Source organism: Schistocerca piceifrons, chromosome 7 (assembly GCF_021461385.2).
Source record: "Schistocerca piceifrons isolate TAMUIC-IGC-003096 chromosome 7, iqSchPice1.1, whole genome shotgun sequence".
NCBI lineage: Eukaryota > Metazoa > Arthropoda > Insecta > Orthoptera > Acrididae > Schistocerca > Schistocerca piceifrons.
The window spans coordinates 18,295,946-18,440,124 of record NC_060144.1 but is presented as its reverse complement, the minus strand read 5'-3'; the positions used below and the strand labels follow the sequence as shown (position 1 = coordinate 18,440,124).

Genomic DNA, 144,179 nt, shown 5'->3' with positions numbered 1-144,179 from the left:
TTACAAAAAGGCAACTGAGAGGATTTATCGGTCTTACGTCATTTTTCAGACGTTTTGTTCCCAATCAGGTATTGAACAATCCCGCTCTTCACAACCTTTTAAAAAAGAATTCACATTGGAATTGGACGCCGGAATGCCAAGACGGATTTAAGAAAATTAAAGACAGTCTGGTTAACAGTAACATTCTCCATCATCCTCAGATGGATAAGGAATTTTGTATTACTGCAGACGCTTCCTTTGTGGGTATCGGCGCTTGTCTTTTCCAGATTCAATTAGTAAATGGACACGAGCAAATCCAAGTGATTAGCTTTGCGAGTCGAGTGTTATCAGAGTGTGAGAAGTCTTATTCGGTTACGGAGTTGGAGGCACTTGCCGTAATATGGGCTTTTAGGCGATTTAACTATTATATCTATGGAAGAAAAATTAAAGTCTATTCAGACCATCAAGCCTTATCATTCCTCCTTACATGCAAGTTGCAACACCCTCGTCTTACTCGATGGTGCTTATTCCTGCAGGAATATGACTTTGACATTGTATACATAAAAGGTAAAGATAATGTTATAGCAGACGCACTTTCTCGCTCACCTGAGGGCTTACTAGAAACCAGCGAACTGGTGGAACAAATGTCTAATTATAAAGTTTTGTTAATGAAAGATCCAATTCACAGAAAGTATTTTCTTCAGTTATGTAGGCAGATTCAGATTCTTCAAAATACAGATCCAAAATGGAAAAAGGTTATACAAATTCTTCACGAAAATCCAGCCCACAAGTTGTCCAAGTTTTATAAAGTTCATAACCAAGTGCTATTTCATAAGACGTCTGAGTCATCTGAGAGGTGGTGTGTTTGCATCCCTCGAAATTTCATTGAACATCTTCTGTGGTACACTCACATTTCATGGGGTCACTACGGACCAGAAAAATGTAAAAGGAAAATCTCGACTTACTGTTATGTTCCGAATCTACACCAGAGAATTCATAAATTATTGAGAAACTGTGTCATCTGTCAAAAGGCAAAATCCTTAAACATTTCCACTTCAATTCCACTAAATCCAACAGTTGCTGAAAGGCCAAACCAGCTTCTTAGTATTGATTTAGCAGGTCCACTACCCACCGGTAGGGGAGGCGCTAAATACTTAGTAGCAATCCTGGACAATTTTTCTAAGCACATAAGACTGTACGCAGTAAAATCTTCTTGTGCAAATCCAATAATTCGTCGCATTGAAAATGATTATTTCCCACGATTCGGGGTTCCAGAATCAGTTTTGTCTGATAATGCTTCAAATTTCACATCACGCCCGTGGCGTGCATTTCTTGCTCGCCATAGAATCAAACAAATTTTGATATCCCTGTTTCGACCGCAATCGAATCCGACAGAAAGAATCTTCAAAGAATTTAACAGATTTATAAGGACGTACATTCCGAATAAGCAGTCTAAGTGGGTAGACTTCGTAACACCATTCGAACAGATTGTAAACCACCTTCCTCATCTGTCGACCGGATTCACGCCACATGAGTTAATGTCAAGATCAAAAGAGAGGAATGAATGGATAGACCCCCTTCCAAAGTTACAAGACAACGAATTGGACCTAGACGCAAAAATCAGGCAAGCTCTCATATCATTGACAACGTATGCTAACCTCCGAAAAAAGGCATTTGATAAGAAGATAAACAGAGTTATAGATTTCAAAGAAGGAGAAAAGGTATTAGTCAGGACTCACTTTAAACCATCCCTGTTGTTAAAGAAGAATCGTAAGTGGCAACACATTTATGAAGGTCCCTTTGTGATAATGAGGAAACCACACATTGGTAGCTATTTGTTATCTGACCCTGCCACGAATAAAATCAAAGGATTTTTCCACCATCAAGATTTAAGAAAATTTTATAACGCCAGGAATTAAGTTAATTTAAGCTGTAAGAAAATTCTAAGGTATTGGAGATCAGGATTAACCAATGAGTAACAAGAACGGAACTGAACTGACTACGGACGTTAACCGGTGCTGAAAGGAAACCTTGTGTATTAAAACAACGCGTCTGGAAAATAAAATACAGAATAAGTTGCAGCAAGTATTATACATGAATAATCTTTATGTAAACAGGAGGACATGTCCTAGAGGCGATTTTCAATTTTAGTTATAAGTTAGTATGTAAGGAAAATGATGTACTCGAGAGGTATTAATTAGCCCCGAGGTACTAAAATGAGGAAAGAGGAAGGAGCAAATAATGCACTTCTCTCGCTAAATAGTAATTTGAGAATGAGCAGGAAGGAGCGAATAATGCACTTCTCTCACTAAATAGTAATATGAAAATGATGATTATATGTGCTTAGTATTAGTAAGGGAAATTTAATCGAGGACAAATTAATGACCTGTTTTAAAAGGAAATACTTAAACGTCCAGACAAAAGAGGAAAGTTGTGAGAAAGATTCGATTCCATGAGGATATTCCCTATTTTCAAATGTGACGTAAATAAGGCACCACCTGTTAGCGTAAAACAGTCGGTAGATTTAACTTGTAAATTCCAGCACAGTGCTGTGCCAGCGATAAAATAACATCTCTTTGAAGTGAACAGATACCTAGGATTAAGCATGAACAGATTGATAACGCAGTGCAATTGTTCTAAAAAGACCTGACGTTAACCTTAAGTAAAAGCGTTTCGGAATAAAAAGGAAGTTTATTGTATAACGCAAAGTAAGATGAGTCCAGACTATAAACAAGCTGAGTAAAAGAAGATATGAGTAAGATGGTTTATTATGGCAACTTCACGGTACTATTGAGCATTAGCGATACTGCAAATTCACAAGCTAGCAGCACATAGAATAAGGATCTCGCCCAAGCTTCACAGGTAGCGACAGCAGCAAACAACACTCTAGTGAGAGGCTTATATATACAAATGATAATTAATACCCAAATGCGTAATGCATAAACTTGACTTAGTCTAAGAAATGAGCAAAGAGTAGTAAGCAAGCTGCAGCAAGATACATATTAGATATACATGCTTGAAGTGATAGATTTTATTTTAAGTGTGCACTGCAATATTTATTGTTTTCTCTGTGATTATGTGATTATTGAATCCCTTTCCTAAGTGCAAATCCTTTAAGATCCTTGATCCTATCCACTCCTCAGGATCAACTTGTAAAGATGCACGTGTGCTTAGGAAGTGAGGCACTACATATAAAAATGAGTAGGTTCGCGACGCGCATATTGCTTTTGTAATGCGCAATGTAAATTAAATTTTCGACCTGGTTGAGGAGTAATTTAGATTCTGTCGACGATCCGCGAGTAGGCCCGCTTTTCCCATTTTTTTTCGACTGTTTGTATTTCTACACGAAACTCAGAGGCGGAATTGCTATTTTCAAATCTGTCCTCGAACTTTCTTTAAAGACAAGCACATACGAGAAAAACTTTTGACACTAAATAAGACGAGCACTAAAAAAAAAAAAAAAAAAAAAAAAAAAAAGTATTGGTCCTACAAAACGAGTAAGCAAGCGTGATAAAGATTACTATGAATGAAATTAATTTGTAAACGAGATTGGAACGGATTTGGTCAAAGAAAAAGGACTTATAATAGCCTACCTGTGACCGTAGGCTTAAATAAAAAAAAAGACTAATTAAGAAACAATTGTTTTGATTCAAAGTGGTCAATTAGATTATTTCTCGATTTAAATGAACTCTTGTAAATATTAGTAAGTAAATCAACTTGTAAACACCGTGTGATGTTATGACGCGAGAATTTCTTTTAGTACACCGTTCACGCAGACGCTCACCACAGTGCAAGTGAAGTTTTAAAGTTCGACGGTTTTCAGTGGCAGTATTCTACTGCACCATATGTGTGAAAAATTCGTAGATGTGTGCAGTGTGTAATAATCAGTGTCATTCCACACATGCAGTTGCAGCGGTAGCTACCACTTACCTGTGAATCCGTAACTGGATAGTGGACAGGAAGTGATGTGAGGCAGTTTCGGTGGCAGAAGCTCCCTCCAGCAATCTAAAAAGCACAAAGCCACGATCCGCCGAACAAAAGCGACGCACGGCACCTCAAGCGCAAAATCAACGCTCTGCAAGAAAGCTCCGGTCACGTGCGCGCGCACAGACTGAATTTCAAGATTGCTCGCAACAGTGGAGGCGGACAGCCACCACGTGACGAAATAATGTAAACGTTCAACCGCCAACACAGTTGCTGTGCGCTACATTCTGTAGTAAAAACATTCACACCCAGTACTGAAAACATTTTGTATGTATCATAAACCTTCCGAGAGACTCTAAGATAGAGAAGTTAACGTAATTATTATAATGACTGATTGTACACAGAGACAAGTCACAAGGTCACCTCTGAACACTGTTGAAATGTAAACTTTAACGAGAGATCACGATACTAATGAAAATAAGCACACGAAAATACGTCAAAGGATCCGATCCTTCCTATATCCCATCCCACATGTATATAAAATTAGTTTTGTAAGCTATTCTAATATAAGACATTTTATCTGTTTCATATGTGAAATAATTCGGAGAGCCACACTCGAGCCCTGAAAGTGAAAGATATGGACTTCCTTTTCGAAGCCATCACCAGTGGCCGCTCTACAATCCAAGTCTATCATAAATAGTGTATGTGCGACGAAAATAAATGTATAATTAAATGCGACGACGGACAAGGCAATCAATCGACAAGACGATGACAATATAATGAATACTGTCAAAACAGAAAGTTGTGTACCAGTTGTGATAGTCAAATTACTTTTGCAACGATGAAAAATGAAGTGTGACTCTATTTCCTTATAAATTTTGTAAATATGTGTACTTATAGCCTTAATTTTAAGAATCACCAAGAAAGACTGAATCCATGCAAACACTGATAGAAAACAGAACAAATTCACAATGATCCACCGTCAGTAATTAGAAATTGAAGCGTTAATTCTTTTATTATGGAATGAATATGAAATGAGACTTTTAATAACCTGTATGTTACATCCGAAAATTACAAATATTCCAATGGGCATGAGGATGAAAGTAATACCTTCGGTATTGCTTCCCTCCTCATGGGAGGCAGTGTAATATTAGTAATTTTCGCCTCACAAACATTAATATACGCTCAATAGTAAACGCCTGATGGCCTAAAGTTATCGAACAATTGTAAAGTAAAAGAAATGAACCATCGCATAGCATCGACAGAAACTATTATTCTTTATCTTTACCGTTCTTGCGCGGTGCCAGTAAATCTCTATGTACATGTATCGATTAATGGTGTAAAAAAGAATTCTGTTGTTTCAAGACAAATGAGGCTTTTGGCGCCTCACCTTTTACTGTTTGTGTTCCATGAAAGGCGGACGCAGACTTGCTGCGTTCCACAACTGTATTTTATATTTGATGTGAAAATATTGAGTGAATATGCTAATTGTTATTTTTTCCAATCACAAAAGATGTAGTTTCTTGTAACTGATATCGAACAGACAGAATCAAGAGGACATTTTGACTGTTATGTATAAAGTATTTAACCACAATGGTCATCTATTGTAATTTAATATGAAAAGGTACGTAGCATTAAAAAAAACGTGTGTTAAAGATAAGTGTGCTTATTTTCGTAAATTAACCTTGATGAGTCCATCTCCTTATTTACTTAACTTAATTATTTTGTGTTACTTCATCATCAGAAATTACGATCACGCTGATGGGCCGAACGCAGCATGAGGCAGAAGGAACATTATCGTTTTCCTATTATTTCTGAACCAACTTTCTTTTTTAATTGTGTAGTGTTGCATTTCTTTTAAAGTCTATAAATCTTCTGGTCCCTTAGTGTTGATCCGGGTATGACTACATCGCGACTATAAAAATGCACAGAAATGATAATGTTTCTTCCGAGCGATCTCAAATATATATATATATATATATCAATATGCTGCTCTTATTCAGGTATTTAATGGTCAACGTATGTTATTATAATAGTGTAATAAATCCCTGATTCTGTTGCCAAGTGGCCCACCAAAATATTCACTTTTTCGACATTAAAAAAAAGTAACAATTCTTTTTATTTTTTGTCCCCCAAGAGCAACGCTACATGTTCCTTAAGAAGACCATAACTGGTGAGGATATGTGGGGCTACAGTCATGATATTGAGAGCAAGATTCAATCTTCACAAGGATAGAGAAGGTTTCTCCAAGACCAAAGACAGCTCATCAGGACAGGACAAATTTCAAAGCCATGCTGATAGTTTTCTTTGACTTTGAATGATTAGTTCATCATGAATTTGTACCTCAGGTACAAATTATCAATTGATAATACTACTGGGACATGCTGCAATGCCTGCAAGAACGTATGAAAAAGAAACAGCCTGAAATGTGGCGAGACAATTAATGGCTTTTGCATTACCATAATGCACCTGCCATATTCATCCCTGTTGGTGCATGACTGTTGCACAAAAAATGAATTCACTGTGCTGCATCATCTGCCATATCTCCAGACTTGGCCCCTGTGGGCTTTTTTTTCCAAATTTGAAAACCCCATAGAAAGGATGAAGATTTGCAGTGAAAGATGAGATAAAAGAAAATTCGCAGATGGTGCTTTGTCTGATCCAGCAAGACTGCTTTCAGATGTGGAAATGGTGTTGGGAGAGGTGTGTCAGTTGTGGAGGAGAGTATTTTGAAGGAGACTGTAAGTAAAAGGTAAGCATAGAAAAATTTTGTGGACAAAGTTCTGGAATTTTTTGGACACATCTTGTACACTGGAATGTAAGCAATTAAAAAAAGGGTATTCAGTAAGGAAATGACAAACCATCAAAGGTTTATGACAATAAGCACAAATAGTGGGGGATCACCACTTAACAAATGGTGATGGTTGAAAAATCAGTGCCCAATATGCAACTTTGTTACAATTATTTCCTGGCAATGGGAGGTCTGAGAGGGGGTCAGCCAAGCTGCTGGGAGAGGTTTAATTCCCCTGAGCTTTTTCCTGTGAAGAAAAGATCAGTTGTGATGCAAAAGCGTCACTATCTGCTGACAGACACACGGAGATCATCTGAAAGAATGAAAGAGCTAGCAGGCCAAGGTACGAGGACAGCAGTCAATGGTACAATCATCAGCAGCTTCATTTCCCATCAGACCAACAAGAGCAGGAACCAAATGAACATCAAAGTAGATCCTCAACAATGAGCACTTGGGAGCTTTCTTGGATCTGTTGCACTAAGGGATGGACTGTGTACAGCACACAGAAGCTCTGAAGGGCATTGAGAGAATCTGAGTATATTACACAGTCAAAAAGCCTTTCACTGGATGTACTGGGTAGCATGACAGAGGGCAAAGAGCTCTGCTGTAAAAATCAAGCAATGTTCAGGAAGCCAATACCAATAATGGTCAGTGCCAATGATGAAGGCAAACCCGACACCAAGATTGGTCTCTACACAAGGGCACTATCATTAAGTTGTGTGTGAAGTACAAGAAACTTACAGCGATAGATCAAATCAGGCATAGTGACATTGGGAAGTGACTGAAGTACAAGATGAATATATGCCATCACATGAAGCTAAGGTGGAGAAGGGTTCACAACGATTGGGTACATGGCAGGTAGTGTGAAGCTGCCAAAGCAGCATCTGAAAGTGAACTCCAAGAGATAACAGAGAATAAGGGCATGCCCCATACTGGTGGTCAAGGGGGGCATCAAAAAAGGAGGCATGGGATAGGTGGGCATGCACGGCAGACAAATGGCATGTATACCTGCTGAGAATGACATCATGCTGGCACGACAGTAGTAGTTCAGCAGATTCTCAGCTGGGCTAGTGTAAAAGGCACCTGTGGCCAAATGTATTCCATGATGATGGATTGTGTTAAGACAAGGTAAGGAGGATGATGAGCAGATTAATGTAGGAAACACACATAGTCTAGTTTTGAATGGATGAGGGATTGGTACAAAATGAGGAGGATGGTTTGATCTACTCCCAAGGAAGTGCCACTTAGCACATGTAGGACATTGAGGGACAGGATGCAGCATGTGGTCAGGTAAAGACATGTGGGAGGACCTAGGAAGTCTCCTATCATACATGAGAATTTTGTAGTTTCAGTGTATGGAAGAGCAACAGGCCCAAGATGTAAAGATGTTAGAAGAAACCCATTGCACCACCAAAAATTCATGCAAACCATTTTGCAAGAGGAAAAGCAAAAGCTGTTGTCAATATTCCTTGGGTTAAGAAGGTCAAGACATTGCTGAAGATGCCACTTAAGGAGACAAGTCCACAGAAAACTGCAATAGTTCGCAAAGTTGCCAACAAAAAAGCAGATATGCCTGGTGGGAAACAGTCTTTAACAGGGTTAATGGCTATAGCAAAGAGGATGATATTCAGGACAGAGCCTTGAGGTGCACAGTTCTTCTGAATAACACTGAACCCACATGTCCCTTGTAAACACGGTCATTTGAAAATTCCTGAAGAAAATAGGGCAGGCTCCTTGGAAGCACGGAAGATACCAGTCCTCCAGCAGGTGTCATAGGCCTTCTCCAGATCAAAAAACATGGCCACAGGCTGGTTTATCTGCAGAGAACAGTTCATGACAGAGGTTCACAAAGTGATGAGATGGTCAGTTGTAGAACAGCACATATGAAATACACATTGTGAGGTGATTAGTAGACTGTGGTTCTCAAGTCACCCTACCAGCCAGCTATGAATCATACATTCCATCACCTTGCAAACACAGCTGGTGAGAGAAATGGGGCCATAGCTAGAAGGAATGTGATTGTCCTTACTGGGCTTAGGTAAGGGTATGACAATGGTTTCAAGCCAGCACCTGAGAAATGTGCTGTCTGCCCAAATGTGATTGTACGTGTGAAGGAGAAAGTGCTTGCCCCAAAGAGAAAGGTTCTGCAACATGTGAACATGAGCACCGTCTGGCCCTGGAGCAGAAGATCAAGATAAGGTAAGAGCATGGTCAAACTCCCTCATAGTAAGGGTGGTATTGTGCATTCATGATTCTGAGAGGAGAAGGATACCAACCCGAGCCTCCTCTACTTGTTTCCAGTGGAGGAAGGTGGATTGACAGTGAATGGAGCTCTATATCCCTACAAAATAGTGGCCCAAGGTGTTGGAGGGAGCAATAGGCTCCACAGTGACATCACCTGCTATGATCAGACCAGAAATCAGGGAATGGACCTTGGTCCCAGAGAGCTGATAGAGGTTGCCCTACTCAATCAAAGAGGGAGTGAAACTGTTAAAAGAACTAGTAAACAAAAGCCAGCTAGCTTTTCTGCTATCCTGAACAATGTGACAACACTGCACACACAACTGTTTATAATGAATGTGTTTCATCATAGTAGGATGAAGGTTAAAAACACGGAGAGCATGTGTTTGTGTGTGAATCATGATGCGGCATGCCTCAGTTCACAAAGGGACCAGGGCACAGTGTGGTAAAGAAGAAGTGCAAGGTAAGGAATGTTCTGTGATGTTAAGGATCATATTCCAACTGGCCATCAAAAGTAGGGAAATGTTGTTTGTTGAAGGTTTACAGGTAGGAGTAATGCCTTCAGTCAGCCTTAGAAAGCTGCCAATTGGGTTTACACATGGGGTAGGAATCAGCAAAAGGATAGCGCACAGGAAATGGTTGCTCAAGTATGTGTCAGAATGAATGCACCATTCGAGATGACAGGCAAGTTGGGAAGCCCAAATGAGAGGTCCAAATTGGAATAGGTGTGCATGGAGTCTGAAAGGAACATGTGTGCTCCAGTGTTAAGATAGATGAAGATGAGTTGATTGAGAAAGTCAGCCAAGAGGGAACCTCTCAGACAGGTTCTCAAAGACCCCCCCCCCCCCCCCTAAAGAGAGTGGTGGGCATTAAAGTAGGTGAGCAGCAAAAACGGGTGAGGGAGCTGACTAATAAGCTGGAGCAAGTCAGCCCCATTGACAGAGAATGACAGAGGGATGTAGACATTACAAAGAGAAAATGTGAAACAAGGAAGGAAAATGCAGACTGCAACAGCTTGCAGCTGGGTGTTCAGTGAGATGGTTTGGCTATGGACATCATCCCAGATGAGCAGCATGACTCCCCCATGAGACATAATGCCATCCTTGGGGGAAGGTTAAAGAGGACTGGAAGAAAATGAGAGAGGTCAAAGGCATTGCAAGGATGCAATTTTGTTTCTTGGAGGCAGAAAACAATCAGACACTATGATTCCAGAAGCAGTCATTAACCTTCCTTTTATGATCTAATGCCATGAACACTCCATCGGAAAAGAGTCATAATAAGGAATGGGGAGCAGGGAACAAATGAAGGGCAGTCACCTCAGGGTCAGCTGAGTGTCAGCCTTGGAAGACTCACTGCTAGAGGGTGCAAAGGCCATCAGTATTCTCCCTGGGTCAGCCTGCAGATTCAGGGGCAGGAAGATGGTAGGTGGTGTGCACTGGTGAAATGGAGGTTGGCTGAGTGAGGATATCATGTGGTCTTATCTTTGTTCGATTTCTTAAAGCCTTTACAGTTGGCAGACAAAGACTCAGACATTTGTTGGCTGGAGGGGTGCAAAAAGTCTTCATGGGAGTATTCCTTTTGTCCATTCTGGCCTTCTGGTTGTGTAGCAGGTGATTTTGCTGCCAGGGGCAAAGATTTGATGGCTTTTTGTGCAGCTGCAGAAAAAGGTGATGGGGATACTACTGTGATATGAAGCAATTTTACAACTGCAGTACTGAATTGGAGGTTGCAAATCTGTGTGGCCATGTCCTTCCTGGAGCAAGGCATAGCAAGAGCAGTACTATAATTGCCAGATGATTAAAGCAGGGCTTTTGACTAACCGACAACTTGTGAGTAACAGGGTAGGGTACTTTTTCCTTCACCCAGATCTCCTGGATGGCTCCCTCATCAGGACACAGGGGCCATTCACAGGATGAGTTGGCACGGTCGCCATTACAATTGATACAGCGGGCAGAAGGAGGCCGACAATCACCCTCATGAGCATCTCTACCATAGGTAAAACATTTGGCCTGTTTCGACAGGATGTGTGAGTATGGTTGTAATGTTGAAAGTGGTAGCAATACATCAGGTTTGAAATGTATGGTCGGACCATGATGACTTTCACAGCCTGCCTTAATCTTTAATGGAAGCATTACTTGATCAAATGTGAGAAAAAGAGTGTGTGCAGGCACTAAGTTGGCATCAACGTTTTCATTACCTGATGGACTGTAGTGACATCCTGGTCAGGGAGATAATTTTGGATTTCTGTCAGACCATCAAGCAGTGAGTGTAAATAACATCACCCAAAGAATTTAGCATATGATGGGCCTCAACACGAACAGGATAACCATGGAGCAACAAAGCTGTAAGCAATTGCTGGGCTTGAAAATTACAATTGGTCTCCAAAAGCAAAGTCCCATTACATAAGTGAGAGCAATATTTTACAGGGCCTGCAATTGCATGAATGTCTTTCTGAATCATAAATGGATTAGCTGTAGCAAGGGGCTGATCTCCTTCAGCACAGGGTACCATAAGGAACTGAGGTGCAGCTGGGACAGTCTTTGAATCTTCAACCTCATTCCAGACTGAAACCGTAATTTACTAATTGCAAAAGACGCCCCCATGATCACTAGCATCTCTGATGCACACTCCTTCCAACTCGGGGTCCCCTCAGAGGGGGCCCATCCACCTTAGGTCACTGCTCACACCTCAGGTCACACCTCCCAAACTCCTGACACAGGAATCAACTGGCAATTGGGAAGGTCACAGCTCAGGTAATGACCGTTCCCTGGGCCTGGCGTGTATCAGGGGGTATTTGCGAACCCTACCTGTTGACCCAGGGCTGGGAATTAGGCATTACTCAGTCACCTGATATATGTCAAGTGCATAGGATGGCCTTCAGCAGCACACAGGGAGGAAAAAGAAACAAAGAAAGACAAACACTGAAGCAGAGGGTGGGAAGAGATGGACAATGAAGGAAGAAAGAAAAAATAAATGAAGGACTCTTTCAATGCTGGTCTACCGAAACTTCGTAATGCATTCTCAAAAGTAACCAAGACATGTTCCCCAAGGAAGGGGAAAAAGAATAGCATGAGGATAGACATGCAGCATGGAAAGGGAAGAGGTGATGCAAAGGCTGGGGTTCTGTGATAGCACTAACTCACCGAAGAGTGGTGAGCCCAGGGGGAGGGGAGGGGGAGGGTAATTTGACACATGTAACTTATTTCAATAAATGATTGTTATTGTTCTCATGTTTTGCCTAGTGATTTTGTTTTAAATATATTGTCCTGTGTAGAATTTGTAGCTAGCACACAAACAGGATATTTTCATTATCTACAGGTATCTATGGCAGGGAGTTTGTTTCCTGCTACCTTTATGTTGGGCACCTACCTACAGTGAACACAACATTGACTGCTCATAAGGTAAATGTGGAAACACTACAAGTTCAGCATAAGCTGGTAACAGTGAAAAGCCCCACTAGTAAACTAGCTGGTGACAGACGTAAGTGGATTCCAAAGATAATTCCAACCAGGACACAAGTTGGTGGTGAAAAAAAGCAGAGTCAATTGCACATAAATTAGTAGCAAAAAAAGAAAAAAATTGATGACAAAAATTTCAAGATGCTTTCAGAAAGGATTTTTCCAGTACAATGTAACTGGCAAACAAATTCTGGACAAATGCATTGAAATTTTTTATGGCAACACTAACTTAGGGCATGACCTTTCCAATTGATTTCTGATCTGTGTGAGCAAACTGATAATCCTAATTTCTTTGCAGGAAGATTTAAGAGGATTTTGTCTGATGTGCCCAACCAGAACTATTGCAGCTAATAATGTTGCTTCTCCAACAGCATGCCAATTCACAAGAGCTGCTTGTCACATGCCTGGCTAAGCTAGCAGCTGAGAAGACAATTTGAAGATACCGCTGACACTATTTCCAGGATTTGACCAAAAACTTGAAGCATGCCTGAATTATATCTCCATACTCAAAAAGCATTTCATCAAACATCATGTATCAGATGATGTGGTATGAAAAGCTTTGGTTATTGGTAATACTAGTGCTGACATCTCTCAATAGATGAAAAACAATGTCTGGAAGTTGACACAGTGACACTACCCTAATCAGAAATTAACGCTAAATGTGAATCATATTTCGAGGCTCAAATACATGTTGCAGCTGCTGGGCATAACAATTACAGAGCGTAAATAGAGAGGTTAAATTTCAGTGTGAAAACCGCAGCTGTAGAAAGTCATATGCAGATTCTCTCATTTGAGATATGCTGATCATGCAATTTCCAGACAGTAAATTAAAGAATGACCTGCTTAGCTTAACTTTGCATGACTGTCAGCCATTAGTTGTGGCATAGGAGCACATGCAAGAAATGGTTGATGCACTCCAGGACATGCCTGATTTCATGTTTATGCTGCAGAGCCAGCCAGCACAGCCATTTGCATAATTCACACAGCATTCAAAGTCTACAACAGGATTTACATTCAGTAAACAGATTCTCTACTGCTAAATTAATATAACTGCAGGTGAGAACACTGTTTCTTTCAAAATGCACAGTGCAATTATTGTCACAAGTGAGGATTTCTATCAGGCAATGAAATAAGGCACTCAAGCGTATGAAAGTGATTCAGACTAAAAAGTCAAAGAATGTTCACAATAAACAAATGCAAATCAATAAACTTTCATGGTCAAAATGTAATGTGCATGCAGTCTTTTAAGAGAAGGGCTCCATCTGTAATCTATCTTAGCAAAGTGCCATTAAAATTTCAAATTGATACAGGTTCATCAATTTCTGTAATTAATGTAGAGGCTTCCCTACCATATACGATTACCTTGCTTAGTTTTTAAACATGGGCTGCTGGAACTTCTGTAGAGTGATGGGAAATGAATACACTGAGCATCCTCGACTATGGGATGGTGATAGATTTCATCTCTTAGTTTTTTGTGGTCAGTGTCAGTTGCCTGATGAGTGTTGAATTGCCCTTTTTCTTGATGTCCCATTGTGTAATACTAGCTGAGCATTATTCTTCTTTCATTACAGTAGCATACGAGATCTGTTAAAAAAAATTCTGGAACATTTGTAATTTCTTGCTAGGAGTGCATTGGAGCAAAATGTGGTTGGTATCCCTGCACACAACTGCGTGTAATGTGTTACTGACAAAAGTTGCATTGTTGTATGTCTGTTAATTATTGTTCAGTGTTGTATTGAGTAGAACACTGTGTCGCACAGTTTGCAAATTTCGAAATGACAGTTAGAGGAGCAAAGCTTACTTACTTACTCCTTGGCGCTACAGCCCTTGGAGGGCCTTGGCCTCCCAGACAATCTCCACCCACTCTTCTCTTCTGACTGCCTTGGCTCTCTATCTTCTAACTGCCATCCTTCTCAAGTCCTCCTCTATGTAGCCTAGCCATCTGGTCTTTGGTCTGACCCTTATATGATGTCTACCGGGTTTTCCTTTGAAAACTTTCTTAACTGTGCTGTTCTCAACCATTCTTTCTACATGTCCCAACCAGTGTAGTCTATTACTCTTTATTTATGTCATGATATCTGGTTTGTTGTACAACTCTCTGATCTCCTTATTATTTCTGATTCTCCAAAAATCCCTATCATTCAGTGGCCCGTAGATTTTCCTAAGTATCTTCCTTTCCCATTCCAGCAACAACTCCTCATCATTTTGTGTCATAGTCCAGGTCTCCGAACCATACATCACCACAGGTCTAACTAATGTACAATACACAGTCAGCTTCAGATTCCTACTAAGGCTCCTTGCTTTAAACACTTTAATCAGTGCAAAAGCTCCTGTTACCAGCTGCAATCCTTGCATGTATTTCTTCTCTCATATGATTATTCTCAGTTACCAGTGACCCAAGATATTTAAAGCTCTCACAGCATTCATATTCTTTTCCATTCAAAGTCATGCTTTTTTCTCTGTAATTGTATCTTTCCCTAGATTATAACATATACTTGCTCTTTGACTGATTATTGGTCAGCCCCATCTCCACACCATATCTTTCTATTTTTTCAAGCTTTTCTTCCAGATCCTGTTTCCTTCTGGATAACAAATCAGTATCCTCTGCATATGCAAGCTCCTGAGTCATTACATTAAACAGTGTTCCCCCAGTGTTGCTGCTTTGTGTCTTTCGCATTACACTCTCCAAGCAACATTAAACACAATGGTGGAGAGCACATCACACTGCCGCAGTCCTTGATTAACTTCAAATGCCTTTGATAAAGTGTCCTCATTCTTTACTCTGCATATTGTTCTTCTCAGAATCATCTGAACCAACCTTATCAGTTTAATAGGGGCTCCTGCCTCTTGCATTGCCTTCCAAAGTTGATCCCTTTTGATACTATCATAAGTGTGTTTGAAATCAATGAACAGCTGGTGGACAATGATGTTATATTCATAATATTTTCTGAGGATCAATCTGATAGTGAAATCTGAACTGTAGTGGATCTGTTAGTTTTGAAATCACACTGGTGCTCTCTTAGATACTCTTTTTGTATGTTCTTAACCGCCCAGCCATGATTTTTTCTAATACTTTATATACCACACAGAGCAGTGCAATTCCTCTATAATTCCCACAGCCAGCTTTGTCATCTTTGTTACGCATAGGGCAGAGTATTGCTGTTTCAGCATATTTTCTTTCCGCCATATTTCCACTATGCAAATACTCATGCAAAATCCTTACTAGTTTTCCTTCGCCATATTTTATGATTTCTATTTTAATATTTTCATGTCATGGAGCTTTACTGTTTTAAAGAGCCTTGATACTAACTTCTTCCAGTGTGGGTTCCACTACTGCTCCCTGGTGCTCTTCATCTCTGTAGTTCTGAAAACCACACTGGTAGTCTCCTAGATACTCTTTTTGTATGTTCTTAACCTCCTCTTCTGCCATACTGGCATCAAACCCACCTTCATTTTCCGATTCTGTATTCAGTATTTCATTAAAATACTCCAGCCATCTGTCTAAAATCTGATCTTTTCCTCCAACCAGATTTCCCTTCTTATCTTTACAGAAAACTGCTCTGGGCTGGAATCCTTCCCTCATATCTTTAATACTCATATAGAATTTCCTTGTTTCTTGAGCAGTATTTCTCTTTCTAACTCATCCACCATTTTTCAAATTTGCTCTTTTTCCTCCTACATTCCTTTTCTGCTTCCCTTCTCTTCTCCTGGTATTCTTCTACAGTCCCTCTAGTTCTCATTTGCAACATTCTTTTTCTTGCCTCATTTCTTTCTTCTATCTTCCTCCATCAAACCAGCTCTGGGCTCTCAACTGCTTCTTTCTGCCCAGTACAGTTTCAGCTGTCTTGTGTAACATTCCTTTAACCATTTCTATCTTCCTCCATCAAACCAGCTCTGGGCTCCAAACTGCTTCTTTCTGACCAGTACAGTTTCAGCTGTCTTATGTAACATTCCTTTAACCATTTTCCATCTTCCTTCAATGTCCTCTCCTGCATGCTCATTGGCTTCATTGAGTCTATTTGTCAAGATAGTTTTATACTGTTGTCCTGTATTTACATCATTTCTTAACTTGGTATCATTAAACCTTGGCATGATTGCTTTCTTGGTCTGTCTATAATTGGCTATCCTCTGTATTTGATTCCTACTAAATAATGATCACTATCTCCATCTGCACCATGACAGCTATCCACCTCTAATATATCTGAAGCATGTCATCTATCTATGAGAATGTGATCACAACTTGATTTTTTTGTGATCCTATCTGGGGAACTTCATGTAACTTTCCTTATATCCTTTCTTTGCATCCATGTGCTTTTAATAATCATGTTATTGCTCATGTTGTTGTTGTGGTCTTCAGTCCAGAGACTGGTTTGATGCAGCTCTCCAGGCTACTCTATCCTGTGCAACCTTCTTCATCTCCCAGTACCTACAGCAACCTACATCCTTCTGAATCTGTTTAGTGTATTCATCTCTTGGTCTCCCTCTATGATTTTTACCCTCCACACTGCCCTCCAATACTAAATTGGTGATCCCTTGGTGCCTCAGAATATGTCCTATCAGCCGATCCCTTCTTCTAGTCAAGTTGTGTCACAAATCTCTCTTCTCCCCAATTCTATTCAATACCTCTTCATTAGTCATGTGATCTACCCATCTAATCTTCAACATTATTCTGTAGCACCACATTTCGAAAGCTTCTATTCTCTTCTTGTCTAAACTATTTATCGCCCACATTTCACTTCCATACATGGCTACACTCCACACAAATACTTTCAGAAACGACCTCCTGACACTTAAATCTATACTCTATGTTAACAAATTTCTCTTCTTCAGAAACGCTTTCCTTAACATTGCCAGTCTACATTTTATATCCTCTCTACTTAGACCATCATCAGTTATTTTGCCCCCCAAATAGCAAAACTCATCTACTACTTTAAGCGTCTCATTTCCTGATCTAATTCCCTCAGCATCACCCGACTTAATTCGACTACATTCCATTATCCTCATTTTGCTTTTGTTGATGTTAATCTTATATCCTCCTTTCAAGACACTGTCCATTTTGTTCAGCTGCTCTTCCAGGTCCTTTCCTGTCTCTGACAGAATTACAATGTCATTGGCGAACCTCAGAGTTTTTATTTCTTCTCCATGGATTTTAATGCCTACTCCGAATTTTTCTTTTGTTTCCTTTACTGCTTGCTCAATATAATGATTGAATAACATTGGGGAGAGGCTACAACCATGTCTCACTCCCTTCCCAACCACTGCTTCCCTTTCATGTCCCTCGACTCTTATAACTGCCATCTGGTGTCTGTAAAAATTGTAAATAGCCTTTCGCTCCTTGTATTTTACCCCTGCCACCTTTAGAATTTGAAAGAGAGTATTCCAGTCAACATTATCAAAAGCTTTCTCTAAGTCTTCAAATGCTAGAAACATAGGTATGCTTTTCCATAATTTTTTCTTCTAAGATAAGTGGTGAAGTCAGTATTGCCTCACGTGTTCCAACATTTCTGCAGAATCCAAACTGATCTTCCCCAAGGTCGGCTTCTACCAGTTTTTCCATTCATCTGTAAAGAATTCGCATTAGTATTTTGCAGCTGTGACTTATCAAACTGATAGTTTGGTAATTTTCACATCTGTCAACACCTGCTTTCTTTGGGATTGGAATTATTACATATTATTGCTCATGGTAAAATCAATTAGTTTGATACAATTATCATTAGGCACTTCATGCAGACTCTCCTTACCAGCTGTTTTCCTGAATGCAATTTCTTTTCCTACTTGAGCATTCAAGTCCCCCATAACCACCTTAACATCATGCTTTGCCACCCTTGCTATTTCATGCTCCAGTTGCTCATAAAATACATCTCTTTCCACTGACTCTGCATCTTCTGTTGGTGCATATGTACATACGAAGGATATATTGAAGAAACAGGCTTTCATTCGTAGTATGCAGCTTCTTTCACTAACAGGCTTAAAGTTCAATGTGACATCCTTTTGAGCATTATCAACCAGGAAAGCTGTGTCCCCATCTCCTCTGCTTCCACAGCTCTAAAACAGTGTGTGTGTCCCAGATGCTTATGTTCTACTTCCTTTCCATTTCAGTTCTTGTACTGCCACCATTGTCACATTACATTTCTTTATTTCCTTTTCCAGGTTCTGTAGTCCTCCAGGATTCCGAAGCCAAGGCCATTTATCCATTACATCCATCCAGATTTCTTTGTCTTTTGGTTCCATAACAAGCTCTTTTTTTTCTGGGGTGAGGTAGTTAGTCTCACACCCAACCCCCATCTTGGAGGACTTGGATTTTTTTAGGGTTCACTCCTCTAGGAAGGTTGGCTTCTCTACACCTATAGACCCCCCCCCCCCCCTCCCTGCCCTATATTGCAAGACACACTTCATCTGTCTCCTCTATCAAGACCAATCTGGCTTGGGTGACCCGGCCAGTAGCTACGCTACCGCAGGTACAGCTCTTGGCTTCATCGGAGCACACAAACCCTCCCACTCAGCACTGAAGGTGCCTACGATAAGGTGAAGAGGAGCAAAGCATCTGCATTAAATTTTACATGAAATTCAAGAAAATCTTTACAGAGACACACCAAATGATGCAGGAAGCCTACGGTGATGAGTGGTTAATATAGTACTCAGTGTTACAAATGGTTCACAGGGTTTAAAAATGACCTGACGAAAGTTTAAGAGGACCCTTCTTAAGGATGCCCTTCGATGTCTACCAATGACGCTCATATCCGGGATGTCAACAAAACTGTGCATGCCAATGGAAGAATGACTGTGTGGTGTCACTGCCAGACACCACACTTGCTAGGTGGTAGCCTTTAAATCGGCCGCGGGCCGCTAGTATACGTCGGACCCACGTGTCGCCACTATCAGTGATTGCAGACCGAGCGCCGCCACACGGCAGGTCTAGAGAGACTTCCTAGCACTTGCCCCAGTTGTACAACCGACTTTGCTAGCGATGGTTCACTGACAAATTACGTTCTCATTTGCCGAGACGATAGTTTAACATAGCCTTCAGCTACGTCATTTGCTACGACCTAGCAAGGCGCCATTATCAGTTACTACTGATCTTGTGAATCATGTACCGTCAGACCGACGTTCACCATTAATGGATTAAAGTTAAGTATTCCACCAGCTACGTCCGTTTTTCTAAATTCTAATTTCCTTGTCCTGTTCCAGACCTCACGCCAGCCTGCGTGAGCTAAAACGCGTGCCTTTCGGCCTCCTTCTAGTAACACGGTGTTGGCTCTCCTGCCAACAAAAACAGACTGTTCAAGAGATTGCAGAAGAATGTAACATCTAAGTTGGATCGTGTCATGAATGCCTGTGTTGAATGCATTGTGTTGCCACCAAGTTTGTTCCACACCTCATGACTCAAGACCAGAATGAGCTTCACTTTACAAACTGTGAAGAGCTTTTGGATCAAGTAAATGAGAATGAAATGTTTCTTAAGAGAATCATAACTGGTGATGAGACACTGGTCTACAGTTATGATATTGACAGCAAGGTTCAATCTTCACAAGTGTCAAGAAAGGTTCTCCAAGACCAAAGAAAGCTCATCAGGTCAGGTCAAATGTCAAAGCCATGCTGATAGTTTTCTTTGACTTTGAAGGATTAGTTCATCATGAATTCACGCCACAGGGACAAATTGTTAGTTGATGGTACTATCAAGATGTGTTGCGATGCCTGTGAGGAAATTTCTGTTGATCCATCATGGACATGGGACATCAGCTGATCAAGTAATTATCAATGAAATTCGCCAAGGGCCATGCAATTGAGATGTTATTTCATTTTATTTTGATTATACCATCTTCAAGCCCCATAGGCATCTCTAAAAAATAAACGATATTGTCATACAGTGCCATATATTCCTGGATGTTGTGAATTCAACTGTATTTCAAGTGCTTATTCAAAGACTTGATTGCAATCAAGTGTTCAAATGAAGCACTTGAGATACGATTGAATATATGGTACCGTATGACAATATTGGTTATTTTTGAGAGATGCATATGGAGCCTGAAGATAGAATAGTGGAATGCTGAAACTGGTATTCAAAGTAACATAAAATAACATCTCAGTTACATAGCTGTTGGCAAATTTTATTGATAATTACCTGAGAGAAAATGTGAGAAGGAAATGGCCTGAAATGTGGTGAGACAATTCATGGCTCTTGCATCATGATAACAAACCTACACATTTATCCCTGTTGGTGCATGACTATTGCACAAAAAGCAAAATCACTGTGCTGCCTCATCCTCTGTTCTCTCCACATCTGGCCTCTGTGGCCGTTTTTTTAAATTTCCAATGTTGGAAAGTCTGTTGAAAGGACAAAGCTTTGCAATGATAAATGAAATAAAAGAAAATTCACAGACAGCACTTTGCAGGATCCAGCAAGAGGTGCACCAAGACTGCTTCCGGAAGTGGAAACAGCGTTGGGAGCAGTGTATCAATTTTGGAGGAGAGTATTTCGAAGGAGACCATGCACAATAAGTAAAAGGTAAGTGCAGAAAGATTTTGTGGACAAGTTCTGGAATTTTTTGAGCATACCCTATAAGATGTTCCCAGGGCATCCACAATTGAAACACGCCAGTGTGTTGTCCTCCATTCTACGAATGTCCATTTCTCTATGCTGCAATTGAATTGGAGAGCAATCCTGTTTATCTGCCTCATCAGTAACCTTGAATGTTATTTGACATTTACAGCATGACTCATTCCTCAATGCCATTAACATTGCAAAGTCCTGTTAGTTGTCCACAAATGTCATTACCACAACATTTGAAAGTCTCTTGGACGTCTTTTGGTGTACTCTTTTCTGGTGCATTGCCTCAATGTAATGTCATGATATGATGAAGACTTCCGTTGTGGTGACATGCTTCAAATGGAGCTCTTGATAAACATCCTCCACCAAGCCCTTCATTAGGTTTAAAGCTTCATTGGCTTCCATGGCATTTGAGTGTACTGTGAGATGTAGCAACAAAACACTGCATATAAGACTGTCAACTGGACCTGTCATTGGCTGCATTCTTGAACTGTCCTTCAGCTATGTGGACTTGGTGCTGGTTGTCACCAAATGTTTTCTTAATTTTTGCCCGTTATTTTTAACAGCTCTTGAAATTTTCTTTGTAATCAAACTACTGCTTGGCCTTACTGTACTAGCAATAGTAAAATTTGTTAACATGTGTTGTACCTGTTATACATATCGAGGAGAAGTCCATTTAGTCAGTACATCAGATCCTATTGAGACTCTCCAGAAACACTGCTGAATGCCTGACGTGCAGCTGACTCACTAATGCTTTCTCTCCATTGATACCTGACAACTCAGACAATAGGAGGAAGGTAGTATATGTACTCAGGTTCATGCCTGTGAAGGCGATGTATTTTGCATAATCTTATTGGGGCCATGGTGATGTTAATATGATAGACCTGGCATCTCCATCAAACTGTGTTACATAGAACCCACAGTGGAAAATCAGTCATGAAAGCAGGATCATCAATAAGAAACGATATTTCACACTGAAAGCATGATTATTGGTCATAAATGAACTGTCTGTCTCTGCAGAGTGCTTCTATTTGTACATTCATAGAATTTTCAAGAAAATTCCAATAACAACCACCTGGAATTAAACAGGTGATTGACAGATCAGAAGTCAGTAACTATAATTGCTATATCATGGCAGATGGCACAAAGGAATATCCTGTTATAAGCTACATTCTTAAAAAGTTATTAGAAAATGGGAAATGGGCATACATTTAGAGGTAATTTGCTCACCTACACTTTCATAAATGGGTGTTACAATCACATACTTCAATCTTTAAGAAAATACACTTTCAATCATCACCTGATTACAAAGATAACTTGTGTGTGATACAATTAAGTCCATAGAAGTTTTTAAGAGTCAGGTTGAAATACTATCATAACCAGATAAGTGACTGCCATTTAGTGATCTAATAGTAAATGTGATCCCTGTAGCATATAACTCTGCAAAACTGATGTCCACTTATTGAGTATACAGTGCCTGTCTAAGTAAATTTAATGGATCTGCCTTTGTAGGTTGGCTTTCTGGATCAATGTTTTCAGCTATTGTTAGCAAGAACTGTTGAACTGAACTTTTGAATGATTCTCAGGAGTAGTATGTGTCAAGTAAGTGGATTAAGGATGGAAAAGAACATGGAAATGCTGAGAGGCACAAGTTAGTACAAATTCAGATGTCTATAAAAACAAGCATACAACTTAGATAATTATACCTTAGCAAAAGATCTTGCCAAGAAGCCAAAAAATTCTGGTGCTATGCATTAAGTGGGTCAAAGACTTCTATCCAATCACTTGTTGACTGGTCTAGATTGGCAATAAAAAACAGCAAAAGGAAAGGTACAGCTTCAAATTTCCTATTTAAAAAAGTCGTAGATGCAGGATAATCACACAATCATAGCATTATTTGAGCATCACTCAGACTCCCACATGAAGGACGGAAAAAAAGGCATCCCTGGTACTGAGAAGTAACTAAAAGAGTTGAAAACAAATAAGTCACCAGGTCAACATAGATTCACAAATTGGTTTTACAGAGAGTTTCTTCAATACCGGTCTCATATTTAGCTTGCATTTATTGCATATATCTCATCCAGTGCGAAGTTCCAAGTGACTGGAAAAAGTACAGGTGACTCCTGTTTAAAGGAATGGTAAAAAATGGACCCACGGAATTACAGACCAATATGCTTAGCATTGGTTTGCTGAAAAATTCTTGAGCATATTCTAAGTTCAAATGTAACAAATTTCCCTCAACAGCAAGCTTCTGTCCAGAAACCAGCACAGTTTTAAAAAGTATCACTCATGCAAAAATTAGTTTGCTGTTTTCTTGCACCTTATCCTGTGAACTGTGGATGAAGAGCTACAGACAGAGTCCATACTAATGGATTTCAAGAAAGTTTGACACAGTGCTTCACCGCAGACTGTTAATGAAGATCTGAGCATATGGAATAGGTTCCCAGATATGTGAGTGGTTCAAAGGATTTTTTAGGTAATAGAACCCTGTAGGTTGTTCTGGATGGCAAGTATTCACCACAGACAAGGTACTACCTGTAGTGCCCTGGGGAAGTGTGATAGGAAAACTTTTGTTCTCCATATACATAATTGATATGATGGACACGGTGAGCACAAATCTGTGACTGTTTGCCGATGAAGTTGTAATACATGGGAAAACATCATTGTTGCCTGACTCTAGAAGGACAGAGGATGACTTAGATGGAATTTCTATTCAGGGTGATGAATGAAAGCTTGTTCAAAATGTAGAAAAATTTAAGTTAATGCAAATGAGTAGGGAAAATAAGCTTATAGTATTCAAATGCAGAATTAGTGGTGTGCTGCTTGATACAGTAGTCATGTCAATTAAATATCTAGATGTATCATTGCAAAAAGATATGAAATGGAGCAACCATGTAAGGACAGTACTATGGACAGCAAATGGTTGACTTTGGTTTACCTGGAGAATTCTAGGAAACTGTAGCTCATCTACAAATGAGCCTACATATGGAACACTAGTGTGACCCATTCTTGAATATTGCTCATGTGTTTGAGATACCCATCATGTCAGATTAAAGAAAGATGTCAAAACAATTCAGAGGCATGCTGCCAGATATGTTACTCAATACATTCAATCAACAAATGAGTAATACAGAGATGCTTCATTAAATCAAATAGGAATCCCTGGAGAGAAGACATCATTCTTTATGCAAAACCCTATAGAGAAAATTTAGAGAACTGACATTTGCAGCTGATTGCTAAAAATTCAACTGGCACCAATGTACATTTCATGAAGAGCCACTAAGATAAGAGAAATCAGGACTTGTACAGAGATTAAAGAATCTCACTTTTTTCATGCTTCATTTGTGAGTCAAAAAGGAAAGTGGTGCAAAATATCCTGTGCCACACATTGTATGGTGGCCTATGGAGTATGTACATGGATACAGATCCAAATTTAACATAATCGGTCTCACAGCAACAATTATCGGAAGGCTGAATGTCATTTGCCTTACTGTGTATTTGTTTCATGCTGTGGTGTTATATGTCATTTGGAACTTCTACCTGTACATATGTCTTATAATAACATGAAAAGAATTGATAAAATAATAAATAAAAACAAATATTCCAAGAATTTTAGAAGAAAAGCAAGAGTTCTGATAAAAACTAAACAGGAAGGCATGGTCGACTGCAGTAAGGAAGTCCACTCTATGGAATATTGCTTGTGTGATGACAGGAAAAGATGTCTCACACACGTACAGTTGGTGTTATAATAAGGAAGAAGTCTTGGTGAGTCCAGCAAAGAGGAGTGACGTTGGGATAGCAGTTGATGGACATTGCATCTGCTGCCTGATTCAGCAAGCAGTCTACAGCACATTGCAGTTCCAGTTGTCAGCTACACTAGACCAGCAGCCTGTAATTACTGATCAACGCAATGTGTCCGCAACATGTCAGTACACCAGCATGCATTTCTAGTCTTAGAGTGAGCTGTGGTTAAAACAGTTTTAACGTAAATTTGTTTATTTTGGTGGTGTGACTAGAGTAAAGAAATTAATTGTTGATATTAGCTAAGCATAAAAAAGTGATATTGTGCAGGAAGTACTATAAAAGACAAGTAATTTTAAATTTGGTAGACTGAATATACTTACATTTGCTAAAAAAGTAGCTGCTGAGAGACACGGAATGAATATGGAAATTTTATTTGCAAAGTTTGAGGTGATGCTTGCTAGTAATAAGAAAACAGACAGACAAAGGTATTAATACTCAAGGGGGTAACCTTAATAGTAAAATACTTCAAATACAAGAGAGTATAACAAATCTAGAAAAGAATAATTAGATTAGAAGAAGACTGAAAGAAACAAATTTGGGAAAAAACATTAGTTTCCGAGTCGGACCCCGACATGAGGCTACGTAATAAATTAGATGAAAAACTGTCACCATTGAAAGAGAAGATATACACAGAACCTTTACAGAGAGAGAGAGACATTACCACACGGATATGATCTAATGTATCACTCGTGTGTAAATAAAGAAATTCATAAAACTAACATTAAGATAAAGCAGATGTGTTCTTTGTTTGGAAAATGTAGCGTCCTTGATATAGGCAAATTGGACACATGCCAGCATACCAAACACGGAATGCATCTAAATTATGAAGGAAAAAACTTTGTATGTAAAATTATAAATGAAATCATTGCGAACAGAGAGAGAGAGCAAACAGAAAAATTCCATGTACCGGTATGGGACCAGTCTCAGCAAAAGAAAAAGAAGCATCCTCAAAAGCAGCAGAATCATCAGTGGCGGAACCAACAACTAAAACAACATATTCAGCAATAACTATTGCACGTCCTACATGCAACAGAAAACAAACTCAGCGTTTTTTATGGTGAGTAACACGAGAGATGAGGATTCAAAGTTGCATGAAGCATCTCTCTCGTGTGTTCAATATGAGTTTTCCACACCTCAAGCATTACTATCAACATTTGCTAAAAAAGTAGCTGCTGAGAGACACGGAATGAATATGGAAATTTTATTTGCAAAGTTTGAGGTGATGCTTGCTAGTAATAAGAAAACAGACAGATAAAGGTATTAATACTCAAGGGGGTAACCTTAATAGTAAAATACTTCAAATACAAGAGAGTATAATAAATCTAGAAAAGAATAATTAGATTAGAAGAAGACTGAAAGAAACAAATTTGGGAAAAAACATTAGTTTCCGAATCGGACCCTGACATGAGGCTACGTAATAAATTAGATGAAAAACTGTTTTCCACACCTCAAGCATTACTATCAACTAAGGTACTGAAAAAAGCCACTCATAGCAAACATCACGCAAATGCAGAGATGAGAAAAAATCAAACTTTGTCTTTATTCCACCAAAATATATGAAGCCTCAAGAATTAAATAGACCAGTTGCTAATAAATTTAAAAGACGAGTGTGAAAGTGAGCCTGATATACTGTGTTTCTCAGAACATCACGCTAGGAGTGGGATACACATGATACAGATTGAGAACTTTAGTTTAGCTATTCATTACTGTAGATCTGTTATGCAAAAAGGTGGTGTTGCAATATTTATAAAAAATAATATAGTGTATAAATCCCTAGATTTAAGCAAATACTGTGATGAACAACATTTTGAGGCGTTTGGCATTGAGTTAACAGCAGACAGTGCAACTGTTATTGCTCTGGCTGTTTACAGGGCACCTGCTGGAAATCTAAATGTATTTCTAAGACAAACTGAATCACTTCTGGCCCACCTATGTAGGAAAACTAAATCTATCATTGTTATGGGTGACTTCAATGTGGACCTTTTAACAGAAAATAGGAACAAAACAGATTTTGAACATTTAATGCACTGTTACAATTTAGTACCAGTGGTGAACACTCCAACTAGAGTAACTGCCAGCTCTAGCACTTTAATAGATAATGTATTTGTAGATAAGGATATTTGCAATAATTTAAACATGAAAAATATTATAAATGGTCTCTCTGATCATGAAGGGCAATTCCTCACTCTAAACCAAATGAATGTACAAAGAAAAGAAAATTTCATTTGCAAAACATTTAGGATTATAAACAGACACACCACTGAAACCTTTAATCAGCAATTACGGCTTGTGGACTGGTCTCCTGTATATGCTACAGTTGATGTTAATTCAGAATTTAATATATTTATCAATGAAGTTACAAGCCTTTTTGAAGAAGCATTTCCTAAAAAATCAGTGAGAGAAAACCTGTTCAAATCTGGAAACAAGCCTTGGATTACTAAAGGCATCAAAATCTCTTGTAAAACAAGAAGAGAACTATATGCTGCAGCCAGGAGTTCAAATGAAATGATAACAGTAGGATTACACACTATAAAGTCTACAATAAAGTTCTGAATAAGACCATTCAGGCAGCAAATAACACGTGCTTGAAGGCAGAAATTGACAACTTGAGCAATAAAGTAAAAACTATCTGGAAATTTGTAAAGAAGGAAATGGGTAAAATGCAGTTTGTAGTGAAAATATCCAAATCAAAAGTGAGGGTAATTTTGTTAGCGATCCAAAAACAGTTGCAGACACATTCAACAACAATTTTTTAACAGTAACAGAAAAAATAGGTTTACAAGGGTCCATGAAGCAAGCCATCAATCTTTTGAAAGCTAGAGTACCTGGTTCAGTACAACACATGAAGGTAAAAACAGTCACTGTTCAAGAAATTGAAAGAGTTATTAAATCCCTGAAAAGTGAAAACTCTGCTGGAATTGACAACATTTCTAACAAATTATTAAAATACTGCTCCAGCCATGTAAGTAAAGTCCTTTGCCACATTTTTGATGCGTCACTTAAGCAAGGAATAGTTCCTGAGAGGCTTAAGCATGCAGTTGTAAAACCGCTGTATAAGAAGGGGGATAAGACGGATACTGCTAACTATAGGCCAATATCACTACTGACAAGCTTTCCAAAGGTTTTAGAGAAACTAATGCATGCCAGGATAGTTAAGCATCTCAGTGAACACAATAGCTTCAGCAAAAGTCAGTTTGGATTTCAGAAAGGTTTCTCAACGAAATATGCAATATTTGCATTTACTGGCAAACTCTTGGAAACTAACAACAAAAAACTGAAAGTGATTGGCATATTTTGTGACCTAACAAAAGCATTTGACTGTGTAAATCACCAAATTTTTTACAAAAAGCTGCACATCTCGGTATAAGTGGTGCAGCAGGGAAATGGCTCAAATCATATCTGTCAAACAGGAAACAAAAAGTTGTAGTAGATAGTCAAGATGGTGTATCAGTATCTTCAGAATGGGGTACCATCACATGTGGAGTGCCACAGGGCTCAGTTCTGGGCCCTTTACATTTATTATATTTATAAATGATCTTCCTCTCTCTACAGAATACTGTAGATTCACCATTTTCGCGGATGACACTACACTACTTATTGATAATTCAGTAGATAAACTTGAGGTAACAGCAAATGAGGTTTTAAATGAAACTGTGAACTGGTTCAACATTAATGGTCTTATTTTAAATTACTGTGAAACAAACTACATTCAGTTCCACAAAACATCCAAAGATGAGGAAATATTTGTAAAGATAGGTAAGCAGACAATAATCAGGGTAGATTCCTCAAAATACATAGGTTTGCATATTGATAGCAAACTGAATTGGTCAAACCACATCGTGGATCTGTGCGAAAGACTAAGTTCAGCAACATACGCATTGCATATTGTTTCTTCTTATAGAAATATGGAAACCATGAAGTCAGCATATTATGGTTACTTTCATGCAATTATGGCATTTGGAATTATATTTTGGGGAAATCAGCCACTGGCTAAAAAAATTTCTGTGTGTACAAAAAAGAGCCATAAGGAACATGTGTGGAGTCCATCCTAGAGCCACATGCAGGAATCTTTTTAAGAAGCTTGAAATACTTACATCCACTGCGCAATATATATTCTCGTTGATGTGCTTCATAAGGAAAGAAAAATCCGTCTTTAAGCTGAATAGTGCATATCACAGTCACAATACTAGAAGGAAACATGATATCCACTATGAACAGCCAAATCTAAGTATGGTGCAAAAAGGAGTCCATTTCAGTGGCTGTAAGATTTTTAATGCCCTCCCTTCAAGAATTAAGTGTTTGGTAAATGATGATCTCTTGTTTAAAAAAACCTTAAGGCAGTTCCTATTGCAAGGATCATTTTATACATTAGAAGAGTTCCTGAACTACAGTGTTTAACATTTCTTGTATTGTAAATTCCAAATGTATGCCCAAATTTGTATTTGTAATAGCAAATATTTTTATTGTAAACATATATTTTGCAATATAAATTTCTCTGTAACACTTATTATTTTGTAATCTTTATCTATCTCTAAAATGTATTTTTGTAGTGGGACCTAAGTTAATGTTTACTGTTTTTTGTTTTGTAATCTCTATCTATCTCTAAAATGTATTTTTTTGTAGTGGGACCTAAGTTACTGTTTACTGTTTTTGTTTTGTTTTATGTATTACCACAAATTCTGGCCAAAAGCTTGTAAAATTGACGCGTTCCATATCCTGTGATAGGGTCACAACATGGATCACTGGAACAAGAGATAAATAAATAAATAAATAAAAGAGAGAGAGAGAGGGATGGGTCATATCAGCACCCTTACACTTATCGAAACAAACAAATAACACTAAAATTTTTGTACATTCATATATGTAGTCACTCCATTTCACACAGCGCTAAAACAAATTAGGAAGAGAGAAATTAGGAAGAGTGAGACTAAAACACAGAGAAAACAAAACATAGAAGAGCTGAAAGAATGGTACAGTGAATTGGACTGGCTGACCACTTACAAAATCCTTGGGTGAGCCAGTCACCATATTAAGAAATTAAAAACATCTCCCTAAGATCTTGTTAAAAATGTTGGAAAATTTAAAAAACCTTAAAATTTGAACCACATTCATTTCAACATCACCAAAAATGGATTGCAGATCCCTTGGCAAATCTGCCATGGCCTGCTGGTCATAAAAGAAAATGCAGTCCACTAAAATGTGGCGCACCATTATCTGCAGGCCACAAGCATCACACACTGGAGGGTCCTCTTGCCAGAGCACGATTCCACAAGCATCACACACTGGAGGGTCCTCTTGCCAGAGCACGATTCCATGCATCATAGGGCTGTGGCCAATGCAAAGACAAGTAAAGAGGACCTTGTCCTGTCGGCATTGCTGGGAGGAAGGCCACAGCCAAGTTGTGGGCTGTATGATATGGAGCTTGTTGTCAGTCACTTCCGGCCACTCGTCTTCCCGTTGACACATGACTTTTTACCTCAGCAGTGAGGTGATACCATGCAGGAGGCCAGCACACTGAAATGCACCCTTGGCTGCTAGATCCACCCTTTCATTCCCAGCAGAAAGACACCTCCTTCCCCAGTCATCGTAGTTGGAGGAGAGCATCCTAGATATTCTGAGTTACTTTATCTGTTGGGTATAAATGTTGGAGAGAGTGAAGGGCACTAAGGGAATTGGAACAGACAAGATATTTAGCACTGGAGGAATGTCACACCTGCTGCAGTGGCCACAAGATTGCATATAATTCTGCATAAAAGGCATTCAGATCTTGAGGACATGATCTAGGAAAACAAAAAGCAACCAACAAAGTACCCCTGTTTAGACCCATCTGTAAAGACAGTTACATAGTTGTGGTGCTCATGTAAAATGTCAAAATATAGCGAATTAAAAACTGAAGTAGGAATGCAATCTCTCTTGTACTGCACTAAATCGAAAATTATGCTTGGCCTCTGCAGTAACCAGCGTGGCAGATGGTTAAAACACTGAATTTGGGATTGTACTTGCTCCACACAGAGTGACTCCAACACATGCTGCAAGCAGATCCCAAATGGCACTGTGGCTAATGGACAGCTGGAGAAAAGGCTTTCCAGAAGCAGATGAGCAACAGTATGGTATGCAGGTGAAGTCAGAGCTATGAGGAACTTACATGCCAGGTGGTGAGTGGCAGTTCCCTAGCCTCAGAACAGAGAGTGGATATGGGACTGGTCCTATAGGCACCCGTGGCCAGCCAAATTCCCTCATGGTGGGCAGCATCAGTGATCTTCAAATAAGAACACCTCACTGATCCATACACTGTGCAGCCACAGTCAAGCCACGAATGCACGAAAGCCCCATAAAACTGGAAGAGATGTGCCCTGTCCACTCCCAAAGGCCTCTGGGTAAGGCACTTTAAGAGACTCAGTGCCTTCAAGATTCTGACTTTCATATCTCTCAGGTGTGGCAACAACGACAATTTTGAGTCAAAAATGAGGCCCAGGAACCTCACTGAGTCTCTAAAATATAGGATGGTATCCCTCATATGCAAGTCACGCAAATTAAAAAGGTGATGGGAACAATTAAAATGAACAAACACTTGCCTCCAGAAAACTGAAAAACTGTCTTTGCAACCCACTCCTCTAACCTGCACAATGTACGCTGCACCTGACAGCTTGCTATTGCAGCACTGGAAGAGGAATACAGAACAGCAAAATCGTCCATAATCATCCACAGATAAGGAGCTCTCTTGGGACTCCTTACTGTAGACATGACACTGTTTATGCCTATGGTAAAGAGGGTAACACTTGAAACACTGCCCTGTGGGACATCATTCTCCTGCTCAAATCGATCTGACAGTGTGTCACCAACTCAGGTTCTCAAAAACCACTGAGTCAAGAAAGACCATATAAAGATGGGGAGGTGGCCATGAAAGTCCCATTGATGCAGTTGTGCGAGAACACAGTGTCTCCAAGTAGTATCATACACCTTACTGATATCGAAGAACATGCCAACACAATAATGTTAACATAGGAAACCCTGCTTAATAGCCACCTCTAACAGAGTCAGGTTGTCAACAGTGGGCCAAAATCGCCAGAATCCACACTGAGAGCAACTAAGGAATTGCCTGGTCTCTAACAACCAGACCACCAGATAACCAGACGATGGTTTACCATTTGCTCCAGTGTCTTTCCCACACAGCTCATTAAAGTGTTACTCCAATAACTACTGGGACATGTTTGGTCCTTTCCTCTTTTGAGGAGAGGTATCAGAATTGCCTCTCTCCACAAATTAGGGAAGTTACCTGTCTGCAGTATATGATTAAAGCATTTGAGGAGGATTTTCTTTGACACTTTTGGTAAATGTCGAAGCATGCAGTATTGGATTTGGTCATGACCAGGTGTAGTGTCACGAGTGTCAGACAAAGCCGACTCCAGCTCCCACATAGAGAAAGGGTAGTTGTCGCAGATTTCCCTCTCTCTACAGTTGCACAGTTGTGATGAAACACAGGATCCTCGCTGTCATTAGCAATAGTTTTAGCAAAATGCTGAGCAATGCCTCCGGATGTTGTTTGGAGACACCCCTATTTCAGTACTGCTGCTACTGGTAAATGCGTTTAACGGAAATCCTCCAGATGGCTTCCCATATTTTTGTAGAAGTGGAAAGGTTGATGCAGTCCAGGAACGCTTGCCATGACCTTTTCTTACTCTCTCTAATGAGGGATCGAGCACTGGCCCTCGTGACTCGAAAGACCCTGTGGTTGTCTGTTGTCGGCATTTAAAATGTCGAAGAGCCACATGCCTGTCCCGGATTGCTGAATGACACTCATCCATCCACCAAGGTACATGTTGCCTCCTTAGATGACTGGAAGACTTGGGGACCGATAAGTCAGCAGCATGATGGATCACTCATGTGATGTGGTTTACCCATTCTTAGACGCTGTTGTGGTGTTTCAACACTGCCAGCTGGACGAACAGCATCCAGTTATCTCTGTTGACCATCCATGTTGGTGGTTTCTCTTCAGGTTGTGATCCATCCAGTAAGTGAATGTGGAGTGGGAAGTGGTCATTGGAATGAGGGTCATCAATGACTTCCCACTGAACAGAGTCTACAAGGACTGGAGAGTAGAGAGAGAGGTCAATGGCCAAGAATGACCCAGTTGCAGCACAGAAATGAATGGGAGTACCAGTGTTTAGGATGCACAGCTCTTGGGATGCCATGAGGCTGGCCAAGACCCGACCCCAAGGGCATGTGGAGGCCGAGCTCCACAAGATTTAGTGAGCACTGAGGTCTCCCAAAAGGAGAAATGGGCGAGGTAGTTGTTCCACAAGATCTGTGAGAGCCTCAGAGTCGACTGCATCAGAAGGAGGTAAATACAGTGAGCAAACTGTGATCTGGAGACACATGTGAATTTCAGCTGCAACTGCTTGCAGATCAGTAGTCAGAGGGAGAGCAGAGGAGTGGCGTGAATGATTTACAAATGCAGCAACACCTCCCTTGGCCCTTTCCTCAGACAGGTCATCCTGTATAGCCCCATAGGACAGGGGCATCAAATGCTTTAAAATGCATTTCCTGTAAACAGATACATACTGGGCATTCCTGTGCTAGGAGCTTCAGTTCCTCCACATGGCTTTCCACATGGGAGGGGAGCCTACCGTATGAGGTGCCTGAGCTTTGGGGCATGGTGATTGCCTCAGTCTGATATCAAGTTCCATTTGCTCCAATGAAGAATCAAGAGATACATCAGAGGGGACAAGTTCAACATCATTGGACAGTTGACTTCCTGCCTCTGTTATAGATTGATGATTTGACTCACATTTTTTGCCCTGAGTGGGCTTTGGTGCCACAACCGTGATTGCAGTAGTAGCAGCAGCACTGAATGGTGGACCAGGGTGAACCTTCAAACGGGTAGGGAGCTCCACAGCAGCAGCAACCATAGTCTTGTCTGCAGTCTTGGGTGGAGGTATAGGCTTTGAAATAACTGAGGTAGAACACGTGCACTGGCAGGCACAGGTACTAGTGCTGACACTGACAACATCTGTTTGTGTAGCAGCATCAATTTTAGAGACTGACAAGCACAAACGAGGTAGCAAATATTGGGGGCTGCATGGCCTCCCCATATGAGATATGTTTAGTTGTATCTTCCTTTCTTAAGAAAGACACTGCAGTCCCTACTTCAGACAGGGCAATTCCCAGAGCAGTTGACACACTTCTCAGGAGATGAACATCCAACCCCTTCATGAGTGGCTTTCCCACATTTGCCACAAGTGGCTTCTCCCTTACATCTAACAATAGTGGGCCCAAAGTGCAGCTTAAAACATTGCATGAGGTTTGGGAAATAAGGCCATACACTAGGGCGAATGAAGCCAGCCTTAATGTGTTCTGGAAGCTTCGTGCTGCTGAAAGTCAGTATAAATGAGCCTGACTTCTTTAGATTGCCATCCACTCTTTTTGTAAACTTCTGCACATCAACAATGCCTTCCCAGGACCATTCAGGTTTCAGTTCATGTTGGATAATGTCAACCAGATCTCTGCATGTCACAACACCTTTGCTCTAGTTCAAGGTGTTGTGCAGTTCAGTTTCAACCGCATATTCCCTGAGACAGAGAGATTTCCAAAGGTTCTTCACTTGTTGGTAACTGGCCGTTTCAACCAATGGTGAGCCATTTTGCAAGTGCTTGACAGATTTTAATGATCCAGCAATGCCCTCCAATCCTTTTTGTATATAAAATAGTGATTTTTTTTTTTCAAAACTGCTCTTTTTTCTTTTAACTATTAGAAAAACATTCTGAGAAACAGTATGTGTTCTGTTACAAACTACTGAATCAGGAGGATTGGTTACCTGAGTCCTCTTATTTGATTGGGTGTTGTTACCTACTAGCAGCTCATTGATTCCACTGGGAAGTGGAAGAGAAAACTTCAAATGATCCATCTCAGTTCCATGAGGAGCTAGGGAACCAAAAATCCCCCCAAACAGAGCCCCACATACACAGGTAAGCCTTATACAACCTAGATGCGGCAGGTTCCCCAAATTTTGCCCGCTAATGATTGTTCCACTTCAGCAGCCATGCATCCTATCAGCATGCAACACACACTGAGATTGAGGGGTTTCTTCATAGAAGTTTTTTCCTTTCTCATAATCTGGGAGGTAAAGCCCAGATCCATGTTCCCTGGCAGCACTTACCAGTCCTCAGCTCAGGAACCCCCCATTGACCAAGCCCATATCAAGCAAATGAATGCTGAGTCCCTGAGGGCATGAACACATTAAAGAATTACTCACTAATGTAGATCATGTTTTCACAGAGAAGGAATGCAAATATGTAAACAGTTAACTCTCAGAGGCTCAAGACCATATCTTATTATTAGAATACAGAGGTGAAACCAACGATACCGTCTCCCTCACAGGCTCAAGGCCATATCTTATTATTAGAATACACAGGTGAAAACAATGATACAGTCTCCTCAAAGGATACACTTACCAATTTGGAGGAAAAAGTACAAGAATCAGTAGGCCAAATATTTCTGGAACAGATAGAGAACTTGAGTAGTATCAAAGTTTCTGGGGATGAGGCTACTCAACAAAAGTGGGAATTCAAATGATTATGGGATGGATTAGCAAAAATGAGAAAAGAACTTACAGAATGTCAGTTTGTGGAGAAAATCCCATGACACTAATACCTAATTGGAAGAACTGCAGTTAGGAAGTAGCACGAATTTGTATAAACATTTTTCAAAATTTAAACCTGATGGCAATGTACATTCTACTTACATATTGAGTAATCTTTCCTTCTCATCCCGTCTGGTAAGTCTCCCCTGAACCGAGGTTCTGGATGACTTTCCTGAAATCTACCCCTACACTAAGCAGATTCAGAAGGATGTAGGTTGCAGTAGGTATTGGGAGATGAAAAAGCTTGCACAGGATAGAGCAGCATGGAGAGCTGCATCAAACCAGTCTCAGGACTGAAGACCACAACAACAAACCCCTTATCTTAAACCTCTCCAGTCCTTTTCCTTCACACCGCTTTCTTCCCCTTCAACCCTTCTGCTGGAAGAAGGAGCCATTGGTTCTGAAAGCTTGCAAATTTAAATAGCTTTACGTAAGTTTACATAATTATAACCTTCTTTTATGCGTCTGTTCTCCTGCCACCACTTGGTGAGTAGTTTTGTATTATCTGTCAAATTACATTACCTCTTGAGGGTATTTCCTAGGCCATTACCACAAAAGTGGGAGGATTCTGATAAGGTTGATTTTGCATTGAGTTACCTAGAAGGGAATGCAGCAGACTGAGGAAAGACTCACTTGGAAGAGTTTATGTCTTGGGGAAAAATTTAAATGAAAATATTGGGCAGAAGATACGCAGGAAAAACTACAGTTAGAATTACTAGACCCAAAATATTGTAACAGTTCATGGGGCAGTTTTAAAAAGTATATAAAATGGCACCTTGCGCAATCTAAGTATTTTGACAACCCACTCAAGGAAATATGCTGAGCTGAGGTACTTGTTAGGTGTTTACTTCTTATGTACCCAAAGAAATTTTGTATAGAGACTGATAAACAGTAAATGAATTACTCTCTTTTGTAGAAGGTTTACATACCATGCACAAAAACACAGGAAACCAAAATCAAGAAGAGAGAAATCACAACAATAGTACACACAGAATGAGATTTTCACTCTGCAGCGGAGTGTGCACTGATATGAAACTTCCTGGCAGATTAAAACTGTGTGCCCGACCGAGACTCGAACTTGGGACCTTTGCCTTTCGCGGGCAAGTGCTCTACCAACTGAGCTACTGAAGCACGACTCACGCCCAGTACTCACAGCTTTACTGGCAGTTTTAATCTGCCAGGAAGTTTCAATAGTACACACAATACAATCTGAAATTTCAGAAAATGAATGAAGTAAACTTTTGTCAAGTAAGAAAGTACACACATGATAAGAACAAAAAACAGAATAACAGGATGAGAAATGCAAATACACACACATACACTTAGTAATACTGAAAGGAATGATAAAAATACAATATTACAACAATATACACCATCACAAGCCCCATTAGTAGTGGAAAATGGACAGCATCCTGCTCAAAGATCTAGAATCCAGGATGTGTCAATGTAAGATCAGACCCATAAATAGAAAAATTAGTCACATATGCCAAAAACCTACCTGTGAAGAAAAGGTTGCTGTAGGAGGAACAGAAAGATCATACCACTGTTAAGCAATTAGAGAATAATTGTGAAATCAAGATACATTTACATTCAGAAGGCAAAATCTCTATTGTTTCTGAATCTTTATTTGAGCTATTGAAACAAAGAGCAGCATATCCTACACTTCCTGCAACAGGAATAAATGTTATTGGTATAACTGGGGCCAAATCCAAACCAATTAAACAAAAAGCAAGACTAGCTCTAAGAATAAACAATTTTACATCTATGTAAACATGTTTAGTATTACCTAATGTTAACATATGATAGAGTATTTGACTGTTTTCTGGAAATTGTCGTAAATGATTAATTATGTCATTTTATGCTCCTAATATGCTTTTTCACCCTCTTGAATGTCAGTATTCTTTTATAGAAATAGAAATGAAATTCAAATAATTTGAAAGCCCATTAAAATGCTCCATTTGAGTCATCTGAGGCCTGTGATGTCTCTGGCTAGCTCACTACTCCTACTGTAATAATGCTTGTTCACTGTGATGTCTTGTTTTGTAAAATGATTTACAAATGGTGTGTAGCACCATACTGTACAAATACATCTATTAAAAGTCCTGAAAAGTTTTTTGAGTGTTCCAGAGAATGAGAAGATGTGCAAAATGAAGTTGCACTGTACCAACATTTTGCCACCACGTTGACACACATGTTCACTAACTTAATTAAAAATGTGTTGCACTGTGAAGTTAACATTAATTTACCTCTGAGAAATGCGTTACCACTGTTACAAGGAAGGATAGCATCATTCAATGAAATTTGACTCCTTACCCAGCTTCACGACGATCATTTGGTAGCTCAGTTGTTAGACTGGAAGACTCTTGAATGTTGTAAGATGATATCCATAGATCGCTCATTTGAATCCAATCCAAACAATATTTTACCTCTTTTGTATAATGACTTGACACTCCTCTCATATGAAAACCAAATAGTTATTATGAAACTGCACCACACCGATCAAAACCAGAATATTATTATGCTTTCCTTGCTATTTACATCCACTTACATTTGCAATTGCAGTTACACACATCATGTTCAGAAATATATTTTATAGTTAATGTGACAACACTTTTTACTTTATTAGAAACAGTTTTCTTTTTTTTACCTTCATACTCTCTAGCTAGAATCCTTATTGTTTAAACTTTTGAAGTTTCATCACCTTACATAAAGATGAAGTAAGTCTGCTTCAGACATTGGCGTTAATTTACACTCACAAACATCACAGCCCTTACGTTTGTGTTACCTACATGCTGTACATGCTAAAATATCTCTGTGTATAGAAAACCTCATCGTTAAATACCTTGCTGCACTGTGGGAGTATGGTGATAGCTTCACTACTAGCAATGTTCTCCAAAAAAAGTGTTTTCTTTTTTTTCCCAAAGTAGGTGCATTTATCCTCTGTTGTGCATTACCCAGACTAGGGTTAATGTGAAGCTATATAAAATATGCCCCACCATAGAAACAACTACTACAATCTGTTCTTGCTAATGCAGTTTTCGTATTTTGTTTAAAACTTCTAAAAGTGTATAAACATACCAGGATTCGAACACATGACCTCTTTATCCAGAGTCTGAGGCACTATTTTTTTTACTCTCCATCAGTTTTGCTGCTGAGTGCCTCATCCATACAGCAGCCCTGCCACATGTCTTCTATGGAAGTCAGCACTAAGATTTTCCAAGAACAATTTTACTGAGCTTCGGGTCATAGTCGATGACTGACAGTCGACAATGTAGTTATAATACACTGACCCATTTGCAAAAGTTCTAGAATTCCTTAGTTTTGAGTGAGTTTAATGACATTACAGGGAGCAGGGAAAAGATAATCTGTCATTGCATACATCACTGTTCTAAATGGGTGGTGAATAAATGCATCAACTTTTGCAAGGTTTCAACTATCAGCATTCACTAATTAAAAAATTGTAGGGCGTTTTCCATCACTAAATAGCTAAACTGGTGCAGAAAGAGTACATAAAATCCTTATAACTTCAGCTAATATCCCTGTAACACGCATATAGCTTCGTTGTACTCCTAGCCTCTGATGTCACCAGAGCAGCAGCCAATAACAGAGCATTTTTGATCAAGTGATCAGATCTTGATATTTAATGATTTTTAAGTTTTAATTACACAAAAATAACAGAAATTTTGTGAGAATACTGTCCGTAAATGTTTTTTTTTTTTTTTTAATGTTATAATCAATCAGAATAACAACAGTCTGAACCATATTTTTAACACAGGAAAATAGCCTAGTGTTACTTGTGATTGACAGGCTCATTACGTATAATGTAATTTTAGATATTGCTACTAAGAAACTGACATGTAGTTGTAATAACTAGGTTTATGAGGTACTATTTAAAAATAAGAACATTGTAGACATGGGAGATTATGAAATACACTTAATTGCTACAAAAACAACAATTAGTTCGCAGGATCCAATCAACCCTAAGGTGTGCTACAGGCACAAATTAGGATTAAAGCTTATGAGCCTGATTTATTGAATGAGTCACAAAAGGAAGATTGTACAAGATAATATTAAAATACTAGAAGGTATTTTCAGATAAATCAGGTATACTTGGAGATTACATTTGTAATTTCAAGATAAAAGATGAAACACTTTACAAAAAAATAATTTTATCTGATACTTTTAAGTGTACATCCCACTGCACAAGAGGAGATCAACAAGATGATTAATGATGGTATTACAGAATGTATACAACAATCCATTACTTGCGGTGCACAAGGCCACTGGTGGAGTATGTTTAATTGGTTCGTTGGCTAGTTGTTGGAGTTAAAGAGACCAAGTCGCTAGGTCATCAGACCCTTCATACTACAAGTATTGAACCAGGCATAACTCTCAGAAGAAAAGGCAAATCCTGGGAAACCTGACAGTAAGCAAGATACAATAAGACTGAGATAAAATCAAGAAGAAGAAGGAGGAGGAGAGTGAGGGGGTAAGGTAGGCAAGCTGCTCTGCCCAGAATGCAGTTGGAGGTCCCTGGAGCACAGTATGCAGTGGGAGAGACACCCTCTGCATCTCACCTTAACCTGAAGAAAATGAGCAGCACAGACAAGACCATAAAACTTTAGGAAAGATAAAACATTAAAAATGGCAAATATAATAGATAAGGAGAATAAAAAGGTGGGAAGGGTAGGGCCCAGGCCAGACCACCGAGCAAGGGCCACCATGGGATCCCTGAACCAGAGCAGCTGAGAGGTGCCACTCCAAACCTACAGGCACAGGCAGTCAATAAGGCCAAAGTGCCCCACCTCACAGAGATGAGCAGAAACCACCTTCATAGGTGAAATGTAAAACCAGATCAGCCACTTTGGCATTATCTGCTAGCACCAGAGGGAGCGTGTCAGGAAGGTTAAAAGATCGCTGCAAAGCAGCCAAATTTGGGCAATCTAGTATGATGTGGGCCACTGTCAGGCGGGCATTACACCAGCAGTAAGGTGGGTCCTCACACCAGAGAATGTGGCTGTGGATCAGCCAAGTGTGGACAATGTGTAGCCAACAAAATGCAGTGGATTCCCTGTGAGAAGTGTGAACAGAAGACTGCCACATGGTTATGTTCTCCTTTATTGCCCTAAGTTTGTTTGGGGAGTACAGGGTGAACCATTCTGAGTTCCAGACATCCAACAACTGATGGCATGGAGTCAACCAAAGGTCCGGTTCTGGGAGCCCCATTTCCAAAATTGGCATCCTGGTAGCCAACTTTGCCAAGTGGTCAACATTTACATTCCCCATGATCCCAACATGTCCAGGGTCCAAACAAAGATGAATGGCTGTCCAGCTTGATGGAAGTCAGAAGATCCTGGATAGTTGTGACTAATGTGTGACAAGGGTAGCACTGGTCTATAGGCTGAAGGCTGCTCAGGGAGTTGCTACAGATTACAAGCATCTTGCCGGAGCACGAGAATGGCTAACGGCATTTGATGGTTACCAGTTCAGTGGTGAGGACACTGTATCCATTTGGCAAGAAGCATAGTTCGCTGCACCTTGCATGTGTGTATGCAAACTCAGCTTGTCGATTGTCATTGAACTGTCAGCATATACTGCTCCTGAACCTGGAAAAGCATCGTGGACCAGAAACAAGTGGTGAGACACCATGGGGTCAACTGAATCTTGTGGTCTAAAGGATAAATTGAAACAGATATGAGGTCAGGGTATACACCATAGGGTGCACACGATGCACCCTGACAAGATGCGATAGTGGGGAAATTTGGAGTTCAGAGCAGAGACACTATAGTCAAACTGCAATTGTGACACAGTTCTGGGTCTGTGTTACAGGAGGTGGACCTCCCTATTAGGATAAAGGACACGATAGTTTGGATTCTTAGGGTAACTGTGGACATGTATAGCATAACTGAGTAGCTGTTGTTGGCACCTGATCTGTAGTTCAGAGACCCCAGCCTCTGCGAAAAGGCTGTTCACAAGGATAGTTCAAAATGCTCCTGTTGCAAGTTGGACCCCTCAGTGGTGCATCAGGTCCAGTGACCACTATGCTGAGGGCAGTGCCAAACCATATTCCAGACTCCTGTAATCGATAATCAAAATGGGACAGCATCAGAGTTTTGTAAAGATGCAGAAGGGGTAGTACATACTGCACCACAGCTGGTGTTACTAAGGCAGTGAAATGTACCAAGGTGCAGCCAGCACCTTTGCTTAAGGTGATGAAGATGGGGAAGCCACATCAGCCAGGCAGCAAAGACAAGCCCCAAATAGCTGTAAGTCTCCCACACGTTCAGTAATTGGTCACTGAGGTAAAGTTCCAGTTGTGGATGAACAGTACAATGGTCACAGACATGCATGATGTGAGTCTTGGCAGTGGAAAACTAAAAGCCATGGGTGAGGGCCCATAACTGCATCTTTTGAATGGTGCCCTGCAGTCGGCATTCAGCAGCACCCACACTAGATGAACAATAGTAAAAGCAAAAATCTTCAAAATAGGAAGAGGATGACACTGAAGATCCCATAGCTGCTGCTACACTGTTGACGAGCACTAAAAAGAGAGGCACTTTTGCAAAAACAGACATAATGTCTGATGGGATACCGCAACCACTGGTTATACAATGTTACTTATAATTCATCTTGATTGCAAAAATGTTTATTCACATGACCAGTTTCCGTTCCTCTAGAACCATCTTCAGATCTGAAAAGATAATGATACTAATTTACTATTTCACAAATGCAAAACTTTTTTCATCCTATCCGATCAACATCAGATGTACCAGAACATACCTGTAATTACGGTTACAGGAGTAACCCATCCACACACAGCACCTTCACATACTGCGTCACATAAAACTGGTAAGCAGAATGCATGTCATTTATATTCATTATAAAAAAAATTAGAGATGTGTATGTTCACAAAAAATTTCATTCTCCTTCTGCGAAATATATAAAAAAAATAGAAACAACTGTGCATATCTTTTTGAATGCTCTTTGTATTTTGACCAATGTTCAGTGATACAAATATGTATGTCACATCTCCAGTGCTTGTTGTAGTTGGCCGAAGAAATCGGCTGCAGTGTAATCTCTTGGATATTGTAGGATACAACTTATACATCACCACTTTATTGTCATCTTTCATTCTCTTGCATACTTCACAAATTTGATAACTGTTAAGACTTTCTTACTTATGTTCTTAAAGAAACAGAATTTCACCAAATGCTTTAGTCACTTCCTCATCCCAAAATGTCCGTAACCATTGTGAATAAACTGAATAACATCTAATTCGACTGTGCGAGTGTACACAACCTTCACTTGATCTTATTTTCTTCACTCTCCAGACTAGTGCCCATCTCAGAACAGTCCATTTAGATGTGTTACCATCCAAAGCTAATCCCTGTTTGGGTGTTAACCATTTGTCTTTATGGGTCATCCATTATATCTTGTTTAATACTTTAGAAGAGGTTCTGCAATTTGTTATTGGTGTAGCTCAATGCTAAGAAATTTATATTAACGGTAGCTCCAGGACCTTTTCTCTGTACCATATCATTCATTCCTCATGAAAGATGTGATAATGCATCAGGAACCACATTTGGTGAACTTTTTATGTAAATAATCTCAGTATGATACTCCTGCAAGAATTGTGCACAATGAATCAATCTACGTGCAGCAACCAGCTTTCCATGAGGAATGCTAGTGCCTGGTGATCTATTTATATGATAATTTTAGACCCCCAGATCTGAGTTTGAAACTTTTGTATACTCAACACTATAGCTAATAACACACTTTCTCTGGCTGTATAGTTCAATTCGTGTTTGCTTAAAGCTCTACTGGTATAGCTAATGTGTCGCACTCCCCTATACCAGGGTCCCATTCACTTCGAAATAGTCCACAAGCTGTCCCATACCCTGAATCACCATTACTTAGTGTAAATGGTTTATCAATACACGCATGTTTTTAAATGGGTACACTCACCCATGCTAACTTAATGTTGTTTAAGGCTTCCAATTCTTCCTGTCACTCAATCCATTTTTATTTTTGCTTCAAAAGCTTTCATAGACATGGATCAATCATAGATTGACCACAGACATAGCGGCAGTAGAACCCCATTAGCCCTAAAAATGACTTCAATTGCTTTGTATTCTTATGTTCTGGACAATCTTTAATTGCCTTAATTCATTCTGGATCTGGTTTGACCTCGTTTATTCCTACCAGTTGTCCTAAATATTTTAGCTCCTCTCTACCAATGTATGACACTGAAAGCTTGATTATAATACTTTTTGCATAAAGCCTTTCCATAGATTTTTGTTAATAAACCACTACGTTCTTCGCAATTTTTGGATACTAAAGTACATTATCAACATAAATGATTAAGTGGGCAACATCTAAAGCTCAAATAAATACAGATACTGAGATGTTCAATCCCAATGGCAACACTTTAAAGCGACATGACTTACTCTCACATAAAAAATGCTGTGAATTTCTATGATGCCTCATCCCATTGCACTTGCCAGTATACGGCAGTCGCATCCATTGAGATAAAGTATTCAGTTTGTTCAAACTTAGCTAATACTTCATTTATACAAATAGGTCTGTCTGTCTCACATTCTATGTGCTTATTTAACATGCGAGCATCAAACACTCCCCCCCCAGAGGGTTCAGAACTCTTTCGTTAGTACATGCTTGGCTTCGACGAGACCCAGCCTTTGCAGCACTACTTTCCTTTCTGTGCTGCAAGGCTGTACTTCCACTGCCCTTTTCCTCTTCTGCCCTTCCACTGAACGGTCTTTTTGGTATAGACCCTACTTAGACCACCAGGACCCTAGTTTTCCATTTCAGTTGCAGTGCTGTCTACACCTTCTCATTAACAATTTCATGATCCCTGTTGTTGGGACTTCTCCAAATTTTTCAGAAGTGCAGATCATGCAGTGAAGGTCATCCAGTGTGGTGTCTGTTCCTCCTTTGTGCCCTTCAATCTTAGCACCTTTCCTTTTCACTAAGATATTACATTCGAACCCAGCATGGAGGCCATCCCATTGCGTGGGTATCATCAAGTATCTGCACAACTGTAGCCCCCTGACCATGTGGGGATCGCACAATTTGCACCTGGGCTGAAACCTCCCCATGTAAGCCAAGGAGTACGTGCCCTCTGTGATTGGGGCATGGGGATTCCACGCAGTGGATTACTGACCAGGTAGCCATTGCTGACCCCATGAAAAGAGCCCCCTTTTCGGGACAGGTGACACCATGGCAGATGATTTGCATATGAAGCAGATGCAGCTTTCTACTGCTGGTGGTCATACGGCCCCAGAAATTTCTTCAGAAGGAGAGAACTTGTTCAAGACAGAGAAATATGACCCCAAAATGGGAGGAACGTTGGGCTAAGCTACAAGCAGAGAAATACTCCCCCAACACCTGGTTTGTACAAGAACAGATGGGGATTCTTTTTTGCACAAAGCCTTTATTCTTTAGAAATATTCTTTAGAAAGGCTATGAAGAACAAGTGCTGTCTACATCTTCTCATTAATAATTTCATGATCCTTGTTGTCTACAAAATGAAGAGTGTGCAAAACTTTTTGAATGCCCTTTGTATGTGAAACTTTATCCTATTAAGCATGCAAATATGGAAATAGTAAAACAATGTCTAAGAGAATACTCCATAAATATAGGAAAACCTCATAGATTACTGACAGATATTGGGCCGCAGTCTATCAGTCAGGTGTTTAATGAATTTTTCGCATGGGAAAATATAAAACACATTGAAGTAACACCCTCAACGTAACCCATGTGAAAGTGTAATGAAGGAAACTCCATGTCTTTGCAGAACATCTTGCTCTACAAAACATGCATCTTGGGCTCATCTGATCCCATATTCAGGTAGTGATGAATGAACTGCCACACATGACAACAGAGTTATCATCAGTGGAGGTAATTGATAAGCCATTTACAAGAGAATCATTACTGAAAATGTTTAGTTGGGCTCAAAGCATAGTATTAATGGTAGAAGAACTACAGCAATTAGTAATGAGAAGCATAAAAGATAGTACAAAACAAGGAATGGAGCAATGCAGTACTCATGCACATGTATCTGAATTTCAGGCTGATGACTTAGTTTTAAATCTTGACCATCATGTAAGTTCAAATAATAAAGAGAAGATGAGTAATTTTTTGCTAAAAATGTACGACCATATACAATTATCAGTATTCCGCACCCAAAAGCATTATTCTTGGCAGGACCAACTACTGGAAAGGAAAAAGAACTATATAATGATTTAAATCCAAAGAGTAACCAGAGGAGATAACAAATATAATGTTATCTTAAATAGTGTAAGTGGTACTTATTCGAGAAAAATGTTCAATGAAACATCTAGTCAGATTGAAGATACAGCTGGACATGGCATTTGGTCTTATCTTGCATTGTTATCTACCTCTGCAAAGACAAGTTAATAGCATTGATCTAATCTTGACTTACATGAAATTGATACAATAAATACATTAAGAATTAAGTGTGATGCGAGAATTTTGTAACTTCTATGAGTAATAAAGAAGTGGTTGGATTTATATATGATTTTATATGGGAGGTTTAGAATAGGGATCGGGGTTCAGTTTACACATACTGAACGAGACACAGGCCTTAACACTAAGTGGTATTAATTACTCTTTATAGTTATGCCATAGCAGAGTGTTGCATTCACTTTTCATTATCCCTTCAGGAGAAGTCACGGCAAGTCCGTTCTGTAGAGCATGAAACCATTCTGAATCCTCCGCATCCTGATGATGCACCTGGTAGGAAGAGTGTCCTGGGATAGGGAGTTGGAAGGGATTCAGTCTTTGGGGTCTATCCTTTTTTTCTTCCTTGGGTCCAACTTCTCAGCTTCTGAGGACTGGTTCTAATTCCTTCTTTACAGATACACACATTTATGAGGACGAAACTCTTTCTTTTCTCCGATTCAATAGTTGACTGTAAATTGTCATCACTAATTGACTATAAAGTCTATTTTCATAGGTTATTTGAGTAGGTGAAGGATGTGGTGTGCCTTGTTGGTAGAGAGTAAGGAAGTTTATGTGTAAGCTACTACATAGAAGGGAACTTATACCAGGTTTGAGTGGACCTAGAAAAAAACGATTACTCCAACCATGTTTATATTAGGGAAAGAAGGAGGTAAGGATGTACATCGCATTAAAAAGGGAGTAAAAAAAAAGAAAGAGCATTCATCCCTATAAATAAAACTCCAGGATGGAATGTAACAATATTATGAAAATGTTAGCTGCTACTCAGCAGCTCTGGTATGTGGTGAGTAGTAACTATCCTTTTCATAATATTGTTACATCTCTACAAATATTGAGAATGAATACTGAAGTTTCCTCCACACAATGTAAAAAACAGAATAATTACAAATTTTGTGTGACTTATCTGTTTCAAACTTAATGATTAAGTACCTTTGTGTTCTGGAATTTGATCCTTAGGACAACGTCTTATCTAATAGGGAATATACAAGGATAAATATGACAGCAAAGGCACCTTAGACACAAAGACCTTCCACTGATGTAAGTGCAAAAATGTGAAAGTCTGTATGTCTAACCATATATTTATGTGAAATGTGGTATTCTCAGAGGTGTTTGAGATGTTTTTGTAGTTAGATCAAGAATTAAGCTCTCTTTAAAGGTATTCCTTAAATGTTTGCAGAAGAGGGTCTGATCACAGCACAAAGAAGAAGACAGACTGGAACTGAATAGCAGGGCCAGCTGTGGATTCTGAAATATAGATTATAGGCAATCGTATAGTCAATAAAATTGTGTTGGGGGATGATACATGGATTTCAGGGAGTAAAAGAACTTTGACAGCCTGATGTATGAACTGGATACAAATGTGTCCAGTCTGCAGACAAGCTAAGACCCAAACCAAGTGAAAACAGCGCAGTGTGTTTAACGACTCTAATATATCTTGGTTTTGTTCTTGGAACTTTGAATTCTTTTGGTGTAGTATACAGTTTTTGTTTTTTGAAGAAAAGGTGAGGAACGTTGCAGTATTACTTGTAGCATATCTTTAAATCTTGATTAGAATTATTCTTCTCCATTATGTAAAACTCTCTTGTCCTGGCACAAGCTATCTTGAACCCAAGCAACCACCCTTTTACTCATGTTCCATTATAACTGTCCCTGAGCTACTGTACACAAAATCTGTGTTCATAGAGCTATCATAACATTTTTAGAAAATAATTAAATTTCCCTTCAGCTGTATGCCTTCGATAATTTTTTCCAGTTTTTCACCCACTGAAAGTCTCTCTAAAATGATGAGTGTCCGCCCCGGCAGCTGAGTGGTCAGCCTGCAGACTGTCAATCCTAAAGGCCCGGGTTCGATTCCCGGCTGGGTCAGAAATTTTCTCCGCCCAGGGACTGGGTGTTGTGTTGTCCTAATCATCATCATTTCATCCCCATCGACGCGCAGGTCGCCGAAGTGGCGTCAAATCGAAAGACCTGCACCAGGCGAACGGTCTACCCGATGGGAGGCCCTAGCCACACAACATTTCCATTTAAAATGATGAGTATGCTTTCATTCTGCCATTTGTATCACAGTCCCAGACAATCTCTTTATTATGAGACTTATATCTATTTAATGCAAGACAGATGAACATAGAAAAAAAATTACCAATTTCTGCTGCACTACATCCAATTTTTGTTGGCAATGTTACAGTGAGACATAAGTAACTGTAGGTATCTTCAATCACTACCATTAAAAATGAAATCAAAATTGAAATTTCCACATGCAATGATTTTCTAGTTATTTCTCCAAGGCTCTCCCTAACTGTTTAAAGAAGGATAAAACATCTCCTGTCAGGGACTTGAAGACTGTCAGAGCTGCTGTCGTGTACATTTCCATGTCTGTTGCTGCAGTGCAACAAACAAAGAACTGTTCAATTGAATATTCATTTAGGTTTGTGGCCTGTGATACTATTTAAATTTGTATGTATACAAGTAATCTCTTTTCTTATATTTTTCCTAGAGTCATCCGACAGTAACTTGTATCCATTCAGTTTCTGTGATTTTAATGCTATTCTGTAATGAATACCATACCTGTAGAATGGACTGAATTGTGGACCAAAACATAGGTCATTAATCCCTCCCTCCTAGTAGTATCAAATCAATCAAATCCTTGTAAAAGGAACAACAGGGATGGCCAAAACATGCATTAGTATTTTAATTTGGGATGCAAAAAATACAAGGGGAGGTTAAAACCAGCAATAAATGAGAGAAAGTACCATAAGTTGGAGGGAAGTATGCCTGACAAAAACAGCCATAGGTGCTTCGGAGTAGATCAAACAGCGAGAGAGACCCCTTCATCATCTGACCGGCAGGCTCCCTATCATTATAAAAGACTGATTACACACATCAATAAAATGATAGGAATAAATAAGGTAATACCTTTAGATTAAAACAATGAGAAATGAAGAAGAATACTGAATTAAAATATGGGGTGGAACGAATCCACCAGCTAGGGGGCCTTCGGGGCTGAGACTGGAGTGGAAAGAGACCAGCTATCCCAGCTTAAGGCTGGCAATGCTGTATTGTCTGACGTAAAAAGCAATATACACATGTCAAAAAAGTTTTGCATCACCCCAGTTCCAAGAACTCCTGAAGACAGTGGATATTGTATCACAGACACAATCCCTTTGACTGCTCAGAGATGTCACTAAACCTGCCCAAAGATGTAAGTAACTATGCACGAGCAGCACCTATAGACAGAGGGTAGTCTGACAGCTGATCAGTTCCAGTCATTCCACCAGTCATTCCAGGCTCGTGTTGTCTGTAGTTCAGCCATGCCTAGACAGTTGATACTGTGGTTCGATCAAGTCCGCATTGTTACTTTGTGTCAGGAAGGGCTCTCAACAATGGAAGTGTCCAGGTACCTTGGAGTGAACCAAAGCGATGTTGCTCGACATGGAGGAGATACAGAGAGACAGAAACTGTCGATGATGTGCCTCACTCAGGCCACCCAAGGGCTATGACTGCAGTGGATGACCGCTACCTACACATTATGGCTCGGAGGAACCCTGACAGCAATGCCATCATGTTGAATAATGCTTTTTGTGCAGCCACAGGACGTTGTGTTACGACTCAAACTGTGCACATTAGGCTGCATAATGCGCAACTTCACTCCGGACGTCCATGGTGAGGTCCATCTTCGCAACTATGATACCATGTGGTGCGGTACAGAAGGCCCAACAACATACCGAATGGACTGCTCAGGATTGGCATCACGTTCTCTCCACCAATGAGTGCTGCATATGCCTTCAACCAGACAATTGTCGGAGATGTGCTTGCAGGCAACCTGGTCAGGCTGAATGCCGTAGACACACTGTCCAGCGAGCACAGCAAGGTGGAGGTTCCCTCTGTTTTGGGGTGGCATTATGTGGTGCCAACATATCCCACTGGTGGACATGGAAGGTGCTGTAATGACTGTACGATACGTGAATGCCATCCTCCGACCGATAGTGCAACCATATTGGCAGCATATTGGCAAGGCATTCATCTTCATGGATGATAGTTCGTACCCCCATCGTGCACATCTTGTGAATGACTTCCTTCAGGATAATGAAATCCCTCGACTAGAGTGGCCAGAATGTTCTCCAGCCATCAACCCTATTGAACATGCCTGGGATTGAAAAGGGCTGTTTATGGACAACGTGACCCACCAACCACTCTGAGGGATCTACACCAAATCGCCATCGAGGAGTGGGACAATCTGGACCAACAGAGCCTTGATGAACTTGTGGATAGTATGGCGCGACAAATAAAGGCATGAGTCAATGCAAGAGGATGGGCTACTGGGTATTAGAGGTATTAGTGTGTACAGCAATCTAGACCACCACCTCTGAAGGTATCACTGTATGGTGGTACAACATGCAATGTGTGGTTTTCATGAGCAATAAAAAGGGTTGAAATGATGTTTACGTTGATCTCTATTCCAATTTTCTGTACAGGTTACGAAACCCTCGGAACCGAGGTGATGCAAAACCTTTTTTGATATGTGTGATAGGATAAAGTGTAAAACTAGTTTTGCTGGTTGGGCAGCATTGATGGTACTTGCCTTATTGTAATGAAAGTGGTGTACCCTACTACAGTGTGTGCCATTGATGAAAGAGCACTACTGCTGCAGTAAGGTGGAGTGATTTGTTTAAAAATGAGGACTTATTTGGACTCTCAAGACTGATGTATGTTTATCAGAATTTCAGTGTGGATTTTTGGAGGGCCAGTCTACCAGTAACTACTGAATTTGCACATGGAATCTATCAGCATGATTCTCACGTGCAATCAATATCTCATTGCTGTTATGTCTGACCTACAAAAAGCATCTGTCACCATGTGGTGGTTTCATATTTTTATATTCTTCATATGTGCAACACTAGAGGTGCCCTTCTGATTTTTATCTGTAATTTTTTACCTCATCAGTCTTTCTGTGTCCAAGTAGTTGCTTCGGCCCCCCCCCCTTCCCCCCCCCCCCCCACCCTCTCTCTCTCTCTCTTTCTCTCTCTCTCTCTCTCTCTCTCTCTCTCTCTAGCAGAGTAGGGGTCAGGGACGTAAAGTGCTGCTGGGAGTGTTCAAGGATTGGGTGTAGTCGGGAGGTTAGAGCGATGGCTCGGGGAGCGGAGGAGGGCAGGGTGGTTGTGGAAAAGGAGACAAGTAAAAAGACTGGTTGCATTGGTGGAATAGAGCGCTGTTTAGTGCTGTAATGGGAACAGGGAAGGCACCACATGACTAACGAAGGTTGAGGCCAGGAGGGTTATGGGAACATAGGGTATACTGCAGCGAGAGTTCCGTCTGAACAGTTCAGAAAAGCTGGTGTTGGTGGGACGGATCCGTATGGCATAGGTTGTGAAGCAGTCACTGAAATGAAGGACATTGTATTGGGTGGTGTGTTCAGCAACAGGATGGTCCACTTGTTTCTTGGCCACAGTTTGTGGGTGGCCATTCATGCAGACAAACTGTTTGTTGGTTGTCATGCCCACGTAGAATGCAGCCCAATGGTTGCATCTTAGTGTGTAGGTCACATGACTAGTTTCACAGGTAGCCGTGTCTTTGATAGAATAGGTGATGCTTGTGACAAGACTGGAGTAGGTGGTGGTGGGAGGATGTATGGGACAGGTCTGGCATCTAGGTGTATTACACGGATATGAGCCATGAGGCAAGGGGCTGGGAGCAGGGGTTGTAGAGGGATGGATGAGGATATTGTGTAGGTTCAGTGTGTGGCGGAATACCATTGTTGGAGCAGTTGGAAGGATAGTGGGTAGGACATTTCTCATTTCAGTGCACAATGAGAGGTGGTAGAAACACTGCAGGAGAATGTAATTCAGTTGCTCCAGTCCTGGGTGGTACTGAGTCATGAGGGGAATACTCTCCTCTGTGGTCGGACTGGAGCATGGGAAGGTGTTGGGTAACTGGAAAGATAACACATGGGAGATCTGTTTTTGTATAAGGTTGGGAGGGTAATTACAGTCTGTAAAGGCCTCAGTGAGATCCTTGGTATATTTGGAGAGGGACAGCTCGTCACTACAGATGTGACGGCAATGGGTGGCTAAGCTATATGGAAGGGACATCACGGTATGGAATAGGTAGCAGCTGTCGAAGTGGAGGTATTGCTGGTGATTGGTAGGCTTGATATGGACAGAGGTACTGATATAGATATATTTGAGGTAGAGGTCAACATTGAGGAAGGTGGCTTGATGGGTTGTGCAAGAGCAGCTGAAGCAAATGGGGGAGAAGGTGTTGAGGTTCTGGAGAAATGTGGATAGGGTGTCCTCAAAGTCAATCCAGATCATGAAGATGTCATCAACGAATATCAATGAGGTGAGTGGTCTGGGATTCTGGGTGTTTAGGAAAGATTCCTCTAGATGGCCCAAGAATGGGCTGATATAGAATGGTGCCCAGTAGGTGCCGGGTGCCCATAGCCGTACGCTGGATTTGTTTGTAGATAAAGCCTTCAAAAAAGAAGAAATTGTAGGTGAGGATATAGTTGGCCATGGTGACTAGGAAGGAGGTTGTTGGTTTGGAATCCATCGGGCACTGCGAAAGGTAGTGTTCAATACCAGTAAGGCCATGAACATTAGGGATGTTAGTGCAAAGGGAGGTGGTATCAATAGTGATGATAAGGGCACTGTGTGGTACAGGGACAGGAACTGTGGAGAGCCAGTAGAGGAAATGGCTGGTATCTTTTATATAGGAGGGCAGGTTCTGGGTAATAGGTTCAAGGTGTTGATCTACTAGAACAGAGGTTCTCTCAATGGGGGCACAGTAACCGGCCACAATGGGGCATCCTGGGTGGTTGAGTTGATGGACTTTAGGAAACATTTAGAAGGTAGGAAAGTGGGGAGTTCTAGGGGTGAGCAGAGAGATGGACTCCCAGGAGAGTTTCTGGGATGGGCCTAAGGATTTGAGGAGTGACTGGAGATCCTACCGGATTTCTGAAATAGAGTCACTGTGGCAAGGCTTGTAGGTGGAAGTATCTGACAGCTGACAGAGTCCTTCTGCCAGTTCAAAACAACAGTGGTGGAGCCTTTGTCCGCAGGTGCGGAACAATTTGAAGTGGAATGATCATATAAAATTAATTGTTGGTAAGGCGGGTACCAGGTTGAGATTCATTGGGAGAGTCCTTAGAAAATGTAGTCCATCAACAAAGGAGGTGGCTTACAAAACACTCGTTCGACCTATACTTAAGTATTGCTAACCAGTGTGGGATCCGTACCAGATCGGGTTGACGGAGGAGACAGGGAAGATCCTAAGAAGAGCGGCACGTTTCATCACAGGGTTATTTGGTAAGCGTGATAGCGTTACGGAGATGTTTAGCAAACTCAAGTGGCAGACTCTGCAAGAGAGGTGCTCTGCATCGTGGTGTAGCTTGCTTTCCAGGTTTCGAGAGGGTGCGTTTCTGGATGAGGTATCGAATATACTGCTTCCCCCAACTTATACCCCCCAAGGAGATCACGAATTTAAAATTAGAGAGATTCGAACACGCATGGAGGCTTTCCGGCAGTCGTCCTTCCCGCGAACCATACGCGACTGGAACAGGAAAGGGAGGTAATGACAGTGGCACGTAAAGTGCTCTCCACCACACATCATTGGGTGGCTTGCGGAGTATAAATGTAGATGCAGATGTAGGTAGGATTACAAGGTTGGCATCTGTTTTACATGGTGGATTGTGGTTCTTTCTGGGAATGTAAGGTTAGTTTGCACGTTGAGGGATTTGGGAAGTGATGGTAAGGCAAGGTTGAAGGTTAAGAAATTCTGGAAAGTTAACAGGGGGTGATTTGGGTGCAGAGTGAGTGGATCATGGTTGGATGGAGGAGCAAACTGAGTTAGGGAAGGGTCAATGTTGGTCTTTGATCGAGTCTGATTGGTAGGGCTGGTGGCAAAAAAGTGTTTCCACTACAGGGACCAGGAGAAGGAGAGAAGGTCTTTAACAAGTCCTGCACGATTGAATTTGGGAGTGGGGTAAAGGAAGAGGCTGTTGGAAACAACTGATATTTTGGTGGGGCTAAGGTTTCTGGAAGGAAGGTTCATGACTGTGTTACGGGTCTGTTTAAGTTCTGGATTCAGTGTGGTGGTGGGAGAGAATTTTGAAGAGTGGGGTAAATGTAGTAGGTCTATGAGACAGCACTTGAAATTTGTAAGGGGACATGGGGGAGGTTTGGAGGTCATTGTAGAGATAGTGGATAGTGGTTCTCCAAGGCGGGAGTAGGAAATGAGCAGGGTGAGTTTTTTGAGGTAGTGTTGTGCATGTTGCTCTAGTTCCTGGAGGCACTTGTTTCAATGTGTGTTACGCGATCCAGGAATTTGGGATTGCATAGCACAGGATTTTATGGATGGAAAGAAGTATTGCAAGTTTCGGCTAGTAACAGGTTAAGCCGTGCTGGCCCCAGCTTATGCGTTGGTTTAAACCTTGTCTGTTACTTTGCGTTTGGTTTCCCGCGGTTATGCCGTGGTTCTTGCTCTTTCTATGTGTGGCAACAGCGGTGTGTATCGATATTCGCACCATGTACTATCTTTGGCCTGGTGCTTACAGTTTCTGGCTAGCAGTGTCTGCTCACATTGTGTCGTTGGTTTTCATGGTTGGCTGTAGGGGGTATTCCCATGAACAACAGCGAGTGTTCAATTTGGCGAAAGCTTGGCCACCATTTGGTGGAGTTTAACTGTATTTTGGTTATTTGAGGTCCAAGTGTACCAGCAGAATTTTCTGCCTTGTAGCCGTTAGTGTTCCGGTTACCTGCCCTGGCTGCTGACGTAAAATTCCTTTCCCCACCGTGTTGTTGCTGTCTAACACCTGTGTGTAGTTTTGACAGCTTATGCATACTTGGTTGTGGGCAGCTACAACTTTTACATTTTGGCATTGGAGTTCCTTGTATACTGGTCAGGTGGAAAGCAAGTCGTCTTGTCGTGAGGGGGTGGGGATGGGGGTGCATTGACTGTCTCTTGGTTGGGTTGCCGGCAGATCGGATATAGTTGGGCTGCCTACCTGTCTCCCCTAATATTTGAAGTGCAGACCGACCTCTGGAAACTTCTGAGTGCTGCTGGCTGTACTGCCTTTTCTTACTGGTGTTTGACTGTGTATTTTAATGGCTCATAGCCGATGGTTTGAATTTGTATGCTTTTAGTTGGATTTTAAATAATAGGCCTTCAGCCATTTTAAAATTGAAAGTTCCTTACTTGTCAAGTCTTGCATTGTTTGGGCCTTCAGCCTCATTTAATATTATTTTTATTTTTATTTTCTTGGATAAAGCTTTGTGCCTTCTGCCTTTTGAAAATTTATTGCAGCTGTGTTTTTTCAATCATGGGCCTTCAGCCATCTTAAAATTAAAATTCCTTACTTGCTAAGTCTTAGATTGTTCGGGTTTCAGCCTCATTTAAAAAAAAAAAATTATTTAAGGATAAAGTCTTGGGCTTTCTGCCTTGTAAAGATTTATTGTAGTTGTGTTTTAAATAATGAGCCTTCAGCCGTTTTAAAAATTAAAGAGTTTGTGTCCCTAAGCCATAAGATTGTGTGACATATTCAGTCGACAGTTAAGCTCAGAAATTTGTGCTGTAATGTTGAGGCAACTAAATAAAGTTATAAGGTTCAAGTGTAACTGATAGCCGCTCATTTTTGGTCCCTTTCCACAATTCCAACTACCTGTTCTGACCTGCAGATTTAACCAGGCGTTTCACAGGTGCTATAGTTTTGCCGCAGTTGATGGATGCACTATTTCAAGATGTAAAGTTTAGAGTCGTTTACTGTTATTTAGGTAACTTAATAACATACAGTAGCCATACAATGGAAACTCCAGGTAGGAATATCAACAATATAGGAAAAGATAGATTGCTACTTCCCATAAAGATAGCATGCTAAGCTGCAGACAGGCACAACTAAAAGACAGTTAGATATAAACTTTCGGCCACAGCCCTCACTGGAAAAAGATAAATACACACCATTCATTCATGCAAGCAAGCATACCTCACACACACGACACACAAGACCACCAACTCCGGCAGCTTGGGCCAGAATGCAACTATCATGCGGGATGGAAGCAGCAATCTGGAGGGGGCGAGAAGGAAAAGGGCCGTAGGGTGTATACGTGGACAAGCGAAAAAAAATTCCCGGATTTTTCCCAGATTTCACAGTTAAAAATACCCTTTCTCCCAGGTGAGAGTATATTTTCCCTATCAATCTTTTGAATAGTTATGGTTTTATACACAGGCGTAAAATTTCCCAGCACTTTAGAAAACGAAACTTCGATGCGCTTTTGTAACCCGTTCGTAGCTCATGTCACATGATCTCGCCAGCCGATAACAGCGGATATTCAGAGCATAGGACACGTGATGTAGTCAGCCAACAGTAATATCACCTTTAAGTAGCAGGAACACACAAACAGGGAAAGTTAATAGTTTAAATTAATATACATAGTGTTGCTACAAGAAAAGCAAAGCTTTCACATATAATATCGTTCTCAAGCTGCAAGAGAAGCTAAGCTTTCGCATATACTGTTGATCTTTTTTGCGCGTGTTACACTTTAAGATATATCACACAAATGAGCCGATAAAATTTTTAGTAATGACATAAATGTCTGAACTTTAGGGTTCGAAATTTTTCTAAAAGAGTTGATTTTTAAATGAGAGTCAAACGCTCTGTGACTTAATAAATTCATGGTACATTCTTGCACATAGTTCAACTTACGTAAAAGGATATTTACTTTGAAAGTAACGCTTTTCAAACCACTATTTGCAATATTTTCCCGCGACCTGTAAGAAATAGGTTCGTTTCAGCAGTTGCCAGAAAGCGCAGATAACAAGCGACACTGCACTTTGGTAGCTATCATGACGTACGAAGCCCGTATGTACGTACGTATAAAACATTGAAAGATCATACATTATGTCGTAAAAGAAACAAGACATCAGAGGATACTGCAAAAGTATCGGAATTTCGTGAACCATAATAAAACGTGCACATTCAAAGTGCATACTTAAAGTGGACATTCGTATGTCCAGATTCTCAATGAAGTAGACCTTGAGCTGATATTGAGCTTTTCAATGTTGTTTTGGGGATGTAAATTTTCTTGGAGCACCAGTACTCTATTATATCATGTTTGGTTCTTTATTATGGCATAATGCCATACGTGCTAGAAAATGAAAATGTGCACTTGAAATGCAGCAAACAGTTGAAACTAGCCAGTACTGTGGAATTAAACATTTCGTTTCAAATACATTGACTGCCTCTGCGCATCAGGTTAACAAAGTCAAGTTGCGATTAACGCTTGACTGTCAGAAAGGTGGAAATAAAATCCGAAACTAATGACACATTTTAATCTTCAGTAATTATGTGAATGTATTTTAATTCACTTGATAGTTCCCGGCCACAGATATCCGTTTTGTTTTCATTTGACGTGAGAGTAAACGATGGGGAAGCAGCAAAATCACTAAATGTAAACACGGGTCATGTGGAGACTCCCCACTAACTCAGACTGCTCTGCGCATCAGCCCCGGATCTACCACATTTGCGAACCGGGTCAATACTAAAAAAAATCGAATTTTCAAAATATGTTCATCTTGTAGCGCTCATCTTTCCGAAAAGTCTGAAACATAAAACGTATGTATTCCAGGAAATGTAAGACATATTATTTGGTCTTAAGTATGTCAAAGTGCAGTGCCACGCCTCTTCATAAAGCATTTTTCTACCGCACGTCCAAACTATATTCAGGAGAGTGGAAACTGGAATGTCCTGTGGTGCCTCTCCTTGTCCCAGTCGGCCGGTTTGACCGCCTGCCCCTCTTTAAAAAAATCTTACACTTGAATAGCGGATGAGATTATTTGTAATCGAGAGAACAAGAACTCTTCAGAAAATTGAACTCTTTATTGCGTATTAGTTAATAACTTGCTGTTTTGTGTGGCATAAAATTAAATATAGGATATATAAAACCAATACTGACAAGAGATAAGAAATTACACATTTCTTCAAATCTTAGTTCCTAGCATTTCTTTCTCTCTAATCTTGCTACAGCTTTACATGGCGTGCTTTCCTTTCTGCTAAAGAATCTATTACCTCGTCAAAGTTCGTCAAACGTTTTGCTACATGAAAAATCGAAATGTCGTTATCTAATACTGAAAAGGCTGTTAATACAAGTAATACCCAAGACTGATGTGGTTTCTCGATCTGATTCCGTCTGTTTTGTCTCTATCTACTAGATAAAACAAAATAGGCCTTTCTAATATGGTAGCAATTTTGTAACACACCAAATAAACGAGACTGTTTTGGCACAAATGGCCATTTTTATAACACGACAGAATATAATCCATGAAGTACCAGTAACAAATGCCTATTAGGCCTACTACAAGCAAAAAGCTTTATGTTAGGAAATAGTTTCACATTTCATTCATACGCACCAGCTTCCCAAGCATGAGATCGAAAAGTAGTATTACGAAATTTTTATATAAATTTGGAATCGTCTTATTCTTCTTTGTGTGATGCCCCCGTTTCTCCTCCTTCCTTGTTGTAACAATCTTGTCATCATCACCAATTCCGTAGCTATTGCTGCCATTGTCAAAATTTGTTCGCCTCTTAACTTCACTAACCCTGTCAGAATCACAGGTTTAGTTATCCCGCGATTATTTTCCGGTTAGGCGTTATTACGTGTTCGAGCAACACGTTTTCCGCGTTACTTCCAGAGTAGAACTTAAGCGGCTGTTAGCCGGGGACTGTACTACTGGTCCTTACTAGTGCAGCGATCTGGCCAAAAATTTTCTGCCAAAATTTCATTTTCTTGGATACACCGAGAAGATAATACGTAATCTTTCTCACCTGTTATTCCTGTCAGTCGTTTATTTCCACTCTGGTAGTCTGAATCTATGGATTTCGCTAGTAATTATAACCAATATGCTGATCATTCGCAAACCCAAGCAACCACATAATCAGACAGCGATTGGCATTTATCCGTTCGGCTATACTCCCTCAGCCCGTCCTCTTTTGTCCTTATTTCTAGATGCGACGAGGATTCTCCTGACAAACATCACGTACACTATGCATGCATTCAAAAGTCAACTTATGATTCGTTCAGAAATTAACCTAAAATGTGTTCAAAAATCAACAGGGAAGCGTTTCAAAATCATATGAATAATCGATAGACAAAAATTGCACTGGATACTAGGCACATTGTGAAACAAGTTTTTTTCCTCAAGAATATGAATTTGGCACCCCCTTTTCCCGGTAGCATCTAGGTGAGACTGCTAGCACAGCCAACAGCCACATTCCTGTAGCCAGAAGCGGGAGAATCCACTACTCAAACGCGACTCAACTGCGAATGCGCATGAGCCCCCTCGTAACTGCTGAAACGAATCTAATATAAAACCCTTTGACACATTTTGATATTGGCAGACGCTTGAATGAGCACTGTGTGTCGTCGTTGTATATGGCGCGATTCCTTTGCAATTTAAGTTATTTTAGTTTTTTCTCTCATTTATGTTTTATTGTTGAAGTATTATTCTGCAGTAGCGGGATACAGTAATATCCTTTGTTAGAGCATCGGTTCTTACCAGTCAAAATTACAAAAATTTAGCTGAAAACTAAAACAATGAAAAATTCCTGGAATTCTAAAAATATCCCGGGTTTTTCCCGGATGAAAAAATTCCCGGGTTTTTCCCGGTTGTCCCAGGTCATATACACCCTGAGGGGAAGGAAAGGGGATAGCATTGTACTGGCAGGGGAACTGAGGAGTACTGTCTCGTGGAGTGTGCATGGACTAGAAAGCCAACAGGCATAGCATCAAGAGTTTGTGAGGCAGGGAGGCGGGGAAAATGGAGAAGAAAAGGAGAGGAGCAGGCAAAGATTAGTGGGTGCGTTGGCAGAGGGTGGCAAAGAAAGAGTGTAGGAGATGAGAATGGGGAGGAGGTAATAGGACAGAGGGGGTGGAAACTGTTGGATGGAGGGTGTAGGACAGTATGTTACCATAATTTGAGACCAGGACAATTACAGGAGCAGAGAATGTGTTGCAAGGATAATTCCCCTTTGCACAGTTCAGAAAAGCTGTGTGTGGAGAGGAGTATCTGGGTGGCTTCTGTAGTGAAGCAGCCACTGAAATCAAGTGTGTTGTGTTCAGCCGCATGTTGTGCCACAGAATGGTCTACTTTGCTCTTGGCCACAGTTTGGTGGTGGCTGGTTGTGTTCAGCCGCATGTTGTGCCACAGAATGGTCTACTTTGCTCTTGGCCACAGTTTGGTGGTGGCTGTGGTATACTGTTGGACAGCTGGTTGGTAGTCTATCAATATAAAAAGCTGTGCAGGTCACTCGGCCTCTTATGGGGTTGGATAAACATGTGACAGGCTGGAATAGGAAGTGCTGGGAGAGTCGATTGAACAGGTCTTGCATCTGGATCTTGTACAGGGATATGGTCCTTGTGGCAAGGGTTGGGTTGTTTTAGGGAAGGAGACCAGACAGCGAGGTCATTGGTCTCATCGGATTAGGGAAGGACGGGGAAGGAAGTCGGCCGTGTCCTTTCAAAGGAACCATCCCAGCATTTGCCTCGACGATTTAGGGAAATCACGGAAAACCTGAATCAGGATGGCCGGACGTGGAATTGAACCATCATCCTCCCGAATGCGAGTCCAGTGTGCTAGCCACTGCGCCACCTCGCTCGGTCCTTGCGACAACGGACTGGGACTGGTAGTGGCATAGGGATGGACTAGGATATTGTGGATGATGGGTGGGTGACTTAACACTACTTTAGAAGAGATGGGAAGGATCTCATGTAGGATGTCCATCATTTCAGGGCAGGATGAGAGAAAATCAAAGCAGGGGTGAAGTATGTGGTTTGGTTCTATCAGTTCAGGATGGTAATGCATGACAAAGAGGCCACTCCTTTATGGCTTGTTTTTTGGGGTTGTGGGGTGATTGAGGGGTGAGTAAAAATAGCACAGGAGATCTGTTTGCGGACTAGGTCTGGGGCATAGTGCCTGTCTGTGAAGGCCTTGGTGAGACCTTCACATAATGGGCAAGGGAGTTCCTGTCATTGTTGATACACCCATCTCTGGATGGCCAGGCTGTATGGGAGAGACTTTTGGTGTGAAAGGGATGACAGCTGTCAAAATGCTGGTACTGTTGGTGATTGGTGGGTTTGATGTGGGCAGAGGTGTGGATGGAGCCATCAGAAAGGAGTTGGTCAACGTCTAGGAAAGTGGCACACTGGGTTGAGGAGGACCACGTGAAGTGGATGGGAGGGACATCATTGAGGTCTTGAAGGAATAAAGATAGTGTGTCTTGGCCCTGAGTCCATATCGTGAAGATATCATCAGTGAACATGAATCAGGCTAGGGGTTAGGCATTTAGGCATTTTAGGAGACTGGGAAGTTTTCCTCTAGATGGCCCATAAGCAGATTGGCATACATGGGTGCCCATGGCTGTGCCACAGCTCTGTTTGCATACCAGTCTGTGCACATTCTGCCAGACAGCACTCCTCTCTTCCCCCACCCATACACTGCTATCCCTTCCCATTCCCCACCCCCTCCAGAATGCTGCCTCCATCCCACATGATATTTGAATTCTGACCCAAGTTGATGGTGTGGGTGGCCACGCGTGTTGTGTGCATTAGGTGTGCTTGCTTGTGTGAATGAATGGTGTGTACTTCTCTTTTCCCAATGAAGGCTGTGGCTGAAAACTTATGTGTAAGTGTCTTAATTGTGCCTGTCTGCAACTTAGTGTGTTATCTTTACAGTAACTAGCATTGTATCTTTTCCTACATTGTTAATATACAGCTGTTCTATTGAAGAACATCTGTTGCACCTAAAGGAAGTATTTGAATGGTTACAAAAAGCAGGCCTCACAATAAATCCCCAAAAAGTTGTCCTTGCCTGTACTTCAATTAAATTTTTAGGATATATAGTCTATGGAGAAGGAATCTGCATTGATCCTGATAGAATAGATACTATTAATCAGTTCCAAAGACCACACAATGTTAAACAAGTTTCCAAATTCATAAGCACGGCAAATTATTCAAGAAAATTTCTTGAAGGGTTTGCTGAAAACGTGAAACTGCTCAGTCAATTATGCTGTAAAGGATGTAGATTCAGTTGGGGTCATTCTCAGGAAGTTGTGTTTCATGTACTAAAACAAGCATTGCAGTCAGTGCCAGTGCTAGTCATCCTAATTTCAATGATGAGTTTATTCTACAAACTGACAGCAGTCCAAGGAATAGTAGTGATTCTATTGAAAGAAAAAGTGGGCAATAGGAAGGCAAGTGACTACGCTTCTAGGGGATTGAATGAGCTGGAGGAGAAATATTCCATTTATGAATGAGAAACTCTTTGTTGTATTGTCTATAATGGAAAAGTTCAGATATTATCTCAAATACAGAAGGTTTATTTTAGAAACTGTTAATCAGCTGCATGTTGGCTAGGCTCTGCAAAACTGGGTGCATTGTTAGACAAGCAACAAGGATTCTGAATTTCAAGTTCGATGTATGTAACATTAACGGCTCTCAAAATGTGCCAGTGAATGTATTAAGCTGCATGTTCAGTATCACTTCCACCCTTTCCCAGATCACTACTTTGTTCCAGGACCTTAGAGAGTTCCAAGACCATCACCAACGCATTTACAAATTAAGCAAATGCTTCAGCAACGCACCTGTTCCATTGTTACTTCATTATTTCATGAGCCTCCTATGGGAGGCCACTCGGGTGTCTACAGGAGTCATGAAAAAATCTGACAACTTGTATGGACCAGAATGGATAGTGAAATTTGCAAGAGGGTGGCAAATTGTGGGGTTTGGCAGATTAGCAAACCTGCTCAGAGTAACAGGATATGGTACTTGGCTTTTAAATCTTTCGACAGACCATTCCAATGTATGTATTCTGATTTTGTAGGCCCACTGCCAAGACCAAAAAAAGGCAACAAATGTATTGTAGTTCATGTTGATGTGCTCGCTATGTTTGTACAATTGCTGCCCATGAGGAGCAGGACGGCTGGTACTGTTTGCTTTCCTTGTTTACAATGGCTTTTAACACTACTTGCCCTGAGACTCATAAATCGACACTGGCCAAGTTACTTCTTGGGTATCAGGTGGCCACTCCACTTTGCAATTAATGGTCAATAGAGACATCCTGCCTGAAGACAAGTGGAGATTTGCCAAGAAAAACATTCGAGAGGCTAACAGAAAGGAAGTGATGCGATATAATAAAGTGCACTAGCCAAGTTCTTACTGAGTCAGAGACGAGATCTACATTAAGAACTTTCAGGGTGTCAGCAGAGCCTCTGAAGCAGTTACTAGAAAATTGTTACCCAGATATAAAGGTGCCCTTCAAATAACAAAATTTCTTACTTCCATTAGTGCTGTTCAGTGGCTTACAGATGCAGAACTATTTACATAATAAATTAGTTTTTGGTGCTAAGTTATATAGCTGCCTCATATATTCAAACTGAAACAAGGTCCAGACAAAACATAATGTACTTCACTGCCCCAGGAACATTTCCTGTGGCTTCACCCTTTTGTGACTTCATAAAGCTCTCACACTGCCTTGGGTTAGGCTCTGACTTCAATATATCACTGTGGGATTCAACTTGCAACCAGCATATTTCAGATGAGTACCACAGAGAGCTTCTTGACAAAGGTGGGGAATTCTCTCCTTACGGATTCATCAGTTCCAACTATTAATTACTCTGTCCATGTACGTAGACTCAAAAACCCTCCAAACCACCATGTTCTCTTCCCAGGTAGGACACGGCCTCCCCCAAAACACATCCGGTCTCGTGTACCATTATCAACGTGTCTACAATTCACCCCCTCTGAAGTGCAGGTGACCTTTGTAAACGCTCTGTCATGATCATTCTCAAAAGCACTCCCTTGCAAGGTTCCTTGCCCCAGCTTCATGTAGATCTACTTTTTCTAGCCAAGAGATATAACAGACCCATCTATTCTTCAAAGACTACTTTTTGTTGGTGATCGAATTACAGAATTCAAAAATGATTTATACTGCTGGATCATGGGCTGATGGCCAAATGGTCAACGCCTTCATATGTACAGGTAGCAGTTATCAACACTCCCTGCCACAGGAGTCAAGTGTCTTTACTGCAGAAATGGTAGTCATTATGCAAGCTATTAAATACATCCTGCTCACATGAGTGTTCTGTAATTTCCAGTGAAACACTTAACTATTTACAAGCCTTAACTCACTACCACCTTTAAACTTTCCCAGTGTATCAGATTTTCAGAGTATCAAATTCATGTCTTTTTCCATTGCCTTTTTTTAGTTTTATTCACCACCTCTCAAAAATATGCATGGTACAATCAAAATGCTTTTTTATTAACCTGAAAGCTGGTTGAAATGAAAACTGAATATAATAATTCTTATATCACAAAGTATGCCATCATGAATAATCTAACTATGTATGACTTGTAGTATATCATTCATCAAATGCTATTTTATAAAAACATTACACTCTCACATAGGATGGGGTATAACTCTTTTCAAATATATTTATCATTACGTCAACTAAAATACAAATTGTTTTAACATAGTAATGTAGACAAAAGTTACCATTTTTCTTAAGACAGTGTAATAATTTTAAAGGCAAAAAATTTGTCACAGTAAAAGATTCAGAGTTTAAGATTCTTACCTACAACTTGAAATTTTGACATCTAAAACTTAAGTTTCTTCTTTTGTCTCTTCAGTAATCATACTATTTTTTCGAGCTCTCTTATTTTTTGAACCGGTCAACTTTTAAAACTGGCTATTTAATTTTCATCATATTTCTTCTTTTTGAAGGCTTCTACTCTTTTTGGTGAAGCAGTCTTCACAGCTGCTATTACCAATTTTGTAACGTTCTCATTCAGTTGTTTCTCACAGTTAAGTAAACCACCTAACGATTGTAATGCACCATAAACACTTCTTTCAGCAACATTTGCATCTTCTTCTATATTTTCAACTAAAACTTGTTTGTTAGCAGAAAAGCCTCTTTCAACTGCAGCATTTCCATGGAATATGCATAACAGTTTCTGCACAAACTTGACCAAGTCCTGGTTCACACTTTGCTGTAAATTCATCAGAAAAGGATCAAATTTGTCCTCCTTAGGATTGAACTGTTTCACTCTTTTCTTTTTTCCAGAATATTCACAAAATCCAAACGAACTACTCCTTCTCCAGGATTACACAAGGCCTCAAACAAGTCTCCACACCCAAGAGGATCTCACAAAACTCCACTGTACCGTTCATCCTCATCCGCTATACAGTCTGGATCTCGCACCTTCCAGCTTCCATCTGTTCGGCCCAATAAAGGATGGTAGACGTTGGTTCGACATCGCCTCGTACATCAGTCTTTCCCTTTGGTTTCTTGTTTACAAGCAGACATTTGTAAAGGCAAAGAGTTTCGGCAGAGATGTCAGTCGAGGCGGAAGTACATAGGCAAAGATGTTGAATGACAGGTGAGGTATGAGCGGCGGCAACTTGAAATTTGCGGAGGTTGAGGCCTGACGGGTAACGAGAAGAGAGGATATACTGAATGGCAAGTTCCCATCTCCGGAGTTCTGACAGGTTGGTGTTTGTGGGAAGTATCCAGATAACCCGGACGGTGTAACACTGTGCCAAGATGTGCTGGCCGCGCACCAAGGCATGTTTAGCCACAGGGTGATCCTCATTACCAACAAACACTGTCTGCCTGTGTCCATTCATGCGAATGGACAGTTTGTTGCTGGTCATTCCCACATAGAAAGCTTCACAGTGCAGGCAGGTCAGTTGGTAAATCACGTGGGTGCTTTCACACGTGGCTCTGCCTTTGATCGTGTACACCTTCCGGGTTACAGGACTGGAGTAGGTGGTGGTGGGAGGGTGCATGGGACAGGTTTTACACTGGGGGCGGTTACAAGGGTAGGAGCCAGAGGAGAGGGAAGGTGGTTTGGGGATTTCATAGGGATGAACTAAGAGGTTACGAAGGTTAGGTGGACGACGGAAAGACACTCTTGGTGGAGTGGGGAGGATTTCATGAAGGATGGATCTCATTTCAGGGCAGGATTTGAGGAAGTCGTATCCCTGTTGGAGAGCTACATTCAGAGTCTGATCCAGTCCCGGAAAGTATCCTGTCACAAGTGGGGAACCTTTTGGGGTTCTTCTGTGGGAGGTTCTGGTTTGAGGGGATGAGGAAGTGGCTCTGGTTATTTGCTTCTGTACCAGGTCGGGAGGGTAGCTGCGGGATGCAAAAGCTGTTTTCAGGTGGTTGGTGTAATGGTTCAGGGCTTCCGGACTGGAGCAGATTCGGTTGCCACGAAGACCTAGGCTATAGGGAAGGGACCGTTTGATGTGGAATGGGTGGCAGCTGTCATAATGGAGGTACTGTTGTTTGTTGGTGGGTTTGATGTGGACGGACGTGTGAAGCTGGCCATTGGACAGGTGGAGGTCAACGTCAAGGAAAGTGGCATGGGATTTGGAGTACGACCAGGTGAATCTGATGGAACCAAAGGAGTGGAGGTTGGAGAGGAAATTCTGGAGTTCTTCTTCACTGTGGGTCCAGATCATGAAGATGTCATCAATAAATCTGTACCAAACTTTGGGCTGGCAGGCTTGGGTAACCAAGAAGGCTTCCTCTAAGCGACATGTCTGCTTGTGTGTGTGTGTGTGTGTGTGTGTGTGTGTGTGTGTGTGTGCGTGTGCGTGTGCGTGTGCGTGTGCGTGTGCGTGTGCGTGTGCGTGTGCGTGTGCACGCGCGCGAGTGTATACCCGTCCTTTTTTCCCCCTAAGGTAAGTCTTTCCGCTCCCGGGATTGGAATGACTCCTTACCCTCTCCCTTAAAACCCACATCCTTTCGTCTTTCCCTCTCCTTCCCTCTTTCCTGATGAGGCAACAGTTTGTTGCGAAAGCTTGAATTTTGTGTGTATGTTTGTGTGTCTATCGACCTGCCAGCACTTTCGTTCGGTAAGTCACATCATCATCTTTGTTTTTTTTATATATATATATATATATATATATATATATATATATATATATATATATATATATATATATGCCACTTCCCTATATATAATTATTATATATAACTTTTTATATATAACCGCCCCCGGTGTAAAACCTGTCCCATGCACCCTCCCACCACCACCTACTCCAGTCCTGTAACCTGGAAGGTGTACACGATCAAAGGCAGAGCCACGTGTGAAAGCACCCATGTGATTTACCAACTGACCTGCCTACACTGTGCAGCTTTCCATGTGGGAATGACCAGCAACAAACTGTCGCATGAATGGACACAGGCAGGGTACTATTATTTATATATATAATTTTTTATATATGATTTTTTATATATAATTTTTTTTTTTTTGTAGAGAGAATATCATCAGTGGGCATATGTTACAAATGCATTGGAAACATTGTACGAGATGTACTTGACATGCACAAGGTCTGATATCGATAGGTTCGAAGACTGTTGACATCAGAAAACAAATGCCAGACACACATAATGTCAAAACTTAACCCTTCTTCAGGCAGATCCTCTGATATTTCTTAAATGTTTTGCGACAATGGATGAAGCATGGGTTCACCACTTTCTACCTGAATCCAAAGTTCAATCATAACAGTGGAAACACCCCTCCTCACTCACCCCCAAGAAGTTCAAGTCAGTCACACCAGCTGAAAAGATGTTGGTCTCTGTGGATGTCTTGAGGAGTGATATCCTGATTAAATACATAAAAAAAGGTGAAACAGTGAACAAAGCATACTATGCTGCTCAACTAATGCGTTTGAAGGAGGCCACCAAAGTGAGATGTGTCAGGATGTTGACAAAATGAGTACTCTTTCATCAGGGCAACGTGACTTTGCACATATCTGTCAATCCGTCATTGAAATATCTGTTATCACACCATGTGGCTTCAAACTGCTTTGGCACCCACCTTATTCAACCAGGTTGATCCCCCCCTGACTCATCTCTTCCCTCGGCTTAAGAGGTAACTAGCTGGAACCAATATTTGATCATATGATGACATTATGGCTGTGGTGGAGGCCTTTTCTGCCATGCAGCAAGAAATTTTCTACGAGGAGGGTGTAATGGGCCTATAGCACCAGTGGAAAAAGCTTGTGGCCCTAACAGGGTACTACATTGAAATATAGCCACAAACATTTGGACTACTGACAACCTTTACTGGTTGGGCTCAGAATTTTTCAGTCATCATCCCCCCCCCCCCCCCAATATGTCTTTCTTAGTTATCTCGTATATTTTTCCTACTTTTAGTTAAAGGGCACGATGAAATAATATATCTTGCACCATACTGAGGCTATTTTGGGGTGTTAATTGTGACTGGGATACCTTCAGTGTCTTATATGAGAGCAAGGCCTGTGACTGGGAGGGAGTGACAGATTGATTAATTTATTGAGGTGACTTCACTATACTTATCTTCATTTTGATCTACACAGAACAATGGTTTTGTAATTGTAAATGGAAAGCACATTATCGTGTATGTTCCACAGTATTAATTCATTTCATTGACTGGTTTTCGACTTGCAAGGCCATCTTAAGACTTAACTGACTAGAGTAGTAAAATATTTGTGAGTAACACTGATGGTAGTTAAAGTCTGATGATGGCCTTTTAAGCTGATCACTCGCTAATTAAATAAATTAATACTGTAGAACTACTCAATATTGTGCTTTAAATTGACAATAATGAAGTTGTTCTATCATGAAGCAACAAAATAATCAGTTAACACAAGAATGGTTGCGTATACAAGAAGGATTCATCTGTCCAAGAGCAGACCAGGTATTGGGGGAGTATATTTTCTCTCCTTCCTAATTAGATTCACAGGAATAGGAAAATTTCTTGTAAATGGTAATATTAAAAATTACGTGAAAGTGGTGTTTTTAGCAACAGTGCAAAATTGGCTATTTTTTACAAAATCTGGCATATTCTCTATTACCATGGAAAATGTTGTAAAAATACTAATATTGGTAAATGGTAATTATTGATGATGAAAATGGATGCTGACCTTTTTTTCTCAACAATGGGAATTGCGTATAATCTTTAATTGACATTTCATTTCCTGCTTCAAAAACTGTGGTTCTAGATGTGACCTAAAAAAAAAAAAAGCTCAACTTCCAATGAACTACATTCCAGTAACAGTTTTCCTTGCCAACACAGCACTCTCAGACATTTTTGCAAAACTTACTATACAAAAAATGACAGGTTCTTGAGAGAGTTTTAAAGTGGTGCATGAATTAAACACCATATTTTTGTAGTTTGCAAGTGTGAATACGGAAATCGCCAAATAGAGCACTTTATTTCTGAAAATATGTAAATCAATATGGTGACTAATTACCTTCTGAAATAACCTAGACCATGGTCTATGCAACAGATCATGCTGTCATCACAAACTACATTTACAAAATAGTAAAAATATTTAAATAAATATTTATCATCTGAGACTCGTATCCATCCTGGACTTTCCACTGTTCGATAAATTCTGGAATGTAGAATTATTATTTTTGTTTCAGTTGTTGCTATCGGCCAGTAACCTTGCTTACAGCATTCTTAAAAATCTTCGAGAAAGTAATGCACTCAAGATTGGTTAGCCAAATCAATGGTAATGGGATACCTAGTAAATCACAGTTCGGATTTCAAAAATGCAGTTCCACTGAAACAGCAATATACAATTTCACTGTCCACATAATAGAGTCTTTAAAAAGTAAAATATCACCAACAGGAATTTTCTGTGACATGTCCAAGGCATTTGATTGTGCGAACCATGACATTATGTTACAGACATTACAATTCTATGGTATAAATGGAACAGCATATGAGTGGTTTACGTCATACCTACAGAACAGGAAGCAAAAAGTTTCCTTATATGGGTCAAGTGATTTAAATAAGTTTGCCACTTCATCTAACTGGTGTGAAATTACATTAGGTGTTCCACAGGGTTCAATCATGGGTCCCCTTCTGTTCTTGATATATGTGAACGACCTCCCTTCCTATCTGAAACAGGAAGCTGAACTGACAGTTTGCTGATAATACAAGCATCATTATTAATCCAGTAAAAGAAAGTCAAACTGAAAATGATACAAATAAGGTCTTTGGAAAAGTCAGTACTGTATTTACTCTAATCTAAACCGCAATTTTTTCCGGTTTTTGTAATCCAAGAAACCGCCTGCGGCTTAGAATCGAGTGCAAAGTAAGCGGAAGTTCTGAAAAATGTTGGTAGGTGCCGCCACAACTAACTTCTGCTGTCGACTATATGTAGCGCTACACAGGCATACTTTGCAGGTGCAAAGATAAATACTGGCACCAAAACCTCTACATCAGTAAAAAGAAGAAGAAGAAGAAGGTGTAAGAGGAGCTTATTTCTCCGTCCCAAGTTTCGACCACTCCATTTTCATATTATCCAACGAAGTAAATACAAATTCTGTTTTGTTCATCTTTGAATGTAGCAGCATTTCAATGTAATCCGAAAATCCATCTGGCAAGACTGTTTGGAATGGTTGTCAATATGACCAACTCTACATTCTGAATTTTTTCCTAGCTGTGAGAAGAGATGATTGCTAATAGGAACTTTTATGTAATATGAATCACATGCAGTATTCTCTTCACCATAAGAATAGTAAGAGTATAAACATTTTGCCATGTATTGTTTTGTGTTTGCTGACATCTCATTTAAATCCTGTCTGCCTAATAAACTACAAAACTAAAGTGAGACAACAGCAAACGCGGAAGAATATACATATGACATGTTTATATTCGTATTATTCTTATTCCTAATAGTGATACAGTCAGAAATGAAGCACGGCAATTGACTAGATTTTTAAATCTAAGATGACTAATTTCTGTGCAGAATGTAATGTACTGAAGAGGCTTCTGCAAAGATTTTCAAACTGAGAAAAATTTTCGCTAAACTCTTGTTCAGAACATCATCTATCATACACAGTCTATTATTTGGTTCTTGTTGATCATTATCAAAGAAAGCAGAAGTGTAAGTAACAACAAAAAGCAGTCTCTTGCCATTGTTTCGCTAATGAGATGATTCCTATCTTGTTTTTTAATTGTAAGCGGCAGTAGCGTGCACAAAAGCAAGCCATGCCGCGAGCAGCGACAGGCCATAAACACTCATTATCAGAATGCGACAAACAAAGCATGACACAGTACAGCATTTTCAGCTTAGAGTGACAAACACCTAAAACAAAGAGAACAGCACTTATCTGATCAAAGAAAAATAAGCAATCAATTCAAACCAGACAAGGCACGTGGAAAAGGAAGTGTACCTATATAAATACGGATGGAGCGCCTGACCCATAGCAATGGCTACCTGGTAAAGCGTAACTGCTAAGCTTACGACTCAAACCTAACTACTGTAGCTGTATCGTCATTCAATCGACCTAAATTGTGTCTCCTATTACAATGGACCAACTTTGTTTCGATTTGGAGGTGCGGTCTAAAACTTTTCTCTCCCCTTGAATTTTGAGTCTCAAATTTCAGGTGCAGCTTAGATTTGAGTAAATACGGTAATTGGTTTTCTGCAGATGGGCTTGCTCTAAACTCTGAAAAAAACTCAGTACATCCAATTTTCTGCTGCAAAAAGTACAATTCCTTCAACGAATATAACACTTCAACAGAAGTCAATAGACAGTGTAGAGCAGACTAAGTTTTTGTGTGTACATATAGATGAGAATCTTAATTGGAAAACTCATATTTTTGCAACTAGGTGCAGCAACTTTTGTGATCAGAATAATTGCCAATTTATAGAAATTAGTAAGCTAACATACTTTGCATACTTTCACGCTCTGATGTCATACAGAATAATATTTTGGGGAAACTCAACATTCAGACAAAAAGTATTCACTGCTCAAATGAAAGTGGTTAGAATAATGTGTGGGGTTCATAGTCGCACATCTTGTAGGCATCTTTTAAAAAGATTGGGAATTCTTACAACAGCCTCACAATACATCTACTCACTAATGAAATTTGTTCTCAACAACATGGACTAGTTTAAAAACAACAGTGACATTCATGATTATAATACCATGAAAAAAGAAAGACTTACACTATCCTTTGATCAACCTATCTTTGGCACAGAAAGGGGTAAAATATGCTTTTATAAAAATTTTTGACAAATTACCAGATGAAATAAGGTGTCTGACAGACAGCAGTAATAGCTTCAAAAATAAACTGAAATCATATCTCCTTGACAACTCCTTCTATACCATAGATGAATTCTTGAATAGGAATCAATAAATCTATAAATATAGTACATGCATTTTGTGCCATTTAAGGGAATGGGGTAAACAACAGAAGTATTAATCTTTGTCTCTGTATTGTAATATATGTATATATTAAAAAATTTTGTTTCATATGTGCATTTCTTGTGCACTTGACACGTTCCACATCATAACGGCTACCGTACCGTGCGATTGATCAATGGAACACGCAACCAACCAACCAAGGGCTGTTCTACAAATTGACTCCTGGAGGTATGTAATGGCCAGGTATTGTTTCATTATTTTATTAGTCTGATGTCACTTACCAATTCCATAATGTAGATATATTTTGAAAGCATGCAGTAACACAATTTTTGAACAAATGCACCATTGTGTCATGCTTTACCAACTAAGGAGCCAGTTCAGTACGTTTCTTTTAGAGACAGTTCACAACAGAGATGCCTGGCCAAAGGAAGTACTATTAGAAATTTCTAAGTAACATGAATTGTTGCAACTATCTCATCAAACTGTGCTTGAACAATATTGCACAGCAGTAAATCCCACAATCAGTGATCACAGACTGCCTACAGTTTAAATGCAACAATCCCCACTTAGGCATACCTTAGACCCTGGTGACTGGATTAAAAAGTATCCTGTAACAGAGATTCAATGGAACTATTCATAGGAATACTATAACACATTGGATGGAACGTAGATGGTTCTTTTGTTATGTACCTCACATGTTGCTGTCGGCTGACAGAAAGCTTCCTCATACAGATACTTAGCTGTTATGTTTCTGTGCCTAACTCACGGCAATCCCTTCAGCCCATTTGCAACACGTCTTATCATGCATACTTCCTTCATCTCTCCCCTAATCTAGTTTGCTCCACTTCAGACTTAAGTAAACCCCACATCTACTTTTCTTCCGTACTTTTATTCACACAGAAGGAAACTGCACGTGGTCCCACATTTATAATTCACCTCTCATCCTCTGTTCTAATACAGCCTTTCTTTTCTTCCACCATTTTACAATCTTCTCCCTCCCCTCTCCCACTACTATATGTTCCTTTTCTTGTCTGATCCCCTTCACCCTGTCTCAGTCTTCAAATGTTGCTTCTTTTGAAGTACTCATTTTTTGTCACTGTGTGGTTCTCATCTTAATTATTTACTTGTTCATTGTTTTCCAAATCCTTATTCTTCACTTTCAAGCACTAAATCCGCAATTAAACATCACATACAGGAAGTAGCCTGTTCTCATAAACAAGTCTAGTGTGTCACGAGCCTACGAATGGCTACAACTGAAATGGAAATTAATGTAATTTAGTGGGAAGCTCAGAACCAAGCACTGACCTAACTAAATTTCTACAATACACGGAAAGGATAGGCTGGTAGTCACTATAAAGATGGCACACTGAGTTGCAGATAGGCACAACAGAAAGACTGTCTCAATTTAGCTTTTGGTCAAAGCCTTCTTCAGAAACTAAACAAACATTCATTCATATAAGCAAGCACATTTCATCTGCATATGACCGCTGCAGCTCAGACCACAGCTGCCGAATATCATGATCACGTGTATGTCAGGTGTGCATGCTTGTGTGAATGTGTGTGTGTGTGTGTGTGTGTGTGTGTGTGTGTGTGTGTGTGTGTGTGGAGGCGACTTTGGCTAAAAGCTAAATTGAGACAGTCTTTCCATTGTGCCTGTCTGCAACTCAACGTGTCATCCTCATGGTGACTAGCTGTCTACCCTATTTCTTATATTGTTGATATTCCAACCTGGAGTTTCCATTGTCTAACTAAATTTCTGTAAGACAAATGACAATCCTAGGCAACACAACTATAATGTACTAACATAAAAATAAAACTGTTCAGCATGTTGCAGACGAATGAAAAATAGTAACTACAGACATAAACCACCCTAATTCAGTGGAACAGGAGAGCACACTACTGACAAAAGTGAAGGGTTATTTGTGTCAAACTGACATCACAATAGTCCCAGGTATGCAATATCTTAACAGTTTTCAGTCATTAAGTGGTAGTGCAGCATATTTTCCTTTGTTGTGCCAAGGCAGAATCCTGTAAGAATATTGCCAACAGAATCCACACTATACAGATTTCTTTTTTTAAAAAAAAAGGGTGTTAATGTATTTTAAAATTTTGATATCATACAATATCTTAACAAAATTACAGCTGCCAGCAGCATTTCACAAACAAAGAAATATGTACATAGTTCACAAATAGTGAATAGTGAATTAGAAAAAGTCTTCTTGGAAGAAACAACACAAAGTTGGTGTGAACATGCTTTCACATATACATAAAAAAAAAAAATCTTAGAAGAAAAAAATTATATCTTAGTACTATTACAGGGAAGCTCAACGTAAGCTATTAAAAAATACTGTAAGATTTAAAAATATACGAATACAGGTATAAAATGTGACAACAGGTACTAGCAAATAGTTGAAGTACAGCAATGAAATTATATAATTTGTAAAAAAATCTTTGCAGTACTTTGACCAGAATATTCACAAGCTCGTGGAAGAAAGTGCAATGGTTAATGCATGAAAGATGCACTCTATGAATTGTATGATTACTAAAATTTTACAACAAATTGAGCAGAAAATTTTAATGCATTTCGTTGAAAATGTTTCATGACGATGTTACTAATTACTATTTTAACCTTACAAGATCAATTAAATTTAGTCGCACTGTCCCATTTCCCAGTCTGAATCATCAGACTGAACAGTTTTCATTCTTTTGGGCTCTTGGAATCTCTTTGCTTTCTTTGTTTTAGTTTTAGCTGTCTCTTTAACAGGGCCAAAATCATATCTCGCTTTTAATCGTTCTCTTATAAGAAGACCTTTTATCAATCGTCTCCAGTTTCCATAGATCCGTTTTAACCTCTTCTCCTCATAGCGCCTATCTGCCTCCTCTTCTTCCTTAAAACAACAAAAAATAATTATAATACACAAATAAAAAATCAGAAATATTATCTATAAACATTACAGATGTAAAAGGGCAGATGTTTTCAGCAATGAAGTGAATCAAAATTCTGTACAGGAAATATGTAAAAAAATATGCTGTAATTAAAATAAGAATGCTGAAATCTGTAGAAAGCTGGGATACATGGAAAGTGCCTTCATTCTAAACGTGTTAAGAACAGTGGCATCACGAAACACATTACAAAGGGAGAAAATACACAGCTGAACAAAACAAAGCAGAGGCAGGGTAAGGAAAGGATGAGATAAAGAAAAAAGAGGGGGAACAGAACAGAAGTTGAAGGAAAACATTACAGTAGTTATCCTACCACACATTCAGAACATCTATTAAAAGATATATTTCGCATTTCATAATATTAGAGGAAATATTTCTAGGTAATAGCAGTAAAAAAACTAAAGTCAGCAAGTAAGGAGTCCCCAGAAATTAATTCACTTTTTATCTGTTGCCATAAGTATACTGGAGTCAAAAGTCATAGATCCCACTTACAAACATATGTACCGGGTACTTATAATTAAAGTGCAGTTACTCACGGAGATCCAGTGTAGGCTGTAGTTATCGTATGGAGTGAAACTTGGTAGATATGCTAATGCATTAATGCAGGACAGATTTACAATGGAAAAATTTAGTTCCAACTTTGGCCACCAGGTGCAAATCTGGTGCTGTACCCTGTTTGCGTAACAGTATGCATCCACACTGTCATTTAACAAGCCGTAACATGAGTGGACTTTATGGCTACTGAGAAGAGAGACTGTGTGCTGTTAGTGAAACTGTTTTATGAGGATATCTGCAATTAAACTGCCACATTGAGAATGTATAACTAACTGAAGGCTCTGAGGGGAGGCCCATGATATTAAATGTTTTAAAAAAGGTGGTAATGATATTTGAAAACAGAGGTGAGCTTGGTATGGCACCTGGAAATTACTGGCAAGGTTGCTGTTGCCGCAACTAACCATGTGGCACGTGCTCCGGGTAGTACTAATGCTTGTGCAGTATGACAAGGCACTTTTTACACTATAGGGTGCAGTGAATACACAGTACTACCAAATTTGGGGTATTGTTAAACTGTGTGTTGTGCACAAAAAGACACTGCACTCATCATATGAGGCTGTGTGGTGTGGATTCACAAGCACCTTTACTCTCGGCCCGTTCTTCTTTGAAGAGTATACAGAGCCTGTCAGGTGTACTGTGACGTCTGCAAGTTATCGAGACGACCTTTTACAGTACGTGATTCCTGCTTAGGAAGATCACAACCACGTGGAAACCACAGTTTTCACGCAAGATGGAGCAACGTCTCATGTCACTTGCCCAATGAGAGAACTGCTTAATGAACCTTCCACGAACATTTTATCCAGAGCTTTTCCAGATGTCTGGCCTGCAATATCACCTGAGCTGAATCCATGTTTTTAGCTCTGCCTCTGGGCAATCTAAAGAACATGTTTAACCAGGGACATGTTCTGTGTCTACCTGATTTGAAGGCCAGTATACAAGAGCATGTTGCTCAGATTCCACCAGAACTGTTGTGAGCAACTGTTGATCACGTCATTTTTATGGATACAGCATCTCTTTCATGTCTCCATTGCTCATATTTAACAGAATGCGTAAAAAGTGGTCCATAATAAAATCAATATTATGCTTTTCTCATTTGACATTTTCTTTCCGCATCCCATTCCCAATCCATTACACAGGGAAACATTTCTGTACATCTTTCTTGCATTCACAGCACCAGACTTGCCCCTGATAGCCAAAATCTAAACCCCCTTTTTTTCATGGTATATCATTTCTGCGTTAAAACATTAGAACATCAACAAGGTTTCACTGCCATACAATAATCACAGCCCACACTGGATCTTTATGAGAGCTGCACTTTAATTATAACCACTTGGTACGACTGACTCTGAAAGCTTGTAAACTTAAATACCTTCATATACGTGTTCTTGGTGAGCTATATTTTCAAAAACTGGTTACTTTTGTTCATACAGCAGGCAATATTATGTCTCAGTCTTTCTGTTTGACGTGAGTATGCATCCAGAGTACATCTGCCAATGGCTTATTAAAATATTCCACAAGCCCGTTCATCAGTGGCTGGTAGGTGTGGTCTTTCTATGCACAATGTTGCAGAATGAAATTACCTCTGACAACAGTCTTGACTCCAATACACGGTGTCCATAAATTATCTTTACATTTTTAAGACTTTGATTACAAAATGCAACTCAATGCTTTTGGACATAGTGCAAAGGGAACTACATCGGAACCAACTACCTGGGCTTGGCATATGGTATTGCAACGGGAAGTGTTCTCCATAAACATGGGGAGGTCACTCGCCTGTTTCAGATGTCAATATGGACAACATATAGCAGGCATTTGTCAGGAGACTGGCAAAATCAATGTGTATAGCAGACAGAGTTGGAAATGCCATGATCAACAGTGCACAAAGTCTTCGACGAGACGTTACATCTTTATGTCAACAAGGTGCAGCAGCCAAAGCCGGCTAACACAGCTCAACATGAACAGTTTGCAGTGGGTATACCAGTCAAGTTGGACACAATGATATTTGGAAAAGATTTGTTACTTCAGTAAATCATCCTTTCATGTATCCGGAAAACTGCCCATCACAACATCTGTATATAGCAGGGACACCCATGGTGGGCAATACTGCATGCGAGCACAATGTACGGCATGCATGCAGTCTGGGGCTCAGCCTGTCTCGGCACTACTTGCTACGCCACAATGTTTCATTTAATGATGTGATATGATCGTTTTTCTTATGGCATGTGGTGCGGCATTTTTCGGTTAGCAGGTTCTCTTCTATTCACGGCCATAGCAGTGTTTATCCATGGCTAATTGCTCTTGGTATGAAGGAAATTCGAAGGTTCTGTGGCTGTTGCAACAGGGCATACATTAAAAAAGGGGCAGCCTAGTGACCTACAAAAACTAAGAGGAAACACAGGGTCTATCTTTTTTCTGAAAAGAGGGATGTGAATTTGTAATGTTTATTATACAGCTGCATAATAGCCAGATGCTGCAAATTTGCTGTAGAATGACTTTACGATACCATGCACAACGAATCTGAAGATTAAGCTATCAACGAAAGAGCAAAAAGTAATCATTATCAACAGACGATTCGTATGGGATTAATTAATTTGTACATAATGAACCACTTTGTGCTAAATTTGCAGGCATGGAGCAGGTGACGAAATAGATATTAAAATAGTAAATTTTCCAAAATTGCAATAATTTTTGATAGAACTGTGTGAAGAGTATGATAGCACTATATATTACAGTGATATTCATTGGATAAGTCTAGGGGGCAAGAATAACTTTTCCATTTAAAACAAACTACTGAATAAAAATGAACTCTGGAACTATAATCAGACTGGGAATGGATTGCAGACATCTCATTTCTAGTGGACTCTCTGCACCCTTGAACATCCTCTGTAAAATACTGAAAGACTACGAGAAACTTACTTAATATTTTATGGGGAAAGTGGAAGCATTACAAAAAAAAAAGAAACTTTGGAAATGACAATTTTTGAAAAAACACACTGGCCATTTCCTTTAGCTCTTTGGCATCAAAGAAATGAGAATTTTGAAGAATTCAGTGCAGTGCTTCAAGAATTAAAGGAACAGCTTTCAAAATGTTTTCTCAGAACAGAAAATCTCACATCCGTCTTTGAGCTATTTTTGAGACACTTTGCTGTTTCACTTGAAAGTGCCCCAGTGCAGATGGAACTGAAGGACCTGCAGTGTAATTTTGGTTTAAAATACACATTCTTTTACATTAAAACTGTCCAAAAGTTCTATAAAGTTTTCCTCTCAAGAGTTCTCATGTCTCCACAATGAGGCTCCAAAAGTAATATCAGTGTTTCAATCAACATGTGCGTGAAAGTTTGCTTTCAAATGTTTCGTGGTGATTGAGCGTAAAATGTGATTCATCTGAAATGGTCACCTGTCACAATTCCAGCCTATGTCATTGATGAACAGCAATCAGCACAGGTACATGAGGCATGCGCCTGTTGTTGAGACCCGTACGCATTGACATTCCCTGAATGGTCACTGAAGAAACACTGCTGGTAGCCCCCTTGGTTCATCTGGTTGATCAGTTGATAAACACTTACATGTCATTTCACCCGTATACGACTCTCCAGCTATCACTCACAGGTCATCTATGACCTGGGTGCACCACAAATGCCTCGTTGTCACTTTTATAGCACTATTTTTCCATGCATGGTACATTTTCACCATGATGATACACAAACAAATTACAAACTTAGCAGTTTTGGAAATACTGCCAGCCTTGGCATTAAAGGCAAAGATCATTCCCTTTTCGACGCCCAATAAATTGCTGTTTCCAGATTACCACATTGACTGCACTGTTTTCCATGTCCCACGGACACGTTTTATATACCCTCCACTGCTAGTGCTGCCACCTGCCATCAGTTAATGGTTTTTGCTTGTTGACATCAAACAGACGGTTGTCACATTACTGTGACTGGACAGTGTATATCTAAGTTTAAAAGTTTTAAGCATTCCATAAGGAACAATGTGGCATGCACAACACTACTGGTGTAATGCAGTTGCAAACCAGCTTAATGTATTCTTTTGTGCTATCCACTGGTAACTGTTCATCAGGATAAACTGCACAGAGCTTTAGACTTTCAAATTTTCTACTATAGTATAATATGAAGCCAAGCCGCATGAAGCCATTTAATGTTCCTTGTGCAACTGCCCTCAAATGCAGTACATTCGCAGTTTCCTCATCTTCCCACACAGACAGTGAGGCTTGGTAGTGGGGGAAGCGTGCAATCTGCCATGAGATCCACATGCATCTGAGAGCTCTACACATGTGCAGAATTCTTGGCCATTTCCCGTACACAGGCATCACAGTGTTTTCATGTTACATATGAAACAGAAAGAGAGGGAGAGTCCCAAGAGCAATGTGTGATGCGGAGTTGTGCACAACTGCATCAATGATGCAGTCTCTTTCAAGAATCTACTGTCATCAATAATGTTTACCTGGGCACATCACAAGAGTTTGCTGTGGCACAGTTGGAGCATACCTGCATCATATTCCGAAAGGACAGAAAAGGATGGGACACCATCTCACTGGTCCCTAAACACTCGGAAATTTCTGGATTGAAAAGTTTATGGGTAGGTGGAGGACGAAGAGATCTGTCCCACTGCTTGCCATGGTCACTTGATCTTACATCAGTAGACTTCTTCCTACGGGATCAGGTGTCCTGAACCAAAGTCGCAGACCTACAGGACTTCATGACATGCATTCACAATGCATTTCAACATGACCAACCTCCATCCCTCCAAGTTCCTGAAAACTGAATAAGGACTGGATGTTGTATGTGCCACTATCGAGTGCACACATTGATGTGTATGAATGAGGAAACAAAACTTTATGAGTTACCTTGTAACATGTTCAAAATCAGTTATTATCTAGAACAGTTTTAAAGATATTGAAGTCTAAAGCTGTAAATTTTCAGATGCATTTTACTTTTCCATGACGACTTGATGCTCAATGATTAAAATTATGTCTTCTGAAAGAGACTGTTGCTTTCTGGAACCTCAGCAGTTACACCGTCTTGGATGTGAGATAGTGAGTGCTGCTTTTTATCATTTTTTTCCCAACCGTTAACTTCAAAATGCTGAAATGGAGCAAATGCAGGACGAATTGGTACCAGATATCCTGGGGATTCTGAGTCACATGCTTCTATCACTGTCATTCTGTACATCAGTAGAGATCTGGCCAACAATTCTATCAATGATATTCACAAATTCCATATGACTTGACAAAAGATTGTTATGACAATACTTCAGTATTACTGGCCACAAATGACCAGGGATAATGAGCAACTATTTCCATGGCATTTGTTCATGATTTTCTCTCCATATATTAATCTGAATTTTGTTTTGACAACATCTTCCTTCTCTAACACCTATACAATCTTCTGTAATGCTGTATTTTCTGCTTGTTCAGCTGCAAAGTTCACTAATGCAGTTACGTGCAGGATACCACCAGTGCTGTAATATTACAACGGATTCCATGAAGGGTAATCTACACCCTTGCATGTGTGTCCAGTTTTGCATATTACGAGGGGTAGCCATAAAGTTTTAGTTATTACTGTGGGGAAAAAAAATAAAAAAAAAAGATTAGGCAGCTAAAGAAGTCATCTGGATTAATCTGACACAGCTGCAGTGTTTCCTCTGTTGCAGCATTGTTCCCCTTCAAATGAAGATAACTAATTACTACCTGATACTCAACTAAATGAGCTATGTCATTCTAATTTGGCTTCATTAATGGCATGATACAATACTGTGGCATCGGAATCTCGTGCACCCAGACTGCGGACAAACAATAAATGTCTGAAGGGATTGGGAGAAGACAGTGTTAATCTTTCCAGAGCGTCGTTTTCAATTAAGACACATCATATGTGGGTGAAATTCAAAGACAAGGACATAAATGTAACAGGGCAAAACAATTTACAATTCAGGCAGCTCTTTCTAGTGGTATACACAGAACTACTTGGTAACAACATGCTGTACGCTTGAAAACAGAACAGATTGTGTGATAAGACAAATCTTCACTGAATTACTGAATTTTGGGTTAGCACTTTTCTTCAATCAACCGTTCAATTACACAAATTTATTTTTTGAAGTTATAATTTACTGACTATCTCTCCAACTGTGACGGCATATTCCTAAGGCCTCAGTACCCATCTTGCCAATCACCCTGATGGTCCCTTCAAACTTGTCAGCCTGCAGTGTTGACGGTCAAAGAGTGGTTGGTCTGCCATATAAATAGAATTGAAATGTACTGATTGCCCAAACAACTGCAACACACTATTTTTCAATCAAAGAGTTATTCTTTTGTGTACTTAGAGTATTCTGGAAGTGAAAGCAATCGCTTTTTCAACACCTTCCTTGATATGTATTTGCAAAACACACTAATCCCACAACCACTAGTGTCAATATGTAATTCCACGTTGGCATTCTCTTCCAAAATTGAAAGCACTGGGGTAAACGTCATCTCCTCAAGGCTACAAACAGGCCTTTCTGGCCACTCACTAAACACAAAGAGGTGACTTCTTGCAGTAGTTCCTGCAGAGACGAGCTTTACAAGCGATATCGTTTTAAAGCATCTATAGTATGAGCCAATTCCAAAGAAGTTTCTCACATGAGCAATATAGTGAGTGACATCTACTGGGACACATTGACATGTTTACCAGAAGTCAGCTGTAGTTACCTGCAATTTCCTGCTGTGTACAAAATGACCCTGTTTGACATCTTGTAGCATATATTCATCACATACAATTTTTCCGTCTTTACAGTGGCACACACTGTGTCCAGGAAATAATGCAAAGCTGTCCTCAGTACACCAAATGCCCATTTTTCTGGATGGCAATGGAACTGGTTACGGAACTGACAAACTTAGTGTTGCATGATAGTTGTGACATAAATCTGGGGATTCTAACTTCACTTCTCAGTGTTGGTATGCCTATTAAGAGATCAGTGCCAATGAATAACAAACCTCTTCTAAAATTAGTGATACTATCAGCTCCTGGCTGGGCTCAAAACTGAAAGCTGCTACTTCTGGCTGTCTGTGTGACATTAAAATATGGTTTTCCCACATTAGCGTTGTAAGGTGTTTATGATCTTCCATGAGTACCATCAGTATGGCATGCAGAAGCTTGTCAAACTCTTTATCATAATGTTTTCTGGTGCAATGACTGTGTATGCTACCACCAACTGATGAAGACTTCTGTTGTGGTGAGATCCTTCAAATGAAGCACTTGATACTTATCTCCTGTCATACACCATGTCCTTCATTAGAAACGTTTTCGGCTTCTAGTATAATCATGTTCACCGTGTGATACAGCACGAAAACATACATACACAGATTACTTATTGATGGCTAATCTGTCATTGGCACTGTCTATAGCTGTTTGGCAGTGTGGAGTTGCTGCCAGGTGTCGCCAAACATGGTATTAATTTTTTGCTGAATCTGTTAAGCCATTTTGTCAGATTCTGTCCTGCAACTTTGAATGGATGCATGATAAGCATCTGTCACATTAATATTTTAGTATCATACATTGACAATCCTATGAGAAATGCACTGTTTGTACTTGGGTTCCTGCCCATTTAAGGGATAGCTGTTGTGTAGCCCCATCGTACTCACAGTGATGTTGTTGTTTGAAATACCTGGAGTCACCACCAAATTAACACAGAATCTGGAATCGAGTTCCAATTATGAGAGCAGAGTTGTCAACACGCTTTCACACGGGAAGTATGTTTACTGATTGCACACAAAACTGACTTGCCTGCCTCAGTAGAGGCATAACGTAACATTCAACGTAAATAAAATATTTTAGCAAATTTCAATAATCCACGAATAATTAAGACCCAGAACCTTCCAAAAATTATAAACGTTGAAAATAATTTCAGGAGGCAGGAATCAAGCTAGTGACATGCACATTACCAACCATCAACTGTAATCAGTACATTATGGCAGGCAATGAATAGTTCAGTACTGGGCATGATGAAAACATTTGGGAAATTTGGGCTTGAGGGTGTCACACATGGCCCAGCAACTTACAGAGTGAAGATGTATATATAGATCCACCCTTCCCCCACCGTAATGACACAGAAGGATCCGACAAACAACAAAACTATTACTGACCTGTCATCACGTGAGATCACTGTTTTAAGAAAGATGAAATATGGGACTTGCATAGTAATAGATGCAGAGATCACTCTGCAATAACCATTAAGAACATAATAGCACTATTTTATACATTTTGGTCAATCTGATGAAAATTTAAAATATATTCAAAATTAATTACAATACTTTTGAAGATTGACACCTAGATAATAGCAGTCTTTGCAAAAAGTCCATAATAATATTCTGGAAAATAATTTTAATATATTGGACTCACTGCTTGCCATGCTTCAGCCAGCACATCTTTGTACTCTTCGCAGACTACGAATCCATCATAAACAGGATGACTTGCTCCACAGTGGAAATCAAAACCAATGACTGCTGGAGCACAATCTATCTGCAATTTTCTGGCTACGCGATTCAAACCTGGAACTAAGACGTTAATTTTGTTAGATCTCTAGATTTACTAAACAAATTAAAAAAATAAAACCTGCTTGCATAGTGGAACAGATTACACTTTATCACATGTGCACACAAGCTTCAGAGTAACATTCTGTACATGAACTCAATTTAAGTATAAAATATTAGAATTTTGTATGTAACCTTCACTATATACTGGAGTTTTCAATGAAATTAACTTGTGTGAAAAATCAGACCTGTGTGACTGACATGCAGATCTTTGCTGTCCATAGTAACACTTTCACAACAGAGACCAGAAAAGGATAAGTAGAGAACAAAGAAGCACACAGTGTTAATCTGTCAGGAATGTTTGTGTAAGTTCCTGATGATTTCAGAAAAGATGAGAAGGCTGTATTCTTTATTATGACTTAAAATACTCTTTATACCTCTCTACTGCAGTGTCTTGCAAAATGTGTAAGAGCGACTGTTCATCAAACTTACTTTTTTCAAGCAAACAAACACAGTTACTGTGTTTCTACCTTGTATATTTTACTCTCAAGAGTCTATTCAGACAATGTCTGTTCCACATGACAGCACCTTTTTTGATCTTCTTCTACACAGATACTCCGCAATGGACTGTACAGTGCATGGCAGAGAGAACACCATACACTACAAGTCATTTCCTTTCCCATTACACTTGCAATTACGAGAGAAAAACAACTCTGTATGAGCTCTAATTTCTTATATCTTCGTGGCTCTTACAAGCAATCCTTGTTGTAGGCAGTAGAATCACTCTGCTCTCAGCTTCAAATACTAGCTCGCTAAATTTTCCCAATAGTGCTACTAAAAAAGAATGCATTCCCACTCGAGTCCCCGAAGCGTGTCCGTAACACTCGTGTGTTGTTTGACGCTACTAGTAACAAATCTGGAAGTCCATCTCTGAATTGCATCGATGTCTTCCTTTAATCCGACCTGGTACAGATCCCAAACACTTGAGCACTACTTGAGAATAGATCACACTAGCATCCTGTACGCGGTCTCCTTTACAGACGAACTACACTTTCCTAGGATTCATCCAATAAACCTTCCTACCACAATCCTCACATTCTTTTTCCATTTCACATTGCCTTGCAACATTACTTACAGATATTCAACCCTATAACAGTCGGGCTTGGTCTGTGAGACCTGTTAGTTTTTGTTTCACTCAGTTTATATAGTTATAGTTGCTGATCTGACTGTAGCGCCCTGCTAGCTTCCTGAAATATCTGCGAGACAGTGTTCACGTCATGAATGACTTTTGCTTTGTTTAGACACTGTTTGGCAGCTTCTAAACAGCACACGCAGCTGACAGACCCAGCCTGACTGTCTACATTACTGTTTTCTGCCAGTGCAACCCCACTTTTATTTTGGTGTGGGCCTATCACTGAGTTACTTCGCACACTATTTGTTATTTCCTAAAACTGATTTATCATTGTCAATCATTTTCAATTAAAATGGCAAGAGAAAGTCATTTATAGAGTGAAATTTACAGAATTTCATAAGATGAGAGTGAAGCAGATGATTCTGACTTCAAAATAAACAGTGATCATGACAATAATACTGAAATATGTGGTGGTGAAGATAAAGATGTTCAGCCTTCTGCCCGTACCGATGCCCCTAGTGTTGTTGACTCTAGTACAATTCCTGTGATCGACTCGTGTACATCACCCAAGCACTTTTATAAAGGAACGAAAGGAGCAACTAAATGGAGAAAAACTTGTTTCCAACAAAGCATTCGAATAAGACATCACAAAATAGTTATTGTGCATTGGCCTGGAAGTATATGAGCTGTCACAGGTGCACACTATGTGATCAAAAAGTATCCGAACACCTGGCTGAAAATTACTTACAAGTTTGTGGCGCCCTCCATCGGTAATGCTGGAATTCAATATGGTGTTGGCCCACCCTCAGCCTCGATGACAGCTTCCACTCTCGCAGGCATACGTTCAATCGGGTGCTGGAAGGTTTCTTGGGGAATGGCAGCCCATTCTTCACAAAGCGCTGATGTCGGTCGGTGAGGCTTGGTACAAGGTTGGCGTTCCAAAACATCCAAAGGTGTTCTATAGGATTCAGGTCAGGACTCTGTGCAGGCCAGTCCATTACAGGGATGTTGATATCGTGTAACCAATCCGCCACAGGCCGTACATTATGAACAGGTGCTGAACTGTGTTGAAAGCTGTAACTGCCATCCCCGAATTGCTCTTCAACAGTGGGAAGCAAGAAGTTGCTCAAAACATCAATGTAGGCCTGTGCTGTGATAGTGCCACGCAAAACAACAAGGAGTGTAAGTCCCCTCCATGAAAAACACATCCACACCATACCACCACCACCTCTGAATTTTACTGTTGGCACTACACACGCTGGCATATAACGTTCACCGGGCATTCGCCATACCCACACTTAGCCATCGGATCACTACACTGTGTGCCGTGATTGTTCACTCCACACAACCTTTTTCCACTGTACAATTGTCCAATGTTTACGCTCCTTACACCAAGCGAGGCGGCGTTTGGCATTTACTGGCGTGATGTATGGCTTTTGAGCAGCTGCTTGACCATGAAATCCAAGTTTTCTCACCTCCTGCATAACTGTCACAGTACTTGCAGTGGATCCTGATGCAGTTTGGAATTCCTGTGTGAAGTCTGCCTATTACACATTACAGCCCTCTTCAACTGTCGGCAGTCTCTGTCAGTCAACAGACGATGTTGGACTGTACACTTTTGTGCTGTACGTGCCCTGCAAGTTTCTACTTCACTATCACATTGGAAACAGTGGACCAACGAATGTTTGGGAGTGTGGAAATCTCACGTACAGACGCATGACACAAGTGACACCCAATCACCTGACCGTGTTCAAAGTCTGCGAGTTCCACGGAGCGCCCCACTCTGCTCTCTCACAATGTCTAATGACTACTGGGGTCGCTGATATGGAGTACCTGGCAGTAGGTGGCAGTACAATGCACTTAATATGAAAAACATATGTTTTTGGTGGTGTCCGGATACTTTTGATCACATAGTGTACATCCGCTGTTAGAATAACGGCAGTTATTTTTTAGCAATCCACTGATTGATTTAGATCTTGAATGAACCAATACCTATACTGATTCAGTTCAAAGCAAATATACCAGTGACCCAAATATGGCTAGACCTACAATTTTTGATCAACTGAGGGCATATTTTGGCTTGCTTTACTTAGCTGGAACATTGCATGGTGATAAAAAGAATATTGAAGACTTTTGGAATACAGATGGTACCAGAATAGAAATTTTTACAAGCAATTATGTCTCTGAAAAGGTTCAGAATTTTGTATCATTGTATCAGTTGTAACAACATTCATACATGGGAAGAAAGAAAAGCACATAATACTCTTGCTGCCATAAAATCAATTCTTGATAAGTTTATCTCAAACGGCAATGCATATTTTGCTCTGTCAGGAAATACTGCTTTGGATGAAATACTCACTCCATACAGAGGCAGGTGCAGGTTCAGCATGTGTATCCCAAATAAATCTGCCAAGCAGGGGATCAAAGTTTTCATCCTTGCTTGTTCTAAAATGTAATATGTAAAATATTTAGAAGTCTATGCAGGTGCACAACCACAAGGATCGTACAAGGTCAGTAATAAGGCAGACGCTGTTGTTTTGCATCTTTTAGACACAAAACACCACCAACAACAAAAAGGCCTGCAAGAAATCTGACAACTGGTTTACTTCTTACCCAACCGTCAAAAAAGTACTACAAGAAAAGAATATTACTGTTGTTGGTATGTTTAAAAGAAGCTGAAATTTCAGTTGAGTTTTTACCCAAAAATTCTAAAAAGGGTACTCAAGTAAGTTTGGATTTCAGGAAGACGTCACATTACTTTCATATGTACCAAAATGAAACAAATCCATACTGCTTATTTCCTCAATGCATCATGATGATGAAACAAAGTGACAGCAGCAGTGGGGGGGGATGAAGGACACATACCTAACAACATACTACAACAAAACAAAGGGCTGAGTAGAAGACGTTGATGCTATGTGTGGTGAGTAAACTGTTGCTAGAGGGGCAATACAGTGGCCTCTCCTTTCAGTTGTTGAACACTGCATCTCTCAGTGGTTACATTGTATTCAAGGCAAACAAATGTTTTAGTTGGAAGACAATACCTCAGAACACCATACTTGACAATGCGTGCAACCCAACCAAACCACCTACGTGAAACTTGCAAGCTTGCCTCTAACCTCTCCGACAACCAAGAACAAACAGTAGTTGAAATTCCACAACCAGGGAAAAGGGGAAGATGCTACAAATGCTAGAACAGCAAAACTAAATATTTTCGCAAAGTCTGCAAGGTGTGGTTATGCTTGGTGCACACTGAAATGGTCTGTGGCGACTGTTTTGAAAAATGATGTTTTAGAGGACAGTATCTCAAAAACTGTTCATTATATTCACAATTTCTATTTATATAATGAAAATTCAACATTTTTTATTCTTAGTTCTTATTCTCATTTACATAGTATTTCAATCAAATTTACTTGTATTTCCAGTATTATTATTTAGTTTATGGCTAATACAGACATATCATGAAATTAAATTATATATACATATGTACATATTGACACACAAGAAACTTAAGTTTGTCTTTACAACTGAATATCCAGTCCTTCAATCCAGCGCACTGCATCTGGAGTTGCTAGCAGGAAGTCCTCTTTGACGCCGTAATAGGCTCGAATCCTTCATTCACTGACAATGTGGTGAACAGTCTAGTATGTAGCCCCACAGTCACAGGCTGGATCAGGCAGCTTCTTCCACTTAGTGAGAGCATCCCTGCACTGGCCATGGCCGGTACGGATTCTGTTGAGAGTAGTCCAGGTCTTGCGTGGTAGGTCGAATCCACTTGGAAGTTTAGCACCCGAGAAGATGTTATGCAGATGCACATCTGTCACTGCTTCCCACCGACCTTTCCATTCTTCAAGAGGTTTGAAATCCTTAGCAACCATGTCAGCAGCATCGCACAGAGTTGGATAGCGTGATTTCAGTCTCTTACGATTTAAAAGAGGCAGGTCGCTATGCACAGGTAGATTAGAATTCCTGGAGATCTTGTGGTATTTTCTCATAAGAGCAGTACATCTACGTAGATCGGGAGGCATCATACCGGTTAACAGTGGAAGCCAATCAGCTGGATCTGACTGTGCCAGATATTATGCGCATTGTCGTATTCAGCAGGGTATCAACAAGCCTTTTATGTCCAAACAGGTGCACAATACTCAGCACTTGAGTACACCAAGCCCAGAGCTGAAGATGTCATGGTGGTTGCTGGAGATCCCTAGGCAGTTCCGCATAGCTTATTGAGGACGTTGTTTCGAGTCCTCAACTTCTGAGCTAAGTTAAGAAGGTGTTGTTTGAAGCATAGAGTACAATCCAAGATTAACAAGAAACATTGGACCAACTATCAGACTCCTTGAACTGAATGTATTTCCAGTTACTTATATTTAGTACTACACAGAAGGAAGTTTTTCAGGATTTGTTTTGACAATTATTGTACAATTCAAAAAATTAAAATAATGTCACTATACAATTTTGGTAAACATTTTTGGAAAGCAGTGATCAATTAATTGTTATATTTTGACTAAAGTTCAGTCTTGATCACGTCATGTATGTTTTAATGATACAGGTAACCGGTTTCGGTTCTTTCTACAGTTCTACAGTTTACAGTTGACTGCGTAGCAGCGAGGAGAGCTCCGCCTACCATCCTAAGGGAGCCATGGGTCTGATGATGGTTTTGTAGAAAGAACCGAAACCGGTTACCTGTATCATTAAAACATACATGACGTGATCAAGACTGAACTTTAGTCAAAATATAATGTCACTATAGCACTTAGTACTGCCTGAACAAAATAAAAATTCATCATTTGATGTAAATATACTGTCTGTCACTTGTTTTAAGTGTTTTATTTATTGGGTCCCACACACCCAGCCCAACCGTTCTTGGAACTATTTTCTGCCTGACCATTCTAGAGTCAAACAATGTGACTGTGCCAAGCAGGACACTACTAGTGTTGTATTCACACATTACAGGTTTGTTTTTCCAATTTATCCACATTGACACTCATTTTTCTACATTTAGAGCCATCTGCCATCCATCACAACTAGAAGTTTTATCCAAGTCATCTTGTATCTCCCTAGAATCACTGCAAACAACCACAGATTGCTGCCCACCCTACCTGCCAAATCATTTCCGTATACAGAGAATAATACCAGTTTAATCACACTTCACTGGAACACTCCTGACAATACCCTTGTCTCTGATGAACACTTGTCGTTGAGGACAAGATACTGGGTTCTATTATTTAAGAAGTCTCCCAGCTACTCACATATCTGTGAACCTATTCCATATGCTCATACCTTCTTAAAACAGCCTGCAATGGGGTACTGTGTCAAACACTCTCTGGAAATCTAGAATTATGGAATCTGCCTGTTGCCTTTCATCCGTGGTTCACTTAATTTGATTGACCTTCCCCGCCACTGAATCAGATGGTACTACCAGCTATACCAGGCATCAAAATTATTATAAGTTGTTCATGGAGTTCTCATTTCTTGCACAGTACCATCTAGCAATTGGAATTAAATGGCTCCTAGTACTTCATGGGGATTAACACAATGGAAGCAACACATTCACAATTTATTTAATGTCACACTGACCCGTAATAACTGCTGTAGGTTTGTTGTTTCTCTGTTCTCAGACAAAAACACCGTGTAGAACATTCAAATATTAAGGTGCATTATTTATATTCATTGGGTTGGTCGATTTTAAAAGGAATATTTTCATTCCCTCTATACCAATCCTTGAAGTAATAAGTTAAGACTTATTTTACACTGCCACAGCAATGGTATCTTTATTTTTACACTAGCTTTTTACCTGTGACTTTGCCAGTGTACTCTTGTGCCACATATATCGCACACATATAAGTGGTCTTTCCTTTTATCTACCTCCCCTTCTGTTTTTCTCCCTCCTCTTCCATCAGCTTCATTACACAACCCCCATTTTTCACCTTCCCACTACCCCTATCTATCTTCCACCCACCTTCTACTCTCTATTTTCCTTGTCCATTCATTCCTCCCCTTCTCCTTGTCTATCCCCCGCTCTCCCTTTTCCTGTCAATCCCCTCCTCTCTGTTTCTCCATCTTCACCTTCATCTATCTCCTCAATTGCACTACCACTCTGTTCAACTCCTACGTCACTCCAATTTCAACTGCGACCCCACCGCAATAGGAAGCAAGTGGTTCTTACTCCACTGTATTTCTTTCCGGACAGTAAGTGATATGTGTACCAAGTATAGTTGAAATCAATTCAGAGGCTGAAGAAGAGATGTGGAACATACTGTAGCAACGCAGCAGGTACCAAATTTGTCATAAAAGTCTGTAAATTACTCAACTGATAGTATTTTCCAGTAAAGGTATTTCATTCATTCCAAGCAACTTTGAATTTGTGACATCATCCAGACATGAGTTGACAGTAATCTGAATCCATTTTAGCAGACTAATAATTTCTTTCATGGGATAAAATTTTACTGATTATGAAAAACAAGTTCTTGAAGTTTATTTAGAATAGAAAATGTTTCGTTAGTAATTGCATGCCACAATTTATCTGTTTAATATAAAGGTGTTTTGATTTTTGTAAGCATGTAAAAAGTGTGAATTTATGTGCAGCTTTTACTCTTAGTCGAGTCACCACTTAGAGTGCTAAAAGTGCGCGTTTACAGTTTGCTGATCTGTGCGGTGAATTTCATTTTGTGATTTTGAGCCGAATAGACACAAATCCAGTTTTATTTAGACTCTACGCGAGATAGACACATCACGTTATTACAAAAAGTCATTTAGCCCACCAGGGAAAATTGAAACCTGCGTGCTCAATTCGAAACACAAGCGCGTGATTGAGCTTTCCATTAAATCGCATATAATAATTGCAATGCAAGAAGTTTGAAATCACTTTTCAAGACAAATACTGATTTTTGATAAAAAGAACCGAAAATTTATTCAAAATATTGAGGTTCTGTTTTAATTAGGACACATATCACCTTGTTGATCACTTTGCTTAGCAACACTGTACTGCAAATCAATTCATTCATTAGGACGATTTGCAACATAATAAGTCCCATTACACATACAAACTGTTACAAGGAATTTGCTGATCGAATGAGAGTGAAGTGCGTTCTTTTCCAGAAATGCCAATAAACCAGCAGTTTCAAAGTTAAATTACCAACTGTTGTGTGACTTCATTGATACCTACCGTCCCTCTCTGTGAATCCCCCCCACACCCCATCCATCTGTTCCTCGCCCCTCTCTCTGCCCATCGTCTATCTGTCATTCTGCTTGTCACATACGTTTTATAGTGGTTTATGTTTATGTCACTGTAGTGTGCATTAAGGTTGATATGAGCAATAAATAGCATTTTGTCTACATAATTTTTTCAGCATCGAGTCAGATGCAGAATCTGTACTTGTAGATTGAGCAATCCCCAGTACTGTCAGTTGCTCAACAGAGAAAACAATATGATTATGTTGTGTGAGAAATGAGAGGGGGCGGAGGGAGGGAGGGAGGGAGGGAGGGAGGGAGGGAGGGGGAGGGGTGGGGGGGGGGAGAGAGAGAGAGAGAGAGAGAGAGAGAGAGAGAGAGAGAGAGAGAGCACCACAACATATTCCTAGCATTATTCGGCAACCCTGTTGTGTGTACATTGCTTTAGTATAAACAGGATATAACTCCAGTATAATGCCCCGCATGAATTATTATGTCGGCTAAAATTTGTCTGAATTACTATTAGTGTTAGGCACTAAATATTTCCTGGCAATTTCTGGGTGTGTTTAATTTACTTACTTTGCATGTGGACAGTGCCTCCAGGCAGCATACTTGGTTTGAACAGTTCCACATTGCCATATGCATTCCTTGGAACCTTGCCATCAACCGCAGTTGGTGGGACATAGTCTTCAACTTGCCACGGCCCAAAGATTTCAAGTGGGATATCTTTGACCACTTTACCACTCATCTAATAACAAACAGATGACAATGAAATATTAGAAAAATGATCTTGAACTGTAAAACTATGACTAGAAACAAGTATATCATCAACTATTCCACAGCATTGTATTAGTATTACAAGCAACAGACAACTGCTGTGACCACATCAACATGAAATCTAGTACAGATCTCAAATTCTTAAAAAGACATAGACAAAAAATATAACACTAATTCTAACGTTCAGAAAACCCGGGACTGGAGCAACTGAATCACATTCCCTGTCAGGGTTCTGACGATTTCTCGTCCTCTGAAATGAGAAATATCCTCCCACCACACCCACTCCAGTAGTACGCCACCTACCCAACCTCCACAATCTTCTCCTATCCCTACTCCTATTTCACATCTACTTACAACAACTTGCCCCATGGCACAGACCCCTCCAATAGACCTATATGCAAGACCTGTTCCATACAGCCTTCCATTATCACCTACTCCAGTCCTGACAAAGGCATCTCCTATCTCACCAAATGCAGGACCACCTTTATGGTCTACCAAATAATCTGCAACACTGTGCAGCCTTCTGTGAGGCAAGACCACTAACAAGCTGTCTGTCCACATGAATGGCCTCTGAGAAGTTGTGGCCAAGACACAGCTGGACCACCCAGTTGCTGAGCATACAACACAACACGGTGCGCACGGCTTACGTAGTCCTTTCCCCTTCTCTGGTTATCTCCTTATCCCCCCCCCCCCCCCTTGCACCCTGCACAGCCATCCTACCATCCCACCATACAGCTACACCACATCCCTGAACACTCTCACAGGTGGCACTATCTCATCTTCCCCTTCACCCCTACCCTACCATCCATCTCCTTCTCCACACTACACTCTTCTCTAACCCCTCAATACCCACCCCAGTTGAGATTGTTGCTCACTGTAGATGGGTGTTAGCACTTAGAGATTACAGTGGTCACGTGCACAAGTACACATGTACGTGTGTGTGTGTGTGTGTGTGTGTGTGTGTGTGTGTGTGTGTGTCGGCGCATGCCCGTGCACTTGTGTTCATTCTATAGCTTTAGAAGAAAGATGATATGACTTACCAAACGAAAGCGCTGGCAGGTCGATAGACACACAAATAAACACAAACATACACACAAAATTCAAGCTATATATATAAATCAAAACTGTCACCATGCTCCCCCCACCCCTCATGTCACACCCCTTTTCTACCTGTATGTCTGAAATGATCTAAGGAACTACTCTAGGGATGGGTTATGGTTCAATTTTCACTAATGGACAGACTGATTCACAAGAAAGGTTTGTGGGCACAGGAGACAGCAGTAAGGCTGACCGATTGCAGTGCCTCTCTGATGTGAAATACCACTACCAGGAGCCTGGTGCAGGCTACCACCCAGTACCTAGACAACCTGTAATGCAGGACATTTCAGATACTAAACTAATAAGAATAGCCTTTTTGGTACAGAGATTATGTTCATGGGGTGTAAAGGGAAATTTGGGAAATGGTCACGAAGCTAATGTAGCTCACTCCAGAAAGGTGTTGCAGTAGGGTATCCTGTATGCTACAGTAGCTCCCTCCAAACACAGTTTCAGTTTGATGGATGGTGCTATACTGGCACGGCAATCGTGTGGCTACAAGTGGGAATAGTTCACACCAAACTGGTGCCACAGTATGGTAGGCTGGGTGGCACAATAGTTCACAAATCCTGTCATTGTCACGAAATGTCACTCATAAAGCCAATTAAACATGGAACAACAACAATCATGTCTCCTGGCAGCTTTCCTGGAGTGTGCTGCTTGAATAATTCAAATTATATGAAAGCGTTGATATTCTATAGCCTAATCTTGGTTTCAGAATTTTAATCATAACTCTAGGCAGTGGCCTGCAAACAAAATTACTTTTGCACCAGACAAGTCAGCCACCAGTAAATACTTAGTGCTACCAATGCGAAGCCTGGATAGGTTGCCAGTAAGATCTAACAGACTTCTTTCAAAGTGCCTATTTACGTCTCAATAGCGTATGTATCAATCTCTCCTATTTCATATTATTGTTATTCCAACCCAACTTTCAACTGTTTGAAAAGGGAAATTGACAGTAAAGTAAAGGGTTATATGCAGCAAACAGAAAGGATAAAATTTATATAATTCTGTTGAATCTTCCACTCATTTTCACAATCTATCATTGACAAAACTCTACCATCTGGAGAGCAAGATGTATGAGACAGGTGAAGTACCCTCAGACATCAAAAAGAATATTATAATTCCAATCCCAAAGAAAGCAGGTGTTGGCAGGTGCAAAAATTACAGAACTATCAGTTTAATAAGTCATGGCTGCAAAATACTATCACAAATACTTTACAGACGAATGGAAAAACTGATAGAAGCCAACCTTGCGGAGGATCAGTTTGGATTCCGTAGAAATACTGGAACTCGTGAGGCAATTCTCGCCCTACAACTTATCTTAGAAGGTAGATTAAGGAAAGGCAAACCTACGTTTCTAGCATTTGTAGACTTGGAGAAAGCTTTTGACAATGTTGACTAGAATACTTTCTTAAAATTCTGAAGGTGGCAGGGATAAAATAAAGAGAGCGAAGGCTATTTACAATTTGTACAGAAACCAGACAGCAGTTATAAGAGTCAAGGGGCAGAAAGGGAAGCAGTGTTTGGGAAGTGTGTCAGACAGGGTTGTAGCGTATCCCCGATATTATTCAATCTATAATATTGATCAAGCTGTAAAGGAAACAAAAGAAAAATTTGGAGTAGGAGTTAAAATCCATGGAGAAGAAATTTGAACTTAAAGGTTTGCTGATGACATTGCAATTCTGTCAGAGACAGGAAAGGACCTGGAAGAGCATTTGAACGGAATGGACAGTGTCTTGAAAGGAGGATATAAGATGAACATCAACAAAAGCAAAATGAGGATAATGGAATGTAGTTGAATTAAATCAGATGATGCTGAGGGAATTAGATTAGGAAATGAGACACTTACGGCAGTAGATGAGTTTTGCTACTTGGGGAGCAAAATAACTGATGATTGTCAAAGCAGAGAAACTGGCAATAGCAAGGAAAACATTTTTTAAGAAGAGAAATTTGTTAACATCAAGTATAGATTTAAGTGTCAGGAAGTCTTTTCTGAAAGTATTTGTATGGAGTGCAGCCATGTATGGAAGTGAAACATGGATGATAAAAAGTTTAGACAAGGAGAGAATAGAGGCTTTCGAAATGTGGTGCTACAGAAGAATGCTGAAGATTAGATGGATAGATCACGTAACTAATGAGGGCGTACAGAACAGAATTGGGGAGAAGAGGTGTTTGTGGCAAAACTAGACTAGAAGAAGGGATTGGTTGGCAGGGCATGTTCTGAGGCATCAAAGGATCACCAATTTAGTATTGGAGGGCAGTGTGGAGGGTGAAAATCGTAGAGGGAGACCAAAAGATAAATACACTACGCAGATTCAGAAGGACGTAGGTTGCAATAGGTACTTTGAGATGAAGAAGCTTGCACCGGTTATGGTAGCATGGAGAGCTGCATCAAACCAGTCTTTGGACTGAAGACCACAACAACAACAACAACAACAACAACAACAACAACATTGACTGTAGCTTTCCATCTACACCTAATGGAATGCTTTATCCTGAAGGCTGTTTGTTCATCATAATCTACATTTTAAAAATGGAAAGTCCTTTGTGGAATACTTGAGGCAAGTTTAGAAAGTAAGTTTACTGTGTCCATAATGGTCTGTGTTTTCTTGAGCGTTAGCAACTCTGAGTAGTATAGGAAGATGCCCTGACCAGAGTGAGCATCGCAGGAAAACAGCACTATGTAAACTCGTGTTGGGGTGTCCAGTTGATCAAGTATGTCAGTCAGAAATACCACCAAGTGTGAACCATGTGCTGTGATCCGCTTCCTACTCATGGAAGGAATACCACCTACCGAAATGTTTTCGCAAATCAAAACTGTTTATGGTGAAGGTGTTATTTCCAGAACTCTCTTTTATATGAGATACTCACAGAAACACTGGGATACTGGAAACTGAACACAATATGGGTCACAGAAAAGCTGACAAAACAGCACAAGAAAAATCTTGTCAGTAGGGCTCCAAGTTTCTTGAGCAATTTGAATTGGACGTGAGGATTTTCAGACTTCTACTGTGCCTGGAGATGGAATGTGGATGGCTAATTACACACCTGAGACAAAAAGACACTCACCACAGTTGTGTCACATCAACTCCTCATATGCCAAAGAATTCAAAGACCATAATTTTTAGAAAAAAATTATAGCCTCGGTGTTTTGGGATCAAAAACGCATCATTTTGGTCGAATTTCTGCCTAAGGAGGAGACCATCAATGTATGACAATAATGTGGCATTCAAAACTAGAGGGGGGGAATGAGGTTTTGAAGTGAGGGAAGGAGCTTGGGGGGGGGGGGGGGGGAGCTCAAGGAGGACATAAAGGAATTTTGTGTCTTTGTTTACCATATGCATTGAAATGTATGGCAATTATGTGGAAAAATAGTCAGCAAACACACCAAAAATATCCTATAATTTTTTCAAGTACACTTTTTCCAAAAAGTATAAAAATCTAGTACATTTACTTTCTGAATGTGCCTCATAACTAATGGAAGGAGTAAAGGTTGAGGCATTGAACTGTTGACAGGCCCATAAGCAAGACAGAGAATGAAGGTAAAAATCTCTTAAATTATTATGTTGTGTCATGTTACTTTCTAACAATCAATGTTATTAAATGAAACAACAAGTTTACTGTTACCAGTCACCGTTTTATTTATTTCCACGGCGTGTTTCAAAGGTTTAAGCCTCCATCATCGGGAGGATTTACATTAGTTAGTATGACATTTGTGTGTGTGTTGTGTTACGATTTTTTGGAGGAACTTGTGGCACTGCCTAGTGGAGAAACAAGACACTATTTCAGAACATGGTTTTGGATTTCTTCTGACAAAAAATTAAACTGATATCTAATAGTAAACATAAAATAAGTAAACTAGAGTACCTCCAGTGGTCAAAAGTTCCTTTCGCTGTCGTAACACATCACATGTATACTGTCACATTTGTAAACAAATATGGCGCCTAGAATCTGCTGGGTGCAAGGTTTGTAGCAGAGGAGAAGACATAATCGCAAAGTGCAAAGAATATACATCGTAACAACATTATTACAGAATGATTGTTTAAAGCATTTCGAGGTGATGTTGAGGAGGTGTAGTTGATGTACATACAGTTTCAAGCTGACAAGGGGTACAAGCTGTTGACGTGATGAATTATCTGTAAATGATGTCAATCTCTTGTACTCTTGGCAGCTGTCAATATTTATGGTAAATATTAAGGTGTGTGTGTGTGTGTGTGTGTGTGTGTGTGTGTGTGTGAGCGCGCGCGCGCGCAGCGCGCGCGCGCGCGCATTTCAAGACTAGGCAGTTGCTCAAAACAGAGATGATGCTATTGTAAATATTGTCATTTTTGTCATTTAAGATGGATTCCGGTTTTTTCGTTTGGTGTTTGTAGATTTGGAGTGTTTTGAGAATTTTGTCGGAAGAAATCCAAAACCATGTTCTAAAATAGTGTCTTGTTTCTCCACTAGGCAGTGCCACAAGTTCCTCCAAAAAATCATAACACAACACACACACAAATGTCATACTAACTAATGTAAATCCACCCAATGATGGAGGTTTAAAACTTTGAAACGCATCGTGGAAATAAATAAAACGTGACTGGTAACAGTAAACTTGTTGTTTCATTTAATGTCAATAACAGTCACGGTAAAGCCTAACCTAAAATATTCACATTTAAAATCAATGTTTTGACCCTTCTGCTGGGGTCTTCTGATGTTGCAGGTTAGTTGAATACTGTCAAAGACCGGTGTTGTGTTCACTTATAAAAGGGAGTTTTTCCGCACTCACAAGTGAATGTGACTGCTCTTTGACAGTGTTCAGATAATTGGGAACACTACAGGATCATGAAGAAGATCCCAGAAAAGGGGTCAAACCACTGAATATTTAGAAGAAATTGAAGAGGAACATGATGTGGCCAAACAACATAGAAGATTTTACTTTATATGACAATGGCCAGAAAAGCCTACAGATTTACATGAAACTAAGAATTTTGTCAGATTTCAAATGAATCCTCCATCAGAGCAAACAAGGAATTGTCCAAAAGCTAGAACATACCTCATCAAACAAATTTTTATGTAGTAAAAGCTGCTTCTGATGTGTCGTAACGTAACTTTCAGCTAGAACTTAAAACGAACCACCTCTTTCCATACCAACAATTTCACTTATACACTAATCATCATTAAAAAATGCACCCAAAAGAACTCAACAGATCCACTGCAAACTGGGTGGTAATGTTGCATATCATTAGCTATACCAATGATTACTTCTGCACGGTCGGCCATCACGGAGGAGCTTGGGCTGATGTGGCCGTCAGTTTACACAAGATGGCCCCAAACTACCTCACCTATCAGCACGACAGTGGGTAGCATCACTAAAGCACCTGAATGAGCACTATGCCAAAGAGATGTGTGTGACAGCGCATTTCCCAGGCAGCAGAGTTCACGAGGAGCCTCACCATGGGGCTGCAGCGGCTGGGTGGTTCTATCATTGTACTGCGCATCGCACTGGTATTACATACATCAGCACTGCAAGTTGTTGGTGGCAACGGATACAGGAAGACAAGCACGCATGATGTTTGGGATATGGACGTCCAACACACACCGAAAGGAACAAGGATCGCATTGTCCAACAAACGCAGACAGATCCAACAACAATGATAAGCGCATTCAGTGAGCTGTCCTGCCTTCTAAACAATATCCTGTAAGTGCTACTACCACAGGCAGGTGGATATGAAACACAGGGCTTGCCACACATCTGGACAACTAATGCGACATAATCTCTGCACTGACTCATTTACATGTCTTTCGACAGCCCAGCACCTCTGCTATTTGGTGACATAACTTTTTCCTTGAAGTTGTTTATATTCCAACAAGAGCTTCCATTGGAAAATATAGTTAAACCTCCCAGTGACAATGAAATTAAATGTATATACCCAGCAATACTCATGTAGAAAACCTGACAGTCACATGCAGAAGTCAATGAAATTTCAATAGGAACACAATATTTTATATATGTTAAACATGATAGGATTCTTATCATGACTGAACTTGAAATGCGGCTGTCACTGGAGAGAATCAATAGGAAATAATTTGAGTGGTCAGTCTTTCAAAAGCAAAATTAGAAGGGAGGAGTATTTATAGAATTGTCTGCTGCACTCAGGTTAATTGTAATGAATACAATTTTTGAGAAATCAACATATGTGGGTGATGTTTGGAGGAAGGGGGTGTGTGCGAAAAACAATAACAGATTTATTATATTATAGTAAAATAAAGATTCACAAATCAAATTAATGACTGCAAAGGTCTGGTCCTGAAACCAATAGTGACTGTAACCTAGTATTAATTGTCAGTTGAAATTCAGTAAGTTAGAGAGAGGGGGGATGCGGGGTGGGGGGGGGGGAGGAGGGGGGAGGAGGGGGGAGGGAGGGGGGAGGGAGGGAGGGAGGGAGAGAGAGAGAGAGAGAGAGGGAGGGAGGGAGAGAGAGAGAGAGAGAGAGAGAGAGAGAGAGAGAGAGAGAGAGAGAGAGAGAGAGTTCGACCACAGACAAGATGAAAGCACAAAAAACTTAAAACTACTTTGCAAAAATATGACTCCTCAAAGAGCTATAAATGTGTAAAACATAAAAGAGGTGTTTTAAATGCCAAATCAAAGGTATTAAGATTATGTTGGGTCAACATCTTTCCTAGTGGACTTCAACATCAATGGGCCGACTGGCCAACCTATCCACTTCAAAATTTCAATGTATTGGCTGGAAAAGTGCAGAATATTGACTGTTTACCTGTTCCTTTTCTGTAACGATTTCACTTTGCAGTGGCCTCTCGGTTAGTGATTGCACGCAGTTGTAGGGCGTGGTCAATCCGTGAGGCATCAAAACTAGATTGAGCTACAGACCGCCTATCTAAATTTTTAAAAGATTGCAAACAAAGAGCAAAAATATGCATTATCACTGGTTTTCAGTTAAAATATGCAATAACTGATGAAAAGGAGCCAAATATGCAAATGCATATGCAACATGCAAATGCATATAATCCTGTCTCTAGTCATAACAGAACACGGCTGAGCAAGTATAAGTACTGTTCGCTCAAGCCTAGTGGTATTTCTTTGACTGTTGTGTATGTTGAGAACTGCTTCACAACAGTCTTCATCCCTATGTGGGTCACACAGCCTCATCTGTAACTAGCCTGATGCCACTGGAGCTTAAATGGGCATCCATCCAGATGGGGCCTTCTTCAGGCTGCCACAGGTCAACCTCTGGGTGTCTATGGGACTTTGTTTCACAATTCATGCCTTGATGCATCACACACAGAGCCCCACTGCAAGCTGTGGGCTGACCATCCCACTCAAATTCTGCTGTGGGTGGGATGCCAAATGCCCCTCTGGACACTGACATTGCACCGCTGCTGTAGCCACCTCCCTGCCTGGTACCCTCCACTGGCCACTGCCAAGTGTTCTCCTGAGGCGAGCTCCAGCACCCAGGATCCCGCACGCCATCGAGGCACCATCTCAGCAGCTGTACAAGGTCTTGCTGAATGATGTATAATGTTGATACCTCTGAATTTCTAATTCCAAGACTTCAAACCATCCTAGAATATTACCCTGCCATTTACAGGGTTGATATCTGTCAGTCCTGGCACCATTGTAATTAAAAGCAGCCTAAAGAGGGCAGCTGTGGATAACAGAAGTGATACCAGGATGAAGAAGAAATCATTTGGTGGAAAAAAAAGAAAAGGAGGCAAAAGTTGCTCAGAAATTTAATTAACGGGATATGTAGAAAATCCAAACAACAACAGTTCAAACATAAAAGTCATTAAATATACAAAAAATCAAAAAATTGTAACATATATGCAGCACCAAGACAAAACTTTAGGGAGTACAGAACAAGAAAAAAAGAAAATTATACATGAAAAACTCAACAGGTTAATGGGAGGAGAAAGAAAGGACAGAAACAGGAAACAAATAATTGGAAAAGCTTTGTAACTGCCCAGAAGAAACTGGGCAGCTTAGAAATGACACAGGGCATAGTGAAGACTAGGGAGTTTACATTCTTATATCTGTATTTCCAGACACTTGACTATAGAGTACAGTAAATCATATGCAATAGTCTTCCACACCAAAACACTATTTCAGGGATAAACCCCCTCAAGACCATTAATATTATGATCAGCACACTTCTCACAGCAAACACATCAACAAATCTATTACTATTATTGTATCAAGGAGATGTGACAAAGGGACATTACAACAAGAGATTGTGTCTTAACTCTGTAATATCATACTCTGAATATACAACTATATTTGGACAGAGATCACATGATATTGGATCAGAATGAGCTCCACAAACAATGAGATAATCTGCTAACCTGCTACACTGCTAGCAATTTCCACGAATTCCCTAGAGCTGTCTTACATCATATTCCCACTGCTCCCAATAATACACAGAAAGTATAAATGCAGCAACCCAAATAGCAGCTAATTTTCCTGAACAGCAAGCCTATCTCATTTTGTTATACAGTTACTTTCTTTTGTGACAAACACAGTGCTATCAGTATATCACCAAACTTTCCTTGTCAGTAACACTGCTTATTCGGGAAGAAAATATAATATCCTCAGCATATTTTTTATACAACTCCCACCTCTCTCATTTTTAAAAGCTTATATATATATATATAAAAATAGAGGGAAACATTCCACATGGGAAAAATATACCTAAAAACAAAGATGATGTGACTTACCAAACAAAAGCGCTGGCAGGTCGATAGACACACAAACAAACACAAACATACACACAAAATTCAAGCTTTCGCAACAAACTGTTGCCTCATCAGGAAAGAGAGAAGGAGAGGGAAAGACGAAAGGATGTGGGTTTTAAGGGAGAGGGTAAGGAGTCATTCCAATCCCGGGAGTGGAAAGACTTACCTTAGGGGGAAAAAATGACGGGTATACACTCGCGCGCGCACACACACACATATCCATCCACACATATACAGACACAAGCAGACATATTTAAAGACAAAGAGTTTGGGCAGAGATGTCAATCGAGGCGGAAGTGCAGAGGCAAAGATGATGATGTATGACAGGTGAGGTATGAGTGGCGGCAACGTGAAATTAGCGGAGATTGAGGCCTGGTGGGTAACGGGAAGAGAGGATATATTGAAGAGCAAGTTCCCATCTCCGGAGTTCGGATAGGTTGGTGTTGGTGGGAAGTATCCAGATAACCCGGACGGTGTAACACTGTGCCAAGATGTGCTTGCCGTACACCAAGGCATGCTTAGCCACAGGGTGATCCTCATTACCAACAAACACTGTCTGCCTGTGTCCATTCATGCGAATGGACAGTTTGTTGCTGGTCATTCCCACATAGAATGCATCACAGTGTAGGCAGGTCAGTTGGTAAATCACATGGGTGCTTTCATATGTGGCTCTGCCTTTGATTGTGTACACCTTCCGGGTTACAGGACTGGAGTAGGTGGTGGTGGGAGGGTGCATGGGACAGGTTTTACACCGGGGGCGGATACAAGGATAGGAGCCAGAGGGTGGGGAAGGTGGTTTGGGAATTTCATAGGGATGAACCCAGAGGTTACGAAGGTTAGGTGGACGGCGGAAAGACACTCTTGGTGGAGTGGGGAGGATTTCATGAAGGATGGATCTCATTTCAGGGCAGGATTTGAGGAAGTCGTATCCCTGCTGGAGAGCCACATTCAGAGTCTGGTCCAGTCCTGGAAAGTATCCTGTCACAAGTGGGGCACTTTTGTGGTTCTTCTGTGGGGGATTCTGGGTTTGAGGGGATGAGGAAGTGGCTCTGGTTATTTGCTTCTGTACCAGGTCGGGAGGGTAGTTGTGGGATGCGAAAGCTGTTGTCAGGTTGTTGGTGTAATGGTTCAGGGATTCCGGACTGGAGCAGTTTCGTTTGCCACAAAGACCTAGGCTATAGGGAAGGGACCGTTTGATGTGGAATGGGTGGCAGCTGTCATAATGGAGGTACTGTTGTATGTTGGTGGGTTTGATGTGGACGGACGTTTGAAGTTGGCCATTCGACAGGTGGAGGTCAACGTCAAGGAAAGTGGCATGGGATTTGGAGTAGGACCAGGTGAATCTGATGGAACCAAAGGAGTTGAGGTTGGAGAGGAAATTCTGGAGTTCTTCTTCACTGTGAGTCCAGATCATGAAAATGTCATCAATAAATCTGTACTAAACTTTGGGTTGGCAGTCCTGGGTAACCAAGAAGGCTTCCTCTAAGCGACCCATGAATAGGTGGGCGTACTAGGGGGCCATCCTGGTACCCATGGCTGTTCCCTTTAATTGTTGGTATGTCTGGCCTTCAAAAGTGAAGAAGTTGTGGGTCAGGATGAAGCTGGCTAAGGTGATGAGGAAAGAGGTTTTAGGTAGGGTGGCAGGTGATCGGCGTGAATGGAAATGCTCCATCGCAGCGTGGCCCTGGACGTGCGGAATATTTGTGTATAAGGAAGTGGCATCAATGGTTACAAGGATGGTTTCCGGGGGTAACAGATTGGGTAGGGATTCCAGGCGTTCGACAAACCCAATCTGTTACCCCCAGAAACCATTCTTGTAACCATTGATGCCACTTCCTTATACACAAATATTCCGCACGTCCAGGGCCTCGCTGCGATGGAGCATTTCCATTCACGCTGATCACCTGCCACCCTACCTAAAACCTCTTTCCTCATCACCTTAGCCAGCTTCATCCTGACCCACAACTTCTTCACTTTTGAAGGCCAGACATACCAACAATTAAAGGGAACAGCCATGGGTACCAGGATGGACCCCTCGTACGCCCACCTATTCATGGGTCGCTTAGAGGAAGCCTTCTTGGTTACCCAGGCCTGCCAACTCAAAGTTTGGTACAGATTTATTATGACATCTTCATGATCTGGACTCATAGTGAAGAAGAACTCCAGAATTTCCTCTCCAACCTCAACTCCTTTGGTTCCATCAGATTCACCTGGTCCTACTCCAAATCCCATGCCACTTTCCTTGACGTTGACCTCCACCTGTCCAATGGCCAACTTCACACATCCGTCCACATCAAACCCACCAACAAACAACAGTACCTCCATTATGACAGCTGCCACTCATTCCACATCAAACAGTCCCTTCCCTACAGCCTAGGTCTTCGTGGCAAACGAATCTGCTCCAGTCCGGAATCCCTGAACCATTACACCAACAACTTGAAAACAGCTTTCGCATCCCGCAACTACCCTCCCGACCTGGTACAGAAGCAAATAACCAGAGCCACTTCCTCATCCCCTCAAACCCAGAATCCCCCACAGAAGAACCACAAAAGTGCCCCACTTGTGACAGGATACTTTCCAGGACTGGACCAGATTCTGAATGTGGCTCTCCAGCAGGGATACAACTTCCTCAAATCCTGCCCTGAAATGAGATCCATCCTTCATGAAATCCTCCCCACCCCACCAATAGTGTCTTTCCGCCGTCCACCTAACCTTCGGAACCTCTTAGTTCATCCCTATGAAATCCCCAAACCTTCTTCCCTACCCTCTGGCTGCTACCCTTGTAACTTCCCCCGGTGTAAAACCTGTCCCATGCACCCTCCCACCACCACCTACTCCAGTCCTGTAACCCGGAAGGTGTACACGATCAAAGGCATAGCCTCATGTGAAAGCACCCACGTGATTTACCAACTGACCTGCCTACACTGTGATGCAATCTATGTGGGAATGACCAGCAACAAACTGTCCATTCGCATGAATGGACACAGGCAGTGTTTGTTGGTAATGAGGATCACCCTGTGGCTAAACATGCCTTGGTGCACGGCCAGCACATTTTGGCACAGTGTTACACCGTCCGGGTTATCTGGATACTTCCCACTAACACCAACCTATCTGAACTCCGGAGATGGGAACTTGCTCTTCAATATATCCTCTCTTCCCGTTATCCACCAGGCCTCAATCTCCGCTAATTTCAAGTTGCCGCCACTCATACCTCACCTGTCATTCGACAACATCTTTGCCTCTGTACGTCCGCCTCGACTGACATCTCTGCCCAAACTCTTTGCCTTTTCATATGTCTGCTTGTGTCTGTATATGTGTGGATGGATATGTGTGTGTGTGCGTGCGAGTGTATACCCTTCCTTTTTTCCCCCCTAAGGTAAGTCTTTCCGTTCCCGGGATTGGAATGACTCCTTACCCTCTCCCTTAAAACCCACATCCTTTCGTCCTTCCCTCTCCTTCCCTCTTTCCTGACGAAGCAACCGGTGGTTGCGAGAGCTAGAATTTTGTGTGTATGTTTGTGTGTCTATCGACCTGCCAGCGCTTTTGTTTGGTAAGTCACATCATCTTTGTTTATATATAAACAAAGATGATGTGACTTACCAAATGAAAGTGTTGGCAGGTCGACAGACACACAAACAAACATACACACAAAATTCAAGCTGTCGCAACAAACTGTTGCCTCATCAGGAAAGAGGGAAGGAGAGGGAAAGACAAAAGGATGTGGGTTTTAAGGGAGAGGGTAAGGAGTCATTCCAATCCCGGGAGCGGAAAGACTTACCTTAGGGGGGAAAAAGGACGGGTATACACTCGCACGCACACACATATCCATCCACACATATACAAACACAAGCAGACATATTTGAAGACAATATGTCTGCTTGTGTTTGTATATGTGTGGATGGATATGTGTGTGTGTGCGCGCGAGTGTATACCCGTCCTTTTTTCCCCCTAAGGTAAGTCTTTCCGCTCCCGGGATTGGAATGACTCCTTACCCTCTCCCTTAAAACCCACATCCTTTCGTCTTTCCCTCTCCTTCCCTCTGTCCTGATGAGGCAACAGTTTGTTGCGAAAGCTTGAATTTTGTGTGTGTGTCGACCTGCCAACACTTTCATTTGGTAAGTCACATCATCTTTGTTTGTTTTTTATATATATATATATATATATATATTCCTTAACAGGAGAACTCATGTTAGTTTCATTTTTTTTACCAACATAATGAATAAAATCATGAAATAAGAATACTAGTTATATGACAGTAGTATCTGTTCCCGAAAGAACCGTTACTGTAGATGACCATGCAGCTTTGATAGAAATGAAATGATAATTAAATGGGCAGCCTAGCTGCAAACAGGCGTTGATGTACTTCATTGGGGACATTTTCAACATGTTCCCAATGAAGTACATCAATGCCTGTTTGCAGCTAGGGCGTCCATTTAATTATCATTTCAAGAATACTAGTCTTTGCTGCAACTTCTGAAAATGTCCCAGACTGATGCATTTAAACAAAGGGGTGGTCATGCAGATCTAATTCCTTCATTTATTCTTTTACTGTTTTATAAGAAAAACCAAATCTTACTTTATGACAAAAATATTAATATGATTAAATGTCAAATTATGATAAATAAATTTAAAGTTCTTACACGGTCCCACTTTGGACGTGCTTTTACTATCTTGTATGGTGTTTCTCCAAGCCTGACTACTTTTGCCTCTTTCAGCCATATTTCCCTGGAGTGCAATGTGTGGACACATTCCCTAGCGTAAACAGGGTGACCACGAACAAAGCCAAGTGTAGGCGCATCTGGAGGATATATGGCTTGGAACTTAAGCAGGTCCTTCTTCAAAACATAGAGGGGATGGTTTTTATACCTGGAACAAGAATTTTAAAAAATTATTGCTACCAATGAGACCATTAGTTATGTTTTCTCACCATATATATTCCTCACTCACACACACACACACACACACACACACACACACACACACCTGTACGTGGTGCCAGCTATACTGGCAGTGCCAATGATATTTTGCGGCAGATGGACTGGTTGTGGTGGCAGCAGTGTTGCGTGGGGTGGATAAGTGAGGAGGGATATGGAAGGCAGGGAGAAGGACTGTAGGTGAGTGGTTAGCAGCTCGGAGGGAGGCCAGTTTTCAGACTAGGAACGCAGGGAGAGGGGGGGAGGGGGCGGTAGTATCAGGTACATGGGCTTACATATTTGCAGCTGCCGGTGGGAAGCAACACACTGAGGATGATGTGGGGATGTGAATTAGGAGGGAATGATAGGGTGGAGGAAGGAAAAACTGTTGGTGGAGGGTCCAGGGGTAGTGGGTTACCTGAGATTGAGTCCAGAATGATCGCAGGAGCAACGGAGAAGAGGATCCAGATGGCTTGTGCTGTGAAGCAGCGATTGAAATTGAGCATGTTGTGCTCATCTGCATGCTGTACTACCAGGTGTCATTCATCCTTGTGGACAGCTGGTTGGTAGTCATGCCAAAATAAAAGGCTCTGCAATGTCCGCATCAGAGTTGGTATATAACATGGCTACTTTTACAGAGCTTCTTGTGGGGTACAATAAGCCTGTGACAGGACTAAAGTAAGAGGTGCAGTGTGGGTGGATTGGATAGGTATTGCATCTTGGTCACCACAGGGATCATATCCCTATGGCAAGGAGTTAGGAGTGCAAGTGGCATAGGGATGGGAATGGGCTAGGATGTCGTGTAGGTCGGCTGGCTCATTTCAGGACAGGTGAGAGAGAATCAAATTTGTGACGAAGGGTACAGTTCAGTTGTTACCAGTACAGGGAGATACTGGTGGCAGGAGGTGGGGTTCCTTTTAGCTGATTCTTGCAGGATGGTGGGAAGATTGGGGTTGTGTGAGGATGTGGCATGAGAAATCTGTTTGTGGATCGGGTTACCTGTCTGTGAAGACCTTTGTCAGGCCTTCTGCATACTGAGCAAGGTAGTTCTCATCACTGTAGATACACTGCACATTGGTGGCTAGACTGTATGGGAGCAATTTTTTGGTGTGAAATGGATGGCAGCTGTCAAAATATAGGAACTGTTTGCTACTTAGTTTAATGTGGATGTAGATGTGAGTAGAGCCATCTGTAAGATGAAGGTCAGCATCCAGGAAGGTGGCATGTTGGGTGGAGGAGACCAGGTGAAACAGATGGGAGAAGAGGTGTTGAGGTTTTGAATTAATGTGGATAGGGTGTTTAAGCCCTGAGTCCATATCATGAAGATATCATCAACGAGCCTGAACCATACTAGTGGTTGGGAGTTTTGGGAGGCTAGGAAGGCTTCCTCTAGGTGGCCCATGGCACAAGAGGGTGCCATGCAGTTACCCTGGGCTGTGCCACAGATTTATTTGTAAACCTTCCCTTCAAAGGAAAAGTAGTCATGGGTCAAGATATGGTTGGTAAGGCGCATAAGGAATGAGGTGGTGGGTTTAGAGTCTGGAGGATGTAGGGAGAGGTAGTGTCTGATAGAACCAAGGCCATGGGCATGAGGGACGTTGGTGTATATGGAGATGGCATCAACAGTAGCAAGTAGAGATCCAAGAGGTAAATGTGCAGATGTGGTAGAAAGTCAGTGAAGGAAGTGCATGCACACTTTGTGTGTGTGTGTGTGTGTGTGTGTGTGTGTGTGTGTGTGTGTGTGTGTGTAGCTTATCACAGGGTAACTTCAAAAGAGGACAAGTTTTCAGTCTTTTGTGTGTGTCTATTGATAAATCAATGCTTCTGCTTTTTGGTGAGTGCTTTCCTTTAATCTTAAAAGTAATTTGAAGTATGACAAGTTATGGAAACTTTCACACTGCTATACTTTCCATGTAAGCTAATACAGGTGACATAAGGTGGTAGTAATTTAATATGTATGTAAAAGAATTTTTCTGAGCTTAAATGATTCTATTTTCATAATAAGATATTGTATATTCCATAAATGTTTTTGTTTTTCCGTTCTGTGTCAAGACCGCGAGCAGCACAGCATGTCAACAGCAGAATCTGTTGCAGTGGGCTAAAATGCTAAGCTACATTTTAGTTAACAACCAGAGTGTGCAAGAAGACCATCCGTTTATTGTTGCCTGGCTCTGATACCATTATGAATGACAATAATACACTGTACTTTAAAAAAGGAAATAAAATGTGTACCCGTAATGTAACAGATTGTAATCTTCACTTGTGTTTGAATCTTTATGAAGAACACACACAATGAAATTATATGTCGTTATATACAATATTCATATTGGTGATACAAATAAATTATACTGTATGGAGAATTATATCATATGAAAATGAAGTTACTTTCACCTACTGAATGCTACAATTGCCAAACTGAGATAATTTTGCATCTAAAATTCATTCGTAAACGATTAAATGTACAAATTTAAAACATTGTCACATTACATACCTTAAGTCGAAATATGAGTGCTTTGAAATTGTGGCAACTGCGGAGTTTTTTGACTGAAATGTTTGGTTTTGCAAAAACTTCAACAGTTTTTTTCCCCTGAAAATATATTTGAGTGTTTTCTTATTTTGGATCTATTTCAGATTTCAATAAATGATTATTTCTGATGAGATGATGCAGTATTCTATCTCCACAGAACAGACTGTTTCTTTTAGGTAAGATGTTCCTCAACATTATTTTCCTTTTCCTAACCAATCTGATAATTTCAAAATCTGCAGAATAAGATTTCAACCTATCATGGGCTGTGTGACCCATACCTGACAAAAACTAACTGTTCACACACTAGAGAGGAATTTCAGTATGGTCAAAATCTGTTGACAGAGTTCGATTTCTGGTTGCTATAGTGCAGTTTGCAGACATTATAAACTAGCTGTCAGCCACAAGTGTAAAGAATCTAGAATTATGACTGCCAGAGGGGAGAGGTGTAGTGTGGGGATACAAGTCCCACCTCTCTCTTGCAAGGCAGCCAGCCAACATCTGTGTTCTGTCTTTCTACCAAAACAGAACTGACACAGGGTCTCAGTGATTACTCGCCCCTTCTGGGATTGTGAGGCTTGTAATCAAACTCAATACTGGACCAGGATTAGTATTTTCACTCATTTGAAAATATGAAAATAAAACAAGCAACCCTCTACACAAAGCATTCCGTAATGGCTACCACCCAATTACATGCCGAGGTTGGCACTGTCATAAACGAGGTAGTTTCACAGACCATTCTACAATCAATAATTAGCATGGAACTGAAAGATCAAACATACTGATACATTGTCATGTTTGTGTGCTTTTTGTTTTGCAGACATGATCATGCCCGCATTATCTTTCTAATTAGGGCTTTGCCAAATGGTGTGCAATATAAATAACAAAAAATTGGTTACATTTTTTATACTTATAAGCAGAAAATAATGCTCTTTCAATCTATCACTCATAAAATAGTTCATCTGAATACAATTTGCTATGAAATACCATTTGCTAGATAATTTTGCAATTTTTCATTTTGAGGCAGAATTCTCCTTTATTGCAAATGTGAATTTTTCAGGTCCTTAACCATAGGGCAATTAAAAAATTTGTGGAGGCAGCTATGATTTACAGGTGAAACAAACCTGCAAATAAAAAGAAAACATTTCTCTTTATTCAAAAATTAAAGGATTAATGTGGCTCACACTAGGGTGGAAAAAGATCATTCCAAGCACAGTCAAATTAGCAAACTAAGTCTTGGGAACCATATCATAAAAATCCAATTTGTAACAGCAAATGTTGCTGGTAAGCTTGCTTCTCATATGACTGATACTTTTTTTTCTCCACATGAGAGAATTCCTGATGTAACAGCTAAAAGCATACCAAGAACTTGGGGAATTCAACGTCCTGAAAGTGGCTGACTGTGTGGCCCCATATTCTAAAATTACATGGTAAATGTGTTCTGGGCTTGGATAATTGAACAAGAAACCCAAAAGCCTAGAATACTTTTCATTGAAAATCATGAATTTCACATGATTTTATGCTTGCCTCAGTTCTGTTCGGAGGCTGGTACAGAACTCATCGCATTATTCTTTCACTTAACATACATTTATGTATCAAAAGTACCATAGAATTATTTACAATTCTTTACATATATGTTGAGCTACCTGTCAGTGACTTGTACATATGAGTGTGAATGACTGGTACACAAGAAAATCTTGCATGTCAAAGACTGTTGCTACTGATCTGGCTTAGAAAATATTTTTTTTTTTTTTTTTTTTTTTTTAATTTTAGGCAGTGCAAACAATTTAAGGTGAGAAGTTGCTCAGAGAGTTCAGTAAAACTCTAAGGGAGATATTTTTAAGCACAGGGTTGCAACATTATAGGAAATACACAAGTCTGATCACTATACTGTCAAAGACTGATGCATCTACCTTAGATGGTTCACAAACATGTAATCAGAATATTACTATTTCTTTCATTATTTAACAAAGTCACCATCTTTTTACATTCTACGACCTGATGTATAAGACTGTTTAAGAAACTCACTCTGCAAGACTGGTAGGCAGGGGCCGATCCTGCAGCTGACGGTCCAAGTCCTCATCCTCTTGGTAATCACGAGCTGTCCTTCGGCCTATAAATGGTTTGAGAGACTCCTTCCACCAATCCTCATCAACACGATGCTTACGTGTCACATTATGCCACTGAGAGCAATATCGGCGAGTCACGTCCCTGATGGTACCGTCATCCTGCCATGCCAGTACATAATGCACTGGCTGGCTGGCACGAGACTAAAAATAAATTTATCATTAGTTCACTGTATTGTATTAGGTAGGTGTGCACATGTAACAAGAACAGTAGTTTGCAATCTAAAGGTAATTACCTCCTAGAGGTTAAATTAAATTTTCTGATAAGTAAAAATGGAAAGGGTTTGATTATGATTTTGCTACGTCATTTAAAAAAAATAATGCTATTGCAACTATTTTGCTGGACTTAAATATTCATTAGATCAGCACCACCAATTTTAATCATTAGTCTTCTGACATCCACTGTTTAGCAGTCTCCTTCACGCTTTTCTGTGGAATAGTCTGTGATATGCATCCACATCACTCCTGCATATTTTCTAATGTGATTTATGTACTTTCTATTATGTCACTATCTTAATCTTGTCATATCTCTTGGAAGGCAACAAAGAACATTCTTGGTCCATCTACCATCCATTCGCCTGGCTAGATGTTCCTCCATCCTCCATTTCATTTTCATTGCTCTTGTAATTATATCTCACAGTTCAGTTTGTTTCTGATTCATTTGCTTATTTTGTTGTCTCCTAGTATTTCCCATCAGGCATCTCTTCACTGTTCACCAAGTAACCCTACGAAGTGATTGGTTTCCAATTATAAAGTACATGCCTAGGTCCCATAAGACAATTGATAAAACATGCTCATTGTAAACTTTGTAGTGTTAAAGATCACTTTGGTAAAGTTATGCATAACCCTATGTTTACCTACTACACGAATGACAGTGTCGTCTTTTAAGCACTGTAGCAATTTAATAAGTAAAAGTGTACGGAGGGCAATTGCAAGTGTTCTAGGTAGGGCAGTGACCACACGATCTCCATATTTAGTAACAGTGTAGTCTTTGTGTGTACTCTATGCATCAACACCCCAGATTGAAGTAATTCTGCAAGCCCAAACTAAATGTCCATAGTGTAACATGCAAAACTAAAGAAGAATAGGGACACTGATTACTCATTCATGTAACAAACTGTCAAAGTGACACATACAGATTTATATGATGTTTACTATGTAGTCAAGTAGTATTTAGAAGAAGTTTTTGTATTTTATGGAATAATATACAGAGTTGGTTACAGAAGAAACTATTTGTTTATTTAGATGAGTTCTACATATCTCAAAGCATTTCAATTCCAATGTTGTACAAGACAGCAACACCATCTACAAAGTCCATTTAATCCTGCACCCTCATTCATACATAAATTATATTGGAAGTTCAGAAAGCTAACACAACGAGCAATCAATTAAGTCAAATTTGAGGACATACACATTTAAACGGGGAACATCACATTCTGGTGGCCTACTGACAGAACCCTGAACAATAATTACTAGGAGTTTAACAATAACAAAGAGAAGAAAGGGAGAAATTAAACAACAGAAATTGAAGATTTCAATTCAAGATTGATAATTGTCAATGTTGATAATTAACAACCAAGTAAACAGAACATTATGAGGTGCATGGGGAAATACAAACACAAAAGAAAAAGAATTCAAGAAGTAGCTTTGTGATAAATTAAAATTAAACTATCAACAATACATATGGAGCAGAAGATTTTATAAAGTCCATGAGTTGGAAGAATGGTGGCCAACTGCATTCATGTCCCCATTACGACACAGCAACTAGTTATATCAACATCAGCTGCTCACCAACCTACAGCAACCCTGGTCCACAAAGTGCAATGACCCAGTTTCTCATCAGCATTGTGCGACAGCAAGATGTGTGTGACCAACTACAATGAGCTGTTCTAAGACCACGTTGTTTGTTTCAGTCTTTTTGTTAGTGGTGTTAGTTTTGAACTACTGGATGTTACTTTTGCGTCCTCAAGAAATCTTATTACCATTTTGACTGTGTCGCTTGTAACTAGATTAGAAATATGGAGGAAATTAATTACAAGTTGATTTTACATGTTCTTCATTATGTAAATGCTAGAATAGAACAATTAGTACAAGACACCGCAGATTTGAAAGTGTAGATAAGTAAAAACTATGCAAATGTAAAGTGTGAATTTAATACCATAAATGCAAAAATAGAAGTCCAAGGCGAGGAATTAAAAGTGAGGTGGATGCCTGGAATGTTAGACTGGAAGCAGTTCTTACTGAATTACGAACAATTAGCATGAAAATAAATCATCAAAACCATATGCTAGATGCATGTAACAAGGAATCCCACCAGGGAGGCACAGAAATAGAATTCCTTCCTGAGCCCAGGTTTATGAATTTAAGATCTCTTCCATGACTGCAAAAAACAGTTTTGGTGAAATGGAGTTGCCTTGTCACACACGCTTTCTTGATCCTGAAGGTTTTTGGTCTCTCTATGTAATCAAATGGAAGCTCAGACTTCTTGTATGTATTCTTTAACAGACTGATGAAGATGGTTTCTATTCCTCAGTTCAAGTACTGACAATACAGTACACTGCACACAAAGTTGTGCTCAGAGAAATAAGCAACAACTACTACAACTACTCTTCCATATAATCCAATTTGAGCCCATGTTTGTTCATCAATTGAGTTTAAATCTTTTCCCAGTGTTGTTGATTTTTCTACCAGTGCTGTTCCTCAATATTTTCTTAACAGTACATATTTTTCTTTCCAAATACTATGAACGTCATTTACAGACTATCTTACAGTCTCCCTGTTATTCACGCATCAGCTCGTTTGTTTGTATATTTTTCTCTTTCCATGAGCCACACGGTATGGAAAGTCAGCATGTTTATCATTCAGCTCCAAGAGCACGATCAATATTTGTACTACTGACAGTAACAATACATTGTATTTGTATCGAAGTAGTTTTAACTTCTTGGAATAGGTACTGAGAGAACCAAAGTCAGTGCTGGAAAGACTGACCCTGCTGTGAACGCTGATGACCAATCTTTATGCCATTGAGTATATAACAGAGTAGCGTTCAAAGACCAGAATGCTGATGAACAATTTTTATGCTATTAAGTATACAATGGAGTAATGTCTAAAGACCAATTAATGCATAACTGTCCTGAACCCAAAGATTGAATTGCATACTTCTTCACTTGGCATCATACTACACGACAGCTGCCCTCAGAGCGTGGTGGTGGTGGTGTGGTGGGGCAGAGAGTAGGAGATGGGAATGCTGGTTTTCATCTAAATATTTGTAAATCATATTCTGTAAGAAAGAGTCTTCCAGTGAACAAATATTGATAGTTTCAGATTCTCATTTCCATGAACCAAGTTAGGAAGCTGGCCCATCACTAATTTGCTATCATACTTCACAAGAACTGACCAGCAAATATTGTCAGCTGGAATGGTGTGGAAAGTCATGAATCTCTCAATTATTTCATCACGCAGCCCGTCCCCAATCACCTGCTGGGTTAACTACTTACCAAACATTTAACAGCCATTAATGACAATAAGCCAACTATGCGACTGCCACTTCCTTGCACCACTAGGTACAAGAATAAGTTGTTAACCATAGCCATTTTGACCGTTCAGCCAGGCTTCCAGAGTCAGGTTGAATGTAGTGAGTTAGCTACAAGTTGAGTTCTAGTGTATTTCAGTGGTAATAGTTAACTAGATTTAAAATAAAGTGATACAAGTTCTGTAATTCCCATGGATAAGTGGCTGATTTGCAGTGGTACCAAGAGATCCCATGGAAGTCACTCCCCAAGTGTGTCTGCTTCTTCGAAATTATGTAGTTCTAATAAGGAAAAAGATTCAAATTTAATCAAAGTACACTTTTCTTTCACATCTTCCTCTGTTCCTATCAGCAACATTAGTTCTAAACGCAAAATCAAAGTATGTAAATATCTAGGTTTTGAATAATGAGAAATGACCAAATGTTTTCTTTGTCTGGAGATTTTAGCAAACGACAGCTTCAAGCCCATAAAACTAGATGCGTCCACAGACAAAACAGCTAGACCATGTAAGTAAACCCCATCTAATTTTTTAAATGTCACCAGCAACAACTAAAAGGAAGTGTCAGTTCCTAAAAAAGCCCTGAGAGGTCTTCTGTAAAAATCACATAGTACACGATATACTGGGGATATTGGCTTCTATAGTTGTACAACCACAAATCTATTAAGTGCTGAATGATGCAGTGTTAGGAATTTTGTGAAAGCCCAAGCTTTAAACAGTAAGCTACTTTCCATTCTTTGCAGGGAGGTGGGTTCTATTCATGATTAGCTTCTATTGCACATGAAGGTACATTGGTTGTCTTGTGGTAAAGTTTTTCATTGTATTGCGGAGCTGAAGAATAAATGAATTATGGTGCTGAAGGATGAATTTCATGTTTTCCGAATGAACGACAGTCCTACACTTTTGGCTCCTAATATATGCTACTTGGCCTATGTTTTGAGAAACTGAATAATTTTAACATATTTCTTTAAGGCATATAAACTTGGACAGCTAGAAGCATAACTACAAGATGTTTTCTTATCTGAATGGTTTCTTCGAGGAGGAAAATGACGTGAATGTAGGTAAAATTAATAAAATTGGCATAGTACATCTCCAAAACCTTTGTCAACAATCTGAGGACAAATTTCCAGAACATTCATTTGGGTATGACTGGATTCACAATCCATTTGATACGATCATCACACTCCACTTTTCAACAGTAGAACAGTTTCTTGGGTGCAGACTCAGAACAAATATCCCACCTCTGCAAGAACCCTTTGGATCAACTTATAGATGTGAATGAACATTTAAGGCAATGACATTAATCAAGGCAAAACACCAATTTTGACAACACACCACATGTGCAAACATAAAAAATTACGACTTTTGAACTGTGTGCATTTTTACTCTTGTTTATTTTCTTTTTAGATGATCAGTTTGAATTCAGCAGTTTTTAGATTGGCATTTAAATGTTAAATATTATTCTAGCATTATTTGTATGTTATGATCTTTCAAATATTAAAACTTTCTGACTTTATTAATACTGTTACAGATGGAAACAAATTTTAACTAACTAATGGATTTGTGAACTAATTTGGGGAAAAAAGTAGTGAAATACGCATATTTGCTGAATTCCAATTACTGCACTCAGAGTCATGGTTATTGTAGTTGCCATCTTGCACCATCTTTGAATAATACAAATAAAATTTATGATAATTTAAAATAAAAAGTTTACCTCTGATGTGCTTTAATAACAATATTATTATTATTATTATTATTATTATTATTATTATTGTTGTTGTTGTTGTTGTTGTTGTTGTAATAACTGATAGTTGCAGTGATTAGATGGAAGTAAACAGATACCATGGGCCACTTCTGTGCCAAGTATAAGAAGTGCTGAGGAAGGAAAGCAAAATAAGGAAGGGGGGGGCAAAACGGGGAAAAGTTTCAGAATCCCTGCTTATAGTAGACAGAATGCAGCTCCTTTCTCTGACTGTCTAGAACATGATGCAACTTGGCATTTTTCATGTACAAAAAATATTGTGTTCCCTCGTCCTCACTACAGGTTGGCCCTTGTCATTCTGTGATCTAAATGATGTGCCCTTCCTCCTCAACCTTCCCAGACCTGTCCAATTCTCCTCCCTGATGAAAAATCTATTGGTTCTGAAAACAGGGATGGTTTGTATCTTTTCATTTTGTAGGTGTCTATCAGCAGTACTCCACATATCGTTCAGTGAAGGTAACTACTGCCAACAATTCTGTCTCATAATTTATTAGAAAAATTCTAGGATCGATCGAGGACTGAATCAGGCAACTTCGAATGAACTGGTATTTATCACTCAAATAAAACAAAAGAAAACAAAATAACTATATAAATATACTATTAAGTTTTCCACCACAGCAAAGAAAACACACACACACACACACACACACACACACACACACACACACACACACACACACAAGTGGGGCACGGAGGTGGGGAGAATGGAGCAAAAAAGGAGAGGAGCGGGTACAGATAGGTGGGTACATTGGCAGAGCATGGCACACAATGAGAGTGGGTGACATGAACGGGGAGGAGGTGATAGGATGTAGGGGGTGGAAAATAAAAGAGTGTGGAGGATGAGGGGATGGAAATTAGAGTGTGGAGGATGAGGGGACAGTAGGTTACCGTAGTTGAAGCGAAGATAATTTTGAGAGCAAAGAATGTGTTGTAAGGGTAACTCCTATGTCCGCAGTTCAGAGAAGCTGGTGGTGGAGGGGAGGATACAGATAATCCTAGTTTTGAAGCAGCCATTGAAATCAAGCACTTTATGTTCAGCTGCATGTTGTGCCACATGGTGGTCGACTTTGTTCTTGGCCACAGTCCAACAGTGGCTGTTCAACCTGGTGGACAGCAGGGCGGTAGTCACACCAATACATAAAGTTCTGCAGTGGTCACAGCAGAGCTGGTATATGACGTGGCTGCTTTTCCAAGTGGTCTAGCCTTTGACGGAGTAAGATAAACCTGCGACATTACTGCAATAGGAAGTGCTTGGGGGATGGATTGGGCAGGTCTTGCACCTGGGTCTGCCACAGGGATTGGGAGTGGTTGTGTTGAGTGAGGTTGGGTGTGCAACAGGACACCACATTAGTAGAGGTGGTAAGGATCTTGGTAGGATGTCCCTTATTTCAGGGCAGGATGAGAGAGACTTAAAGCCATGATGAAGGTTATGGTTCAGTTGCTCCAGTCCAGGTTGTGGGCGGATTTGGGATGTGTGATGATATTGCATGGGAAATCTGTTTGTGGACTAGGTTAGGGGGTTTTTTCTGTCTGTGAAGCCCTTTGTGAGGCCTTCAGCATTCTGGGAAAGGGAGTTCTTGTCATTGCAGATAGGCCATCCCCGGACGGGCAAGCTGTATGGGAGGGATTTTCTGGATTTTGCAGAAGTTCCTATATTATAAATATAAGCAAATGTGCAAAGTTTTGTAAAATCTGGGATAGAGGGTTACAAATCCTAGAATTATTGCATGTGTTGATATGGAATTACCCCGTCATCACTTACAGGTTTTCTACCAGCCTTCATCATACTATAAATGTACGAATGCAACACACTGAGTAGTCAGATCTTCATACTAAGTGCTCCCATGTGTCTAGCGAATTCGAACAATGGAGTGGACAGAAAGCAAAATAACGGAAATGCGTCAGACGTCATCCAACATCAGAGCCAGAGCGGAAAATTGTAATGTTGGACACAGTCTGACAAGGGGTCAGGAAGGGTTAAGTTAAATAGATCACAACAGGTGTAGACCATTTCAACACTCTGTTAAATCTGAGAAATGAAGGAGGAGCAGACACTGGAAGTGACCACCACATAGTTTTGGCAGAGCTGAGATTGAAGGCAGTTGCAAATAGAACCAAGATCAATCACAGGAGAAAAAATGGATGTGGTATGATTAAAAGACAAACAGATCAAATAAATATTTCCCCACAAATTACAAAACAGATTTCAAAAAATGTGAATAGTGAAATGTATCTAAAAACAAAGATGATGTAACTTACCAAACGAAAGCGTTGGTATGTTAATAGACACACAAACAAACACACACACAAAATTCGAGCTTTCGCAACCGAAGGTTGCTTCATCAGGAAAGAGGGAAGGAGAGGGAGAGATGAAAGGATGTGGGTTTTAAGGGAGAGGGTAGGGAGTCACTCCAATCCCGGGAGCGGAAAGACTTACCTTAGGGGGAGAAAAGGACAGGTATACACTGGCACGCACACACACACACGCACACACACATCCGCACATATACAGACACAAGCAGACATTGTAAAGGCAAAGAGTTTGGGCAGAGATGTCAGTCAAACGGAAGTACAGAGGCAAAGATGTTATTGAATGACAGGTGAGGTATGAGCGGCGGCAACTTGAAATTAGCGGAGGTTGAGGTCCGAGTCTTCTTCTGGACTCACAGTGAAGAAAAACTCCAGAATTTCCTCTCCAACCTCAGCTCCTTTGGATCCATCAGATTCACCTGGTCCTACTCCAAATCCCATGCCACTTTCCTTGATGTTGACCTCCATCTGTCCAATGGCCAGCTTCACACATCCGTCCACATCAAACCCACCAACAAGCAACAGTACCTCCATTATGACAGCTGTCCCCCATTCCATATCAAACGGTCCCTTCCCTACAGCCTAGGTCTTCGTGGCAAACGAATCTGCTCCAGTCCGGAATCCCTGAACCATTACACCAACAACCTGATAACAGCTTTCGCATCCCGCAACTACCCTCCCGACCTGGTACAGAAGCAAATAACCAGAGCCACTTCCTCATCCCCTCAAACCCAGAATCCCCCACAGAAGAACCACAAAAGTGCCCCACTTGTGACAGGATACTTTCCAGGACTGGACCAGACTCTGAATGTGGCTCTCCAGCAGGGATATGACTTCCTCAAATCCTGCCCTGAAATGAGATCCATCCTTCATGAAATCCTCCCCACTCCACCAATAGTGTCTTTCCGCCGTCCCCCTAATCTTCGTAACCTCTGGGTTCATCCCTATGAAATCCCCAAACCACCTTCCCTACTCTCTGGCTCCTACCCTTGTAACTGCCCCCGGTGTAAAACCTGTCCCACGCACCCTCCCACCACCACCTACTCCAGTCCTGTAACCCGGAAGGTGTACACGATCAAAGGCAGAGCCACATGTGAAAGCACCCACATTATTTACCAACTAACCTGCCTACACTGAGAAGCTTTCTATGTGGGAATGACCAGCAACAAACTGTCCATTCGCATGAATGGACACAGGCAGACAGTGTTTCTTGGTAATGAGGATCACCCTGTGGCTAAACATGCCTTGGTGCACGGCCAGCACATCTTGGCACAGTGTTACACCGTCCGGGTTATCTGGATACTTCCCACTAACACCAACCTATCAGAACCCCGGAGATGGGAACTTGCCCTTCAATATATCCTCTTTTCCCGTTACCCACCAGGCCTCAACCTCCGCTAATTTCAAGTTTCCGCTGCTCATACCTCACCTGTCATTCAACAACATCTTTGGCTCTGTACTTCCGCCTCGACTGACATCTCTGCCCAAACCCTTTGCCTTTACAATGTCTGCTTGTGTCTGTATATGTGCGGATGAATATATGAGTGTGTGTGTGTGTGTGTGTGTGTGTGTGTGTGTGTGTGTGTGTGGGCGCGCGCGTACGAGTGTATACCTGTCCTTTTCTCCCCCTAAGGTAAGTCTTTCCGCTCCCAGGATTGGGATGACTCCTTACCCTCTCCCTTAAAACCCACATCCTTTCGTCTCTCCCTCTCCTTCTCTCTTTCCTGATGAAGCAACCTTAAGTTGCGAAACCTCGAATTTTGTGTGTGTGTGTGTGTGTGTGTGTGTGTGTGTGTGTGTGTGTGTGTGTCTCTATCAACATACCAACGCTTTCGTTTGGTAAGTTACATCGTCTGTTTTTAGATATATTTTTCCCACGTGGAATGTTTCCCCTATTATATTCATATGATTAGTGAAATGGACTGACAAAATAATAATGAAGAAGCACTTCCAAGAATAACAGAGGAAACAAAACTAGTGGAAATGACAATGATAAGATCTTGGTTAGGACACAAACTATGGAGAAATTTTCTGCAACAATGAAACTGAACAGAAGAGACAGAGAGCAGGAAGAATAGTTGGATTTCTGAATGACATTAGAAATAGTTGAAGTCACAAGCAGATTAAGGAAGCAGCTCAGAACATAGGAAAGTGAAGAGGATCAAGTTGCCACTTGTCTTCAGATATACCTCAAAGAAGAAGATAACTTTGCTATGCCTGGGACCTCCTCATGCAGGAGATGAGGAAGGAGGCGGGGAGGAGTAACAACATCATGGGGGAAAAAAAAAAGAAAGAAAGAAAGAAAGAAAACCACAGCTCACCTGGGCCAGGTGATAGCACCCTGTGAAGACTCTGTGCTGGGATTGGGATTACAGTGGAGACTTCCACAGCAGCAAAGGGAGAAAGAATGGATCTTGCAATGGCAATATTAGCAGAAGAATCAACATAAAAAAAATCCTCAATGTGGCAAAGCAGTCAGTGTTCATTAACCAAAGCTGCTGCAGCAAACATATTCCTCAGAGTCTATTTATCTCCACGACACTTTTCAAAGGTTTAAACCTCCATGATCAGGTGGATTTACATTTGTTAGTATGGTGTGTGTGTGTGTGTGTGTGTGTGTGTGTGTGTGTGTGTGTGTGTGTGTGTGAGAGAGAGAGAGAGAGAGAGAGAGAGAGAGAGAGAGAGAGAGAGAGAGAGACGATTTTTGGACAAACTTTCAGCACTGTCTAGTGGGAGAAACAAAACAATCTTTCAGATCATGGTTACGGGTTTCTTTTGACAAAAAACTAAACGTATAGCTAACGGTAAAAATAAAATATGTAAAATAGAGTATCTCCAGTTCCTTTTACTACTGTAACATGTTACATGTATACTGTCATATTTAGTAAACAAATATGGCATTGGGAAGCTATTAGGTGCAAGGATCCCATAACAGAAGACAAACATTATCACAAACTACAAAGAATATACATCCCAACAACATTATTACAGAATAAATTTTAAAGGATTTTGATCTTTGTTTTGAGGTGTTGAATACATGTGTTGGAATAAATATTTCAGGTGGTATATAAATCCAATTTTGTCAAGTTCATATAGCTTAAACTTCATATTTGTTTACATAATAAGGTGAGATGTTGCAATCTTTAAGTGCAATAATTATGTTGGCTACAGTGGTAAAATTATACACAGATACATGAAGAGCAGCTGAAAGGAATGGACAGTGACTTGAAAGGAGGATATAAGATGAACATCAACAAAAGCAAAACGAGGATAATGGAATGTATTCAAATTAAGACGGGTGTTGCTGAGGGAATTAGATTAGGAAATGAGACACTTCAAGTAGTAAAGGAGTTTTGCTATTTGGGGAGCAAAATAACTGATGATGGCCGAAGTAGAGAGGATATAAAATGTAGACTGGCAATGGTAAGGAAAGCGTTTCTGAAGAAGAGAAATTTGTTAACATCGAGTATAGATTTAAGTGTCAGGAAGTCGTTCTGAAAGTATTTGTATGGAGTGTAGCCATGTATGGAAGTGAAACATGGAAGATAAATAGTTTGGACAAGAAGAGAATAGAAGCTTTGAAATGTGGTGCTACAGAAGAATGCTGAAGATTAGATGGGTAGATCACATAACTAATGAGGAGGTATTGAATAGAATTGGGGAGAAGAAGGTTTGTGGCACAACTTGGCAAGAAGAAGGGACCAGTTGATAGGACATGTTCTGAGGCATCAAGGGATCACAAATTTAGCACTGGAGGGCAGCGTGGAGGGTAAAAATCATAGAGGGAGACCAAGAGATGAATACACTACGCAGATTCAGAAGGATGTAGGCTGCAGTAAGTACTGGGAGATGAAGAAGCTTGCACAGGATAGAGCATGGAGAACTACATCAAATCAGTCTCAGGACTGAAGACCACAACAACAACAACAATATTGGTTGGGATTGAGAGGTAGAAAAGGAAGGCTGGATGCAGAGCGAGAGGAAAAGAAAGTGAAAGGGTACAAGTTGTTGGTGTGATGATATATTTGTAAATGAGGTCAATTCCTTTTACATTCGGGGGATGTCATGGTAACGTAACTGAATACGTATGGTAAATATCAAGGTGTGTGTGTGTGTGTGTGTGTGTGTGTGTGTGTGTGTGTGTGTGTGTGTGTGTGTGTGCGCGTGCGCGTGCGCATGCACACATATACTCGTAAGATTTGGAGAGTTTGCTCTCTCTCTCTCTCTCTCTCTCTCTCTCTCTCTCTCTCTCTCTCTTCCTCTAGCTTTGCTTCCAGCCTTTCTTTTCTATCTGTCATACCCAACCAAAGTTGTTGTCTGTGCATAATTTTACCAATGTAGTGAACATAATTATTGTACTTAAAGGTTGCAACATGTCACTTCATTATATAAATGAATATGAAGTTTAAGCTGTATTAACTTGACAAAATTGGATTAATATACTATCTGAAATATTTATTCCAACACACGTATTCACCACCTCAAACCAAAGATCTCCAAATTCCTTTAAAATTTATTCTGTAACAATGTTGTTACCATGTATGTTTCTCTTCCGTTATACATTCCTTGCAACTAACAGTTTCCTGACACCATACTTGTTTACAAAATATGACAGTATACATGTGATGTGTTACTGCAGTGAAAGGAATCTGTGACCACTGAATGTACTCTAATTTACTTATTTTATTTTTACCATTAAATAAATGTTTGGTTTTTTGTAAAAAGAAACCCATAACCATGTTCTGAAGTAGTGTTTTGTTTCCCCACTAGACAGTGTCACAAATTTCTCCAAAAATCTTAACCCCCCCCCCCCCCCCCACACACACACACACACACACACACACAGACAGACAGACAGACAGACAGAGAGAGAGAGATGTCATATTAACAAATGTAAATGTACCTGATGATGGAGGTTTAAACCTTTCAAACACACTGTGGAGATAAACAGTGACTGGTAATTATAAACTTGTTGTTTCATTTAATGTCAACAGCAGTCATGGTAAAGCCTAACCTAAAATGTTCACATTGAAAGACATTCCTCAGAGCCAACAACGAGTAGTATCTTCACGGAACTTGTTCCCGAAACTCATCAAACAGTCAGCACTGGAGATGCACTCTTTATGAAATTTTACTCCGTAGAGTACCAAATCCCCCCCATTTATAAGGAAATGGAAAGTAGCCATTCGGATTCAGGGGGTCTGTAGGATGTAAACAACCTCGTGCAAAGAATGAGTTTGAGCATTCAGAAACCTATTTTTAAAAAAGACACAAATTACCCAGCCACTTTTAATGTAAATTCGCTCTTAATAACAGAGAAACTTAAAATTTTCTTAGATGAAAAAAAATAATGAAAACAGCACTGCAAGAAACAAGATTTACTAATGAAGATCTACATCTACATGGATACTCTGCAAATCACATTTAAGTGCCTGGCAGAGGGTTCTTCGAACCACCTTCACAATTCCCTATTATGCCAATCTCGTATAGCGTGTGGAAAGAATGAACACCTATATCTTTCCGTAAGAGCTCTGATTTCCCTTATTTTATCGTGGTGATTGTTCCTCCATATGTAGGTCGGTGTCAACAAAATATTTTCGCATTCGGAGGAGAAAGTTGGTGATTAGAATTTGGTGAGAAGATTTCGTCGCAACGAAAAACGCCTTTCCTTTAATGATGTCCAGCCAAAATCCTATATCATTTCTGTGACACTCTCTCCCATATTTCCCGATAATACAAAACATGCTCCCTTTCTTTGGACTTTTTCAATGTACTCCATCAGTCCTATCTGGTAAGGATCCCACACCGTGCAGCAGTATTCTGAAAGAGGACGGACAAGCGTAGTGTAGGCAGTCTCCTTAGTAGGTCTGTTACATTTTCAAAGTGTCCTGCCAATAAAACGCAGTCTTTGGTTAGCCTTCCCCACAACATTTTCTGTGTGTTCCTTCTGATTTAAGCTGTTCGTAATTGTAATACCTAAGTATTTAGTTGAATTTATGGCTTTTAGATTAGACTGATTTATCGTGTAACCGAAGTTTAACGAGTTCCTTTTAGCACTCATGTGGATGACCTCACACTTTTCGTTATTTAGGGTCAACAGCCACTTTTCGTACCATTCAGATATCTTTTCTAAATCGTTTCACAGTCTGTTTTGATCTTCTGTTGACTTCATTAGTCGATAAACGACAGCGTCATCTGCAAACAACCGAAGGCGGCTGCTCAGATTGTCTCCAAAATCGTTAATATAGATAAGAAAGAGTAAAAGGGCCTATAACTCTACCTTGGGGAACACCAGAAATCACTTCTGTTTTATTTGATGACTTTCCATCAATTACTGCGAACTGTGGCCTCTCTGACAGGAAATCACAAATCCAGTCACATAACTGAGACGATATTCTATAAGCACGCAATTTCACTACGAGCCGCTTGTGTGGTACAGTGTCAAAAGCCTTCTGGAAATCCAGAAATACAGAATCGATCTGAAATCCCTTGTCAATAGCACTCACTACTTCATGTGAACACAGAGCTAGTTGTGTTTCACAGAAACGATATTTTCTAAACCCATGTTGACTGTGTGTCAACAGACCGTTCTCTTTGAGGTAATTCATAAAGTTCGAGCACAATATATGTTCTAAAACCCTACTGCATATCGACGTTAATGATATGGGCCTGTAATTTAGTGGATTACTCCTACTACCTTTCTTGAATATTGGTGTGACCCAGGCAACTTTCCAGTCTTTGGGTACGGATCTTTCGTCGAGCGAACGGTTGTATATGATTGTTAAGTATGGAGCTAATGCATCAGCATACTCAGAAAGGAACCTAATTGGTATACAGTCTGGACCACAAGACTTGCTTTTATTATGTGATTTAAGTTGCTTCACTACTCCGAGGATATTTACTTCTACGTTACCCATGCTGGCAGCTGTTCTCGATTCGAATTCTGGAATATTTACTTCGTCGTCTTTTGTGAAGGCATTTCAGAAGGCTGTGTTTAGTAACTCTGCTTTGGCAACACTGTCTTCGATAGTATCTCCATTGCTAACGTGTAGAGAAGGCATTGTTTGTTCCTTGCTGCTAACATACTTCACGTACGACCAGAATCTCTTTGGATTTTCCGCCAGGTTTCAAGACAAAGTTTCATTGTGGAAACTGTTATAGGCATCTCGCATTGAAGTCTGTGATAAATTTTGAGCTTCTGTAAAAGATCGCATGCTTTTGATTCAGGAGAATTCAGGATATTTAAGGTAAAATTAGGAAAATGAGTTATGAAGAATGTACCCCAAATTGGAAAAGGTTTCATTGGCGCGGGCGGGGGGTGGGCGGGGGGGGTGGGGGGGCTACAAAATTCAGATCAATTAATGGAAGACTTCCCATACCAACATTTAAATCATCAAAGTTTACACTGTTTTAAATACACACGCACCAACAAACAAGAAAAACAGAACACATAAACACAAATTTTTGGTAAACTGGGTCAAACACCTTAGATCACATTCCATTGAGAAACACTGTACTACTACTTGGAGACATTAAGGCACCAATTGGCAAGGAACATCAGCACATCTGTAGTTATCAAAATTTGTTGCACATAAATGAACCAATAAAAACAGCAAGTCTACACTACGAATCAGTAAGCTGTCACATTTTGCATATTTTCATTGAATAATGTAACATGGGATGATGTTCTGGGATACCTCATATATAAGACAGGAAGTCTTCATTGTGCGAAATTGTTCTGCAAGAATAATATGTGGTGCTCAGCGATGATTATCTTGTATACATCTGTTTAACGAGTTGGGCATTTTGACTATTAGTTCACAGTATATTTATTCCCTCATGAAGTCAATACAGTTCAAAAGCATTAATGATGTACATAATTACAATACCAGAAGGGTAAATGACATTCATCACTCTATATTAAGGTCATCTTCAGTGCAAAAAGGAGTGCACAACGCTGCAACAAGAAGTTCTGATCACTTACCCAGAGACATAAAATGTCTGTCATACAGCAAAGTAAAATTCGAGAACAAACTGGAAATGTTTTTCCTTGACAACTTTTTCAGTAATGTGTAAAAGGTGGTAAGGGGGTGGGTAGGAATTCTAACTCACATCTGTGTGTGTGTGTGTGTGTGTGTGTGTGTGTGTGTGTGTGTGTGTGTAAACCTTACAAATGCTCAGAATATAATTGTACGTACAAATTAACTTGTGCTGTGATTGTAAAATGACTCATAAGATCTATCATGCAAAATGATCCATGGAACATGTAACTTAACTAACTTCCTACAAAAAAACTTGGGTGCAACCAAATCCAATTTGTGGTCAAAACAGCTCTATCATGTTGGTGTAAGTAGACACTCTGCAATGGAAGTCCTCAACATAATAGTTGCCAAATGCATCATCTTATTTTAAAACCACTACTTATCTTTCATTAAATTCAAGATTAGACCAATATTCAGAAGAAAGAACTTATACCAACCCAAGAAGTTTGACATATCTATAGAGGTTACCTAGAAAAAATGATCACAAAATGCAGTTGGAAAAAAGAATAGCCACATATTATGCACACTGCAAAAGAAACTATTCCTCTTAAAAAGAATTGGAAACATGCCTGGTACAATGGTGTTTGTGGTGAGTTAATTATAAAGATATAATGAGCTTGGAGTATCTGGAGAACAAATAAAAATCATAAGAAAAGTAAAAATCTTGCAGGAGCAAGGAAAGATGCATCAAAAAATCTCAAAAATCAGAATACAACATATAGGAGATCAGCTAATGTCAACCAAGTCACACTTTAACCAATACAAGGAACTTTTATAAAACATTTAAAAAAAGTTTAAAGAAATACACATCATCAAGGTTACAGTTTACAGATCCAAAACACAGAAGATTGCATATAATAACACCCAGAACTGCAGAATACTTGTGGACTACCTCAAAGAACTACACAATTGCTATCCACTACCTCAAAGAACTGCACAATTGCTATCCACCAAAAGAAAAATTTCATTTTCATTATGTAATCTAAATACAGCCAGATTCAAAGCCACCAACAATAGTGGAAACCAGAAAAATCCTAAAACAATTTAAAAAGAAACCATTAATGAAATTTGGACAACAAACAGCTTGACTTCAGGAAGGAAATTGGCATTAATAGACTCACTACATAAAGACAGAAGGTAAACTGATCCTCACAATTACAGAGGGATCTCCCTCTTACCAGTGACATATCAGATCTTCTCGATGGTACTTTTTAAAGAGAGTTGAAGGAATACTTGACCCACAACTGAGATAGTATCAAGCACAATTTAGGAAGGGAAGGTCTTGAGCAAAACAAACACTAAAACTATAGAACATAATGGGAATGAGGAAAATCAGATACCTGAGGGAATGGAGAAACTCCATCAATACTAACAAAGAGAGGTCCCCAGCAATGGGATCAACTTTTTTTAAATCATCCATGTTGTGATCTAGGTTAAGGTCCCAGGTATCACACCCTGCAGCCATTCATTCTGGTGGGCTCTCTTTTGCAAGTAATAGATAAAAATGATTTTGGAATTTTTCATGATGCTCTACAGTTTTAAGAAAGGGTAGTTTAGCAGACTAGTTCCTCAGCATAATCGTTAATGTATGGGCTACACATGATACAGGTTGTAGGTTTGAACCTCTTAGGGTGCTTTGAAAATTTTTATTTTTTTATTTTTTATCTTTATCAAAATGACTGTGGCTGTTATTGTAACTTAAGTTATGGTTTATGAGAAATACTTCTTATTTCTATCACTTTGTCATATCATTTTAATAACCCTATTAGTTTCAATTTAAATTCTTCCATTTTCTCATTCCTTTACTGCCCTCCCCCCCCCCACCCCCTCCCCCTAATGTGATTGCATTTATTACCTCCATTCATTATTTTGGTTGAATTTTATTTTATTTGTAACACCTTCTTTCTTACAAATCTTCATCTGTTTTACTTTATCCACAGTGAAATAAGAATTTATGTTTGCAATGTTTGCCAGTTACCATAAAGAAGACACATTAAGCTGTGCACAGATACAATTAAAAGACACTTACATAGAGCTTTCGGCCACAGCCTTCATCAGCACAAGAGAAACACACACCATTCATACACACAAGCAAGCACACCTCATGCACAAGTGACTGCCACCTCCAGCATCTCAGGATAGAATCCTACCCGGAGTTTCCACTGTTTGTTTTACAGGTTTTTATGATGATTACAAGCCAAAAAAATTACTTCTTGTATTTGAAAATACATTTTTGACACCACTGCACAGTCAACGGTAAACAGATTGCTTCCTCTTCTTCTGTTCTTAGCTGATACACTGGCATTTTTAAATGTTTAAATATTATGACTAATAAATAAAAATAATTAATTCGCATGCACAAAGATTCAAAGTGAAAAAAGAATGAAGAAAAACAGAGAGCAACTGAAAAAGTTAAAACAGTTACCAAAATGGTGTGAAAAAGGAACAGACGTAGAAAAGTTACATTTAAGTAATTAATTGAATAAAATTAATGACTAAAGTAATTTCAATAAAGATTTAAAAGTACGCAATTTCAAAGTACCTGACACGATATAAACCAACAACCTTTTGCGCATGAGACCTGCGCCTTTACAGTTATGTTGCAGAACCAGTCTGTTGAATATCCCTTATTTAAAAGTTGTTGAGTGACACGCGAAATTTTGAATATATATTTTTTTTCCCCCAGCGATTACTTGTAAATGAGAGCCCACCAGGTAGAATGGCTGCAAGGTGTGATACCTGGGACCTTAACTTACATCACCACACAGATTATTTCAAAAAGTTGATCCCACCACTGGAGACCTCTCCTTGTAAGTGTGTTCAACTAGGAAGAAACACAAATAAAGTCATCACAGATTGTCTAGTTTTTGCAGATGACATGGCATTAATGACTGACTCAATGGATAGTGCCACATAACAATTCACAAAATTACTTAAAGAAGCAGACAAAACAGGATTAAAACTTCATTTGAAAAAAACAACTTCATGACAATTATTACCAATGAACCCCTCAAAATCTTTGAATTCATAACAGTACAATACCTAAAACAAACTGTTTTAAGTATCTAGGAGAATGGCTAATAAGCAATGCGAAAGAAAAGATAGCCATAGAAACTAGAGTACATAAAATGGAAAGAGCATTGCAGATGATGATAATGATGATGATGAACATAGGCCTACCTAACAAAAGAACTTTGTCCTGTGAAACTAAATTGACGCTATCAACAGGCCTGAAACACTGTATGCAGCAGAAACACAAACTTACAAGATTCGGGAACCTTAAAAAAGCCAGAAAAAGTTGAAAGAAGTATTTCAAGGAAAATACTAGGACCCATAAGTAATAGTAATGTTGAATACAAATTAAGATCAGACATGGAGCTCTATTTGAAAATGGAAAAGCTAACTGATGTAATGAGAAAAAGAAGACTAAAATTCATGGACACACATACAGAATGGATAACAACAGACTAACCAAGGAGATCTTCAACTTGCACTTGAAAGAATTATACAGAATGGATAACAGACTAACCATGCTGGTCTTCAACTTTCACTCAGACTTTTTTCTGCCAAGCAGGGTGAAGGGGCTTCCAAGGTGAGCAACTCATCAAATCTAGGGGTCAACCCCTTAGCTGTGGTGTATCAAACTGTGTGCGCTGGAAGTCCTTTTAAACTGTAATCTTAACAAGGTTTCTGTATTGTGTATTAGTGAGCACTGGTTATGAGAAATCCGGATTTGTGTAGCAAAAATCACAGACTTTGGCCAGATAAGAAGCTCTAGCAGGGAACTTATAAATGTAGAGGTGTATGCTTATATGTTAGGAGTGGTGTTAAATCTATCGAGGTAAAACTTAGGAAAGTGAAATGTGCAGAAAGTTTCTTTTTTAATATTTTATATGTGAACTGACAGGCTGTCAAATTATCACTGCATGCATCCACAGGTTCCACTTAGGTGACTTTACCTTATTCTTATATTACATTGATGATCTTTTAACTGAACTGATAAGTAGGTCAAAATAGTGCTTTGTGACTATCATTAATTTTAACAGAAGTACTCGGAAAACAGTGCAATTATTAAATCTGTTTAGCTCATACAACAAGCAGTCACCTGTGAGGAAAACTACCAGGTATTGGGTTGGTCCAAAATAACACTTGATGAGATATTTACTAACAAACAGGACTGTGACTATAATATTACAGTAACATACATCAGCTTCTCTGATCATATGACTTTAAAATCATAAGGAATGGGAACAAGGAGAAATCTACACTCACTGAAAAATATGAACAGAGAAGACTTGTTAATGATAACATAATGATTTTCAATAGTATGCTAAAAATGGTGCACTGGGTCAGAGAACAAACTGATAATGTAGACAAGAAGTATGAAACATTTTTCACCGATTATAAATATTATTATGATATGGCATTGCCATTAAAAAGAATTCAAGTCAAAAAAGTCAAATACATTTGTACCACAAGATATTAAGAAATCAGCAATCACCCCTAGAAATCTTAGCAGACACAAGAATAAAACCATACTATGCAAAATATCAAAGGTTCTATAGGAAAGTATTACACACAGCAAAAAGGCTAAGCATTGTATTATATATCAACCACAGAAGCAATAAATCAAAACTGATGGGGAATGTTATAAAAACTAGCATTGGGGAATGTAGAAGCAATAAATCAAAACTGATGGGGAATGTTATAAAAACTAGCATTGGGGAATGGAAAACTAAAACACATAACTTCAAAATCAAAAGTGAGAGTAAAGTAATAGAAGACTTTCAACACATACATAGCACCAAACGTAATTAAAAGTATGTGCAATTCAAGAAATAAAAGCACCAACTTGTGAAAGGACAACATTTCTGTAACCAGTAACAGAAGCTGAGGAGAGAAATGTTATTAATAAATTTAAAAAGATGTCCAGTGGTATTGAGAGAGTTTCAGACAAGGTAATCAAACATAATTCCATCAGTATAGATTCTTAGGTAACTGACATCATTAATACTTCTTACAGGACTGGGGTGTTTCCATCACAATTAAAGTTATCCATAATAAAGCCACTCCAAAAAAGATAGTACACTGACATAAATAATTATAGACCACTGTCAGGATTTTTTTAAGTAACTGAAGGAGTAATGTATGAAAGGCTAGCTGAATTCCTAAATAAAACTACTGACTAATGCTCAAAAATAGGTTCAGAAAGAACAAACTGACAGAAGCAGCAATCTTTCAATTCATGAAAATGGTCCTAAATGTCTTGGATAGGAATGAATTAAGCTGCAGAATATTCTTAGATTTATCCACAGCATCTGGTCTAATCTGCCATGATTTACTGCTTATTAAATTAGATTGTTATGGGGTCTGGGACGATAATGATGATGATGATTGGTTTGTGGGACGCTCAACTGCGTGGTTATCAGCGCCCATACAAATCCTCAACCTTCGCTCAGTCCAGTCTCGCCACATTCATGAATGATGATGAAATGATGAGGACAACACGAACACCCATTCATCTCGAGGCAGGTGAAAATCCCTGACCCCGCCAGGAATCGAACCCGGGACCCAGTGCTCAGGAAGTGTCAACGTGACTGAGATCATAAGCTGCAGACAGGGGTCTGGGAACTGGCCTTCAAATGTTTCAAATCTTATCTCTCTGATAAGCGGCCCCTAGACAGTCAGCAATATTGCGCAATATTTCCTGAAGCATAATGACACTGAACATACAGGTGAGAGATTGAGAAAGTGGACATTAATACTGAGAACATCAAAAACTTCATATTGCACTGACCAGAAATATTGCGCCACCTGTGGGCAGTATTGCACAACATCCTTGACAGTCTCTCACATGCTACAGACACTGGATATCTTTGTCTTCACTGTTCATTGCTATTATGATGTTGAAACTGAGTTCAAAAGTAGAAGGAAGTGCATTATGATTGAGTGCATTGAAATGTATAAATTGCCAGGTCAGGGCAGATGAGTACAAAAACACAAATGTTATGAATGAATTGTATGACTTGTCCCTTAGAAAATACAAGGAAAAGACACAAACGACAATTTAAAAAAATAATTAATGTAAAATGTAAAAATTATAAATAAAGTACGCGCGCGCGTGTGTGTGTGTGTGTGTGTGTGTGTGTGTGTGTGTGTGTGTGTGTGTCCATTGCCTACCCACAAATAATCGTTTCGTGCACACTGACTGATACATTTCTATAACAATGTATTAAATACATCTAAAAACAAAGATGGCAAGATGGTGTAGCATAATAGGTGTACGCTGACTAGGTGGAATTATGACTTTCATTATAGTATTTTGCTTTTTGATCATGGCTATCTGAGTGTCTGCAGAAATTTAACAGGGGTGGGGGAGTGCACGACTCAAATTTATAGTTTTGATGAAAACGATTTGGTCAGTTTTGACACAAAAACATTTTATCCCAGGGAACTGATGGTTATCCTCTCAGTATTTGTTATATGAAAATTACTTCAATGTCATATTTAGAATAAGAAACGAATGATTATAGAGCAATTGCTAAAGCCATAGCACTGTCTCTCTGAGATTATCCATGTAGCGCCACATTTAGCTAGATGAAAGGTTTAGCAGAATCACAGGAAATCACTTCTAGTGTACAAGTATTTTATGATGAATAAAAACACCGTGCATCAGATTCCAAGATAACAAACTAGAGAATTATCATGGCAAAGCATCTTTAATTAATAGTCTGAAATATTATTGCACAGTATTATTGACCAGTGTAGGGAGAACATCAATAATATTGCACAATATTATTGTGCAGTAGTACTAACCATCTAGGAGCTGCTATAGTGGCTATGGAGTGTCCCAGGCTTCTGTAGCCTCTGTTATTCATGATACACACATATAAATGATTTGACAAACCAACTAAGAGCCATAAGCACAGTGATGTTTGCACACAGCATTTTTATAAGAGGATGTGCAGAGGACGACCTATAACAATAAATGAGGCAGCAAAATGGTTTAGAGATAGCACTTCGGTCATAAACAAAAAACTATACAGATGAATTACAGTAATAATATAAGTACAGCTAGAAGCAGCATAGTAGTTGAGTTAGGTAATAATGCTACTGCACCAGCTCCATCGAAAAAAATTTTAGCATGTGGGCAGATGAGCACTTGAGATGGGGGAAGCATCTTTGGATAAAAACAAAGTAAATGCCGTTATGCGCTAAGAATACTTTGAGACTGTTGCAGCACTGAATTATTGCTATGTGCCTATTATACTTATATGAACAGCTTACACAAATATGGGGTTATCTTCTGGGGAAACACTAGTGGCTGAACAAAATTCAAAAAAGGGGTGTTAGAAAAATTAAAGTAGTTCCCTGTAGAGAGCTATTAAGGGAAATACTCGAAGGATTTAAAATACTGACGCTCCCTGACTTGAACGTTGTGTATGTACATACTTCCTTTCTGAAAACTCAGCAGGAATTTTCAACACTTAACACCACTGAATAACACCAAATGAGAAACAGATTATTTTCGCACAGACATTAAAAAACTTAAACAACAAGGCATACATTATCAACCCAGCCTATCTTTTAGTCCATTGCCAGATACAAGAAAGAAAATTAAAGAATTTCATAAATTCAAAGTAGAGCTAAAACAAATCTGTGTCAACGGAAGTGCTCGATTCCTCCTGTCTGCTTTGACTCATGATGTGAGAGTGGTGGTGTGTGTGACGTCATTACAGTGCGGCATTTATGAGTTGGTTGGTTGTAGATGTCACCTTGTTGTGTTTGATGGTGCCCTCTGGTGCTGAATCTGTGCTGAATCTAATAGTTTGTATTAGGTTCATCTGAGCTTTTGTGTTGTATGTGTGAAGTCGTTGGCAGCATTTGCAGTTGGGAATTTAAGGACTGGAAGTTCTTCAGCAAGTTATCAATTACTTTTTGATGTTTAAGTGTTTGGCATTTTCATTATGTGTTATTGGTTCACTGTTTGTGGTGTGGTAAGACATTTAATTTATTGTGTGGCTTCTGTTAGGTATGAATATGATGATGAAAAACAGTACTATGTTGTGGTCGGTTATGGGGGAGGACATGTTGTCCATTATTAAATTCCTCCAGTTATTTGGACTGATTGGTGAGGTTGTGAAGTGTAGTATTTGCCACGAGAACATGAGGTTGACCAAAGTTCTTGCGTCTTGGATTAGGGACGTGTATATGTGGCAGTGTAGGCATGACAATGTCTGGTGCTCCATTAGACATGCTATCTGGTCCAGGAAATCTAGGTTGGCCATGAGAAAGGTTGTTTTGCTGACAAACTATTTCTGTTGTAGAGGACCTTTTTTGTTGTAGTTGTTGATTTGTAGGCTGTGTTTTTGTTTGTTTTGTGGTTTTTATTTGTTGGGTGACTACTATTTTTTTTTTTTTTTTTTTTTTTTTGTAGATGTTCAATTTTTGGGCTTTTGAAGTGTTGTGGTTTTGGTTCTATATTTTGTAGTTATAGGTGATGGCTTTTTGCATCAATAGTTGTGGTTGAACTATATAGGTGAGGAGAGATGTTTGATTCTATTTTTCATACTTGATGGTGTTTGAATTTTAGTATCAACAGCTGTAGTTGACCTATGTAGGTCAAGGCAAATGTCCAATTCCAATTTTTTTAGTTTTAGGTGTTGTTTTTGTGGTATCGACAGTTGTGGTTGACCTATATAGGTCAAGAGAAGTGTCAGCTTCCTGTGGATTTTGTAGGTGTAGCAAAATGTTTTGATTCTTTTTTGTGCATCGTTTTGTGTGTTTTGGGATCATAGCTTGTTTTTTTTTCACTGTTATATTTAGCTCTGCCACACCCTAAAACCCCCAATTTCCCACAGTTGTCCTGTTAGTTTGATTGTATTTTTGGAGGGCGATGTTATTGTCTTATGTATAGGTATTTTTGAGTTTGCTGGCGTATGAATATAGACATCATAGGTGCCATATTGGAGATGCTGAGAATAGTGTTTTCTGCCATACTGATGATGGATGGAATCAGACATTTCTGTAATCCCACAATTTTTGAATAATGCCTAGCTTTTATAGCTTTTACAACATATCTGAATATGACAGAGTAAAATTATTTACATTTATTGATGCAAGGTGATTGCCTTCTTGTATTTGTAAATAAACAGAAGAAATTTTACTGTAACTTGCCCTGGTTATGGATTGACTACATCTATACAACATATATTGTTAATGATAAATAAAGGCATTTAACTGCATTGACTAAACAGTTACAAATTCAAACCTACGCGGTTTGCCAAAACTGACACAGATATGAAAAACCATGGGAAATACGGAAGCGTCCGATCCCACCCGTCTGCTTTGACCCATGACGTCTCAAATATGGCGGAAACAAAAACACACACACACACACACACACACACACACACACACACACACACACACACACTCACTTTCCACAAGAAGCCTAATGACACTAACAGGACAAGCGCGGGAAATGGGGTGTTTTGGGTGGGGGGGCAAACTAAATATAAACAAATTTAGACGCCCTGCGTAGCTACAACGTGTAAGTGAAGACATCCATGCATGAATACCCACCCACCTCCCCAGCGGTCGTAACCCCTGCAACCCATAGAAGATAAAGAGGCCTCAGGAGCTGATTAGTGTTTTTTGTCTTTAAAAAAAAAAAAAAAATCTCATGGGATACAACGAACAGATCAGAAAGATAACTATAATAAACTAAAACAGAAATTCGAGGAAACAGATAATTAAAATAAGTAATAAGTGTTTTTAAATTTAAAAAAAAAAAAAAAATCTCACGAGATAGAACGAACAGATCAGAAAAGTAAATAAAATAAGATAAAACAGAACTGGAGACAGCCACACTCAAACCAAACTCCGCGCCGTCATGACGTCACACACGACAACACCCTTAGGCCTACGTCACGGGTCAAAGCCGACGCGTGGGATCGGACGCTTCTGTTGACCCAAACCATGGACTTGAATGGACATAATAGATAACAGGGAGGATTTCAGGAAAGGAGGTGGTCTGCATGAAATCTACGAGCCACAAATTTCAACACAAAGAAGGAAAACCAAAGGTGATTTACTGAACCCACCATAGGAGTTATTTGAATAAATAAACAGAGAACATGCTACTTTTCAACGAACTAAATACAGTACAAATACCAAGCACAAAAGCCAGTCAATAATGCCTTATACAAGAATGGTATATTGAAAATAACTATCTTTTTCCACATTTCCTTATTTATTTCCATCATTTTAGTCTATTTCATGTGGTTTCCAAGTTTCTCGATGAGAAATATTTTCAATTGATTTGTGAATACCTTTAAATTTCAATGTCATACTTTTTATCATCTGTCACTTGTTAAACATTTTCATCGGAGGGCTTACGAAATAATCATATATTTTGTGGAAATTATGTTTGTTTATTGTATGATACTTCGCAGATTTCCTAAGTATGTTGTATGTACTGCATAGATCAACATCAGTCTCCAAACAGTAGGCCGGTCTATTGACTCCAAGCGAAGTGTCACAGTGGTTAACACACTGACTCGCTTTCGGGAGGATGACAATCCGAACCAGTGTCCGGCCAACCTGATTTAGGTTCTCCGTGATTTCCCTAAATTGCTTCAGGAAAATGTCAGCATGGTTCTTTTGAAAGGACATGGCAGACTTCCTTCCTGATCCAGGTTTCCTAATCCGATCGTACGAATGACCTTGCTGTTTGGTCCCTTCCCCAGATTCAGCCAACCTGTCTACTGACAGCTGCTAAGGATATAAGCCAAACCTAAAAAAAGGGGGGGGGGGGAGATATAATAAAACAAGAAAATGACATGTTGACAGACAAAACAATAAATAAATAAAACTTTTACCATAGCAATAACCATAAACCATTCATTAAATAGTTTATAATAACATCCAACCTTTCAATTGTGCATATACATTGAGAGGTAAAAGAAAACAAGAAGCAAAACATTTGAAAAATACACCACTCACGAAATTCCAAGCCATCAGAGACTACAAGAGATGATGCTAAGATACTGTCCAGCTAAAGAATAGTAAGCCACTGGAAAAATAATATTATATAACACTTTTATACTACATTCTGACATAAATCTCTTTTTCTTTCTCTTTTCTCGTCAAAATGAGTTGCTGTGTTAAAAATCTGTATTTACAACAGCAGAAACAGTTACTTACCGAAAGTTCTTGCACACAGTGAATCTGTCGGTGATATACATCCACGCAGATCCATTTCTCTTCAGATTCCAAAAACACCTCTAACCATACGTCACATCGGTCTTTCTTCTTCTTGGTGTCCGCCCTACATGCTCCATCAGATACTGAATCAGAAGACAATACCCTACGGTCAGTTCTACCTTTCCTAGTTTTCTTCTCTTTAAATTCTGCAGTATAATCACTTTCACTTCCAGAAGAATGTGTTACCGTACAAGTGGTGCTTGCTTTATCCCTCTTTGTATTTTTCACAGTTAGTTTTTCAGTATTGGTACTGACCTTTTTCTTGGAACCTGAGGAATTTGTATTAACTGTTTTTGTTTCCTTGTCACTTCCTTGGTCACATTGAACTTTTTCATCATCGTCTGTGGTGTCACCATCATCTACATACTTCTTCACAGATTTTCTGTCTCTCAAAGATCGACATAAATCACCTGCAGATTGAGACTTTATATTTTTTTTACTGTCTACAGGACTTTCATTGCTTTTTTTCTGACCTGACTTCCCTGCTTGTTCAACTTTCTTTGCAGCTGCTTCTTTAATTCGCTTCACAGCTTCTTCCTTAGTCATGACATCTCGTCTTTTCCGTACGACATCTTTTGAAGTATCCGATGCACCCTTTTTTCTCCCAGATTGTGCCTTCTTTTGCTGCTCCATCTTTATTTTCTTTCCTTTCGAAGTTGATGGTTTCTTTGAAGTTAAGTTACTTATTTCTGAGAGTGGTGGCTTTAATGGCAGGGGCTGCAGTGATATTATAAGCCTTGTGTTGATTCCCAAAGAGCGCAACACACACACAAACATTAGTACCATGTCCCTTTTTGATTTTGCAACCTTCTTTTGAAACTGAACCTGCAATGAACTTAACAGCTCTTCTTTGTCATCAACATTCTCTTGAACTTCCACAGTTTTTGAAAACCACTGAACAATTTGTTGCAAATAGGCAAGATCTGTATGTTTGTCAGGATAACAGTGCTTTGAAGGTATCAAGGATAATGACAATCCCATAAGAATTTCTGAATTCAGAATTTTATTCACATAATTTCCATGAGCAATCCAACACAACAAATGCGCCTTGTGCATAAGGACTTGAATATCTCGCCGCACCCTATTCATTCTACGTTTTACATATGCTGCCATATCAAAACCTTTCTTCTTCTTCTTCTTCTGGTGAATGTTGGGAACTTGCACAGTAACAGCAATACCTTCTTTAGGAATGTTGTGTTTGATATGCTGTTCTTCAAAATTACCAGTATCTACTTCTTCCCAATCACTAATTCCTTCCTCTTCACTCTCCACATTCTTCTTTGAGACATTTTTTCTTTTTGTTTTAGCGACACCTTTAGGTTTATTGTTAGGATCCTGACCTTCTCCCAAAGCTAGCAGTTGTGACACATCCAATTGACTTACATCTGGGGTAAAGGCTTCCACTTTGACTTTTTGAAGCTGCTTCCTGCCAGTTTCCTGTGTTTTGACCTTTTGTATATTGCCATCGTTTTCCGCTTTGATATGACTGGACTTCACCAATGTCTTACCTTGCTGACTTTGCTTTTGTTTGCCATTCTTATCAGAAGACTTTCGCTGCTTTGCATTAAGCGTCTTCTTTCCACTTTGAACTAAACTTGGTTTAATGTCACTAACATCCTCCACCTTAATGTTTACTGGTCCTGCAGAACAATGTTCTGGCTTGATCGTCTTATTTTCTTCCTCCAGTCCTGGGTTGCACGTTATTCTCTCTATTTCGATGGGTTTCGAATCTTGCACATCATCTGAGTCTTCAGATTCACTTAACCTGTTTACGTCAGCAAAAATACTATTTTCTATTGCTGAGAAATCGGAAACTGGTTTTTTTTCAATCTTGAAGAAATCTGAGTTTAAGTCAAGTGACTGTGTCGGCACTAGAAAGTCATCGGAACTACTGTCTGATGATTCATCAGCCGCGTCTTCACTCTTGCGTTTTTTGCCCGACAGAACTCCAGAATCTGAGGCTTTTGTCGCTTCCCTCCTTTGGCAGTCAGTATAATCTTCGCACGAACTACCACCGTAACCTTTGTCTGAGAAGCTTATACTGTCATTTTTAATTGATTTTGCCTTTTCTTCAACACCTTTCCGTATTGTTGACACTCTTTTTATCTTCTCCGGCGATTCGTCACTTTCAGGAGTATGTGCACGCAACGAAGATCTTTTACTAGAATTCCTTGTCCTCATATTTGAAACTAATTTTGTATAAATGAAGGTGAAATGTGTGCTGTCCTGAGTTCCTCTACAGCTCAACTAGGATAAAGCACATAAAAAGTAACGAAATCCACAAACATAACAAGATTAAATGGAAAGTGCCCTTTCTTTTTCTATCTCAATTCCCTGATTGTAATGCTTAATAATGAAACTAGAAATGAGCAACTTTGAAAGATAGTCAGATAATAATCGAACGTGCAGTAGCTGGCATCTACTAATATTATATGCACTATTTGATCGTTTCGTTTAACTCCGGCACACAACAAAGAACTATATACCAAGCTTACATAATACAATATAATTACATCAGATGACACACTCTCTTCTGTATTCCGCCTCAGTTTACAGTAGATATTTAAAACACAACGCTGTCAGAACTGTTAATTACGGAATTCAAGCTGTCAAACACAAAATTTTCTCTATATTGCGCTCGTCTAGAATTACCGCCATTTCACAAACATCCTCGTAAGGCAGACATTTCATTGGCAAGGATATTTTAAATCAATGTAACATTGAATCGAAATGAACTCAGACGCACAGGTTTTTCTTATAACTACTGGAATTTTGTACATTTGCTCTAATCTTTATTGTGCGACATTTAGCAGAAAGGGAACCCTCAATTGATGAGAATCATTTCTGCCCAGGGATTATAACCTGGTTTTCCTTTAGATACTTTAAAATCAGGTGAAAGCTCTGGTGAACTATTTTATTTATAACATATATCTCATTTCAGTTTATGTGGCATTCAGTTTACTAAAAACCGCTTTGTTGACTAAAAGTAACAGGAATTTGGTTACATATACACTACTACGCATGCAAGGTTGCAAAAACTGATACCGAGAAAGCTCAACTAATAACTGTTATGATAACGCCACTTATCGTAAGCTTCAGAGAATTTTTAATTTACTTCTGTATGCCTCTTGATCTGAATGTGATGACCAAATAACAAACAACCAATGAAAACAACCACTGCAGTTCTTTGTGTTGTCCCAAGGAAATCAGAAGGAGCTTCAAACTCACAAAGAAAACAAATAATGAAATTCAATGTGTAGGAAATCGATGGGATCGAGTATCCAGAATAACACCCGTGAATGAGGGAATGAAATTGTGATACTTGATTACAAATAGTGCGGACAGTCGTACAGATGCGGTAGCATAAAGCCGTCCTTAGATGGAGCGAGACAGCTAACGTTGATGGGGATGCGGGTGGGATAATCAGTCTCACGAGACACAGCACCTACGTCACATGGGATGTGCTAATTAACGTGATTTGCGAGTGTGGCACTCTCTAGTATTCAGTGGCATCTGTCGGTTTTATCTGGCACAATGTTTTTACAAAAACTGAAGCGTATAAAACTCCTATGTTAGCACTATTAAAATGCAATTTCCTCCCTTATGCATAAGCTAGTCACATTGTTCTATTTGTAGCTACGTAAATAGAAAATTTATAGCGATCCTGCTTAGTTTTATTCCATTTACAGACAAAATGATAAGCTTCCGGAAGCTATAATTATTTAGTTTAGTCATTGCAATACAAAATTCAAGATAAAGCGGCAAACACTATGAACTAAGGAATAAACGAACTCTCAAAGAATAATGGAACTGCTGCTTCATGAGTTCCAAGGAATAAACTGGCAACGTATGCTGTGTGCACTTTCCTCATTTGACGCCGACTCCACAGTAGGGCAAAGCTCTGCGGACGCATGGGAATTTGTAGGTTATTCTTTGGCCCGCCCTGGAATACCTCGTTGGAGTCGGTGTCTTCTCCCTCTAGCTCGCCTCTCGTGCTAGACTTGATGGGCTATCGTTTTGTGTCGTCACCTCGTCTTATCTTTGTTGCTGAACGGGGGCCATTTCATTTTGTTGTTCGTGCTCTTTGTCGTCTTCTGGAAAAAGCATGCGTACTGGTTTCACTCTGTCTTGTGAGACGTTTGCTGTTTTCCATTGGTGTTGTATGTTTGCCTCTTGTCAATACTTCATGCAGACCAGAGTACGGTCGTTGCAATGGCAGTCATACTGCATCTGTCTGCAACCAAACACGAGAGCAAGAACCTAGTTCTTTGTGTATGAACGGTTTGCCTATTCCATGCTGAAAACTCTGTACTGGGCGGAGCTTAGCCTTATGTTCATGGATCTGGTGTAGGATGTATGGCATGTCGCTCAGTGGTACAGCGAAAAATTTTGCCAGCACTCGTAGCGCTTCTCCATAAATTAACTCTGCCGTGGAAGCTTTTAACTCTAGTTTACAAGCAGTCCTGAGGCCAGCAATGCTGAAGTTCAGTTCTCATCATGACACTTAGTGCAGCCTTTAAAGTCCTATGCCACTTCTGAATCATACCAATACTCGCCGGGTGGTAGGCAGTCATGCAGTGATGTCTGAAACTGTGCAGTTTTGGCCTTGGTCAGTGGTCACATGCAACCAGCACTCGAACTGTGCAATCTATGTAGGTAAGAATACTCATGCCTCTGTTTCAGCCAATAT

At 40.0% G+C, this 144,179-nt stretch overlaps 1 protein-coding gene across 1 annotated transcript; it reads right to left on the bottom strand.

Annotated features, from left to right (window-relative positions):
* Window positions 1-74,413: 74,413 nt before the first annotated feature.
* On the bottom strand, window positions 74,414-142,156 carry LOC124805280 (DNA repair protein complementing XP-C cells). The gene is made up of 6 exons (XM_047265792.1): window positions 139,430-142,156; window positions 112,482-112,723; window positions 107,657-107,882; window positions 92,991-93,159; window positions 83,976-84,130; window positions 74,414-74,972 (listed from the first exon to the last, which is right to left on the bottom strand). Exons 1-6 carry the CDS (start codon window positions 141,668-141,670, stop codon window positions 74,733-74,735), a joined length of 3,273 nt encoding a protein of 1,090 aa, XP_047121748.1. The 5' UTR covers window positions 141,671-142,156; the 3' UTR covers window positions 74,414-74,732.
* Window positions 142,157-144,179: the final 2,023 nt, after the last annotated feature.

Excerpts from the sequence above, each read along its gene's own strand:
- LOC124805280 (XM_047265792.1), bottom strand. The coding sequence starts at position 141,670 with ATGAGGACAAGGAATTCTAGTAAAAGATCTTCGTTGCGTGCACATACT. Across the intron at positions 93,160-107,656 it reads CACGTCCAAAGTGGGACCGT|ATGAGTGGTAAAGTGGTCAA; the intron begins GTAAGAACTTTA and ends GTTTGTTATTAG. Across the intron at positions 74,973-83,975 it reads TGGCTGAAGCATGGCAAGCA|GAAGAAGAGGAGGCAGATAG; the intron begins GTGAGTCCAATA and ends TGTTGTTTTAAG.